The sequence below is a fragment of the Meles meles genome, chromosome 12, assembly GCF_922984935.1.
Source record: "Meles meles chromosome 12, mMelMel3.1 paternal haplotype, whole genome shotgun sequence".
Classification (NCBI taxonomy): Eukaryota; Metazoa; Chordata; class Mammalia; order Carnivora; family Mustelidae; genus Meles; species Meles meles.
Window position 1 is genome coordinate 27,683,643 of NC_060077.1, and position 144,179 is coordinate 27,827,821.

The window sequence follows — 144,179 nt, forward strand, 5'->3', positions numbered from 1 at the left end:
GCTTGCAGCCTTCCCATTGAGATCAAGAACACGACAAGGATGCCCACTCTCACCACTCTTGTTCAACATAGTATTAGAAGATCTAGCCACGACAATCAGACAACAAAGAGAAATAAAAGGTATCCAAATTGGCAAGGAAGAAGTCAAACTCTCTCTCTTCGCAGATGACATGATTCTTTATATGGAAAACCCCAAAGACTCCACCCCCAAACTACTAGAACTCATACAGCAATTCAGTAACGTGGCAGGATACAAAGTCAATGTACAGAAATCAGTGGCTTTCTTATACACTAACAATGAAAATACAGAAAGGGAAATTAGAGAATCGATTCCATTTACTATAGCACCAAGAACCATAAGATACCTGGGCATAAACCTAACCAAAGAAGTAAAGGACCTGTACTTGAGGAACTACAGAACACTCATGAAAGAAATTGAAGAAGACACAAAAAGATGGAAGACTGTTCCATGCTCTTGGATTGGAAGAATAAACATTGTTAAAATGTCTATACTGCCTAGAGCAATCTATACTTTTAATGCCATTCCGATCAAAATTCCACCGACATTTTTCAAAGAGCTGGAGCAAATAATCCTAAAATTTGTATGGAATCCGAAGAGACCCTGAATTGCTAAGGAAATGTTGAAAAACAAAAACAAAACTGGCGGCATCACGTTACCCGATTACAAGCTTTACTACAAAGCTGTGATCACCAAGACAGCGTGGTACTGGCATAAAAACAGACACATAGACCAGTGGAACAGAGTGGAGAGCCCAGATATGGACCCTCAACTCTATGGTGAAATAATCTTTGACAAAACAGGAAAAAATATTCAATGGAAAAAAGACAGTCTCTTCAATAATGGTGCTGGGAAAAATGGACAACGATATGTAGAAGAATGAAACTCGACCATTCTCTTACACCGTTCACAAAGATAAACTCGAAATGGATAAAAGACCTCAACGTGAGACAGGAATCTATCAGAATCCTAGAGGAGAACATAGGCAGTAACCTCTTTGATATCAGCCACAGCAACTTCTTTCAAGATATGTCTCCAAAGGCCAAGGAAACTAAAGCAAAAATGAACTTTTGGGACTTCATCAAGATCAAAGCTCCTGCACAGCAAAGGAAACAGTCAACAAAACAAAGAGGCAACCCACGGAATGGGAGAAGATATTTGCAAATGACAGTACAGACAAAAGGTTGATATCCAGGATCTATAAAGAACTTCTCAAACTCAACACACACAAAACAGATAATCATATCAAAAAATGGGCAGAAGATATGAACAGACACTTCTCCAACGAAGACATACAAATGGCTATCAGACATATGAAAAAATGTTCATCATCACTAGCCATCAGGGAGATTCAAATTAAAACAACATTGAGATACCACCTAACACCAGTTAGAATGGCCAAAATTAGCAAGACAGGAAACAACGTGTGTTGGAGAGGATGTGGAGAAAGGGGAACCCTCTTCACTGTTGGTGGGAATGCAAGTTAGTGCAGCCACTTTGGAGAACAGTGTGGAGATTCCTCAAGAAATTAAGAATAGAGCTTCCCTATGACCCTGCAATTGCACTGCTGGGTATTTACCCCAAAGACACAGATGTAGTGAAAAGAAGGGCCATTTGTACCCCAATGTTTATTGCAGCAATGGCTACGGTCGCCAAACTGTGGAAAGGACCAAGATGCCCTTCAACGGATGAATGGATAAGGAAGATGTGGTCCATATACACAATGGAGTATTATGCCTCCATCAGAAAGGACGAATACCCAACTTTTGTAGCAACATGGACCGGACTGGAAGAAATTATGTTGAGCGAAATAAGTCAAGCAGAGAGAGTCAAGTATCATATGGTCTCACTTATTTGTGGAGCATAACAAATAACATGGAGGACATGGGGAGATGGAGAGGAGAGGGAGTTGAGCGAAACTGGAAGGGGAGATGAACCATGAGAGACTATGGACTCTGAAAAACAACCAGAGGGTTATGAAGGGGTGGCAGGGGGGTGGGGGGGGGTGGGAGGTTGAGGAACCAGGTGGTGGGTAATAGGGAGGGCACGTACTGCATGGAGCACTGGGTGTGATGCCAAAACAATGAACACTGTTATGCTGTAAATAAACAAATAAAAATAAAAAAAAAAAACATATCTAAGGGGCACCTGGGTGGCTCAGTGGGTTAAGCCGCTGCCTTCAGCTCAGGTCATGATCTCAGGGTCCTGGGATCGAGCCCCACATTGGGTTCTCTACTCAGCAGGGAGCCTGCATCCCCCTCTCTCTCTGCCTGCCTCTCTACTTGTGATCTCTCTCTCTCTCTCTCTCTCTGTCAAATAAATAAATAAAACCTTTAAAAAAATAGCCCGTTATGCAACTTAAAATTGGATTTTCTTTTTTTTTAATATTTATTTTTATTTGTGGTATCTCAATGTGGTTTTAATTTGAATCTCCCTGATGGCTAGTGATGATGAACATTTTTTCATGTGTCTGATAGCCATTTGTATGTCTTCATTGGAGAAGTGTCTGTTCATATCTTCTGCCCATTTTTTGATATGATTATCTGTTTTGTGTGTGTTGAGTTTGAGAAGTTCTTTGTAGATCCTGGATATCAACCTTTTGTCTGTACTGTCATTTGCAAATATCTTCTCCCATTCCGTGGGTTGCCTCTTTGTTTTGTTGACTGTTTCCTTTGCTGTGCAGAAGCTTTTGATCTTGATGAAGTCCCAAAAGTTCATTTTTGCTTTAGTTTCCTTGGCCTTTGGAGACATATCTTGAAAGAAGTTGCTGTGGCTGATATCAAAGAGGTTACTGCCTATGTTCTCCTCTAGGATTCTGATAGATTCCTGTCTCACGTTGAGGTCTTTTATCCATTTTGAGTTTATCTTTGTGTACGGTGTAAGAGAATGGTCGAGTTTCATTCTTCTACATATCGCTGTCCATTTTTCCCAGCACCATTATTGAAGAGACTGTCTTTTTTCCATTGAATATTTTTTCCTGTTTTGTTGAAGATTATTTGACCATAGAGTTGAGGGTCCATATCTGGGCTCTCCACTCTGTTCCACTGGTCTATATGTCTGTTTTTATGCCACTACCACGCTGTCTTGGTGATCACAGCTTTGTAGTAAAGCTTGTAATCGGGTAACGTGATGCCGCCAGTTTTGTTTTTGTTTTTCAACATTTCCTTAGCAATTCAGGGTCTCTTCGGATTCCATACAAATTTTAGGAGTATTTGCTTCAGCCCTTTGAAAAATACTGGTGGAATTTTGATCGGAATGGCATTAAAAGTATAGATTGCTCTAGGCAGTATAGACGTTTTAACAATGTTTATTCTTCCAATCCAAGAGCATGGAACAGTTTTCCATCTTTTTGTGTCTTCTTCAATTTCTTTCATGAGTGTTCTGTAGTTCCTCGAGTACAGGTCCTTTACTTCTTTGGTTAGGTTTATGCCCAGGTATCTTATGGTTCTTGGTGCTATAGTAAATGGAATCGATTCTCTAATTTCCCTTTCTGTATTTTCATTGTTGGTGTATAAGAAAGCCACTGATTTCTGTACATTGACTTTGTATCCTGCCACGTTACTGAATTGCTGTATGAGTTCTAGTAGTTTGGGGGTGGAGTCTTTGGGGTTTTCCATATAAAGAATCATGTCATCTGCGAAGAGAGAGAGTTTGACTTCTTCCTTGCCAATTTGGAGACCTTTTATTTCTCTTTGTTGTCTGATTGCCGTTGCTAGAACTTCTAATACTATGTTGAACAAGAGTGGTGAGAGTGGGCATCCTTGTCGTGCTCCTGATCTCAACGGGAAGGCTGCAAGCTTTTCCCCATTGAGGATGATATTTGCTGTGGGTCTTTCATAGATAGATTTTATGAAGTTCAGGAATGTTCCCTCTATCCCTATACTTTGAAGCGTTTTCATCAGGAACGGATGCTGGATTTTGTCAAATGCATTTTCTGCATCAATTGAGAGGACCATGTGGTTCTTCTCTCTTCTCTTATTGATGTGTTCTATCACACTGATTGATTTGCGAATGTTGAACCAACCTTGCAACCCAGGGATGAATCCCACCTGGTCATGGTGGATCATCTTTTGAATGTGCTGCTGGATCCTGTTTGCTAGGATCTTGTTGAGAATCTTTGCATCCATATTCATCAGTGATATTGGTCTGAAATTCTCCTTTTTGGTAGGGTCTTTGCCTGGTTTGGGGATCAGGGTAATGCTGGCTTCATAAAAAGAGTCTGGAAGTTTTCCTTCTGCTTCAATTTTTTGGACAGCTTCAGGAGAATTGGTGTTATTTCTTCTTTGAAAGTTTGGTAGAATTCCCCAGGGAATCCGTCAGGTCCTGGGCTCTTGTTTTTTGGGAGGTTTTTGATCACTGCTTCAATCTCGTTACTAGATATCGGTCTATTCAGGTTGTCAATTTCTTCCTGGTTCAATTTTGGGAGTTTGTAGCTTTCCAGGAATGCATCCATTTCATCTAGGTTGCTTAGCTTATTGGCATATAACTGTTGGTAATAATTTCTGATGATTGTTTCTATTTCCTTGGTGTTAGTTGTGATCTCTCCCTTTTCATTCATAATTTTATTAATTTGGGCTTTCTCTCTTTTCTTTTGGATTAGTGTGGCCAATGGTTTATCGATCTTATTGATTCTTTCAAAAAACCAGCTTCTAGTTTCATTGATACGTTCTACTGTATCTCTCGTTTCTCCCTCATTGATCTCTGCTCTAATCTTGATTATTTCCCTTCTTGCATGTGGAGTTGGTTTGATTTGTTGTTGATTCTCCAGTTCTTTAAGGTGTAGAGACAGCTGGTGTATTCTGGATTTTTCAATGTTTTTGAGGGAGGCTTGGATGGCTATGTATTTCCCCCTTAGAACCGCCTTTGCTGTATCCCATAGGTTTTGGACCGAGGTGTCTTCATTCTCATTGGTTTCCATGAATTGTTTAAGTTCGTCTTTGATCTCCTGGTTGATCCAAGCATTCTTAAGCAAGGTGGTCTTTAGCTTCCAGGTGTTTGAGTTCCTTCTGAACTTTTCCTTGTGATTGAGCTCCAGTTTCAAAGCATTGTGATCGGAGAATATGCAGGGAATAATGTCAGTCTTTTGGTATCGGTTGAGTCCTGCTTTGTGACCCAGGATGTGGTCTATTCTGGAGAAGGTTCCATGTGCACTTGAGAAGAATGAATATTCTGTTGTTTTAGGGTGGAATGTTCTGTATACGTCGATGAGGTCCATCTGGTCCAATGTTTCATTCAATGCTCTTATTTCTTTATTAATTTTCTGCTTCGATGATCTGTCTATTTCTGAGAGAGGCGTATTAAGATCTCCTACTATTATTGTATTCATATCAATATGACTCTTTATCTTGATTAATAGTTTTCTTATGTAATTGGGTGCTCCCATATTGGGGGCATAGATATTCACAATTTTTAGATCGTCTTGGCGGATAGTCCCTTTAAGAATTATGTAGTGTCCTTCTGTATCTCTGACTACAGTCTTTAGTTTAAAACCTAATTTATCTGATATGAGAATCGCTACTCCGGCCTTCTTTTGAGGCCCATTGGCATGAAAGATGCTTCTCCATCCCTTCACTTTCAGTCTGGGTGTATCCTTAGGTTCAAAATGGGTCTCTTGTAGACAACATATGGATGGGTCCTGTCGTTTTATCCAATCTGCAACCCTGTGTCGTTTTATGGGCGCATTTAAGCTATTCACATTGAGAGTGATTATTGAGAGATAGGTTTTTATTGCCATCGTGTTGCCTTTGAAGTCTTTCTGTCTATAGATTTTTTGTGTATTTCTGTTCAATGATATCCTTAGGATTTTTCCTCTCTTATAGGACCCCCCTTAATATTTCCTGCAGTGTCGTCTTGGTGGTTGCATAGTCTTTTAAGCCTTGCCGGTCTTGGAAACTCTTTATCTCTCCATCCATTTTAAATGTCATTCTTGCTGGATAGAGTATTCTTGGTTGCATGTTCTTCTCATTTAGTACTCTGAATATATTTTGCCAGCCCTTCCTGGCTTGCCAGGTCTCTGTGGAAAGGTCTGACGTTATTCTAATGGGCTTTCCTCTGTATGTAAGAAGCTTCTTTGTCCTAGCTGCTTTTAAGAGGGTCTCTCTTGAAACAAAATTCCCCATTCTAATGATAAGGTGCCGTGAGGACTTTCGAGAATCTAAAATCTTGGGAGGAAATCTTTCTGCCTGTAGTACATGAACGTTGTTTCCATTCGTGAGATTGGGAAAATTTTCATAGACAACTTCTTCCACTATATCGTCTAGACTTCTTTCTTTTTCTTCCCCTTCAGGGATTCCAATAATTCTGACGTTGGAACGTTTCATGGCATCGTTTATTTCCCTGATTCTGTTTTCGTGGCTTCTGAGCTGTTTGTTCCAGGCTTCCTCCTGATCCTTTCTCTCTATCTGTTTGTCCTCCAGATCACTAATTCTATCTTCTGTCTCAGTTACCCTAGCTTTTAGAGAATTTAGATTGGATTGGAACTCATTGAGAGCATTTTGAACATCATCCCTGGTGGCTTTCAGTTCTGCCCTAACATTGTGAACATCATCCCTGGTGGCTTTCAGTTCTGCCCTAATCAATTCTGTTTGGTCATCCATGGCTTTCTCCAGCCTAGCTATTGCCTGGATAATTGTTAGTCTGAATTCCTTTTCTGACATATTGTCTATGTCGATAGCCATTAGCTCTGTTGCAGAAGGCCCATCCTCTGTATTTTTCTTCTGTTGGGTATTCCTCCTCCTAGTCATTTTGGTAAGAGATGACTAAACAGATGCAGCTGGACTTATCGATTGTGGTGCAGTCAATGTGGACCCTGGAACGCTTCTGTGCAATCAGGATTCCCCACCCAAATGAGAGAAAAATGAGAAGAAAAAGAAATAGAGAAGAAGAAAGAAAAAAAAGGGGAAAGAAAAAAGGAAAAAAAGAAGAGAGAGAGAGAGAGATAGGAAAAAAAGGGAAGATAAAAGAGAAGGCTCAGCCCAAATGGGCCACAAGGTAAGATTTGTGGAGTATACAAACAAAAACAGACAGACAAAAAGAGTGATAAAAGTATATGACAAGAGAAAAAAATATGTATATATAAGCCAAAAAAAAAAAAAAAGGGAAGAACTTTATCAGAAAGAACCCCAAGTATAAGGTTTATATATTATCAGGACAAACACAAATTCACAGAAACACTGACAGAAGGAAAAATTGGGAGAATGGTTATAGATTCTCAGTGTGGGTGAGGAAGGTTATTTTGATTCTTCCTGTAGGTATCTTGATGCTTTTGTTAAGGGACTCAACTTTCCTAAGTTACAGGGGGATTAGAAACTGATTTGCCTATAGGGGTAGCATTGATTGGGGAAAGGGGATTAGCTTGAAGTTTAACTCTATATGTATAGTAGAAAATAAAAATTAAAAAAGAATAAACTATACTAAACTAAGTTAAAATTAAAAAAGAATTAAAAAAGGGGCGCCTGGGTGGCTCAGTGGGTTAAAGCCTCTGCCTTCGGCTCAGGTCATGATCTCAGGGTCCTGGGATCGAGCCCCGCATCGGGCTCTCTGCTCCGCAGGGAGCCTGCTTCCTCCTCTCTCTCTGCCTGCCTCTCTGCCTACTTGTGATCTCTCTCTGTCAAATAAATAAATAAAATCTTCAAAAAAAATTAAAAAAATAGAAAAACAAAAGAAAAACACAGGTGTATGTATCAAAAAGTTCAGGTTGGAAGGTTATTAAAGAATTTGATGTACTGGACATCTCGGTGTGATGGTAAATAGGTTAAAAAATTATCTGTATGTATAAAAAAAATAACCAGAATATTGGTAAAGAGTTAAAAATAAAAGTTGTATTTATGAAGTAGTGGTGATTGTTCTCTTGTAGTCTTTTTTTTTTTTTCTTCCTTCCTGGTTGGTTTTCTGGGGGAGGGGCCTGCCACGTGGGTTTTCAGACAATGATGTTCCCTGAGTTAGGTCCTGTGGCTCCCCTCAAGGGGGTGAAGCTCTTTTTTTTTTCAGGAAACTGTTTTTTTCAGCCTTTTGTTCTCTGGGGGTTTTTATGTTCTTTCATCTGCTTTCTCTTGCCTTGACAGCTTTTGATGGTTTTTGGAGGTTTAGAGGAGAGCAAACAGCACCCCGACCTCCCTCTCAGAGAGAAGCCTCAGACTGTTTTGCAAAAGCTGCTGGCAGAGTCGGTTCTGAGTCACTGTCCCTGGGGATGCAGGAGCTCCTCGTTGTACCCAAAACCAGGGCAGCGGTGGCTGTCTAGGCAGCTCCAGACCGCCAGAGAGGTTCTGAGCAGAGATCGCACACTGAGATTTTCCCGCTGTCCCGGGCTGGGAATGTCTGGTTTTTCTGGCTGCCAGAGCTCCAGGCTAGCGCCTATGAGCACCTATCCCAAGGTAGGGTGTGGGACGCGCGCGTTTCAGGATTGCCTTCTGGCCAGGCTCCCAGCCCCTCACGGGAGCCAGACCCCACTCGTTCCCGGGCGCGCTGGCGTTCAGGTGCACTGGCGGCTCTTGGATGGAGACCTGATTTCTCCGCCGCACTCTCTCTGGCTCCGCGCCAGGGGAGGCTGTCCTGGGTCTGGGGACTTAGGTCCCTGACCCTAACTGCCCAGGTTCCCACTATTACCCCCCGCAATCCTTTGCTGTTTGTTTTTTGAGTGCTTTCAACCAGACTCCAAGTTAATGCTGGTCCCCAGACGCAGAGCACTCTCGTGTTGGGGTGTTACTTTCCGATCGGTCACCTCTGGTGGCTCCCTCCCCCTTTTGTTTATCTTCCGATATCAGTAGGACATTCCCAGTCTGCTTTACCTGCCACTGGCGTCTTCTGCTCCTGTAGAGATCCAGACGTGTATAATTCTGATCTCAGGCTGATTTCATGGGTGGTCGGAGTTCTTTGGTAGGTAATCAGCTCACTTTAGGGTACAGGTTGAAATGGTGCCTCCTCCTACTTCCCCGCCATCTTGACTCCCCCTTAAAATTGGATTTTCAAACATATCTCTATACTATATCTAACAAATATTTCAGAAGTTACTTAAGTGCATACAGTCCTTTCCATTATAGAAACAGGAACACAAATATTTGATTTTTCTCCATCTGTCTATTATGCATTTCAAATTGTCCTGGGGTTGACCAGCAGGCTCCCACCATGGAGGAGGTCAGCAGAGGGAACCAGGTATGACACTGACAGCTGTTGCCTGGGACCTGCAGCTGTCAGGTCCCAGGATAATTATTTTTTTCCTTTCTAGTTCATGCCCTGATACCCTTGTGAAAGGCACTGAGATGTGTATTTCACACATAACAAGAAGTGGCTCTGCTGTCCCGTCACCCGATCCGTTTGCCAAGGGATCTGTAAGTGTATGTTTGCACATGTCTGAGCACACTTGCTGGGGCTGTGCAGTGGGGGCGGGTTCCCAGGCTCCAGACCAGCTGCTGCCTCACACAGCCAATGGAGGGCTGAGACTGAGCTGTGGCTGCAGCCCGGGCTCTTGTCTTTTAGGAGACTTAAGTCTGTGCATGTGAAGGGGGTTGAAAGCTCACTCATGCATCATCTCTTCCATGGGAGCAGACAGCAGGTCCCACGTTAGTTTTCAAGTGAGCTTCTCTTCAGTGAGTTACTCCACATAGTGTGTTTCATGGTTGGAAGACACCTGGGTTTATTGTAGAAATGATAATAATTAATGGTTTCCATGTATTAATCCCTTTATGGAATAATGAACACTTCTTACAATTTCTAATGCCTATAGATTAAAGGTTTGAATTCTAGTACAATTAATGGATTGACTTTGAACAGGCAGTACTTGTGGTCATAAGTAGGAACCACACGATATTCACTTTTGTACTGTGAGATCCACCTCAGCATGTCTTACTAGAGAGTCAGAACTGGATACATGTCTTTAGTTTGTGCTGGGACGTCAGACAGGATATCTGAGTCCATCTGTGGAGGGACAGGGAGCCTAGGGCTGCCTGTCTTCAACTGAGCCCACCCCCTCCCTGACCTCCTTGACAAGAGGACTCCCAGCAGTTGAGTCCCCCTGGAATTGAGCCCTTCCTCAGGGACACCCAAGGGCTTTTGGAAACTCAGTGCTGGACTCAGTTTTGATTCTATGTCAGGATGTCCATGTGCTTCCTCCCTGCATCCTCCTCCCTAGCCACCCCCCCCCCACGCTGTGGAGGGTAGGAGGAGAGAGACCCTCAGACAGGCCCACTTGTGAAACCCTGTGATGGTCTTGGAGCTGATGGGCTTCTCCAGGGGTGGGATGTGGATGTGCACACGGAGCCCCTCCTCAGGGAAATGGGTCTCAGTGAGAGACTGAGGGTGATCCCAGCAGATCTGTAGATCTCAGGTTGAAGAGCTGACTTTAGTGGATCTTGACCTGGGCCTGTCTCCTCCACATGCTCCCCAGTTTCTGGACAGGTGACAGGCAAGGTGCAGCCCAAGACTCACCTTCTCTCTCCTCATATGCTAAAGTAACTCCACATGGGATAGATCTGAAGCAGACACAAACACATACTTGTCATGCCTCTGATCCACCAGCACTCAGCCTCTCTGCACTCCTAGTCAAACCTCCTTCTATACCTAATATGAAAGTGAAGATCTTGAATCCAAGAACCATGCTGGGGACAGTGGTGGCAGCATCTCCATGGATTGGCCAGTTCTTGAGAGAGTCCCTCACTCTCTCCTGTCAGCTGAGTCCAGAGCAGTGTTATGAGCACATGTGGCAACTCTGTTTCCCTTGGAAGATCCAAGGCCTCCTTAGCAGGACAACAATGGGTCATAACCAGGACTTCACTCAGGGACAGCAGATCAAAGATGAAGTGGAAAAGAGATAAAATACCTTTTAGAACACTTTCCAGATGCTCTGAAATTCACTCATTCCCTTTGGGGCTGGCACCTCTAACTCTGAGCCCACCCAGAGAGCTCTAGGGACACCCATAGAAGTTGAGCATGTCAGGTGCACAGTGGTTAGACACCTAGGAAACCAGAAGGCACATGGTCCATGAGCTTGAGCTGGTTAGCAGTAGTAGAGAACTGGTGACATTGAAAGGACACACTCCTTGGCCATCAACTTTTGGGGAACCTTGGTGTTAGATCTGGGCCTCGAGGGCCAGAGGGTGAGGAGGAGAGCCCTCTGTAGATGCTTTAAATCCTGTCCCGGAGAGTTTCCAAGGTATAGAATACTGACCTCAATATGCAGTTTGGTTTGTAGGGATGTCCTGAATTTACCCATAAATCTGACTCTAAAAATTAGGCTTGTCAATCACTGGGCCATTGTTTATCAAGTTATTTTTAATAAATACACCCATCGCTGTGCTGACAAAGCTGGTCCTATGTGGGTGTGGACACGCTCCTCTGTGCCAGCAGTGCATGTGGACAATATAGCTGTGTCTCAGGATGGCCTTGCTTTCTCCGACACATTACAAAGTCTTGTCCGTCACCCATTGTCTTGCTCTGGTCCCAAAATCTACTCAGAGGAAGTACGTGCTACTTGTTGGTAGGGAGTCAAAGATCATACTCAACCTGCCCTTTAGTCTCCCCTTCTGTCTCACTGACCAGCATTATTCCAAGGATGGATTCTCATCCATGTCAGCATGGGAGGCACCTGAGCACATAAAGGCTTGTAGAGGGAGAGCAGCTATAAGAGATGGGGATGTTGTGATGCTTCAGAAACTTTCTGATCAATGGGGCACAGGTGAAAGTCCTCCCCCTTTTTGTTAATAAGAAGCCCAGACAAGGGACTGAACACCTCTGGGAAATCACTGGGACTCACTGAGGACCATGACCTGAGCCCAGAGTTTTCAGAGGAGGGGTCTGAGGCAGTGGGGATGTGATTTAGGGAGGATTGAGAATATGGGGATCAAGGTTGCCCCCCACTGAGCAGATAGAATCCAGCTGGGCTCTCAGGGCTTTAGGCTATGAAGAGATGTTTTCCCTGTGACCAGAGGTAGCACTGTGGACCTGTTCTGTTGTCCTCACACAGTTGCTTAGTGAGGACCATTCTAGCAAAGTAGCCTGGACTTGGAGGCTGGGTCCTGTGTTCCCTGATGGGGACTCAGCATCTGTGTCCTCTCAAGCCTGGCAGACTCCCCTGAGTAGGGACCCATGTGTGGTCTCAGCAGGTGCTTCCTCCCAGGGCTCTCACCAGGGGTGAGGCCAACTGCTATAATTTTCAGTGTGTGTGTGAGTTGTACTTCATCTCCAGGGCTCAAGGAGGGGCTAGGAGGTCACTGAATGGACAGCCCCTTCTGTGACATAGGCTGGAGGGGAAAAGGAGGCCTGGGGCAGCCCAGGCTACTATGGGGGCTTGAGTCTGTGTCACAATAGCCTGGAATGTTAACTCTTGGTCCTAGTCTCTCACTGCACAAGGAAGGACTGGCCTCAAGGACACAGAACAAACTGTCCATCTATGTCAGCCACTCTGACTTAGAGGTTTGAGGAAATTTCTCTGGCCCCGGATGCATCAGCCATAAGTGGGTTTGCAGGTTCTATGTCTCACCCTGTGCTGACTCAGCCACCCTCTCTCTCTGCAGCCCTGGGATCATCAGCCAGACACACCTGCACCATGAGCAGTGGCTTCAGTGTGTGAACTTCTGTCTTGTCCCGGTTCTAGCAGCAGCTGGGAAGCCCTCCCAAGCATCTGCTGAGGTGCTTCTCCAACTCAACAGGTCTCTGGGCCCCCAGATTCTTCTCTGTCCCCTTGGCCCACGCAAGCTTTCTGTTTGTCTCTGGTCTGCAGCCCGAGGACAAGGTTGACAATCACTGGGAAAAAGATCATGGCGGTGGGAGCAGCTTTCATTACTCACAGTGTCTCAGATAAAGAGGAAACAAGACAAAGACCCTTGGGCCCACGGACCTGGGCTTCAGACTATTTTCATTGAGAAACTTATCCTGGAGACACACAGGGGTTACATATCTGTTGGACGATCTGTTCTTGAGCAGAAGAGAAACACCCAGGTAGTGCCTGCAAGGTGACACATCACAGGGTATTCCTGGAAGACAGGGACAGATGAGGTATCAGAGCTCAACTACCATCACTACTCAACACTGAGAAGGTGAAGAGGAATAAATGCTCCATTTACAGCTGAACATGTGACCCAGTGAACATTCATCCACATTCAGTTTCACCATCTTATTCCATAAAGTGTGACCTTGTGTCACTACTGATGTGTCCACAGCTGATACCCTGATGACAACCCTTGCTGCAGACACACTCACCTCCCTCTGAACCAGCTACACATGAACTTGGACCAGATCCTACAGAGTCTCTCCCTGACAGCACTCCCCTCCAACTTCCTCTTCCCTCTGCTCCCGTGTCCCTCAGGCTTCAGTCTCTCCCTCTGGCTCTTCAGGCTGAACTCTGTCTCCACATCAGGATTTCAGAGAAAACAGGAAATGATTTTGCTGTAGTTTCCAGTCTCCAGAGTCCATCTCTAGGGAGGAGAATGACCAGAAAAAAGAGCTGCATAAAATCCCTCACATTCTCCTTCTTGTTTTTGTCACTTATCAAGACCAGGACATCTGATTTAGGAAATTGTAAAAAGGTTTTCTCTCACTGACTCCTCGCTGTAAGTAAATCCTCCCCCATGGAGGTGTTTAAGATACTGGTCTTTAAATCAGTTATACAGGACACTGAAAATCAAGAATAATCCCTCAGTGTGCAGAGAAGCATTAAAAAGGGCTGAAGGTCACTTGGCCTTATCTGTGGTCACACACACACACACACACACACACACACACATGTGCATGTGCACGCACGTGCACGTACACACACACACATAAACACAGCTGTCTTCCCTCTGGTTGCATATTTTCCTGAACTATGCAGTTTCTGGGGCTTTCTGGGTCTTTAGAAATCAGGTCAACGTGTGCACACCTAGCTGTTTCAGTGCCACAATCTCCAAGAAGCGTAATCTCCACAAGTAGTAAACACCAATGACATTAAATATGGCTGGGGTCCTATCACCAGGGCAACCAGGATGTGCCCTGACTACCTGCTCTTCTGTGATGAGCTGATACTAAGAATTCTCATGACAAATGTCTGTCCCCATGGGCAACTCAACCCCTGGCCATTTCTGGGCTCCAGTCAGTGTCTAAGGTTGATCAGTACATTGATTCTGGGACCCATGAGAGACATGGACAGACTCATTCTGAGGAGTCTAAGTAGAGGATTATGTCTGTGATGCAGGGAAGAAACATAAGGGGAGCCCTGGCCTGGCTCTAATGCAACAGACAGTGGTCAGTGCCATGGGAAGGCCAGAGCTCTCTGATGAGGATTGGTCACCATGTCACCCAGAGGTGTTTCTGGGCCTGGACACAAGGGTGTCCTCAGGTCCCATTTCTGAGGGATCAGAAGTGATCAGAGTTGGGCCTGTCACCTGACCCTTCCTGTGCCCTCTGCTCTGGTCTCACAGTTGGGAACTCTCTACCCAATAGTTTCACACAACAACACTCACTTCCCATCCACCTTGACATCTTCAGTCAATGAAACCTGACTCAGAGCCAATAAGGGGTCAGAAAGTGGGGTCTCATTTGAATGGACAGGTCCTCCTTCTGTCAGAAGATGAAGAGAGATAGAGGGATTACGGGAGGTCTGCTCAGCTGTGGGGCATAGAAGGCAAAATTGGTGACTTTATCTATCATGGTGTGGCCCATCCTCATCCTCTTACTCCTTACTCACTGCACAGGAAACTAGATATGGAGACAAGAGAAGAGGTCCTGGGAGGACATGTGGGTCCTGTCTCTTCTTGTCTCTAGACACCAGCATCACCCTCTCTGTGTCTCTCCTCCTTGCCAGGTCCTCAACCCAGTCTGTGCTGACTCAGCCACCTCCCATGTCTGGGGCCATGGACTACAGTGTCAGCATCTCCTACACTCGAAGCAACTCCAACCTCAGTAATAATTATGTCAATGGCACCAACATCTCCCAGGAACAGCCCCCCAAACCATTGTCTATCATTATAACAAACGACTCTTGGGGTAACTGATAGATTCTCTAGTTCCTGATCAGGCAGTACGCACCCTGACCATCACTGGGCTCCTGGCTGAGTATGAAGCTGATTATTACTTCTCTGCATGGGACATCAGGCTCAGAGTTCACAGTGCTCCAGGCCTGTGGGGAAGTGAGACAAAAACCTACTTACTCATTTGCAAAGAGGGGGACACCTCAGGAATTGCCTGACTGTCTCACCTGTGATTCTCTTTTTTCATTTGATGATGCCTTGCTCCCAGGTCCACCAAGGGACAGCACCAGAGAGTGAGGCTGCTTATGTCCCTTCTATTCTCAAAGTCATTCTGAGCAGCCAATTCTTAGAAGATTATTCATGAAAACAGAAATTTCTTGTCTTTACCAATGAGGGACAGTTTACTTCTAGACTGGTTCTTTTTCAATTTTTTTCTTCTAATTTTAAAAGAAATGAAGCATTTTATTTTTCCACTGAATGCATCATGGTCTATGCATATTATACTTGAAGAATGAGTCAGCCCTGTTTGCATCTGGTAATATTATCTACCTGACTATAACCAGTGCTGTTTGGTTTTGTCCTTTTCCGATTGTGTGTGTGTGTGTGTGAAAGATGTCAGTTTCCAATTATAAACGTATAGAAATAAATCCAAAATTTTTGTACACAGAGATCCTGCACATGAATGTTTATACTAGGTTATTCATAATCACTAAAGACTGAAAGCGGCCCATTATCTGCACATTAATTTTTTCCGGTTTTATATATAATCACCTAAACCTAGAACCAGCTAAGATGTCACCAGATAGGTGGCATATTTATAAAATGGGATATTATTCCTTTTATGAAGGTAATTATATCACATTTTGGTAGAGACAAAACTCTCAATACAGTGTAAAGATCTGCAGTTTCTGGGGGGCTAAAGGAAGAAAAAGTTGACCATGCCAACAGAGGAACATATATTCAAGCAAGGTAATTATTCTATATGATAATGTAATGGCACTGAAATGATACCTTTGTCCTGTCGAAATTCATTCAAAACCTCAAAGCCACATGGGAAGAAAAATCACTTAGGAGAATTGGGGGTCATGACGGAATACAGAATGTGAGAAAACCATCCATCTGCATTATAAATATGTGATTCCACCTCAGTGTAGGGCTTGGGTGAAAGCTGCTAATTTGAGTGAGTTTGAAATTGAGTGGATGGACATCTGGGCTCTTTCCATAGCGTGGCTCTTGTAGACACTGATGCTCTAAACATTGGGGTGATGGATGGATAAAGAAGATTGTGTATATACACATATATGCATATACACACAAAATGGAATATCATAAGGCCATCAAAAAACTGAAATCTTGCCATTTGCAATGGCATGGATGCAGATAGAGGATATTATGTTCAGTGAAATAAGTCAATCTGAGTCATATTATCTCTCTGATATACGGAATTTAAGAAAAAAACCCAGGATCACAGGAAAAGAGTGAAAAATAAAATTAAACAAGATGAAACCTGAGAGGGAGACAAGCCATACAAGACTCTAAATCAAAGGAAACAAATTGCAGGTTGCTGTAGGGGAAGGGGTGAATGGATGGGGTGACTGGGTGTTGCACATGAAGGAGGGGACATGATGTAATGCGCACTGGGTATTCTGTAAGACTGATGAATCACAGGCCTGTACATCTGAAACCAATTCTACATTATATGTTACTTAATTGAATTTAAATTTTAAAAATGTTAAAAACTGAAACAAAATGATTGGAGCCTATAAGTGTAAAGACATAAGAGACTGTGCATGAGGTCTCCACTCTAGTAGATAAGGTTGCTTCCCATGGGGAACAAGTAGATTATTTTGATGGGACTTCTCTGTTTACTGGAACTGAACAATCATGTAAATGGATTGGTGGTGGTAGAACCAGATTTCTCACTTTGAAAATGGAAATTCACAGATATAACCATGGGAGGGGGCTTGATTGAAGTGTGTGGTCATGAATTAGAGCTGGAGATGACAGTTTGGAAGCATGTGTGATCTGATGAAGACAGAAAATTGCATGTGGAAACAGTCACCAGCACGGCCATATTTGTGGGTTAGTTCATATGCTGTTTGTCAGCCGAACATAGGTGGAAGAAATGATGTCTGAGAGCTATGAGATGCATTTTCCCAGATATTTCATTCTAACACCATTTTCCTGGGAAATGATGCCATATTCTTTGGAGAGTTGTTTAATGCTCAGATCAGGAACTAGGCAGGATGAGGATGGAAGGCTTTGTAGTGTCAGAAACTAAAAAAATGGTCAAAATAATCAAAGGGACATCAGTGCACACCCAGCACACACAGGAATGTGTTTACACATGCGCGTGCATGCACACACACAATGACAGGCTATGTGGAAGTGCTCGTGAGCCACTTTAAAATGCTCCAATTGGGCAAAACTGGAAGGACTTGAGAACCCCCTCCTCAAAAAAGCGTAATATATAGGTTATAACTCAGCATCTAAATAGCTGTCCATGATTCATACTCTTAACTGGTTGAGCAATTAAATAAATGGAGAAAGAAGAGACACATTACCATATAGAATACTCCCAAGAACATGTGACAATATTTGACCATGAAGGATTCCAGGCATAATCCCCACTCAGTAAGTGTGAACAAAGTCACTAGAGACAATAGGTCTCAGAAAAGGTCAGCATAAGAGAACCTTATGGAGACATCACGACTAAATGTAACAAAGGACCCCAAATGGATCTTAGAACAGAAAAATAGCACTACCTTATTTATTTTTATCTTTTCTTTTTTTTTCTTGATAAGAGATCCACTTTATTTTTATTAGGTACAGTTAATCAGCTATAGCACATCACAAGTTTTTGAAAATCACTAGTGTAAAGCTAAGAAAATCTACATTAAACTAGGGGCATTACTTGTTAATTGGTTGAACCGTGTCTCTAGCATCCATGTGACAGAGTTCTGACAGAGCCCATGTTTCAGGATGTGGTATTATCTGGAAATGGGGTTCCTGCAGATATAATCAGCTAAGGGGAGGTCAGTAAGGCTTAATCACATGTACCATACTCCCTTTCAGCTTTGGTTTTCCTCTACTTGCTTGGAATGATGCTGAGATGAATCTGAATCATTTGAGTGTTTTAGAGAAAGAGCCTAGGAATCAAACATTTATTTTCATTGAGAATCCCGATATTACACAACAAAAATATTCTAGAAAGTTCTGTCATCTTTGTACTGACAATCTGTGGGGAATTTACCAAATAAACATGACAGGCCTGAATATGAGTGAGGTATAAGATCCTGGTGGCCCCTTGGTTTAGGAGTAGAGAAATTCTAAGATAGAGGTCCCGTATTCAGTACAATGGTTTATATGAATTCTTGTGGTGAGAACAACAATAAATCTGGCCTAAGAAAAAGAAAAGGAATCACAGGTACATTAGAGAGACACAAGACATAATCCAAGGATAACTATAAAGCATAGAGAAACCCAGACTGGGATTTATGAACAGTGAATACATTTCACTGAAAACATTTCTCCTTGTGCCAAATGCAGACATCAAAGGCCAGGGCCTGTGCACTGGGGTTATGGGGGTGTAAAAGGAGACTCTCATAATACAACAACAACAACATTAGCCACACTGTAAGGATGACCCACATAGATTTCTTGTCAGGTACAAGCCAACAGTGAGCCCTAGGAAATAGGTGGTCTTGAACTTGGGTTAGATTGCAGACTGGTAGTGAGCCAGGCACCTGTGTTAAGCAAACTCTAATATCAGGTAATACTAACATATCCAGGACCATAAACACTGTAAAATAAACCCTGCATCTGTTGGCCTGGGAGTTATGAGTGACCTGGAGAAAATTAATGCCCTTGTCTCCATCTCCAAGGAGAGGACCTATTCCTTCTCCTTCCCTGGGGACTGAAGTCACAAAGATCCATCTGTGAAGTTCCTGCTGTCTTCTAGGAGTGCTGTGTGGTATGACAGCAGCAGGATGACCAGGGCTGAGTCAGAGGTGGCCTGTTTGGACCAGCCCTGAGATGGCAGGTGTCTGTGCTAAAACTCCAGGGGCACACTCGACTGGCTTTCATTTACTAAGGCAAATAGAGCCCTCACAATAGTGTGACTGTCCCACACTTGTGTCCCAGGAGCCGCAGGAGCCCTCGGACTGTCTCCCTCCCTCACATCACGTTTCTCCCTCCAGCGCCATGGCGTCCTTTCTGAGACCCGTCTTAGACAGATGGACCATTGCCCAGAATTAGCCAGATTGCGTGAAGAATCTCGAGCAGGAACACTTTCAGGAGAGACAAGAGTAGAAAACGGGGTAAGTGGGGTTTCAAGGCTAAAAGTGAGGCTTCAGCAGCTGATTTATTGAGGCAAACCCCCCACGGCCTGTGTCCTTTTCCCCTTCACCCCCTTCAATCAGAGGTTACTAAAGTCCTTCCAGCAAGTGAAAGGATGTGAGGGACACCTACTTACCACCTTTCCTCTTGGCATCCAGCACAATGGTCATTCATGCTGTTCTTTCTACAACCTTCTTACCCTATCTCTAGGGTCTGAGGTCAGAGAGTGGTCGCATCACCATTTACAGTTTAGGCGTCTGTGTTAAATAAATAAATAAATAAACAAAATATAAATATAAGTGTGTATGTATATATGCATTAATGTGTATATAATATGTATAATATTGTGTGGTTATATATTTATCTGTATATATATGCATATACCATGTACATATTGTATAGAATTAGTAATAAACATTGTTACTCAAACAAAGAGCAAGGTAGAATGTATCATGGGAGAGTGGTAACAAACATGCAAACAAATACTGAAATGTTTCAAATATAAGGAGGGTGTGGCCCAAACACATTTCTAATCCTAGAAAAATCATGGCACAGACCCAAACATGATCAATATTAAATATGAAAATTCTTGGACTATCTCACCCTTGAACGTGGACACACACTTTCTTCTGCACATTAGCATGAAGAATCCATGGTCAATTGATACAGTTCCCCTTGACAACCAGGAAGGAACTGGTCTGAAATCAGGGTCTTTGAAGGGTCTCTGGAGGAGAGGGGATGAGGATTGTGGAGGAGCTGCAGACAGGAAGATACAAAAGTGATATGTTAGATGCCCCAATAAGCAGCTTAGGCTCTCAGTATCCATTCCTGACACACTGTGAGAGAGAAAGATGTGGTTTTTGGACACACTGACAACAGAGACAATCACATTCTAATCTGTGGTAAGAAGCACACAACACGGTCCTTCATAGCTAAAAAGCAAAGATCAAAAAGAGCTCTCACCTGGGCGAAGCCACATCTTCCATGAACTGCCAGTAGAATTCCTTTTCTGCTCTCTGATGCTTCCTGAATTGCCATTGGCTCCTGAATCTCTGGGTTCTTCTGTAATACCCTGTTGGCAGACCCTACTATCCGTCCCTGATAAAGGGGGAATAGCAGAATTGCTTAATGGGTACACATTTTCTCTTCTCTCGGAATTGTAAAAAGTGTCTGGAAATGGATTGCAATGGTGGTGCACAGCACTGTGAGTGTGCATATTATGGCTGAATTGTACACTTCAAGTGATTAAAATGTTGAATTTTACATTTATGTATATTTTGCCATAATTATAGAAAATTACTACTTCAGAGTTCAAACTATATATAAAAGCGATCATTACAAAAATTTCCAGGGGTGCCTGGGTGGCTCAGTGGGTTAAGCCTCTGCCTTCAGCTCAGGTCATGATCTCAGTGTCCTGGGATCTAGCCCTGCGTCTGGCTCTCTGCTCAGCAGGGAGCCTGCTTTCCCCTCTCTCTGCCTGCCTCTCTGCCTACTTGTAATTTCTCTTTCTGTCAAATAAATAAAATCTTAAAAAAAAAACATTTTTCCAGAGTTGAATATAACCTGACGACACCACAAGCTTCTTTCTAATTAAGAAGTAATAGATTAAAAATAGTGAAATTGAATCAGTAATCAACAAATTCCCACCAAACAAAAGGCCAGGATCAGAGGGCTTCACAGGCAAATTCTACCAAATACTTAAAGAGGAGTTAATATGTATTCTCCTCAAACTCTTCCAAAAACTAAAGAATAAAGAGAACTTCCAAATTCATTTGATGATGTCAGAATTATCCTGATAGAAAAACCAGATAACTACACCACAAGAAAAGAGAACTATAGGCTAATATCTCTGATGTACATAGGTGCAAAAATCCTCAACAAAATGCCACAAACCTTATCCAACAATACATTATAAATATCATTGAACATGATCAAAGGAGATTTATTCCTAGGATGTAGGTGTGGATCAATATTAGCAAATTAATCAACATGATAAACATATCAATAAGATAATGGATTATAAAAATAAAGAAGACTAGAGGCACCTGGGTGGTTCAGTGGTTGAGCCTCTGCCTTTGGCTCAGGCCTTGATCTCATGGTCCTGGGATTGAGCCCTGCATCAGACACTCTGCTCAACGGGGAGCCTGATTCCCCCCCCCCCCGTCTGGCTCTCTGCCTACTTGTGATCTCTGTCTGTCAAATAAATAAATAAAATCTTATAAACAATAAGGAAGACTAAAACCATGGGATTATTTCAATAGCTGTGGGGAAAAAAAAATTTGATGAAGTCCAACATCCATTCATGATAAAGATATACCACAAAATAGGGATAGAGGGAGCATAGGTCAACATAATAAAGGCCTTATATGAAAAGCCTATTACAATTATAGTTAATGGAGAAATATTGAGAGCTTTTCGCCTAAGGTCCGGAAAAAGACAAGAATGTGTAATTTCACCACTGTTTTTCATCATAGTACTGGAAGTCTTAGCCAGAGCAATCAGACAACCTAAAGAAATAAAAGGCACCCAAACAGGTAAGGGAGAAGTAAAACTATCACTCTTTGCAGATGATATAGTACTATATAAACAAAACCCTAAAACTCCACCAAAAAAACTACTAGAAATGATAAATGAATCCAGTCAAGTCATGGGGAACAAAATCAATATAGAGAACACTGTTAAGTTTCCATACACTAATAATGAAGCAGCAGAAAGAGAAATTGATAAAACAATCCCATTTACAATTGCATCAAAGACAATAAGATATCTAGGAATAAATATAACCAAAGAGGTGAATGACCTGTACTCCAAGAATCATAAAACAGTGAAGAAAGAGATTGAAGACGACACAAAGAAATGGAAAGACATTCCTTGCTTATGGATTGGAATAACAAATATTGTTAAAATGTCTATACCACCCAAAGCAATATACAGATTTCCTGGTGGCTCGGTGGGTTGGGTCTCTGCCTTTGGTTCAGGTCATGATCTCAGGGTCCTTGGACCCAGCCCTGCATTGGGCTCTCTGCTCAGCAGGGAGCTTGCTTCCCCTCTTCTCTCTGCTTCCTCTCTGCCTACTTGTGATCTCTGTCTGTCAAATAAATACATAAAATCTTTTAAGAAAGAACTAGAGATATCAAAATTCCAGACTTACAGTTATATTAGGAAACTGCAATAATCACAACAGTATGCTACTGGCACCAACAAAAGACACATTCATCAATGGAGCAAAATAGAAAACCCAGAAATAATCCCACAATTATACGGTCAATTATCCTTCAACAAGGGAGGGAAGGATATACTATGGGAAAAGACATTCTTCAATGAATGGTGTCGGGAAAACTGGACAGTTACATGCAGAAGAACGACACTGGACCACATTCTTCCACCTTCCATAAAATTAAGGTCAAAACGGATTACAGACCTAAATGTGAGACCTGAAACTGTAAAAATTCTAACAGGGAGCACAGGCAGTAATCTCTCTGACATTGGTTGTAGCATCATTATTCTCGAGATGTCTTCTGAGGTAAGGGGAATAAAGGGAAAAATAAACTATTGGGACTGCATCCAAGTAAAATCTGCACAGTGAAGGAAACTATCAGCACAACTAAAGGAAAACATACTGAATATGAGAAGGTATTTGCAAATGACATATTTGTTAAAGGGTTAATATCTAAAGAACTTAATCAACTCAACACCAAAATAAAGTAACCCAGTTTAAAAATGGGCAGCAGACATGAAGAGACATTTCTCCAGAGAAGACACACAGATGCTCAACATCACTCATGAACAGGAAAATGTAAATCAAAACTACTTTGAGATATTACCTCACCCCTGTCAGAGTGGCTACAAAGAAAATCACAAGAAACAGCAAGTGTTGGTGAGGATGTGGAGTAAAAGGAACCCTCATACACTGTTGACGGGAATGCAAACTGGTGCACAGCCTATGGGTAAAGAGAATGGAGATTCCTCAAAGTTAAAAATAGAACTTCCCATCCTACACCTGATACCTGCAGTACACTGAATGCTAACTAACTAGCAATTAAATAACATTTAAAAAAAGTGATAAACAGGGGTGCCTGGGTGGCTCAGTGGGTTAAGTCTCTGCCTTCGGCTCAGGTCAGGATCTCAGGGTCCTGGGATCGAGTCCCACATCGGGCTCTCTGCTCAGCAGGGAGCCTGTTTCCCCCCCTCTCTCTGCTTGCCTCTCTATCTACTTGTGATCTCTCTCTATATATCAAAAAAATAAAGAAAATCTTTTTAAAAAAGTGATAAACAAAGATAAAGTCTCTGGGGAAAAGTAATACTGCTCTTTAAAATATAATCATAATTTTACATGGGTGTGAGGCTACATGCAGAAAGATCTAGCTGAATTCAGGAAAGTAAAACTGCACCTGACTAGAACTGACATGCAGAGTTTTACACATAGACTAAACCTGAAGGAAGGGGCTAGAATTTGTACACTGAGTCAGGAAGGAAGGAACATGAGTGAGCAATCCTTCCACGGCCTCTCCTGTCCTGGCCATTAGCAGAGGGTTCACACTGCACAGAAACCCAGCCAATGTTGGGGCACAGGAGGAGATTTCACATGTACCTCACCTCACTCCACGTATTAACTTACTGGAGGGGGTGCTGGCCCAAATGAATGGCTCAAATCCTGAGCCATCTCCTGGCTCTACATTTCAGTCACTGACAGAAATACAATGTCTTTTCCCCAAATGCAGACCTCCTGATCGATTGGGGGATCCCAACATGTCCCCAACTCCTCCTCACTTGCCTTTCCTCCTACCGGAATTTGACTCTCTCAACTGCCCTGCAGTGAGAAGTCCCAGGTCAGGTGACCACCCTGAATGACCAGTAGGCTTCTTGACTCCCAACTGCCTCAGAACCCAGCACATTCCAAACCAACTGCCTACATGACAGTTGCTCAACTGACCACACCTCACTGTGGAACAGTTAATGAACTAGGAAAGGGATGGTCAGGCTGGCCCTTCAGTGCCTTAATGCATGAAGTCTACCAGCCCCCATGTCTCCTAGACTAAGATCTAAACCACTATCTGTGCAGCCTGGACTTGAGAGAGCAGGAAGTAGCTGCACTTGCTCTGAGTGTGACCTTCCCTGCTCCTTCCTTCTTCCCAGCATCTACTCTCTGCTGCGCAAACTGCAGTTTCTTCTCATGAATCTACCTACTGATTTACACCCATAGCAGCTTCAATGTTGTAGTCAGTGGAAGTAATGTTCATGACTGTTCCCTGTTGTTTGGACAGATGCCCAAGTGGGTGCTGGTGAACCATGGCTGGGGACAGTCAGAAGAATTTCTTGGCTGCAGATAATATTGCTCTGACTCCAGTGTTTGAACCCCTTATGATTTTTCCTTCTTCTAACCTGAGCCTGATCCTGAAAAATACACCGAAACCAGAACCTTTGAGGTGAAGCTGAGGAAGACCCTGAGAACTCCTTATTCATTCCCTGGTCACAGTTGCATTCCTGTTCACCAGGACCTGGGGAGCCAACTGAGTCTGAGCTGGGCTTGGAGAGGGGTGTTGGATGTGGTGTGCACCTGACACCCCACAGACTGGGTGGGGACATGAGCACTGGGATGAAGTGATCTCAAAATCCAGTGCTCAGAGTGAGCAGAGAACACAGAGGCTGGTGTCCATGGCCGGTATCAAATCTTACTAGAAGCCACATATAACTGGGAAAGTTACTTGACCTTTCTGTCCTACATTCCCTGTTCTGTGCTGGGGCTTCCTTAACTGGTATTATGTTATGAAGCTTCATAGAAGAAAATCCAGATAGCCCATGAAGACAATGAGCCATGCCTCATAAGTGCTGCACGAATGTTCCAATATGACATGTCTGCAAGAATAGCCAAGAAGTATAGGGGTGACTTCCCCCAGAGAGGAAACGTCGATGATTGCAGGGCGGGGGTGGGGGTGGAAGGTGGCCTTTCAGCAGTCACAGCTGCATGAGGCATTTCCACCCATGCAGAAGATGTGTCATCGTGTCCTGTCATCTGCCATCCTTTCATGTGGGAGGCAGAGACCAGGGGTTATAACCCCCGGGTTTTTTTTGTTCATGGTATTGAAATGCAGAGATGTTAAATGGTTTGCCCAGAGTCACAGTGCAATGACAGGGATAGGAAAGCTCAGGGATAGGAAAGAAGTTTGTTATCTTACGACAGAGAACCCTGTTCCCTGAGTCCTCTAGGTTACATGCATGATTTCTGAACAGAGGACTCCCCTCCCTTCTCTCCCCAAATTTCCCACCCAGAAAATGGCACATGCTTGAACCAGCCTCCACCCCAATGAGTCAATCCCTGCCTGAATCAAAAGCCATGATGTTTTCCGGGAAAGAAATGCAAGGACGAACTGGGAGGCCAATCTGTTCCCTCTTGCCCAGCATCTTTACATGCCAGGTTGAGCCCCTGAGGGTCTGACCCGTGGTCTACCCATAACCACCCCCTTGTCTCCACTTTCTGCTCACCACAGTTTGGAAACTTTTCTTGAAGTGACAATAAGTGCATCAGGAAAGTGATGGAGAGCACGGTCACGTGGCTGTCTTCCCCTTTTCATGTGCAACTCACCACATTTGTATGTCCTCCTCTTGTTCTGACTTCCTAACTGCTTCCTTTCCTTCTTCTCTTAAGTCTGTTGAAAGGAAGTTTCCTGAGAGCTGAAAGCAAGACTTACCCAGAGGATGACCAGAGCCACCCAAGCAGGAAACTGCCAAGTGGGGGCACGACACTGTCCCAAGAGCCCTGAGCCATTGCTCCTACTGAGTCTTCTTATGATGTTGAGTTAGAAATGCATCTTGACTTCTGTAATCACACTAATGATGCACTTGATGCATTTAACTGTGCTAACATGAAATGGAAAAACGTAGTGCATCTTTGTAGTTTTCTCTTAACTGTACAACACTGAAGAAATTATAGAATTTTTTTTTGAGGTAATGAGTCAATATCCAAGCTCCCTTACTCAGAGTCCCCACTGGGGTATACCCAATTATGGAGGAAGAAACAGACTCTCTTCACGGGTGGTGGTGGAGGGGCTGGCATGGCTGTGGGAGGCTCCACATCCTCAGGGAGATGCTCCACACAGATTCCTGGGAGAGACATAGAAATAGAGAGCAGTGTCAGCATCTTGCAGTCAGAACACCATAGGGGGATTTGACATTCTTTAATTCTAGACCAACCGTCTCCTCCCTCTACTCACCAGCTGCCCAGCAGACATTCCTCTCTCCAGGTCAGACTTAGGAAGATGTCACCGTGTGCTGTACTCTGAATTCTGCCCCCCTCCCACACCCATATGTTTTCTGGGCAACTGCTTGTATTTAGCAGAGAGATAACAGAAACGCAGCAAAGCACAGTGAGCATGCCTGATGGCCTGGATTCCCATTCCATTTATCAGCCACACCTACCGGAGAGCATTCCCGAGAGCCCTCTGTGCCTGTTTCCCTGCCCTGTGGCCTGGACATTAGTGTGCCGTTACAGTGTCCCAAGTGATTGACTACAAGGAGCACCTGGGACATAGGAAAGGATGGATGCTTCCCAATCGCTCTGTAGGTGTTGAGGTACTGAATGCCTGGAGAATCAGCTAGACGGCTGGCTGTGGGTGAATCCAGACGTGGGACGTGGGATGGCTCCACTGCACGGGAGGATGGAAGCCCCCTCTTTATCCTTCACATGAGAATTATGCTTTACAGCCAACAGAGAATCCGTGTCCCTTTCTCCTGTTCTCCCCACAGCAGCACCGATGGGAGTGGAAACGGGTGGAAGCCACATTTGACAGTGGGGGGCACTGAAATGTAGGGGACCTGAAGGGACTGTCCAGAGTTGTCACCCTGATGAATGATGGATCTTAGACAGGAATGTCGTTGTTTTCCCTGTGGATGGAGATCCCTGAGCCCCTAACACCAACCTAGGGCCCCCGAGAGAATGTCCTGAACCCCTGAACGAAGAGCTGTCCTCACAATATCAAATCCCCTGTGCCAGTGTTTCTGTAGGGGAGAGTGGATGCCCTGCAGGAGGTGTCTGTGCCACCAGAACAGACTCAGTCCTTACCTCTATGTTTGGGGCGCTGACATAACATATGATGCAGTTTCTTCCAAATGGAGCCCTAGTGAAGGACCAGGAATGTGTAACATTGGCCACATTCCCCCACCTCATTGCAAAGTCAGCACAGTTGCCTAAGGCCTTTCTGAAGGCCAGTTGGCCCCCCCCCCCCCCCATCGCTACTGGTGTTCTGCTTGGCCATGTTCCCCACTCCCCAGTCATTCCCATCCTGTGAAAGTTTCTCAGGCCTGCCCAGGGCCCTACACACACACCTGCCCCATCCATTCCCTGCAAGCCTCAACAGGAGCACTGGTAGGAACCCTGTGTTTCAGTGATCACAAGGTTAGTCATTGTCCAGGGCTGCACTGAACAGTTGAGGGAAATTGGAGAACTTCCTGTCCTCTCATTTCCATTCAACCATTGTAACACTTCTGGCAACAGAGTATATTTTGTCAGCCTGAAACATGTTGTGTTTGAAACTCTACAAAATCCACGGCAACAAAAGCAAAAATACACAAGTGAAAAGACATCAAACTTTTTAGCCCCTGCCTAGCAAAGAAATTCACCAACAAAATAAATAGGCAAACTACCGCCTGTGAGAAAAGATTTGCCAATCACATGATAAAAGGTTCATATCCGATATATATGTTTATGTAAAAACTCATACAGCTCAATAACAACAACAATAACAACAACAAACAATGTGATTAAAAAGTGGAAGAACTATCCAAATGGACATTATCCAGAGAAGACTTACAGAGAACCAACATGTAGGAGAAAAGTGGCTGAACATCATAAATCATCAAGGAAATGCAAATCCAAACAATGAGGTATCACCTCACACTGATGAGAAGGCTTAGTATCAAAAAGAGAAAAAATCACAAACGTGAGTGAGGATGTAGAAGGTAGGGAACCCCGGTGCATGGCTGGTGGGAAAGTAAACAGGTGCAAATACTAAGGAAATAATATGCAGGCTCTTCAAAAAATTAAAAATGCAACTACCCTACAATCCAGCAATTTCTCTTCTGGCCGTTTATTCAAAGAAAAAAAATCTATTTGAAAAGACCTATGAACCCCCATGTTCACTGCAGCACTATTTAGAAAGCCTAAGAGAGGAGGACAACCTACATGTCCATGGAGGGATGAATCGGTAAAGAAGATGTGGTGTATGTCTGTAAGGTGCACTACTCTTCGGTCATCCTAAAACACAAACAAACAAACAAACAAACAAAAAACCAAAATCTTTCCATTTGCAACCACACGGATGGATCCCGAGGGCAGAATTCTAAGTGAAATGAGTCAAGGACAAATGCTATATGATGACGTCACTATTACATGATATCTAAAAGAACACTGAAAACTGAGCTTAAAGAGACAGTGAACAGATGGGTGGTTGACGGGCAGGGGGATGGGTGTGAGATGGATGACAAAGGTCCAAAGGTACAAACATACAGGGATAAAATAAGTAAGTTACAGGGTGTAATGTGCAACATGGTGACCACAGTTAATAACACTGTACGGCAAACTTAGAAGTTGCTAAGAGTATTTTTACAAGTTATCCTAGGAATAAGGTTTTGTAAGACAAGACAAGACAAAACTGGATTTAAACGGATAAGCCATACAGCACTGCTCAGAGGACTCAACGTACACAGAACTGCAAACATCTGCACAGGAGGCTGCCCTCAGGATCCTCACAGAGCCTAAAGGAGAGTGTTCAGAACTGGTGAGTGCATGCACAGAACAGCATGTAAGGGGCTGATCTCCTCTCTGCTCAGCACGGTCCACCCTGCGTCACACTTCGGGGTACAGGAAGAAGCAGAGGATACTGAAGAAGTTGAGGAAGGTTAGCAATACTGGGTGTATGGAAAGTCCCTTACCGGTTTCCAAATCCCTGGGCATGGTCCATCTTCTAGGTGTCTTTTGAGATCCTACAAAGTCGTTGCTGCTGTCTACTCAGGCTCATTCAGCAGGGCAGTCAACATCTTTACTTCACTGGTAACTTATGAACAATCCCTGTCTCGTGACCCTAAAAATGGGGTAGAAGAGCACATAAAATTGGTCTCATTCCTCTCTGTTGGGATGGTCCTTCAGCTGTTGATCTCAGTCCCTAACAAAGGCTGTTTCTGACTGTGCCCTTAATGGACAGCAAGTGAGTCAAGACAATAATGGTAACAAAAATAGGTAAAATATATTCCTATGCCTTAGGAAGCGTTCTAAGCTATAAGGGCCAGAGCAAAGCATGGAGGCATGAGGGATTGGGATAAGCCCCAATAACGGAGAGCTTAAAAGCATGGGTTTTGGAGCCACAGAGACAAGGGCTTGAAATCTGGTTCCAAACCTTATCTGTATCTCTAAGACCCAGAGCCCTCTCAGGATCCCAACTGACTGAGATAATCAAGCTGGTGAAGTGTGTAGAATGCTGAAACCAGGGGCCTGCTCCTCAGTTACCTAATGATGATACTCCTGAGGGTGACCATCATGTTGGCATTCGCTTACCCTGCACCAGGCACCAGGGTTCACGTTTACCTTGGATGTGCCTTCCATTTACCAATTCACTAACTCCTTAAAACAAGCCTGCATAGGTACCATTTTCAGGTCCATCTGTCAGATGAGAAATCTGAGCATGGAGATGACATCCTCTGCCAAAGGTCAGGCAGCTAGAAGTGCAATGAGAGGAATGACAACCTGTACTATGAACCTGCCTGTAATAAGCTCATTGCCTCTGTTAAATCCTGCAATAACCCCAAGGTTTTGAGGTTCTTCCTGCTTTACAGATGGAGAGCCTGAGGCACAGTCCCAGGGTAGAGTCCCCACCCACCTGGCCTCCCCAGTGCAAAGAAGCACCCCTTGGCAACCTACCTTGGCCAAGTCCTCCCCTCCAGGCCACTTCACTCCCTCCACACCCCTACTGCTGCCCAGCACCTCTGCTCTGCCCCTCTGTCGTGCGGCTGCTGCCCGCTGGCTACTGCACACGATTGCTGCCCCACTGCCATACACCGTTGCCATTGCTGCTCTGCTGTGCACCCCTCCGCGCCACTGCCACGGCCCAAGCTACTGCCCAACTACTGCCCCCCCCACCTGTTGCCCGTAGTGTTTCCAACACCACTGCTACCTTGGTTGCCCAGCTACTGCTACCCATCTCCGCTGCCCTGCTCAGCTCCCCAAGCCAGGTCACACCATTGTTGTGCAGCTGCAGTGGCGCTGGTCTGTCCTACCCCTCCCTGGTGCCAATGTAGTCCTGCTTCGCCTCCCCCCACCCTTTTGCTGCCACCCCACTGTCCTTCCCCAAGCCATGGCTTCCCTGCTGCCCCACCTATTTGCTGCTATGGCCTCCCAGCACCACCCCCCTTACCCAGTGGCCACTGCTGCCCTTTGCCCTGTCCTGCAGCTGCCTTTGGCTGCCTTGCTCACCAAGCTGTTGATCTGCCGCTGCCGCAGGGATTGCACCCTGTGCTCTACCACCTCACTGTCCACCCGTGCCCTGACCCTGACGCAGCTCTGCTGCCCCACACTGCTCCCAAACACTGCCAGTACTGCCTCACTTGCCCCACCCTGTTGCCATGGCCATGGGGTGAGCCAAGCCCACTTGCGGCAGCCCCACTACACCCTCCCCCCACTGCTACCCTGCCGGGCTGCAGCTCCCCCACCTGCTGTCACTGCCCCACCACTCACGAATTGCTGCTACTTCCCTATATCCCAATACTGTTCTATGTCCTCTGCTGAGCTTCACAGCCCCTTCTCTGCCTCGCCCCCCCGACAGGCACTACCTCCCTGCCTGCCACACCACCTCATTGCCACGCCACTGTGTCCCCCACGCCATGCTGGTCCCGCCACCCCCCAGGAGAAGCACTGCCGCTGAGCTTCCCCAGTCCCCTGCCCAGTCGCCATGCTGCTGCCACCCTTCTGCTCCAGGCCGCACTCTCCACGCTGAAACCTCCTGGCGGCCCCACCAAACATGCGCCTCTGGACCCCTCACACCACCCTCTCACCACCACTGCTGCCCTGTGCCCGGCTGCTGTCACGGCCAGCTGACCGCCCCATAGTAATGAGCACTCCGGCCCAGCCCTGCCTTCCACGCTGCTGCCATACTGTTGCCACAGAGCTGGTCCCAGTCCACCTCACCATGGGCTACCACCTAGATTCCACTCCCCACCGCCACTGCCCTGCTGACCCACCTGGTTGTCATACGGCTCCCTCCCCCGTCAAGCCACCACCCCTCCCTGCAAGCTACTGGTTGGCTGCCCACTCTCCCCTACTCTGGTGCCTCCCTACTGCCCTGTCCCTTTGAGAACTGCAGCCACATGCCTGGTCCCGGGCCCCCACTCCCCATGTTGCTACCATATGACTGTTCCCCCCCATATGCTGCTCCTGCCCTGCTGGTCTCCACATCTTGCACTGCTGCCACCCCACTGTGCTAACCCCCCCACTGCTGCACCCCACACACCCCCTGCTGCTGTCCCTCCCAACCCACATTCCTGACAGGACATTGCCACCCCCACCCTGCTACTGCTGTCAAGCTCCACAGCAGTGCCCCTTTCTCCTGTAACTGCTCACCCTCAACATTACTGCCCTGCTGCCCCGCCCCATTGCCACTGATGCCCCCTTGTGCCACCCCCAGCGCCTGTACAGCTCTGTTGTGCACCACCCTCCAGCACTTCTACCGCCCTCACCTGCTGCCACGGTGGCCGCTTTTCCAAAGCCACTGCCACCCACCTCGGTGCCCTGCTGCTTCTGCCCATCTCCACTGCCCCGCCCTGTCCCCATGCCATCCCGCACCATTGCCATGTAGCTGCTGCCCCATGGGTCCCTCCCAACCACATCCGTGTCAATGCCTCCCCGTTTTGCCTCCCCATTTTGTGTCCCTGTCTGTTGCCATCCCACTGCGCCTCCCCACCATTTCTTCACTGCTTACTGCCCCCTTGCTCCTGAGGCTGCACAGCACCCTGCCCCGCCGCTCCCCCCGCCCAGTACCTCAGTGCCACTGCCACTGCAGATCCTTCGCTGCCCTCTGTCCTGCTGCTGCTGCTGCTGTGTTCCTCTGTCCTGCCCACCCAGCTGTTGACCTGATGCTGCTGCCCTGCAGTTCCCACTAACCCCTCCCACACTGCACCTCTACCACCCGGCAGCCCCCTACCCCTGCTCCAGTGCCTCCCGATTCCCTCCCTGTTGATGTGCTGCTGCCACCCCACTCCTTCCAGCCTCCCCCATGCTGCTACTGCCCAACTGCCCTCCCTTGTGACCCTGCTACCCAGCTGCGCAACCCCCACACTGTCCACCTTACCACCTCTGCTGCTGGGCTTCTGCCCTGTGCCCCAGGCCACTGTTGAGCTTCACTGCCACGCCCCCATTGACATGCTTTAAGGCCCCACCCAGCCCACCATGTCCTTGCTGTGCAGTTGCTGTACAGCTGCCTCTCCGGTGGTCCTGCGCCCCCTTCTCCAGGGCGCTACTGCCTGGGTAGCCTGCCTGCTACCCCACATGTTCCAGGGCACCCGTGCTGTCCCACCTTGCCCAGCACCAAGCACCATTACATCCCTGCTGCCCCACAGCATTGCTGCTACCATCCTGCTATGCCTTCCCCGCACTGCTACCCTGCAGGGCTGTGCCCCAATCCCTCTACCAGCCACCTGCCTATCACTGTACTGCCCCTGCTTACCGCCACGTTGTTGCTGATCTGCTGCCGCCCTGTGTCCCACTGCTGTCCTGTGTCCCACTGCTGCCCTGTGTCCTGCAGCTGCTGCTCTTCCCAGATAGGCCCTTTGCAGCCCTGCCCCACTGACTTGCACTGCTGTCCCTCCTGCCATGCTGCTGCCTTGCTGGCCCCCCCCCCACCTCCCAGCACTCTGCCACCTAGCTGCTAGATCTGCCCCCCACTGCAGAGCCTTCCTGCTTCCCTACCCCTGTTGCCACACTGCTACTGCCCAACTGGTCCTGCTCCACCTTCCCCATGCTGCTACCGCCAAGATGATCCCACAACATGAGCTGCTCGCACCGTGCTGCACCCCTGTCCACACTGCCCCATGTACAAACACCTTTACTGCTCTGCTGCTGCCCTGTGCCCCGCCCTTCCCCCCCCACCCGCTGCTGCTGTTGCTGCTATTAGTGGTAATGCCCTGTTGACACACACCAGTCCCAGCCAACAAAGCCAGGCCCTTGCTTTGCTGTGCCCCCCCCCCCCCCCCCCCATATCAGGCCAGGCCTTGCTGCAGCCTGGCTGGTTTGGCCCCACCCACATGCCAACTAAGACCTGGCTGCTTCCCCCTCCCCTCCTCCATTGCCTCCCTGATGCCCTGCACATTGTCATGCTGATGCCACCCCAGAGGTCCGCCCCCTCCCCCACACCACTACCACCTTGCTGCCTCCCCACATGCACCCCTGCCCTGCTGTCCCCCCCAAACTGCCCCACTTACCACCGCTGCTGCAGCTCCTCTGTGGCCCTGTGCCCCTGACCTCTGCTGAGCTTTGCTGCTCCACCCCCTGGACTTGCACTGTGACCCGCCCACCACACCACTGCTGCACCATGGCCTGGGGGCTGGTCCCATCCCCTATTCCCCCCAGCACTGCCCCCTAAATTCCACCCAGCACCCACAGGTGCCACACTGCTGCCCCTCAGGTGTGGCATGTAGCTCCCACCCCTCAGACCCTGCCACCCCTCTGTGTGCCAGTATCTGGTTGTCCCCTCCCCAGACTCTGATGACCCCTGCTCCCACCCCCACTGGTCCCGCCCCCTCCACTTGCCACTTCCCACTAGCTAGTTTCCACTCCACCCCACCCAGCTGCCTCCACCATGCGCTACACATTGCCAAGCTTCTGCCACACTAAAGGCCCGCCCTCCACCCCTCCTCATGCTGCTATGACCTGGTTGCCTCCCCACATGCACTCCTGCCACCCTGCTGTGCCCCCTCCTCATCCTCTTTACCTCAGCTGCCACTGCTCCACTGCTGCCCTATGCCCCATCTCTTCTGTGCTTCGCTGCCCCGCCCCCGGACCTGCACTATAGGCCCGCCCACCATGCGCTATAAGCCACTGCCTGGGGGCTGGTCACACCCCTTCTCACCCCCACAACCCCCCCCCACTGTCCCCTAAATTCCACCCACTACTACAGGTGCCGCACTGCTGCCACACAGGGGTGTCATGCAGCTCCTGGCCCTTGGGCCCTGCCACCCCTCCCTGTGCCTGTATTTCTGTTTGCTCCCTCCCCTGGCTTTGGTGACCCCTGCTCCATCCCCCGCTGGTCCCACCCTCCCCTCCTACCTAAGCCCTATCACCTGGCTGCCACCTCCTGGGGCCCTGCAGCCCTGCTGCCCAGCCCATCACTCCAAGCCATTATGCCCCATTGGCTCACTGCATTGCCCTTGATTCCCCCCAACACACCCTGCTGCACCCCACTCACCATTGCTGTGGGCCTCCAGGGCTCTGTTGTCCCGCTGCATATCAACCCAGCGCCAATGCTACCCTCCCCAAGCTAATGCTTGTCTTGCCCCCTTTCGGTACACTGCCCACCCCCCAAAACCCCCACTCCCCAAAAACCCCCACCACTGCCCCACCACCCGCTGGCCAGGTACTACTTCTTATGTTTCCAAGGCCACCACCACTTCCTTGGTTGCCTGCTGCCACTGACTTGCCCCATTAGCTTGAGACTGCCACCCCACTGGTCCTTCCCACACCCCACAATTAACCTCTACTCCAATACCATCCTGCTTTGTGTCCTGCCCCCTTCCACTGCTGATCTCACTCCTGGCTTCTGAACTCTTTCCCTTCTGGGTCACTTACCTATTTCTGGAAGTTTTCAGACCTATGGAGTCTTCTCTCAAGTCTTCCACAGGAACGCCTGTTCCTTTGCTCATTGGGATAATTTCTTCTGGGACTGCTGCACCAGCCTGGAAGTATCTATGGCTGAATCACATATTTTGGTGTTTTGAAATAACTCCATGTCCATTCCCATCAGTCAATGCTGAGATCTAACCAGTATTTTTTCTTGTTCACTTGCATTGTCTAATACTTGCAAAAAGATGTTGAATAATAATACTTAGGTCACATTTCCCTGTTCCTGAATTTGCAGAAATGTCCTCCCTCCAGCCACCCCATTAGCTATTTTCCTGACTGTGGGAATGAGTTCTCTGTGTGTGGGAGATAGTGTGTTATCACAGCATGAGTGTTTCTGTTTCTATTTTATGAGGTTTTTATTATGGCTTTGATTTCAGTTTAGTCAAAGTATCTTTCAAGGTTTAGTATCATGCTATTTTCATTGGTGATTTATTAATACGATATCTTAGAGCATTTATCAATATGGAATCCCACTCTGTATCTGCAATAAATCACTACGGTCATAGTGTATGAATATATTAATCTGATATTGGAATATCACTGCTGACATTTTATTTAGAACATTTGTATCGATATTTCATAATATTCTGCAATCTCCCTTTTTCTGTACTTTATGTATCAAGTGTATGTAACAATATTATATTTCTTCCTATAACAATTCAAATTTTCCATGTTTTTCATTATTTTCTATATAGCATTTACATATATGAAGAAAACATATGAAAGTATGGTCTCTGAAAACTTGTTAGTGATGTTTGTGAAGCTAATGCATCTTATGCTTGAGGAATAGTTCCTAATAATATTGTCTATTGTTTAACTAAGGATTTAGTCCATTCACTCATTTTTTTAAAAGATTTTTTTAAAGATTTTATTTATTTATTTGGCAGACAGAGATCACAAGTAGGCAGAGAGGCAGGCAGAGAGAGAGAGAGGAGGAAGCAGGCTCCCTGCTAAGCAGAGAGCCTGATGCGGGGCTCGAACCCAGGACCCTGAGATCATGACCTGAGCTGAAGGCAGAGGCTTTAACCCACTGAGCCACCCAGGAGCCCCTCAGTTCTTTTTAATTCTTACTTTTTCTCTTAACTTTTAGAGTCTCCTTATTTTCAAATTTGTTGCACAAAACACAACAAAATTTTCTCCACCGTATCCAAGAATTCTTTGTTTGATAGGCATAAAATAATTGATGAGGAATCTTTCTGTGTTATGAGTGAGCTCTCAAATACAATCAGAAGTGCAAATAGTAACCACATGGATTACAGGAAACACAACGCTCCAGCAATTCTTAAATTAATATAAAATCATATTTTATTTCCCACTTTGATGAACACTGACTTTGTGGCTGAACTACAAAGATAACTGGAGAATGTTATCTTCCTGCTCCTTCTCCTCTTCCCCTTCCTCAGTCCTAATCCCCTCAACCACTCTTCTAGTTCCTTCTTTTCTATAGGACACTGCTCAGGAATGGGGGTTAAATGATTCATAATATTCCCACCAGCTGATTCAGACACTCTATCATTTTTATTTCTATTATGAGTCTTATGTTTTCTTATTTTATCATCTGGTTTTGGGAGGAATGTCCTAATTTACTGGTGATGTTATTACTTTTATTCTAAAACACTGCAGGTACTTTGAAGTGACCCCAGATTATTGATGGCTTCTTAGAGCAGAAGACAGCTGGCATTCTGAGGCTGACAGTGCAGCTTTGCATGCGGACCCCAATGCTGGTCTCCCCACAGCTGCTGCTGGAGACAGTTTCAAAGACTATGTCAGTAGGAAGCCCTGTCCCTTCACACACCCACATATGACTCTGATTTCCTACTTGGTTTATGACTGGAGAGAAGAGGGCCACTAATCTCCTACAAAGGGTGCAATCAAGGATTTCACCTTCTTAAAGGGAAAATTTTCCACTCATGGTGACATATTAGGTATAAACTAGAAGCAGGCCAGGAGGTGGAGAACACACACATCTCTTCATTTAGCTCTCAGGCTTTCCAGAAAAGCCTGAGTTCCAGGGGAGCTCATTTGGTGAAGGAGCACAACCCATCACTCAGTGTCCCAGTATGCTATAGGCATTGTTCTCTGTGAGATCCAAGCACCTGCCTTTGTCATGATTTCTCCCAGGGCACATCATGTTGACACTGGGACAGGGAGAGAGGAAGCGGATTTCCAATAAATACTTTATCTTTCTAATGGTTTTGTAGACATGAAAAGTTAACATGGATACCCCACACCAGCACAGGAAACTGAGGTTGCACTGTCCTGAAAGGATCACAATCATGGCCTGGACTGTTACTCTTCTCAGGTTTCTCACTAAAGGGTCTGCTCAGATGAAGAGACTCTGCAACTGTGTTGGGCACATAAAAGCAGTGTCTCAGGGTGACTCTTGTCTACCATAATAGCACTTGTCTTTCCTTTGGTTTTAGGAAAAGATTGTCAGATTGTTGTGACCCAGGAGTCATCCCTGGCAGTATCTCTAGGAGGGATGGTTATATTCACTTTTGGTGTTGGGTTTGGGTAACTACTAATTACTAGCAACTGCCCTACTACTAGTAACTACTAGTTACTACTAGTAACTTCCCTGGCTAGTACTAGCAGACCCAATAAAGAACTACTCCCCTGAGGTCCCTGATCACTTTTCTGGATCCATCTCTGGGAACAAAGCCATCTTTACCATCAGTGAGGCTTAGCCTGAGGATGAAGTCAACTACCAGTGTGCTCTATGTGGGTAGTGGTGTTTACAGTGTGATTCAAATGTATGGGAGAGGGCGTCCAGATTTTCTCATGGGCTCAGAATGCTTTAGCCCTTAGAGGCAGGAGAGAACATGACAGGGGGGGGATAGTCAATACCACCATGGGAAGTAAGACTCCTTGGATCCATTTTCCTGTCCAGTATTTCATCACTATGTGCCCCATTCCATCTCTTCCAGCTGTGTCCATCTCTCCAATGTGATCCTCCAAGACTGGGATTCCTCTCTGCTTAGATTGATTGAGAGGGGGCTCAGATCCAAAACACATCCCAAAGAGTGAGACTCAGTGACCTCACTGCTGCTTGTGAAATGTTTCTTATTCAGGTGCATCAACAAACATGCCTCCAGAAGTACACTGCACTATGTACCTCAAATAGCAAGAAACATCTCATATACACAACCTGAAATTATACCTAAAGAACCTTGAAAAAGACAAGGAAATGAAAGCATATATTGAAGAGGAATAGGTTAATAAAGTTTAGAACAGAAATCAAGATATCTTCTAAATAATGACATAGAAATTAAAAAAAAATATGAACACACCAAGGAATCACAGACTTGGTTCTTTGTGTGTGTGTGTGTATGTGTATATATATATACATATATATACATACATATATACATATATATATATATATATATATATATATATATATATGATTTTATCATCAAAAGAATGACTTCTGTGGGCAGCACCTCATTTAGATGTGTCTGGAGTTTTGGAAGCTTGACTACCCTACGTTCTCCTACAAATGGATCTTGAGAGCTTGATTGGAGGTTCTAGCAGGGGAGCACTCATATATATTTGACCAAAGAAAGGTCCTCTTCTCTCTAGGGGAAGGTTGTCCTCTTTGACCAAGAGCACAGCTTTGGGAGGGACGCACATGGAGTAGTGAGGAAGGAAGGGGACACCCCCCTAGCCAGCCAGATCAGCAGAATCAACGTTGGTGATCAACGTGGTGACAGATGTTGCAGCCAGATCACCCTCACGATCAACAAGGACCTGGTTCTATGAAAGAATTATCAGAATTTGTGAAACCCCTGGCTGGACTTATTAAAAAAAAAAAAAAAAAAGAGAGAGAGATAGAGAAAGAAAGGGCCCAAATAAATAAAACCATGAATGAAAGAGGAGAGATCATAGCCAGCACCTCAGAAAAACAAAGCATCATAAAAGAAAATTATGAGAAATTATATACTAACACATTAGGCAATCTGGAAGAAATGGACAAATTTCTCGGAGCATATAAACTAAAAAAAAAAGTGAAACAGGGAGTAATAGAAAATATGAACAGTCCTATAAGCAAGATAGAAATTGAATCCCTAATCAAAAACCTCCCAACAAATGAAAGTCCAGGGCTGGAATCCTTCACAGGAAAATTCTATAAGCATTTTTTAAAAATTTATCTTTTTTTTCAGCGTAACAGTATTCATTGTTTTTGCACAACATCCAGTTCTCCAGGCAATACGTGCCCTCCCTATTACCCACCACCTGTTCCCCCAACCACCCACCCCCGATCCTTCAAAACCCTCAGGTTGTTTTTCAGAGTCCATAGTCTCTTATGGTTCGTCTCCCCTTCCAATTTTTCTTTTCTTTTTTTTATAAACATATAATGTATTTTTATCCCCAGGGTTACAGGTCGGTGAATCGCCAGGTTTACACACTTCACAGCACTCATGATAGCACATACCCTCCCCAATATCCATAACCCCCTCCCCCTCTCCCAACCCCACCTCCCCCCAGCAACCCCCAGTTTGTTTTGTGAGATTAAGAGTCATTTATGGTTTGTCTCCCTCCCAATCCCATCTTGTTTCATTTATTCTTCTCCTATCCCCCTAATCCCCCATGTTGCATCTCCATGTCCTCATATCAGGGAGATAATATGATAGTTGTCTTTCTCTGATAGACTTATTTCACTAAGCATGATACCCTCTAGTTCCATCCATGTCATCGCAAATGGCAAGATTTCATTTCTTTTGATGGCTGCATAGTATTCTATTGTGTATATATACCACATCTTCTTTATCCATTCATCTGTTGATGGACATCTAGGTTCTTTCCATAGTTTGGCTATTGTAGACATTGCTGCTATAAACATTCGGGTACACGTGCCCCTTCGGATCACTGCGTTTGTATCTTTAGGGTAAATACCCAGTAGTGCAATTGCTGGGTCATAGGGTAGTTCTATTTTCAACATTTTGAGGAACCTCCATGCTGTTTTCCAGAGTGGTTGCACCAGCTTGCATTCCCACCAACAGTGTAGGAAGGTTCCCCTTTCTCCAAATCCTCGCCAGCATCTGTCATTTCCTGACTTGTTAATTTTAGCCATTCTGACTGGTGTGAGGTGATATCTCATTGTGGTTTTGATTTGTATTTCCCTGATGCCGAGTGACGTGGAGCACTTTTTCATGTGTCTGTTGGCCATCTGGATGTCTTCTTTGCAGAAATGTCTGTTCATGTCCTCTGCCCATTTCTTGATTGGATTGTTTGTTCTTTGGGTGTTGAGTTTGCTAAGTTCCTTATAGATTTTGGATACTAGCCCTTTATCTGATATGTCGTTTGCAAATATCTTCTCCCATTCTGTCAGTTGTCTTTTGGTTTTGTTAACTGTTTCCTTTGCTGTGCAAAAGCTTTTGATCTTGATGAAATCCCAATAGTTCATTTTTGCCCTTGCTTCCCTTGCCTTTGCCATTGTTCCTAGGAAGATGTTGCTGCGGCTGAGGTCGAAGACGTTGCTGCCTGCATTCTCCTCAAGGATTTTGATGGATTCCTTTCTCACATTGAGGTCCTTCATCCATTTGGAGTCTATTTTCGTGTGTGGTGTAAGGAAGTGGTCCAATTTCATTTTTCTGCATGTGGCTGTCCAATTTTCCCAGCACCATTTATTGAAGAGGCTGTCTTTTTTCCATTGGACATTCTTTCCTGCTTTGTCGAAGATGAGTTGACCATAGAGTTGAGGGTCGATTTCTGGGCTCTCTATTCTGTTCCACTGATCTATGTGTCTGTTTTTGTGCCAGTACCATGCTGTCTTGATGATGACAGCTTTGTAATAGAGCTTGAAGTCCGGAATTGTGATACCACCAACTTTGGCTTTCTTTTTCAATATTCCTTTGGCTATTCGAGGTCTTTTCTGGTTCCATATAAATTTTAGGATTATTTGTTCCATTTCTTTGAAAAAAAATGGATGCTATTTTGATAGGGATTGCATTAAATGTGTAGATTGCTTTAGGTCGTATAGACATTTTCACAATATTTATTCTTCCAATCCAGGAGCATGGAACATTTTTCCATTTTTTGGTGTCTTCCTCAATCTTTCATGAATACTTTATAGTTTTCTGTGTATAGATTCTTAGCCTCTTTGGTTAGGTTTATTCCTAGGTATCTTATAGTTTTGGGTGCAATTGTAAATGGGATGGACTCCTTAATTTTTCTTTCTTCTGTCTTGTTGTTGGTGTACAGAAATGCAACTGATTTCTGTGCATTGATTTTATATCCTGACACTTTACTGAATTCCTGTACAAGTTCTAGCAGTTTTGGAGTGGAGTCTTTTGGGTTTTCCACATATAGTATCATATCATCTGCGAAGAGTGATAGTTTGACTTCTTCTTTGCCGATTTGGATGCCTTTAATTTCTTTTTGTTGTCTGATTGCTGAGGCTGGGACTTCTAGTACTAAGTTGAATAGCAGTGGTGATAATGGACATCCCTGCCATGTTCCTGACCTTAGCGGAAAAGCTTTCAGTTTTTCTCCATTGAGAATGATATTTGCGGTGGTTTTACATAGATAGCTTTGATAATATTGAGGTATGTGCCCTCTATCCTTACACTTTGAAGAGTTTTGATCAGGAAGGGATGCTGTACTTTGTCAAATGCTTTTTCAGCATCTATTGAGAGTATCATATGGTTCTTGCTCTTTCTTTTATTAATGTGTTCTATCACATTGATTGATTTGCGGATGTTGAACCAACCCTGCAGCCCTGGAATAAATCCCACTTGATCGTGGTGAATAATCCTTTTAATGTACTGTTGAATCCTATTGGCTAGTATTTTAGCAAGAATTTTTGCATCTGTGTTCATCAAGGATATTGGTCTGTAGTTCTCTTTTTTGGTGGGATCCTTGTCTGGTTTTGGGATCAAGGTGATGCTGGCCTCATAAAATGAGTTTGGAAGTTTTCCTTCCATTTCTATTTTTTGGAACAGTTTCAGGAGAATAGGAATTAGTGCTTCTTTAAATGTTTGGTAGAATTCCCCTGGGAAGCCGTCTGGCCCTGGGCTTTTGTTTGTTTGGAGATTTTGGATGACTGTTTCAATCTCCTTACTGGTTATGGGCCTGTTCTGGTTTTCTATTTCTTCCTGGTTCAGTTGTGGTAGTTTATATGTCTCTAGGAATGCATCCATTTCTTCCAGATTGGCCAATTTGTTGGCGTAGAGTTGCTCATAGTATGTTCTTATAATTGTCTATATTTCTTTGGTGTTAGTTGTGATCTCTCCTCTTTCATTCATGATTTTATTGATTTGGGTCCTTTCTCTTTTCTTTTGGATGAGTCTGGCCAGGGGTTTATCAATCTTATTGATTCTTTCAAAGAACCAGCTCCTAGTTTCATTGATTTTTTCTATTGTTTTTTTGGTTTCTATTTCGTTGATTTCTGCTCTGATCTTTATGATTTCTCTTCTCCTGCTGGGTTTAGAGTTTCTTTCTTGTTCTTTCTCCAGCTCCTTTACGTGTAGGGTTAGGTTGTGTACTTGAGACCTTTCTTGTTTCTTGAGAAAGGCTTGTACCGCTATATATTTTCCTCTCAGGACTGCCTTTGCTGTGTCCCACAGATTTTGAACCATTGTGTTTTCATTATCATTTGTTTCCATGAATTTTTTCAATTCTTCTTTAATTTCCTGGTTGACCCATTCATTCTTCAGAAGGATGCTGTTTAGTCTCCATGTATTTGGGTTCTTTCCAGCTTTCCTCTTGTGATTGAGTTCTAGCTTCAGAGCATTGTGGTCTTTAAATATGCAGGGAATGATCCTAATCTTTTGATACCGGTTGAGACCTGATTTGTGACCCAGGATATGATCTATTCTGGAGAAGGTTCCATGTGCACTAGAGAAGAATGTGTATTCTGTTGCTTTGGGATGAAATGTTCTGAATATATCTGTGATGTCCATCTGGTCCAGTGTGTCATGTAAGGCCTTTATTTCCTTATTGCTCTTTTGCTTGGATGATCTGTCCATTTCAGTGAGGGGGTGTTAAAGTTCCCTACTATTATTGTATTATTATTGATGTGTTTCTTTGATTTTGTTATTAATTGGTTGATATAGTTGGCTGCTCCCACGTTCAGGGCATAGATATTTAGATCTTTTTGTTGGACAGACCCTTTGAGTAGGATATAGTGTCCTTCCTCATCTTTTATTATAGTCTTTGGCTTAAAATCTAATTGATCTGATATAAGGATTGCCACCCCAGCTTTCTTCTGATGCCCATTAGCATGGTAAATTGTTTTCCACCCCCTCACTTTAAATCTGGAGGTGTCTTCGCGTCTAAAATGAGTTTCTTGTAGGCAACATACTGATGGGTTTTGTTTTTTTATCCATTCTGATACCCTGTGTCTTTTGATTGGGGCATTTAGCCCATTAACATTCAGGGTAACTATTGAGAGATATGAATTTAGTGCCATTAGTAGCCTGTAAGGTGACTGTTACTGTATATTGTCTCTGTACCTTTCTGATCTACTACTTTTAGGCTCTCTCTTTGCTTAGAGGACCCCTTTCAATATTTCCTGGAGAGCTGGTTTGGTGTTTGCAAATTCTTTCAGTTTTTGTTTGTCCTGGAAGCTTTTGATCTCTCCTTCTATTTTCAATGATAGCCTAGCTGGATAGAGTATTCTTGGCTGCATGTTCTTCTCATTTAGTGCTTTGAATATATCATGCCAGCTCTTTCTGGCCTGCCAGGTCTCTATGGATAAGTCTGCTGCCAATCTAATATTTTTACCATTGTATGTTATAGACTTCTTTTCCCAGGCTGCTTTCAGGATTTTCTCTTTGTCACTAAGACTTGTCAATTTTACTATTAGGTGACGGGGTGTGGACCTATTCTTGTTGACTTTGAGGGGGGTTCTCTGCATCTCCTGGATTTTGATGCTTGTCCCCTTTGCCATATTAGGGAAATTCTCTCCAATAATTCTCTCCAATAGACCTTCTGCTCCCCTCTCTGTCTCTTCTTCTTCTGGAATCCCAATTATTCTAATGTTGTTTCGTCTTATGGTGTCACTTATCTCTCAAATTCTCCCCTCGTGGTCCAGTAGGTGTTTTCCCTCTTTTGCTCGGCTTCCTTATTCTCTGTCATTTGGTCTTCTATATCAGTAATTCTTTCTTCTGCCTCATTGATCCTAGCAGTGAGAGCCTCCATTTTTGATTGCACCTCATTAATAGCTTTTTTGATTTCTACTTTGTTAGATTTTAGTTCTTTAATATCTCCAGAAAGGGTTCTTGTATCTCCAGAGAGGGTTTCTCTAATATCTTCCATGCTTTTTTTGAGCCCGGCTAGAACGTTCAGAATCGTCATTCTGAACCCTTGATCTGACATATTACCAATGTCTGTGTTGATTAGGTCCCTAGCCTTTGGTACTGCCTCTTGTTCTTTTGTTTGTGGTGATTTTTCTGCCTTGTCATTTTGTCCAGATAAGAGTATATGAAGGATCCAATAAAATAGTAAAAGGGTGGCTAATACCCCAGAAAAATGCGCTGTAACCAAATCAGAAGAGACCCCAAATTGTGTGTGTGTGGGGGGAGAAAGGGTATAAAAAGAGTTTCAGAAAAAAAGAAAAAAATTTAAAAAATAAAACAAATAAAGAAAAAATATAAAAAAGAAGGAAAAAATATATATTTAGATAAACTGGTCAAAAAACGTTAAAAAAGAAAAGGGCAAAAGTTTTAAAAAATTTAGCAGAAGAAGAAAAAAGAAAGAAAAAGAAATTGAAAAAATAAAAAAGAATTGAATTAACCACAAGACTAAAGAATCATGGGGAGAAAACCATGAGTTCCGTGCTTTGCTTTCCCCTCCTCTGTAATTCTGCTGCTGTCTTAGGAATTGAACCTGCTTTCCTTGATAGATGAACTTCATCCTGGCTGGATATTTTGTTGATCTTCTGGGGGAGGGGCCTGTTGTAGTGACTCTCAAGTGTCTTTGCCCGAGGCGGGATTGCACCGCCGTTACCGGGGGCCGGGCTAAGTAATCCACTCGGGCTCGCTTTTGGGAGCTTCTGTTCCCTGAACGCTTTCCATAGAGTTCTGGAGGACAGGAATTAAAATGGCGGCCTCTTAGTCTCTGGCCCAGAGGAGCCGAGAGCCCGGGGTCCCCCTCCTCAGTGTGCCCCCAGAGGACAGCACCCAATCACTCCCATATCCCCAGCCTCTAGGCACGCTCCGAGCTCACCCAGCCCGCGACCAGTTCAAGGTAACCCCGAGCTGAGAGTTTAGTCGTCGGCTCTGTCTCTGTAGCCGGCTTCAGTTTAGTCGTCGGCTCTGTCTCTGTAGCTGGCTTCTCTGTTTTAATACCTGCGAGCTTTGTGACACTCCAACACCCCCAATCCTTCTCTGGCCCTGCGGGACCTGGGGCCATGCTGACCCCGCGTGGGCTTCACCCTGGTTTAGCCTCTGGAACAATGTCCCTCAGTGGAACAGACTTTTAAAAGTCCTGATTTTGTGCTCTGTTGCTCCGCTGCTTCCCGGGAGCCGGCCCCTCCCCCACGGTCTATCTTCCTGTCGTTTTAGATTCACTTCTCCGCCAGTCCTACCTTTCAGAAAGTGGTTGATTTTCTGTTTCTAGAATTGTTGTTCTTCTTCTCTTCGATCTCCCGTTGGATTTGTAGGTGTTTGTAATGTTTAGATAAGCTATTGAGCTGATCTCCTGCTACCTAATGTAGTCTCAGCCTGCTACTTCTCCGCCATCTTGACTCCTCCTCTGCCTTCTATAAGCATTTAAGAACAATTAACACCTGTTCTTCTGAAACTGTTCCAAAAAATAGAAACAAAAGGGAATCTTCCAAAGTTGTTCTATGAGGCCAGCATTACCTATATCCCAAAACCAGACAAAAACCCCACTAAAAAGGAGAATTGTTGACCAATATCCCTGAAGAACTTGGATGCATAAATTCTCAACACGATACTGGCTAATCGGATCCAACAGTACAGTAAAATGATTATTCACCATGGACAAGTGGTATTTATTTTTGGGCTGCAGAAATGGTTCAGCACCTGCGAATCAATCAAGTGATACACCACATTAATAAAAGAAAAGACAGGAACCATATAATCCTAGCAATTGATGCAGAAAAAAGCATTTGTCAAAATACAGCATCCTTTCTTGATAAAAACACTCGGCAAAGTAAGGATCGAAGGAACACTAAGGCCAGATCACTTCTATTATTTGTCTCAAAAATCCACATCCTTAGTAAAGTCATGAGGAGTCATCAGACAACACAGATTTTGAGACACTCTACAAAATCTCACTCCAGTAGTCTTCAAAATACCCAAAGCCGAGAAGAACAAAGGAAGATTGACAAAAATCACACATTATAGAATATTGGTACATCATGATGAATAAATGCAATATATTATTTCATCTGAATCCCAGAATGAAAGAAATATATTAGTGGCAAAAACCTGTGAAATCTGCCTAAAGTCTGCAGTTTCATTACTATCAGTAGACCTCTGCTCAGCTCTTGATTTTAAAACAGACTGTAGTTATGCAAGATGTTAGCATTAGAATAATCTAAGACACAGGGATATGAGTGATCTTTGTACTACATTTTCATTTTTCTGTATATATACAATTGTTACAGTTTTAGCACAGAAGAACATAAAAATATAAGAATAAAAAGATAAAAATATATCCTGTTCCCTTCTCTGTGTTTACAAACCTCAAAGTTAATATATATGTTGTACTGGGCACCAGGCCTCACTCTAAAAATTTCCAGAGTGAGTCCTTAGTCAATTGCTATATTTTCTTTTCATCTTTCTATAGAGAAAAGTATTAACATAGTAATCTCAATTCCTCTCTCTTATTTAAATAACTTGGGGATCATGATGAATCACCTCCGTAGCATGAGCTAAGCAGGATCTCCATCGCCCTGGCAGTATAGGAAACAATTCAGAGCAGGCACCACGATGATCCCCAGTTTTGGCCAGTAGAAAGCATTCCCATTTATCCCAGTCCTCTCTCTTACCAATGAAACACCATAGACACAGTACAACAAACAAGTACAGGAAGGATCTAGGAGGGAGAAAGAATAAGGAAGATTTCCCACAAACCTCAACAGTCAAGTAAAACACAGCAGTGAATTCCTTGGTTCCTTCCCTTCAGTTACCTCCCCAACATGAAAGACAAGATGCTGCAGGAGACTCAAACCAACAATCACTCAGATGCCCAGATCCAGGGAAATGAAAGAAAGAACACCAAAATTGCAAAAATGCTAATACTCGTGATCAGAGGATATGGAGAAACGTTGATCTGAGCTTGAAAATATTTTTGACAAACCTGCCCATCACTTACCTGCACATACTAATGAATTCCCAAACTGTTCCCTAGTGCATAGCTCTAAGTAGTGCTGAGCAAAGACCTGTTGCCCATTGTCTCCTGGCAAAATGTTATTATCCAATTGTCCACGTGGAGTGGTGTCCCTGGTTTCAGTGGAGAATTGAGCCTCCATCCCATGGGCAAATCAACAGGCCTGGGAAAGGAGGGGCCATTGGGCTAGTTAGTACTCCAGTTCTTCCCACCCATGAGTTTAGCTGGCCTGAGGGAGCCTACTTCAACCCATCCTTTCAGCAGGGTGATGCAATGGCAGAGCTGGTCTGTACTCCTGTACTCCTGATGGTGACCATGGGGCCTGTGAGGAACTAAGCTTGTGCTCTCACCTAACATTAACACATTGAATAAGGGGGTTGAACCCAGGGGAGCCGGCCTTACACTTGACTCACCGACCTCTGGTGTCAGGGATTAGAGAGCCTAGTGGGGACCCAAATGACCATTCCCTGTAGTGAAGCAACTCCATTCAGGTCTGTGTGTCCCATTCTGGGGTCATCAGAGCCCAGCAGGGAGGCTTCTCAACTCCCCCACCAGCTGGGAACTAGTAAGTCACAAATTTGCCCCGTTTTACCCAACAAGGAGTCAGCAGCAGCGACCAGTGGGAGAAAGAACTTCACTTTACCTGGGGCCATGAGGAAGCTGACATACAAGCCCTGATATCCTGCTCACCTCCATGGGAGGAATAAATGATTGAAGGAAGGTAACTGGGGAGCCAGTAGTTCACATTCTATTGCCCCAGATATCCAGGATCCAGAAAAAAGGTCATTTGTCATGTCAAGAAGCAGGAAAATCTAACCTTGAATGAGAAAGAAGAATTTACTGCCACTAACATTAGGGTGACTTGGTTGCTGAAATTACTGGATAGATATTTTTAGGCAATAATCATAAAATCCATCTGATGAGCATCTAGAAACACTCGTGGAACAAATGGAAAAGATAGAATGCAGAATTGAAATAGAAGTCATCAGAACACACCAAGTGGAAATTATATAACTGAAAATACAATAGATGAATTTGATAAAGAAACCTCACTGATCAAGCTCAAGAATAAGTAACAATTATTTGTTAATTCTTTGTTTGTTAAAAAGGACAAAGGGCCTATATCCCCTCTGCATAGTTCTCACCACCATGAAGAGTCTCCTTTAGGTGTCATCCGGGGGTGCTGTGCACCATCTCAGAGAGGGTTAGGCTGAAGCCAACTGCAATGGTTTCAGCTGACTGGGCCCTGCACATGGTCTAGTTGACCCCAAAGAGGTGACAGCAGCTGCTTTTTCAGAAGGGACAAACTCAGAGATCGTGGCCTCCTCAGACTTCCTGTTGAGAGGGAAGCTACAAGCTGGGCTGAGGACCCAGTATCAAGTGGCATTGTGGGCTCATATTTATACAATGCACCACAAAACACAGCTTCACCAAGGAGATGATGTTGAGACAAGAAACACATCCCAGATACCAGCACCAGCTATAAGGGCAAGGGAACCTTGGGAGGTCCAGACCGTGACCTGGACTCCTTACCTCATCCTCCCCCTCCTCAAACATTGACCAGGTTCATGGAGATTTCTAAAGGGAGCCATTGGAGGAGTCCCTCTGCTTTTACTCTTCATTCCTAACATGTATCTGTTTTAATTTCAAAGACCAATTAATTCTCCTACTTTGGTGACTCAGGGGCCCTCACTCACTGTGTCCCCAGGAGAGACAGTCACTCTCACCTGTGTCTCCAACACTGGAGTAGTCACCAATGCTCACCATCCATATTGGTTCCAGCAGGAGCCTGGCCACATCTCGAGGACATTGATTTATGATGCAAGCAATAAACACCTCTGGACCCCCATCTCAGGTTAACTCCCTGGGGGCAAAAATCCTCTGACCCTCTCTGGTGCCCTGCCTCAGGACAAGGCTGATTACCACTGGGAGCTACCCTTAGAGTGGCGCTTGGTGCAGTGTGAGACCCAGTTGTGGGAGGAAGACAAAAACAGGTTTTCACCAAGTGTGGATACAACTATGGTCTTGTCATACGGGCATTCCATGATCAGACACTTGATGTCCAGGATAAACTAAGTATTAACCATCCATGCAGATATGGGGATTGGATGGGTCTGAATGTTTACAAATTGTTGAATCAGTCTTGGCACATAATTTTTTGATATTTTATCAAAATATTAACTATGCACATAGGGTAACAATATTATATTTTTAGAAAGCAATTTTTTAAAGAAAATTACCTACCTAAGACACTTAGGAATGAATATATAAGTATGTCAAGTTCAGAGTTATTGACAAAGAAAAGTAATTCAAACCAACATGAATGTTTCTCCTTGGAAAAATGGCTGAATTATACCAAATCATTTATGGAATAAAGATAATATATGAATCCAAATGAGACAGATCTACATGTACTGTTAAACAATGATCCCAATTACATTTATGTGGAATACTGGTTATGAAACAATAGAATCAAAAAGCAAGATCTCATTATGTAATTATATACATATATACATATGTATATATATACACACACTAATATATATAATTTATAAGTATTATTTATACAATACATTAAATTACATATATTACAGTATATACAAATTCTATTACTACAGCACATTCATTAACATATTATTAATTCATTCTTAACAGTTATTAATTCATTCAGGAAGTGGCTGTGAAACAGAAAAGTGCATTTTCAGTAGATGGTAATATATTAATATTAATAGGTTACAGAACCCTTATAGAAATGTTATTAAATAGCAATCCTTATACTGAGACAATTTACAAAATTAGAGAAAATGTCTTAAATATAACAGTGAATTGATACAAAATAATTATCAAGAGAATAATATAATTATTAGAGTGTAAATGAGAAACTACAGAAGTTATCAAGAACAAAAAAACATGTAGCTCCTGACAGCATGATATTTTTGTGGCAAAGACAGATATAAAGACATGTACCATGTGGGCTTGTGAACCTAACAGGAGACCCTGACAACAACAACAATAACCAAATAAGTCAACCTATAAGAGTAACCAAGGTCGAATTATTACCAGGGTTGGACCAATGGACTTTTCTGGGGAAATTTAAGCAATGTCCCATTGCTTAATGTCCCATTTCAAGCACATTATGTCCCAGTAATGAAACCAGGGACAAGGAAGCAGCAAAGTCAGATAATCAAGTAATTCTGAAATTTCTTTAAATGTAAATATTTACCTTAGCTGTTTGCCTGAGGTCATTGATGCTCTGAAAAAAAAATGAATAGCTCAATCCCAGATTTGACCTGTTCATTCTACTGCCCTGGGTGGTGACCTAAGACAGGTCCACCTGAAAGGTCAGAAAGCCTGACCAGGAAGGCTGTACAGTATGACTTGGGCGGGGGAGCATGGTGTCTGAGGGCAGCAAGGGGTATTGGTGGCCTGCTCCCCAGTATGACTCACCTTTGCACACTTAAGAAGCAGGGTCCACCCTGTGGGTGACGATCTTGCACCTAGGTACCAAGGAGCAATATGGCCCTTAGTTCTGAATCACACCGGCCTCATATTTTGTCCTCCACTGCATCCTGGAGTAAACTGATTTTCATGGAAAGATAGATGGGCAGGATAATCCTATAACGAAAATAAATTTGCTTCCTGAACTCGAGCTGCAATGCTTCCTGGGCAAAGGATAGGACACCCTAGGGGAGGGACTGTCTCTGTGCCCATAATTGGGCCTCAGCAAGCAGAGCTCTGGGGCTTCTCCACCATCACTGCATTCTTTTCATCAGCTTCTCACTGACTGAAAAGAGAGTTTCCTTTAGGAGAAAGCAGAAGGGTTGGGGGAGTCAGGAGGTATAATGGATCTGACTTTTCTCTTATGAGATCTGGGCACAAGTGGTCGGCATACCATTCTTCCTATCACCTTCTGACCTGCCTTCTGGGGTTGTAAGAAAGAAGGGGCTGGTTCTGTCTAGGTTTAAAAAATGGTTGAAATATATATTAAAGTTTAAAAAATGGTTGAAATAGGAGGAGTCAAGATGCTGGAGAAGTAGCAGGCTGAGACTACATCAGGTAGCAGGAGATCAGCTCGATAGCTTATCTAAACATTGCAAACACCTACAAATCCAATGGGAGAGCAAAGAGAAGAAGAACAGCAACTCTAGAAACAGAAAATCAACCACTTTCTGAAAGGTAGGACTGGCGGAGAAGTGAATCTAAAACGACGGGAAGATAGACCGCGGGTGGAGGGGCCGGCTCCCGGAAAGTGGCGGAGGAACAGAGCACAAAATCAGGACTTTTAAAAGTCTGTTCCACTGAGGGACATTGCTCCAGAGGCTAAACCAGGGTGAAGCCATGCAGGGTCAGTGTGGCCCCAGGTCCCGCAGGGTCACAGAAGGATCGGGGGTGTCGGAGTGTCGCAGAGCTCGCAGGTATTAGAATGGAGAAGCCACCTGCAGAGACAGAACCGAGGACTGAACTCTCAGCTCGGGGTTACTTTGAACTGGTCGCGGGCTGGGTGAGCTCGGAGCGCGGCTAGAGGCTGGGGATACGGGAGTGATTGGGTGCTGTCCTCTGGGGGCGCACTGAGGAGTGGGGGCCCCAGGCTCTCGCCTCCTCCGGGCTGGAGACTAGGAGGCTGCTATTTTCATTCCCGTCCTCCGGAACTCTACGGAAAGCGTTCAGGGAAAAGAAGCTCCCAAAAGCAAACCCGAGCCGATTACTTAGTCCGGCGGCCGGTAAGGGCGGTGCAATCCCACCTCGGGCAAAGACACTTGAGAGTCACTACAACAGGCCCCTCTCCCAGAAGATCAACAAAATATCCAGCCAGGACAAAGTTCATCTATCAAGGAAAGTAGGTTCAATTCCTAAAACAGAAGAGCAATTCCAGAGGAGGAGAAAGAAAAGCACGGAACTCATGGCTTTCTCCCCATGATTCTTTAGTCTTGCGGCTACTTCAATTTTTTTTTCTTTTTTCAATTTTTTTTCTTTTTTCTTTTTTCTTCTTCTGCTAAATTTTTTAAAACTTTTACCCTTTTCTTTTTTAACGTTTTTTGACTAGTTTATCTAAATATATATATTTTTTCTTTCTTTTTTATATTTTTTCTTTATTTGTTTTATTTTTTAATTTTTTTCTTTTTTTTTCTGAACCTCTTTTTATCCCCTTTCTCCCCCCCACAATTAGGGGTCTCTTCTCATTTGGTTACAGCGCATTTTTCTGGGGTCCTTGCCACCCTTTTAGTATTTTATTTGCTCCTTCTCACCTCTTATCTGGACAAAATGACAAGGCGGAAAAAATCACCACAAACAAAAGAACAAGAGACAGTACCGAAGGCTAGGGACCTAATCAACACAGACATTGGTACTATGTCAGATCAAGAGTTCAGAATGACGATTCTGAACATTCTAGCCGGGCTCGAAAAAGGCATGGAAGATATTAGAGAAACCCTCTCTGGAGATATTAAAGCCCTTTCTGGAGAAATTAAAGAACTAAAATCTAACCAAGTTGAAATCAAAAAAGCTATTAATGAGGTGCAATCAAAAATGGAGTCTCTGACTGCTAGGATAAATGAGGCAGAAGAAAGAATTAGTGATATAGAAGACCAAATGACAGAGAATAAAGAAGCCGAACAAAAGAGGGAAAACACCTACTGGACCACGAGGGGAGAATTTGAGAGATAAGTGACACCATAAGACGAAACAACATTAGAATAATTGGGATTCCAGAAGAAGAAGAAACAGAGAGGGGAGCAGAAGGTCTATTGGAGAGAATTATTGGAGAGAATTTCCCTAATATGGCAAAGGGAACAAGCATCAAAATCCAGGAGATGCAGAGAACCCCCCTCAAAGTCAACAAGAATAGGTCCACACCCCGTCACCTAATAGTAAAATTGACAAGTCTTAGTGACAAAGAGAAAATCCTGAAAGCAGCCCGAGAAAAGAAGTCTGTAACATACAATGGTAAAAATATTAGATTGGCGGCAGACTTATCCACAGAGACCTGGCAGGCCAGGAAGAGCTGGCATGATATATTCAGAGCACTCAACGAGAAAAACATGCAGCCAAGAATACTCTATCCAGCTAAGCTATCATTGAAAATAGAAGGAGAGATCAAAAGCTTCCAGGACAAACAAAAACTGAAAGAATTTGCAAACACCAAACCAGCTCTCCAGGAAATATTGAAAGGGGTCCTCTAAGCAAAGAGAGAGCCTAAAAGTAGTAGATCAGAAAGGTACAGAGACAATATACAGTAACAGTCACCTTACAGGCTACTAATGGCACTAAATTCATATCTCTCAATAGTTACCCTGAATGTTAATGGGCTAAATGCCCCAATCAAAAGACACAGGGTATCAGAATGGATAAAAAAACAAAACCCATCAGTATGTTGCCTACAAGAAACTCGTTTTAGACGCGAAGACACCTCCAGATTTAAAGTGAGGGGGTGGAAAACAATTTACCATGCTAATGGGCATCAGAAGAAAGCTGGGGTGGTAATCCTTATATCAGGTCAATTAGATTTTAAGCCAAAGACTATAATAAGAGATGAGGAAGGACACTATATCCTACTCAAAGGGTCTGTCCAACAAGAAGATCTAACCATTTTAAATATCTATGCCCCTAACGTGGGAGCAGCCAACTATATCAACCAATTAATAACAAAATCAAAGAAACACATCAATAATAATACAATAATAGTAGGGGACTTTAATACTCCTCTCACTGAAATGGACAGATCATCCAAGCAAAAGATCAACAAGGAAATAAAGGCCTTAAACGACACACTGGACCAGATGGACATCACAGATATATTCAGAACATTTCATCCCAAAGCAACAGAATACACATTCTTCTCTAGTGCACATGGAACCTTCTCCAGAATAGATCACATCCTGGGTCACAAATCAGGTCTCAACCGGTATCAAAAGATTAGGATTATTCCCTGCATATTTTCAGACCACAATGCTCTGAAGCTAGAACTCAATCACAAGAAGAAAGCTGGAAAGAACCCAAATACATGGAGACTAAACAGCATCCTTCTAAAGAATGAATGGGTCAACCAGGAAATTAAAGAAGAATTGAAAAAATTCATGGAAACAAATGATAATGAAAACACAACAGTTCAAAATCTGTGGGACACAGCAAAGGCAGTCCTGAGAGGAAAATATATAGCGGTACAAGCCTTTCTCAAGAAACAAGAAAGGTCTCAAGTACACAACCTAACCCTACACGTAAAGGAGCTGGAGAAAGAACAAGAAAGAAACTCTAAACCCAGCAGGAGAAGAGAAATCATAAAGATCAGAGCAGAAATCAATGAACTAGAAACCAAAAAAACAATAGAAAAAATCAATGAAACTAGGAGCTGGTTCTTTGAAAGAATCAATAAGATTGATAACCCCTGGCCAGACTCATCAAAAAGAAAAGAGAAAGGACCCAAATCAATAAAATCATGAATGAAAGAGGAGAGATCACAACTAACACCAAAGAAATACAGACAATTATAAGAACATACTATGAGCAACTCTACGCCAACAAATTGGACAATCTGGAAGAAATGGATGCATTCCTAGAGACATATAAACTACCACAACTGAACCAGGAAGAAATAGAAAACCTGAACAGGCCCATAACCAGTAAGGAGATTGAAACAGTTATCAAAAATCTCCAAACAAACAAAAGCCCAGGGCCAGACGGCTTCCCAGGGGAATTCTACCAAACATTTAAAGAAGCACTAATTCCTATTCTCCTGAAACTGTTCCAAAAAATAGAAATGGAAGGAAAACTTCCAAACTCATTTTATGAGGCCAGCATCACCTTGATCCCAAAACCAGACAAGGATCCCACCAAAAAAGAGAACTACAGACCAATATCCTTGATGAACACAGACGCAAAAATTCTCGCCAAAATACTAGCCAATAGGATTCAACAGTACATTAAAAAGATTATTCACCACGATCAAGTGGGATTTATTCCAGGGCTGCAGGGTTGGTTCAACATCCGCAAATCAATCAATGTGATAGAACACATTAATAAAAGAAAGAGCAAGAACCATATGATACTCTCAATAGATGCTGAAAAAGCATTTGACAAAGTACAGCATCCCTTCCTGATCAAAACTCTTCAAAGTGTAGGGATAGAGGGCACATACCTCAATATTATCAAAGCCATCTATGAAAAACCCACAGCAAATATCATTCTCAATGGAGAAAAACTGAAAGCCTTTCCGCTAAGGTCAGGAACACGGCAGGGATGTCCATTATCACCACTGCTATTCAACATAGTACTAAAAGTCCTAGCCTCAGCAATCAGACAACAAAAAGAAATTAAAGGCATCCAAATTGGTAAAGAAGAAGTCAAACTATCACTCTTCGCAGATGATATGATACTATATGTGGAAAACCCAAAAGACTCCACTCCAAAACTGCTAGAACTTGTACAGGAATTCAGTAAAATGTCAGGATATAAAATCAATGCACAGAAATCAGTTGCATTTCTGTACACCAACAACAAGACTGAAGAAAGAGAAATTAAGGAGTCAATCCCATTTACAATTGCACCCAAAACTATAAGATACCTAGGAATAAACCTAACCAAAGAGGCTAAGAGTCTATACCTAGAAAATTATAAAGTACTCATGAAAGAAATTGAGGAAGACACAAAGAAATGGAAAAATGTTCCATGCTCCTGGATTGGAAGAATAAATATTGTGAAAATGTCCATGCTACCTAAAGCAATCTACACATTTAATGCAATCCCTATCAAAATACCATCCATTTTTTTCAAAGAAATGAACAAATAATCCTAAAATTTATATGGAACCAGAGAAGACCTCGAATAGCCAAAGGAATATTGAAAAAGAAAGCCAAAGTTGGTGGCATCACAATTCCGGACTTCAAGATCTATTACAAAGCTGTCATCATCAAGACAGCATGGTACTGGCACAAAAACAGACACATAGATCAGTGGAACAGAATAGAGAGCCCAGAAATCGACCCTCAACTCTATGGTCAACTCATCTTCGACAAAGCAGGAAAGAATGTCCAATGGAAAAAAGACAGCCTCTTCAATAAATGGTGCTGGGAAAATTGGACAGCCACATGCAGAAAAATGAAATTGGACCACTTCCTTACACCACACACGAAAATAGACTCCAAATGGATGAAGGACCTCAATGTGAGAAAAGAATCCATCAAAATCCTGGAGGAGAATATAGGCAGCAACCTCTTCGACCTCAGCCGTAGCAACATCTTCCTAGGAACAACGGCAAAGGCAAGGGAAGCAAGGGCAAAAATGAACTATTGGGATTTCATCAAGATCAAAAGCTTTTGCACAGCAAAGGAAACAGTTAACAAAACCAAAAGACAACTGAGAGAATGGGAGAAGATATTTGCAAACGACATATCAGATAAAGGGCTAGTATCCAAAATCTATAAGGAACTTAGCAAACTCAACACCCAAAGAACAAACAATCCAATCAAGAAATGGGCAGAGGACATGAACAGACATTTCTGCAAAGAAGACATCCAGATGGCCAACAGACACATGAAAAAGTGCTCCACGTCACTCGGCATCAGGGAAATACAAATCAAAACCACAATGAGATATCACCTCACACCAGTCAGAATGGCTAAAATTAACAAGTCAGGAAATGACAGATGCTGGCGAGGATGTGGAGAAAGGGGAACCCTCCTCCACTGTTGGTGGGAATGCAAGCTGGTCCAACCACTCTGGAAAACAGCATGGAGGTTCCTCAAAATGTTGAAAATAGAACTACCCTATGACCCAGCCATTGCACTACTGGGTATTTACCCTAAAGATACAAACATAGTGATCCGAAGGGGCACGTGTACCCGAATGTTTATAGCAGCAATGTCTACAATAGCCAAACTATGGAAAGAACCTAGATGTCCATCAACAGATGAATGGATAAAGAAGATGTGGTATATATACACAATGGAATACTCTGCAGCCATCAAAAGAAATGAAATCTTGCCATTTGCGACGACGTGGATGGGACTAGAGCGTATCATGCTTAGTGAAATAAGTCAACTGGAGAAAGACAACTATCATATGATCTCCCTGATATGAGGACATGGAGAAGCAACATGGGGGGGTAGGGGTATAGGAGAAGAATAAATGAAACAAGATGGGATTGGGAGTGAGCCAAACCATAAATGACTCTTAATCTCACAAAACAAACTGGGGGTTGCTGGGGGGAATTGGGATTGGGAGAGGGGGAGGGGGCTATGGACATTGGGGAGGGTATGTGCTATCGTGAGTGCTGTGAAGTGTGTAAACCTGGCGATTCACAGACCTGTACCCCTGGGGATAAAAATACATTATGTGTTTATTTTAAAAAAAAATTGGAAGGGGAGGCGAACCATAAGAGACTATGGACTCTGAAAAACAACCTGAGGGTTTTGAAGGGTCAGGGGTGGGAGGTTGTGGGAACAGGTGGTGGGTAATAGGGAGGGCACGTTTTGCATGGAGCACTGGGTGTTGTGCATAAAACAATGAATACTGTTAGGCTGAAAAAATAAATACAATGGAAAAAAAATTTAAAAAAATGGTTGAAATATATATTAAAGTAAGAGACATATATCTGAAACTCATTTTCTCACTGTAGCAAATCAGTGGAAGGAGCATAATCCAAAAGAAGTGTATCAGAAGTGAAAATGACAGGATGTTCTCATGCATGAACATAGCTGATAGTTGCACAAATGACTCAGTGACTGTGCCCCTAGGGTCATACTATCTCAGAAAAAATCTGCTTGATCAACAGGGAGGATTGGGACTGAGACCAGTTGTGTGCAGTCTCTCAATGATGAGGAAGGTGGAATGTGGGGGGCCAGATGTGAAGAGCCACTGAAGCATGTGTCAGGTGCCTGAACCAGGGAAAAGCTCCTGAGCTCCCAGTGCCAGTTTCCTGACAGTGGGAAAGGACAGTGAGGTCAGCAGACACACTTTATGGGACACAGTGATCTCTAGAGCACAGGGTCAGACTGCATCTACATGTCCTCCCAGATGCAAGCACGGCCCAGAGGGAGCTTTTGCTAGATTCATGCAGGAATACTCAGGACCCACAGGGGCTGCTGCTCTACCATCTCCCTGTGTGTGAGGGTTTCCTAGCATCCTGGGTGCTTCTCCCATCTCCAGCCAGGCCATCAATCTAGTCATTCTGCTCGAGCTGCCCAGGTCTGTACCATGGAAAAATGAATGGGACCCTGGTGTCTGGGGAATGCTCAGGTGTCGGGATGGACACCCTCAGAGATGCTTGCTGCTAACTATGATTTCCAAATGCACCCATGATGAAATCTGCAATAAGTGTGCAAGCCCTTTATTTACCAACATTTCAGTTGTTATTTTTGTATACATCTTCATTTTTTCCCAATGCTTTATAGTGATTTGTGGAAACGTATATCAATCGTGTTTTCAGCTTTCCAAGTCTTTCTTTTTTCTTGAGTTTAAATACTGATGCTTACCTCAACATTTGATAAAGATAGGAAAGTACCCATTGGTCCCTAAGGTATCTTGAGCATTAGTTTAATAACAACATCCTTTAGTAGGATTATTTTTTTTTCTGACATCAGTTGTGGCTCTCTAACACATTGGGAGACAGGAGAAGTATCCTGTAAGAATTATCAAACCAATGATTTACTACTGATTCCACAATGAACGTCAATCATAATTATAACTCATCTTGGGTTTAGCACCAGCACTGAAATTCATCCCTATTAACCCCTCTTAACTCCCTGGCACTCCTCCTAGCTACCAGACCTTTCTTCAAATTTCTAGCTCCTTGTACTCCTCTGCAGAGCACAAAGGGAAAGGGACTTGAAAATACACCTTGACTGTCACACCCACTTGTTCACACAGTGTCCTTTATTTATCTTTTTAATTTCATTAATTTATTTTTTTAAATGTGCTTTATGCCCATTGTAGGGGTTGAAGTCAGAACCCCCAGATCAAGCATCACATACTATATACACTGAGTCAGTCAGGCACACGGTATCTTTTTCATTTCTGATTATGAGTCACACTTGTCTCTATTTGTTATACCCAATGTGGCCACCAGTTGTTTCCAGACTTCATGGTGAAACTCTGACCTTTCCTCCTCAAAGGCTACAGTTACACTGATGGACTTCATGGAATAGACAGCTACTTAGAACCTTTGAGGCTGGCTTCTTTAGCCTGGTAGATCACTGAGTGTAGGGACACCAAGCCCTGATAGGCTTCCTCATTATAGGACCGAGTCAGAGGAGACCCTGTCCCTTAACCCCCAAGATGGGGGTCACTGAGATTCCCAGAGGACTCACTACTGGAGGAGTGATCACTAAGATCCATCAAGGAGACAATCAGGGTTGTCGCTTGGGAAGACAGAAAATGTCCCCATGCTGGGATGGATGGGATGAAGTAGAAGCAGGGCCAGGATATGGAGAACACACACATGTCCTCAGTCTCAGCCTTTCCAGAGAGGATAGTTGGGTTGAAGTTACTGGACATATGAAGGAGCTGATTTGGTGAAAGGTGCCATTACTGTCTCTCAGTGTCCCAGTCACCCTGCAGTCATTGGTCTATGCGAGGTCCCAGCTTACGGCTCTTTCACATTCTCCTGCAGGGGATAGCAGGGTGACACTGGGGCAGGGACAGAGAGGAAGGTGATTTGCATGAAGCACCTTCTCTTCTTAATGTGTCTGGGAGGCAAGAAAAGGCCCAAGGACACCCAACTGCAGAACAGGCAACTGAGGTGGCCACATTCTGTGAGGTTCCCCACCATGGCCTGTATTGTGCTTCTTCTTGGGCTCCTTGCTTATGGATCAGGTCAGGGGAGTAGGCTCTGCATCCTTGAAGGGCACATAAAATCAAAGTCTCAGGGTGACTTGTCTCCCATAACAACAACACCTGTCTCTCCTCTTGGTTGTAGGAGCAGGATCTCAGGCTGTGGTGATCCAGGAGCCATCACTGTCAGTGTCTCCAGGAGGAACAGTCACATTCACCTGTGCCTCTAGTACTGGTTCAGTACTAGTACTGGTTCAGTCCCTATGGGTAACTCTGCTGGCTGATACCAGCAGACCCAAGGTCAACCTCCTCACATTATTTTCTACAACACAAATATGCTGACCCTCAGGGGTCCCTAGACACTTCTCTGGATCCATATTTGGGAACAAAGCTGCCCTCATCATCTCAGGGGCCTAGCCTGAGGATGAGGCTGACTATTACTGTCTGTTTTATGGGAGCAGTTATAATTACACAGTAATTTAAATAAATGTGTAAATGTAACAAAACAAACAAAACAAAAACCTCTTCATGGACTCAGAATGGCTTAGCCTTAGAGGTAGGAGAGAAAGCGAGGGGGTAGATAGTTAACATCGGTATAGGAAGGGAAACTCCCTGGCCCCACTCTCTTCTCCAGTGGTCTCTAGTCACATGCCCCAATCTTGACTTTCCCAGAGTGTGTCCATCTCTCCAGTGTGACTCCCCTCATTCTCAAACCTGGAATTCCTCTCTTTCTCTGTTTATGATGGGGAGGACACTCAGGTCTGTAATATACTCACAAACAGTGAGATTCAGTGAGCTCACTGTTCCCTGTGACATGCTTCTTATTCAAATGACATTAACAAACATCTCCTCATTCAGTAATTTGATGACGGAGACCAAAGCCTATTGAACATTTCTTCATCTGGACACACATGAGCTGGATCCATAGCCCATCTGCTGTTCTGCTCCACATGCCAGATGCTTCCAGCCAGTGTGCAGTAAAGAATATGAAAGAAAAGAAGTGTTTGGAAAAGACCAACTGTGGATTCTGTATGAGATAATTAATTCCTGCCTAATATCCATATCCCACACTTTTTATTTCTTCTAATTTGGGTCATCACTTCATTAACTGTGGCAGTGTTTACCTTATTAATAGTACAATTTAAAATTTTCTTGTCAAGTTTATAACAAATATGTGGTATATTTGTATTTTTTTTAAATTTTGGAAATCATGTACCTTTTAAGGAATTAGAAGATCAATTTGTATCAGGAACTTGGGTCACAGCACGGGCATAGCCCATGGGTGTTTGTAAACTGACAGTGAGCAGAATCTTAGTCCTGCCGCCAAAGTAATTTCCATCCAGAGCTGAGGTTTTGCCAATGGACAGTACAGGGCACTAAGTGCCTTCTCCAGCTTCTGTTCAGTGGGGGCACCCTGATCTGTAATCCCTAAATCTCACCAGGCTGAGGAATTGGCATCCACGTGTACTGGTGGGGACTAAGAAGCCATGTTCCCTCTGGCTGGGCAGAGTGTCCTGCTCACTAGTCTGTGGAAGATCCCAGCAGTTGCTTCCTGCCTGGTTACTCCCAGGGGACACACTCTGAGTCTCCCCTTAGACTCTGGTCTGTCTAGGATCCAAGCTAGACAGCAGCTCATGCTCAGGTTTGAATGGATTATCCAGTGGGAAAAAGTTCATATGAGCAGCCTTCCCCTTTTCACCACTGGAACTGACAAAAGAGGCTTAGTCACACAACCCTAGATTAGCACTCAGAACACCTCTGTCCTCATGGCACTCCTGTCCTCCTCATGCTCCCCTCCACCTGCACATAAAAAGGCACAGACAGGCTTCAGAGAATTGAGTTTGATATGTGCCTCCATCAGATGATAGGAAGGAACTAGAGAGAATGTGGTTGTCCAAGGGGACTGCTGGTGATAGATCACTGGGGATGGAGCTGGTGTGGGAAGGAGATGCTGTAGCTATAGGCCTGACTCCTGGAAGGAGACATGGAAGGGAGGATTAGGTAACAGAGTCTGGGACTACAGGTCTGCATGTCAGCAAGAATGAGGAAGGTCCTGGGGCCCCGGAGGCATTAGAGGAGTCTTCTTGAGTCCATGTGTTCCTATCACCAATGAAGGGCAATGGGCTTGTCAGTTACATTGTGTCCTTCCTGGAGGTTCTTCTTGGGGGGACAATGATGACTGCACTTCCAGGGCCAACACAAATGGCCTTTGCTGCTGTCTGCCATCCTCAGGACAAAGGCTGTGCTCTCCTTCTTCTGCTTCTTCATCCACATGGACCCTAAATTATGTCAAGCTGAGGTGTCTCAGGGCTTTAAAGGCTTTGTTCCTTGCATATCTCTGCAGGAATAGAGGCCACTGCCTCTGCCCCAAGCCACTTGCCTGGGAGGGAAGGAAAGCCACCCCTTTTACCAGTCACTGCATCTGGGAACATGATGCAATCCTCAGGGTGTGGAGTATCAATCACTGAGCTCCGTTTGTCTCTGATTTTTTTCTAACACCTCTCCACCCTGTCGAACCATGCTTACCATGTGACACAGGGCAACACAGACATCACCAGCTCCCCCCCACCCCGCACATACGCTGCCACCCGACATCACCCATGTCAGTCAGGGTGTCCCTATGTCTTTGGGTATCAATCTTCATCCACAAAACATTCTGGACCATCCTTCCCTCTCCAATGGCCTACGATCCTGTCAGTCACCTCCACGTGTCCCACCAAGGGTGATGTGACATTTCTCCCTTCCCTTTCCCTGAAGACTGATGTCCCCAGTCGAGTCTGTGTCCAGGGACCCTTCCACCAATAGAGCAATTCTTCTCATCTCTGGGCTGCAGCCTGAGGACAGGGCTGACTATTACTGTGCTGTAGGTCACTGGACTGGGAGCAGATACACTCATTCACAGTCTCTCAGATAATGAGGTAGTGAAAGAAGAACGCCTTTGTACAAAATTCATGGCTCTGAGTACATTTTTACTGAGAAAATTAAGAAGTGGCACATGTGTCTTTTTTCAAGGGTCCTGGGTCCAGTCTATGCTGACTCAGCTGCCTTCAGTGTCTGGGGCCCTGGGTCAGAGGTCACAATTTTCTGCACTGGAAGCAACACCAACATCAGGGATGGTTATTCTGTGAGTTGGTACCAAGAGCTCCCAGGAACGACCCCCAAGCTCCTTAATTTACTTTCACAGGTCCCATATCCATTCTCTGGCACTAAGCCTGGAAGACCTGTACACTAACCATCACTGGCCTCCAGGTTGAGGAAAAGGCTGATTGTGACGACTTGGTGTGGGACAGGGTTCTCAGTGCTCACTCAGTTCTTTAGTCTGTGGGAAACCAAGTCCAATTCTAATTACTCCTCTGCAAAGGGCATAAAGAGCCATGCTCCTGGCTGCTTAGCTCAGCCTGTGATTCTGCTCATTCTTTTGTGATGCTCTGGGTCTATGTTCAACCATGGATACTGTCTGGGAGTGAAGGTTCTTTTTGTCTCTTCTGTTCCCAGAGTCAGCCAGACCAACCATTCCTTCACAAAGAGTCTCACAAAGGAAGTAGAAAGTCCTTGTCATCATGAACTGAAGCAATTTACTTCTCAGCTCCTGTGCATTCAGTAATCTTCTTCTGATTTTCCCAAAAACAAAACATTCAGTGGGCTCTCAGCTTCACATTGGGCCTCAGCACCACCTCTGCCTGGCTTGATGGATATGCCAGCTCTGTTTGAATCTGGAATCAGGATTAGCTTAGCTTTAACCAGATGACCAGTTTGTTTATTTTCTGATGTTTCAGGAAATACATAAAATGATGCCAAACTAACAAATAAATAAACAAAACAAAAATAAAAGCAAACATCTTTCCAGAGAAACACTTGCATGTGAATGTTTATAGAAACTTTATTCATAACACCAAACATGAAAGCAACTGAAAATCTGCACACTGAATTTTATACCAGCTTTTTGTATAATGACCAAAACTTAAGGTAGCAAAGATTTCCTCTGATATGTGGTACCTTCATAGAGTTGCATATTTGTCAAAATCTAAAAGAAAGTAATTCTTGAATCAAAAATATACATGAACTTTAAATACACATTTCTTAGGGAAGAAAAATGTATAAATGAATATGACCACCTCTTTTGAGCATTGACAATTTCTGTTTTCTTTTCCCTTTTGTTCCAACATGTGAAAACTAACTTTGCTCTTCTCTTCAATCTTAGCTCCTGAAAAGTCCCAGGTCTTGAGAATCTCACACTTTTATGTGTTTTATAGGGATCCCAATGTCCACAGTGTTGTACAATTCTTGACAGCATTCTCTTCTACGTTGATGAACTCATATAAGGATAGTTAAAACGGGCATTAGCATTTGTTTAACTGGGGGTGAGCACAGGGCCTCCAGCAGACATCTCTATCACTGCTTATGATAATGACCCATTTCTGGTAATTAACCTCAGGACACTGAGGACACTGCTGGTGAACATGTAGCCAGTTGGGAGCTCTGTGCATCTCCCTGTGCAGTGCAAGGGACCCTAGCTAGGGGACACCCCTTGGCTTCAAGGCTGGTGGGAGGATAGGCTACTGCCTATGCTCCCTGGTGAGATCCAGCAGCCTCATGCCCTCAGAGCCTGGCAGAGGCTCCTGCACAGGAATCCTGTGGGTTTTCCCAAAGCTGCTCTCTCCACCCGCACCTGGATCCTACTCAGACCAGGCTCTGCCCTCATTATCCTGTTTTTAGGTACCATCTCATGCTCCTGGATCACTGACAAGGTGGGGTCTGAGAGAGTCTGTACGAAGGATGTGTGTGAAAATTTTCATAGACCATCATTTCATTTCTCTGGGGACAGTAGAGAGGATAAGAAAATCCCGAGGAAGCCCAGACGCACACTGGAGACCAGGGACTGAGCTGCCATGGCCTGGATACCTGTTCTCCTAATATTTCTCTCTCTCTGGTCAGGTAGGGATAAACTCAGATTTCTGGGGAGCTTCCCCTCAATATTAGACTTTGAGATGCAGAAACTCTGGCTTAAATTCCGCATCACCTGTGAGTTTCTGTGCTTGCAGTTTCCCCTGTCCCAGACTGTATTGATGCAGCTGACATGTTTCTCTGCATCCTGGGAAAAGAGCCAGATTCACCTCCACCCTGAGCAGTGTCTTCAGTGCAGGTACATACAGGATGTTTTTACACCAGCAGAAGCCAGGAGGCCTTCACAGTATTTGATGAGGTTCTGCTCAGACTCAGATAAGCACTAGGAATCCAGGATCTCCAGGCACTTCTCTGAATCCAAAGTTATCTCAGTTAATGCAGGGTTTCTGCTCATCCCTGGAATGCAGCCTGAGAATGGGTCTCACTATCACTGTAATACATGGTTGGACCACATTACACTGACACAGTGTTCCACAATCATAGGGTAGTGAGATTAAACCATCACATAATCCCTTTGCCTGGAGCCATCATCCCTTCTCTGCCTGACACCAAGACTACCTCAGGGTGACATTTGTGGTGACTTCTGCAGCCACAACTCACTTTTCTCAGAACAGCAATCTGACCTGCCATACCCTATCCTTGTAACCTTAGACTGACCCACCGCCAGGGTATCTTACCATGCTCCAGTTTGCACTGGCAGAAAGTACCACCTCAGAGACACAAGTACTACCATTGGAGATGCTGGAGGTGCAAAAAGTGTTTGGTTCTGAAAATGCTTAACTCAAATCTAGGGGGCAATCTTGAAAGTTCAACTTCTGGATGCTCAATCTGCATTTTGAAATACAAACCTGACCTGCAGGAAAAAAATGATACTCTTCTACCTCAGGGAACCATCATAATTAACAATAAAACTTAAAAATATCATTTATTGTGTTATCAGAAACAAGTTATAGTCAAACATGAAAAATCTGAAATTCTCTTTAAATGAGAAGTATAAAATATTCCTTAGATAAATTAATGAAGACCTAAATAAATAGACATCTTTACTTATTTATGGTCAGAATACTCAGCATTGATTATCCCCAAACTTCTTATTAAACTCATCACTATGATTTGGTGAAATGCACTTACAATAACCAGGAGGGAAATATCAGGAAGGGCATAGAAAGTGTGAGGGCAGATATAAATGATGACAGATCCCTGGGAAAACACAGCTCTATTTCCATTTTACCAGAGGTCTGAAGTACTGGAGGGAAACGAATTTGATGTGAGGTTAGGGGAAACCAGTCAAGGAGTGAGAAGAGATCCTCCCTTCCCTCCCAGACTCCTGTGCTCAGAGCTGGCTGAGGCTCACTGTGTCCTATGGATAAGGCATAAGATGTGAGATGCTCTGTGAGGACACCGTCCCAGGGGGAAATAAGGCAGACCTGGCCAGAGGCACTCATAGCTACATGAGCCTTCTGTTGTAAAGTGAGGAAGAGAAGGGTCAAGCACAAAGAGTGTAAAGATTCAGGACTGAAGTCCAGCAAAACTTTTGTGGGACATGAAGGTGAAGGAAGGCTCTACCATTGCTGGCAAAATTTTGAGCTTGCACCAGGGAAGAAGGGGGAAGCAGGACACATGGATCTGAAGTTCCTATAGCTGATCCCCCTCAGGACATAAGAGAACTCTTGTGAGCATGTCTTCCTTGATACCACAATGCCTGGATTGTGTCCTTCTGTCTCTCTCCTCATGGCTTATTGGAGCATCTCACTAAGAGCAGGATTAGAGGCAAGCCTTTGAATTCACAAACCCTTCAATGGAGGACTCTCTCCTTTTGGCAATTCAATCTCCACTCAAAAACCTTCCTGGCAGTCCTCCAATGAGTTAGGCTATTGCAAAGTAAGCAGAGACATGGAAACTCTCCACTCTCTATATTTTATATCATCTCATTTGAATGGACACTACCTCCCTCCCTCAAAGGATTAAGAGAGGATTTGAGAGATTAGGGCAGGTCTGCTCAGCTGTGGACCATGGAAAGCAGGATTAGTGATGACTGTCACCACACTAGTACGATATTCTCCTTACTCTCTTTGCTCACTACACAGGTGACTGAATATGGGAACAGGGGAAGGGTCCCTGGGAAGACACATGGGGACCTGATTCCTCTTCTTGTCTCTAGACCACAGTATCACCCTGTCTGTTTCTTTGCACTTCCAAAATCCTGGGCCCAGTCTGTGCTGACTCAGCTGCCATCAATGTGTTGAACCCTGGATCAGAGGACCACCATCTCCTGCACCAACGTTGGAAGCAGCATAAACATTGGTAGAAATTCTCTGAACTGGTACCAACAGCGCCAAGGCAAACCCCCTATAATCATTATCTCCTGGGATGACAACCTACCTTTGGAATCCCTGATTGATTCTCCCTCACTCCATCTAGCAGCCTGGGCTCTCTGACCATCACTGGGCACCAAGATGAGGATGAGGATTTTTTTTTTAAATTTCTTTTCAGCATAACAGTATTCATTGTTTTTGCACCATGTGCTCCATGCAATATGTGCCCTCCCTATTACCCACCACCTGGTTCCCCCAACCTCCCACCCCTGCCCCTTCAAAACCCTCAGGTTGTTTTTCAGAGTCCATAGTCTCTCATGGTTCATCTCCTCTTCCAATTTCCCTCAACTTCCTTCTCCTCTCCATCTCCCTATGTCCTCCATGTTATTTGTTATGTTCCACAAGTAAGTGAAACCATATGATAATTGACTCTCTCTGCTTGACTTATTTCACTCAGCAAAATCTCTTCCAGTTCTGTCCATGTTGCTACAAAAGTCGGGTATTCATCCTTTCTGATGGAGGCATAATACTCCATAGTGTATATGGACCACATCTTCCTTATCCATTCGTCCATTGAAGGGCATCTTGGTTCTTTCCACAGTTTGGCGACCATGGCCATTGCTGCTATAAACATTGGGGCACAGATGGCCCTTCTTTTCACTACATCTGTATCTTTGGGGTAAATACCCAGCAGTGCAATTGCAGGGTCATAGGGAAGCTCTATTTTTAATTTCTTGAGGAATCTCCACACTGTTCTCCAAAGTGGCTGCACCAACTTGAATTCCCAACAACAGTGGAAGAGGGTTCCCCTTTCTCCACATCCTCTCCAACACATGTTGTTTCCTGTCTTGCTAATTTTGGCCATTCTAACTGGTGTAAGGTGGTATCTCAATGTGGTTTTAATTTGAATCTCCCTGATGGCTAGTGATGATGAACATTTTTTCATGTGTCTGATAGCCATTTGTATGTCTTCATTGGAGAAGTGTCTGTTCATGTCTTCTGCCTATTTTTAAAATATCTTTATTTTTTTATTATTTATTTGACAGACAGAGATCACAAGTAGGCAGAGAGACAGGCAGACAGAGCAGGAGGGGAAGCAGGCTCCCCGCCAAGAAGCAGAGAGCCCAATGCAGGGCTCGATCCCAGGACCCTGAGATCATGACCCGAGCTGAAAGCAGAGGCTTTAACCCATTGAGCCTCCTGGGCACCCCCTGCCCATTTTTTGATATGATTATCTGTTTGGTGTGTGTTGAGTTTGAGGAGTTCTTTATAGATCCTGGATATCAACCTTTTGTCTGTACTGTCATTTGCAAATATCTTCTCCCATTCCGTGGGTTGCCTCCTCGTTTTGTTGACTGTTTCCTTTCTGTGCAGAAGCTTTTGATCTTGATGAAGTCCCAAAAGTTTATTTTCACTTTTGTTTCCTTCGCCTTTGGAGACATATCTTGAAAGAAGTTGCCGTGGCTGATATCGAAGAGGTTACTACCTATGTTCTCCTCTAGGATTCTGATGGATTCCTGTTTTATGTTGAGGTATTTTATCCATTTCGAGTTTATCTTTGTGTACTGTGCACAGTGCTCCACTGTCATGAGGAGGTAAGACAAAAACCTGCTGCCTCCATAGTGATGGGTTTTCCTTGTATCGTTCTGATCTTTTCCCATGACAGATGCTTCCCTTTTAGCCTCACCTAAAAATTGGGTCTGAGCCCCACGCTAGCAAACTTTCTTTAGTATGAATATTTTTTCCACTCAAGCCTTTCACTATAACTTGTCCTTGTAGATGCACATCTGTTTTATGCAAACTGAGCCCAAATTCCTGGATGCTGGGGCAAGTTGCTCCATGGTCAGATTCCCTGAGAATTGTGCTCCTCAGCTAGGGCTGCCATAGCATAATGCCACAGAATGGGTGGCCAAAACAAAAGATTGTTATTTTCTTATATTTCTGGGGCCTGAACATTCAATTTCCAGGTGGTGCCAGAGCTGATTTTTCCTGATGTCTCTCTCCTTGGTTTGAAGATGATTGTGTTTTTCCTAGGTTCTCACATAACTATTCCCCTCCATACTCACATCTGAGACTTTACCTTTTCTTACAAATGCACCAGCCCTACTGATTAGGGCACCACTCTTAGGACCTCATTTTCCCATAATTACATTCCCCATTGCCTTATCCCCTAGCAATCACAATATGGTTTAAGTTTTCTCTATAAGATTTTGAGGGGACACAATTCAATCTATATCAAGGGGTCAGGACATACACTCGGAAGACAGAGTCTTTCTGTGTCTGGTTCAGGATAGTCAAAAGGCCAGATGACATGTATGCACAACATTTATTGAACCCTACTACAGTCCAGTCTTGTGTCTGGGGGCTTAGCTTACAGGGTGGAAAAGAAAGGAAGGGTCTCCATGCTCAAAGTACTGATATTGTTTAGGGGAAGATACAGGACACACACACAAAATACCTTGTGTCTCACAATGACTTTCCACGCAGGGGCAAATGTCTCTGCATTCCCAAGTGACATCCACATAACAGAGCCTCAGAATGAGAGAGACTGCCCTTCCTGACCCACTGATCAAGAGCTCCAGTTTTCAGTATGACTGGACCAATATCCTCATCTTCCCTGACACCATCGTTGTGACAAGGAAGGTTGATTGGTTTGGGTAATACAAAGTCTATCTGGTAGAAACTGGACTTAGTCCCTGACTTACCATGTAGCTGGGAGATTTGGTTTCCAAAGAGGAGAAAAAAATGATGGGAATTTCACCAAACAGTTCCTCAACCTGTGCATCCACTTCCTTCAACTGTCTTCAAAATTCATGTTAGGACACAGGACACTGGAATCTGTTAAGAAGTCACAGGTCAGGCTATTCCCATCTCATAAACCTACAGCTTTGCTCCCAGATAAGTCTGATGTCCCTGCACTCAATCAATCAATTCCAGGATAAGGCATACTCACTCCCAGTCACAAGGTGTTGATCCAAAATGCATTCTGTCCCATCAGAGGGACAAAATAAATAAATAAATAAAAAATCCTCACACAGTGGCCTCTTCCCAGAGAAAAGAAGGTCAAGGTGCTTCCAGAAATCTCAATGGTGTCCCCTTCCACACTGGTTCATACATTAGACCCTCTATTCCACGTAATTCTGCCAGGCAGTACCAGACTGAGGGGCCAGTACAGGAAACACTCCATTTGATCACACACTCCAGACAGGCCTCACCTCCTCCCAGGATCATTTGGTCACCTCTATGTAATTGTTGAGTGTCCACACCTCACAGGATCCTGGTCACAGGGAGTGAAATCACGGTCTGCCTGACTCTTATTCCACTGTGACTTGCCTCTCTGGGACACAGAGAGAGCTGTTAAGAGTCACAACTAAATGATCCTGGTTTTCCTCTGCTTTGGACATCTTTGTCAGTGTCTGTCTGAAGTGTTCTTTATCTATTAATGTTATGTTATGTCTTCAGGTCTAGGATCATTTCTTTTCCCAAGTTCTACTCTCTCCATTGTGTTCTCCTCTTTTCACCAGTCAATTTATAATCCCAAGTAAAGACCTTTCATCCATTGCTTCAATGAACTGTGTGGGATGTCGATGTCAGAAAAAACACAGACAGGATCAGTGATGAGTTTACTTCCCAAGAAATCAAGCCAAGACCTAGGAAAAGTAATACTGATCTTAAGGATTTTAGACTCAGTCACAACAGTGTGGCTAGACAGGGTAGAAGAATCCCGTTTTTTTGTTTTTTGTTTTTTTCAGTCAATAACCTCCCAAACTGTCCGATTGTATTTTTTCAAAAAATTGCACATGTCTCTCATATAAATAGATTATAAGCAAGTTTCAAAAATTTATTCAATTTCTATATTACTCATGATTCCAGTAAAATGGTAAAGGGTTTTACATAGTATTTTTAAAACATGGTACTTAGATTTCATCAACATATGGCCAAAAAAGGACACTTTCTGTGATGGAGAGTTGGTTTGTATTATAAGAGTAATAAAAATATGAGCTTTAGGTTGATCTGCTCCTGCGACAAATATTACTTACATGATTCCATGTTAAAATGTTCAAAGGAGGCCATGTAGATGTTAGATTGCCCCATACTAGCCTTCCCATCTGATATCTCCTAAAAGGGATCTATTTTCTCCCCACCCAAGTGCCCCCCACTGCTTTTCCTGGTCCCTCCTCTGCCATATAGATCCACCCTGCATTCTTTTCCTGGAGCCACCACAGCCACGCTAAAACAGTGAGCAAGCCCATCATCCTGACCAAAGTCCATCTTCCTGGGATCCTCAGACCTTTCCCTGCCAGAGTCTCTCACTTCTGAATGCTTGTGACCTTGTTCCTGGGGGTCGTCTTCTCCTGGGCCATGTTATTCATCTCTGGATCTCTCTGTTTATACCCATCAAGTGGACTCTTTACATCTTCAACTGAACCCAGGGATCCTCAAATCACATCTCCTCTTGTCTCTGATTCCTTATCTTGGGAACCCAACAACCTTCACCTCCTCATCTATGTTTATAGCAGTGGACTTGCTGGTATCTCTGACTCCAGTGGTGAAAGTAGGAAGGGAGACCCACTGTTTGATCTCTCTGTTCATGTTTCTTCTCCAGGGGAAGCTCCATGAGGCAGGTCAGACTGTCTGCCAGGACACATGGTGCTGGGACACAATGGGGGCCTGAAAGGAGGAGATTTGCCTATTCACGTGTTCCTGTCTTTGCCCTGAGCCTGAGAGCTAGGGGGCATCCATGAGGGAGAGCGTCCCCATGGGAAAAGGAAACAAGTGTAGACTCACCCTATGTGCGACTTCCAGTGCAGGCAAACAAATGTCTCTTTATTACAGTATGAGAAAAAGGGGAAAAATCACTAATAAATATTCTAAATCAGGAGCACCTGTGTGGCTCAGTTGGTTAAGTGTCTGCCTTTGGTGCAGGTCATGATCTCAGGGTCCTGGAATCAAACCTGTGTCATGCTCTCTGCTCATCAGGAAGTCTGCTTCTCCCTCTCACTCTCCTTCTGTGCATCATCACTCTCTTTCTCAAATAAATAAATAAATAAAAATCTTAAATAAATAGAAATCTCTGAGTCAAATTTACTGCATGTTAACAAACAAAACTAATATAAAAAATGAAAAAAACATTTTTTCAATGGAACAAAAATATGTGAATATATTAATTAACAGTAGAATTAAATGATTTGCTGAAATGACAGAAAATACATGTTATGAAACAAATGTATTACCTATTTTTTAAAAAATAAAAGAAACGAGGAGGAGGGATTAAGATGGCAGAGAAGTAGGAGAGTTTCTTTCAACTGGTCACCTAAAGTAAGCTAAATATCTATCAGAACACTCTGAACACCCATGAAATCAGCCTGAGATGTAAGATTATTCACTTCTAGATCTCTATGGGGAAAGAAGACATCAGTGGAGCGGTAAAGCAGAGTGGGAAAGCTTGGACTGATATTGGAGGAGAATCATAAGGGAGACAGAGCAACCAGAAGCGACCTATTAGAAAGTAATACCCCGAAATATAAATGCCCTGTGGTTGAGGAACAACTTGGAGCCTGGTTAAAAGTACTCAAAAAGAGCAAAATGGAATTGCTTGGTCATTGGCATGGGCGTAAGCCCACAGAACCAGGACAGCCACTGTCAATGACCACCCATGCCAGAGAGAGTCTGGCAGGGCTCCCAGTTGTGATATTCCAGGGCTTTCTGGGGCTTGCAGCACTTCTTGAGCTGGGAACATTCCTGCCCATGCCTGAGAGAATGTTGTGTGAACTCCAGTTGGGGCCTCTGCCGGCAGCCTTCTGCAACCTGAGTGGTTGTAGGGTCTGAGCACACAAAAGGCATCCACCATAAGGGGCTCCCTGAACTAATGATGCTCATGGTTTTAGTGGGACAGGGGTGCAGAGAGAAGCAGTGACCTTGGGTGACCACTTGGACAGTGACTGGCGGAGTTTGCAGTGTTCAGTGCAGTCTGTAGAGGGAGAGTCTGTGTCTTCTGGAACACCCAGAGGGGAACAGTCTGAGGCTTCTCTCTGAGGCAAGGTCTGGGTGCAGGCAGATTCTTTGCTCTGACCCTCTGAAAAGTCACACAAGGCTGCCAAAGAACAAAAAGCTCCAGAGAACTGGACCAGATGGACATCACAGATATATTCAGAACATTTCATCCCAAAGCAACAGAATACACATTCTTCTCTAGTGCACATGGAACCTTCTCCAGAATAGATCACATCCTGGGTCACAAATCAGGTCTCAACCGGTATCAAAAGATTAGGATTATTCCCTGCATATTTTCAGACCACAATGCTCTGAAGCTAGAACTCAATCACAAGAAGAAAGCTGGAAAGAACCCAAATACATGGAGACTAAACAGCATCCTTCTAAAGAATGAATGGGTTAACCAGGAAATTAAAGAAGAATTGAAAAATTTCATGGAAACAAATGATAATGAAAACACAACAGTTCAAAATCTGTGGGACACAGCAAAGGCAGTCCTGAGAGGAAAATATATAGCGGTACAAGCCTTTCTCAAGAAACAAGAAAGGTCTCAAGTACACAACCTAACCCTACGCGTAAAGGAGCTGGAGAGAGAACAAGAAAGAAACCCTAAACCCAGCAGGAGAAGAGAAATCATAAAGATCAGAGCAGAAATCAACGAAATAGAAACCAAAAAAACAATAGAAAAAATCAATGAAACTAGGAGCTGGTTCTTTGAAAGAATCAATAAGATTGATAAACCCCTGGCCAGACTCATCCAAAAGAAAAGAGAAAGGACCCAAATCAATAAAATCATGAATGAAAGAGGAGAGATCACAACTAACACCAAAGAAATACAGACAATTATAAGAACATACTATGAGCAACTCTACGCCAACAAATTGGACAATCTGGAAGAAATGGATGCATTCCTAGAGACATATAAACTACCACAACTGAACCAGGAAGAAATAGAAAACCTGAACAGGCCCATAACCAGTAAGGAGATTGAAACAGTCATCCAAAATCTCCAAACAAACAAAAGCCCAGGGCCAGACGGCTTCCCAGGGGAATTCTACCAAACATTTAAAGAAGAACTCATTCCTATTCTCCTGAAACTGTTCCAAAAAATAGAAAGGGAAGGAAAACTTCCAAACTCATTTTATGAGGCCAGCCTCACCTTGATCCCAAACCCAGACAAGGATCCCACCAAAAAAGAGAACTACAGACCAATATCCTTGATGAACACAGACACAAAAATTCTCGCCAAAATACTAGCCAATAGGATTCAACAGTACATTAAAAGGATTATTCACCACGATCACGTGGGATTTATTCCAGGGCTGCAGGGTTGGTTCAACATCCGCAAATCAATCAATGTGATAGAACACATTAATAAAAGAAAGAACAAGAACCATATGATACTCTCCATAGATGCTGAAAAAGCATTTGACAAAGTACAGCATCCCTTCCTGATCAAAACTCTTCAAAGTGTAGGGATAGAGGGCACATACCTCAATATTATCAAAGCCATCTATGAAAAACCCACCGCAAATATCATTCTCAATGGAGAAAAACTGAAAGCTTTTCCGTTAAGGTCAGGAACACGGCAGGGATGTCCATTATCACCACTGCTATTCAACATAGTACTAGAAGTCCTAGCCTCAGCAATCAGACAACAAAAAGGAATTAAAGGCATCCAAATTGGTAAAGAAGAAGTCAAACTATCACTCTTCGCAGATGATATGATACTATATGTGGAAAACCCAAAAGACTCCACACCAAAACTGCTAGAACTTGTTCAGGAATTCAGTAAAGTGTCAGGATATAAAATCAATGCACAGAAATCAGTTGCATTTCTGTACACCAACAACAAGACTGAAGAAAGAGAAATTAAGGAGTCAATCCCATTTACAATTGTACCCAAAACTATAAGATACCTAGGAATAAACCTAACCAAAGAGACTAAGAATCTATACCCAGAAAATTATAAAGTACTCATGAAAGAAATTGAGGAAGACACCAAAAAATGGAAAAATGTTCCATGCTCCTGGATTGGAAGAATAAATATTGTGAAAATGTCTATGCTACCTAAAGCAATCTACACATTTCATGCAATCCCTATCAAAATACCATCCATTTTTTTCAAAGAAATGGAACAAATAATCCTAAAATTTATATGGAACCAGAAAAGACCTCGAATAGCCAAAGGAATATTGAAGAACAAAGCCAAAGTTGGTGGCATCACAATTCCGGACTTCAAGCTCTATTACAAAGCTGTCATCATCAAGACAGCATGGTACTGGCACAAAAACAGACACATAGATCAGTGGAACAGAATAGAGAGCCCAGAAATAGACCCTCAACTCTATGGTCAACTCGTCTTCGACAAAGAAGGAAAGAATGTCCAATGGAAAAAAGACAGCCTCTTCAATAAATGGTGCTGGGAAAATTGGACATCCACATGCAGAAAAATGAAATTGGACCACTTCCTTACACCACACACGAAAATAGACTCCAAATGGATGAAGGACCTCAATGTGAGAAAGGAATCCATCCAAATCCTTGAGGAGAATGCAGGCAGCAACCTCTTCGACCTCAGCCGTAGCAACATCTTCCTAGGAACAACGGCAAAGGCAAGGGAAGCAAGGGCAAAAATGAACTATTGGGATTTCATCAAGATCAAAAGCTTTTGCACAGCAAAGGAAACAGTTAACAAAACCAAAAGACAACTGACAGAATGGGAGAAGATATTTGCAAACGACATATCAGATAAAGGGCTAGTATCCAAAATCTATAAGGAACTTAGCAAACTCAACACCCAAAGAACAAACAATCCAATCAAGAAATGGGCAGAGGACATGAACAGACATTTCTGCAAAGAAGACATCCAGATGGCCAACAGACACATGAAAAAGTGCTCCACGTCACTCGGCATCAGGGAAATACAAATCAAAACCACAATGAGATATCACCTCACACCAGTCAGAATGGCTAAAGTTAACAAGTCAGGAAATGACAGATGCTGGCGAGGATGTGGAGAAAGGGGAACCCTCCTCCACTGTTGGTGGGAATGCAAGCTGGTGCAACCACTCTGGAAAACAGCATGGAGGTTCCTCAAAATGTTGAAAATAGAACTACCCTATGACCCAGCAATTGCACTACTGGGTATTTACCCTAAAGATACAAACATAGTGATCCGAAGGGGCACGTGTACCCGAATGTTTATAGCAGCAATGTCTACAATAGAGACTACAATACAGACTATGGAAAGAACCTAGATGTCCATCAACAGATGAATGGATAAAGAAGAAGTGGTATATATACACAATGGAATACTATGCAGCCATCAAAAGAAATGAAATCATGCCATTTGCGATGACGTGGATGGAACTAGAGTGTATCATGCTTAGTGAAATAAGTCAATCGGAGAAAGACAACTATCATATGATCTCCCTGATATGAGGACATGGAGAAGCAACATGGGGGGGCAGGGGGATAGGAGAAGAATAAATGAAACAAGATGGGATTGGGAGGGAGACAAACCATAAATGACTCTTAATCTCACAAAACAAACTGGGGGTTGCTGGGGGGAGGTGGGATTGGGAGAGGGGGAGCGGGCTATGGACATTGGGGAGGGGAGGCGAACCATAAGAGACTATGGACTCTGAAAAACAACCTGAGGGTTTTGAAGGGTCAGGGGTGGGAGGTTGGGGCAACCTGAGGGTTTTGAAGGGTCAGGGGTGGGAGGTTGGGGGAACAGGTGGTGGGTAATGGGGAGGGCACGTTTTGCATGGAGCACTGGGTGTTGTGCAAAAAGAATGAATACTGTTACGCTGAAAAAATAAATAAAATAAAATCATGTGGCAGAAAAAAAAATATTAAACATATATATATTTGACTCAGTATTATATTTTTAAAAAGTACATATTAAAGAAATTTATCTAAGACACTTAATAATGAATATTCAAGTATGTCTAGTTTAGAGTCATTCATAATGAAAAATAATTGAAACCAAAATGAGTTCTTTTCATTGGAAAAATGGGCAAATTATACCAAATCATCCCATGGAATACAGAAGAACTATCAATCAAAATGAGACAGATCTGGAGCGCCTGGGTGGCTTAGTGGGTTAAGCCTCTGCCTTCAGCTAAGGTCATGATCTCCAGGTCCTGGGATCTAGACCTGCTTCAGGCTCTCTGCTCAGCAGAGGGCCTTATTCCCCCTCCCCCTCTGCCTGCCTATCTGCCCACTTGTGATCTCTCTCTCTGTCAAATTAGAAACAAAAAACAAAAAAACAAAACAGAAACAAAACAAAACAAACTTCAAAATGAGACAGATCTACATGTATTGTTAAACAAAGAGCACCAATTTAATATTATTTGGAAATGCTAGTCACAGAACAATGGAACACAGAAAGCAAGATCTTCTTATATAATACTACTAATAATATATATTGTTATAGAATTATAAATGTATCAATTCATTTTATATATAATGTAAACATGCATATATGTATATAATATATAAATCTTATATATTAAATACATAATTAATATATAACATATATACATAATTAATACATGTATATATACATAATATGCATGTGTATATATATATTACTACAGCACATCCTTTAAAGTATGAACAGTTATCCATTCGGGAAAGAAGTGGAATAGAAGAGTAGATTTTCAGTGGACAGCATCATATTAATTTAATAGATCACTTATAGAAATGTTATTAAATATCAATCTCTGTCTTAGATAATTTACAACATTTGAGGAATGCATCTTAAATATATCAGAGTTAATATAAATTAATTTTTATAAAGATATAATGATTATTAAAGCATAATTTAGATACCACAGAAATAATCAAAGACAAGAAACATGTTGTGCTTGAGAGAATATTTGCTTGATAAAGACAGATATAAGGACAAGATATATGCAGTGGGAGCTGGTGAACCCAACAGGATACCCTCACAACAACAATAACCAAATAAGTCAACATATAAGGGTAATCCAGGCAGAATTATCTCGAGGGTGGAATCAATGGGCTTCTCTGTTGGTCTTAAGCCTTAAGCTTTATTCAAGTGAATTACGTCACATTAATGAAATCAGGGACAAAGCAGAAGCAACGTCAGATTATCAGGTACTCCTAAAATATTTCGTAACATAAATATTATCCTTATATGTCTATTTGAGGGCATTGATGCCTTAGAAAAATGAATGGTTCAATCCTAAAGGTGACCTGATCATGCTAGTACCCTGGGTGTTCACATCAGAAAAGTCCACCTGAAAGTTCAGAACGTCCTTCCAGGTGTGCTGGGGAGTGTGACATGGGCTGGGGAGGGGGGCATAGTGTCTGAGGTCAGCAGAGGAAACTGGTGGGCTGCTCTTGAGAGATCAGTGGTTTACCTTTTGGTCAGGAAGACCAGGAAAATCTATCACTGGCCGTTGCATATTTAGGAAGCAGAGTCCTCACTGTGGATGACTGTCTCCAGAAGCAACATGAGCCCTCAGAACTGAATCACATACGCCTTATATTTTACTTCCAATATGTCAATCATATTTATAACTCATCCTGAGAAAAAGAACCAACTCTGAGCCTCATCAACCCCCTTCATCCTCCTGCCAGTTCTCCTAACTACTAGGCTCTTCTCTGACTTTAGGTCCTTCTAATCCTCAACAGAACACAAAGGGAAAGGGATTTGAAAATGCACCTTGATAGTCACATCCACTTGTTTACACGGTGTCCTTATATTGTTTTTAATTTCACTGATTTCCTTTTTAAATAAGCATTATGCTCACTGTGGGGCTCTAACTCACAACCCTGAGATCAACCATTGTGTGTTTTATCAGCTGATCCAGTCAGGTACATAGTATCTGTTTCATTTATGATCATGAGTCACACTTGTCTCTATTTGTTATACCCAATATGGACAGTTGTTTTAGAATTTCATGGTGACTCTCTGACCTTTCCTCCTCAAAGCCTACAGTTACACTGAAGGACTTTATGGATGAGACAGCTTGTTAGAACAGACGATTTTGGTCTCTTCAGCCTGGAGGGTCACTTATTATATGCACCATGAAGCCTGCCATGCTTCTCCATGTTTGCCAGGAAAAGGTTTAAAGGCTAAGTCAGAGGACACCCTTTTCCTTCACCCCCAAGATGGGTACTCTGAGATTCCTAGAGGACTTACTGTTGGGGGGTAACCACTATGATCCAACAAGGAGACATTCAGGGAGAGCAGAAAGTGTTCCCATGTCTGGAATGGATTTGGAATAAACTAGAAGCAGGGATAAGATTTGGAGAATACACCTATGTCCTCTGTCTCAGCCTTTCCAGGGGAGACTTGGCTGAAGTCACCTGGTATGTGAAGGAGCAGACTAGGTGAATGATGTCATCCCTGTCAATGAGTATTCTCGTCATCCTGCAATTTTTGGTTTGTGTGAGTTCCCAGCTTATGCTTCTTTCAAATTCTCCTGCAGGGGACAGCAGGGTGACCCTGGGGAAGGAAGAGAGGCGAAGTTGATTTGCATGAAGCAGTTAATGGGTCAGAGAGGCATGAAAATGCCCAGGGACACCATACTCTCGCCCAGGAGCCTGAGGAGCCTGTGTCCTGTGAGGGTCCCCACCATGGCCTGGACTGTGCTTCTTCTTGGGCTCCTCACTTACGGCTCAGGTCAGGGGAAGGTACCCTTCATCCTTGAGGGGCACCTAAAATCGAGGTCTTGGGGGGTGACCTTTTCTCCAATAATAAAACTTGTTTCTCCTTTTGGATTTAGGAGCAGATTCTCAGAATGTGGTGACCCAGGAGCCATCATTGACCATTTCTTTAGGAGGGACAGTCACACTTACCTGTGCCCTTAGTTCTGGCTCAGTCTCTACAGGTCACTATCCAAGCTGGTACCAGCAGACCCCAGGCCAGCCTCCTCGCATGATTATCTACAACACATACAGCCGTCCCTCAGGTGTCCCTGACCGCTTCTCTGGGTCCATCTCTGGGAACAAAGCTGCCCTCACCATCACAGCGGCCCAGCCTGAGGATGAGGCTGACTATTACTGTGTTCTGTATATTGGTGGTTATACTAACACAGTGATTTTAATCAGTGGGGAAGTGCAACCAGAACCTCCTCATGGGTCAAAACTGCTCAGTCTTAGAGGCGGGAGAGTAAGTGAGGGTGGGGGATAGTCAGCAACACCATGGGAAGGAAGGCTCCCTGGCCCCATTCTCCTCTCCAGTGGTTCCTGGTCATATGCCCAATTCTCAACTTTACCAGGGTGTGTCCATCTCTCCAGTGTGACCCCAAAAGTCCAGGCTTCATCCCTCCTACTCTGTTTATAGTTTTGGGAAGGAAGTTCACATCCAAAATATATCCACAAACAGGAGATTCAGTGAGCTCACTGCTCCTTGTGAGATACTTCTTATTCAAATGATATTAAGTATCATGTCCTCATTCAGTAATTTGATGATGGAGACCAAATCATATGGAACATCTTTCATCTGGATAGAAAATGAGGCAGATCTATAGCCCAGGGACTGTTCTTTTCCACATGGCAGATGGTTCTAGTCAGTACGCTGTGAAGATGATGAAGGAGAACCATTTGGAACAGTTCATTGTGAATGCTACTTGAGAGAGCTCATTCTCTTCTGATATCAATGCTCTACAATTTTTATTTCTTCTAATTTGGGTCATCACTTAATTAACTATGACTGTGTTTACTTTATTAACAGTGTAATTTAAAAGCTTCTTGAAAAGTTAATATCAAATATGTGCCATATTTGTAGAATTGCCATTATTTTTTTCTTAATTTGGAAAGCATGTGCTCTTTGAGAAATTAGAAAATCCATCTACATGAGGAAGTCGGGTCACAGCAAGGCCATATTAGCCATTGTTTGTGGACTGACAGTGAGCTGAATGTTAGTCCTGCCCCAACATCATTTCCAGCCAGAGCCAAGGTTTGGCCAGTTGACAGAAGGGGGCGCTGAGTGCCTTTCCCAGTTTCTGCTCAGTGAGGGATCCCTGTTCTGTAATCCCCCAAAGTCACCAGGCTGAGGAATTAGCATCTGTGTGTACTGCTGTTGGCTTAGCCAATGGAGCCCATTTGGCTGGGCAGGACCAGGGTCCTGCTTACTGGTCCATTGTCCCAGATCCCAGCCGCTGCTTCCTGCCTGGTGCCTTCCAGGGGAGAAACTCTGAGGCTCATCCTCAGGCTCTAATCTAAGAACCAAGGATAGAACAGATTCTCCAGGAGCAAAAATTTTATGTAAGTAGTCCTCCCCTTTTGGTCACTGGAGAAGACAAAAGAGGCCTGGCCACTCACCCCTAGCTCGGCACTCAGACACCTCTGTCGCCAAGGCCTGGACTTCTGTCCTCATCATGCTCCCTTCTCACTGCTCATGCACAGAGAAGCCTCAGAGAACAGAGTTTGACATGTGTCATAATCAGACGACAAAAAGGGACGAGAAAATGATGTGATCCTCAGAGGGGACTGCTGGTGAAGGATCACTGGGGAAGGAGCTGGAGTTGGAGGGAGATCCTGTAGCTATAGGTCTGATCCTGGAAGGAAACATGGAAGCGTGGCTCGGGTAGGAAGAATCTGGGACCTTAGGTCTGTGAATGTAACAGGAATGGGGAAGGTCCTGGAAACTGAGGGCATTTGTGGAGACTTCTTCCCCCAGGGAAAGCCAGACTCAGTGATCCCTAAGCTCACTTTTGCCTACAACCAACAAAGGAGCAGTGGGGCTGTCAGTTATCTAGAGTCCCACCTGTAGGGTTTCCTGGGAGGGAGAACTGAGACCTTCACCTCCAGGGGCACTACAACTGACCTTTGCTACTGTCTGCCATCCTCAGGACAAGGCCTGTGCTGTCCTTCATATGCCTCCTCTTCCACATGGACTCCAAATTATGTGAAGCTGAGGTGTCTCTGAGCATTCGAGGCTTTGTCCCTTGCAGATCTCTGCAGGCACTGGGTGTTGTGCAAAAACAATGAATACTGTTAAGCTGAAAAAATAAATAAATTAAAATAATAAATGTAAAAAAAAGAATAAACTTTTTAGATTAGAAAAAAATAATAAAAATTTATAAATAAATTAAAAAATAAAATTTGAAAAAAAAGGACTTTGGATTTATCTCCTCCTGTGAGAAAAATCATTAGTCTGATTTCATGGGAAATGATAAAGGAGGCCATCTAGATGTTAGAATGCCCCCTGCTGGACTTCCCATCTGATCTCCTCTAAAGGGAAACTATTTTCCCTCCATCCACATGCCCCTCAGCCTTCCCTGCTCCCCCTTTGCCATTTAGCTCTGGCCTATCTTCCTTTCCAGGAGCCTCCACACATCATGCTGAACCAGTGAGCAAGCCCATTGACCCGGCCAAACAAAGACCACCTTGCTGGGCTCCTCAGGCCCTTCTCTGCCTGAGTCTCCTGGTTCTGAATGCTCTTGCTCATTCCCTTGTTCCTGAGATTCCTCTCCCCCTGGGTCATGTTATTCATCTCTGTCTCCCTCTGTTTATACCTACCAAGTGGACTCGTCATCTAAACCCACGGGACCTTTGAATCATGTCCTTGCCCCCTCTTCTCTCCTGTTGTCTCAGGTTCCCTTTCCCTGGGATCCCATCAGGCTCCATACCCTGATCTATGGGTGCAGCAGTACAGTCTCTGGTCTCTCTGCATCCAGTGGTGAAGGTGAGGTAGGGAGGTCACCATTTGCCTCCCCCACTCTTGCTTCTTCTTCAGTGGAAGGTCCATGAGGCAGGGGGTGAAGCTGTCAGGCTCAGACTGGCTTCCACTGACAACCACTGCAGCCAACATAAGGCAGGGGCCCCCAAAATAGTTACCATTGCAGACATTTACCTCACCACTCAGGCCACATAAAGCTGGGCCATGATGGGGACAAAGGGGGGAGAGTCAGTTGTGTACATGCTCCTTTCTCAGCCCCCACACTGAGAGGAAAGAATCAGCTCCACTCTCAGGCCTCTGAGCTGTGATGATTCCTTTACCCTGGGCCCAAAAGGGGGCGCTGTTGGCCTGTTCTGTGGTCCTCACACAGCTGCTCAGTGAGGACCATTCAACCAAAGGAGCCTGTGCTTAGAGGTTGGGCCCTGTGTTTCCTGATGGGGACTCAGCGGCTGCGACCTCTATGGCCTTTCTGAGTCCCCTGAGTAGGGAACTGTGTGTGATCTCAGCAATCTCCCCAAGGCTGAAGCCAACTGCTATCATTCTCAGTGTGTGGTGTGAGCTGAGCTCCAGCACCAGAGCTCAAGGAGGGGCTAGGCAGTCATTGGATGGACCCCATGTGCATGGACAGCCCCTCCTGTGACAGAGGATGGAGGATGAAAGGAGACCGGGGGTAGCGACCCCACTGTGGGGACTGGAGCCTGTGTCACCATGGCCTGGATTTTTAGCCCTTTGTCCTAATCTGTCACTGCACAAGTATGGATTGACCTCAGGGACACAGACCAAGTTATCAGGCTATGTCAGCCACTCTGGCTTAGAAGTTTGGATAAATTTAATCTGGTCCCTGATGAATCACCCTTAAATGTGTTTGCAGGTTCCATGTCCCAGTCTATGCTGACTCAGCCGTCCTCTCTCTCTCTGCATCCCTGGGGTCATCAGCCAGGTTCACCTGCACCATGAGCAGTGTGGGGACTTCTGCCTTGTCCTTGTTCCAGCAGCAGCCAGGAAGCCCTCCCGAGCATCTGCTGAGGTAATACTCAGACTCAGCCTTTCTCTGAGATCCCCAGCCACATCTCTGGCTCCAAAGATGCCTTGGTCATCTGCTCATCTCTGGGCTGCAGCCTGGGGATAAGGCTGAGGATTACTGTGCTACAATTCCTGACAGTGGGAGCAGCTTTCATTACTCACAGTGTCTCACATAATGAGGAAGTTGGTCAAAAACCTCCGGACCCAATAATCTTGTTTGTGAAACTCTTTTCAGTAAAGAAACTTACCTGAAGAGACATAGCAGGGTCATCTCTTCTGCACGATGATCTATCGTTCAACAGGGAAATATAGTGTCATATAATGCATGTAAGAGGGGACAAGTTGGGAGATCCCAGGAAGAAACAGACAGTTGATGTATCAGACCTTAACCACACATCATCACTCAATCTGGAGAAGATGAACAGGGATAAATACTGTGTCTACAACTGAACATTCACAGTACAGAAACATTCATCCACAATCAGTTTTACTATCTCATTCCATAAAGTGTGACCTAGTGTCATTGCTGATGTATCGACAGCTGACACACTGGTGATAACCCTGGTCACAGACACACATTTCTCCCTCTGAACCAGCTACATGTGAACTTGGACCAGATCCTACAGACTCTCCCTGACAAATCCACACATTCCCTCCTGCTCTTCTCTCTGCTCCCACATCCCTCAGGCTTCAGTCTGTCCCTCTGGTTTTTCGGTCTGAACTACATCTCCATGTCAGGATTTCAGGGAAAACTGGAAATGATTGTGTTATAGATTCCATTCACCAGGGTCCATATCTAGAGAGAAGAATAACCAGAAAATCATTCTGCATGGAACCCTTCATATTCTTCATCTTGTTTCTGCCACTCAAGAGGACCTGGTCTTCTGATCCAGAAAATTGTAAAAGGATCTGCTCTCAAATTAGTCCTCACTGCCTAAATAAATCCTTCCCTGTGGAGAACATAGGGCCCCAGGCTCAGTGTTGGTCCCCTGGAGCTCAAGGCACATGGGGATATGAGATTCAATCCCCTGTTTTCTCAAGGCTGGGCTGTCACTCCCTCAGTCATGCCCCTGACACCTTGAAAGTGGCTGGAATTCTGCTGAGAGAATCTTCGTTCTGACAATGGGCCACAGGGCTGTGATATCAGGGGCATGGTTCTTCTTATCTTCAGCTCTCCTCCACTCGGATATGGGAACTTGGACAGAAACTATCAGTCTAGTTAACCTTGGGTGATAAAATTTCATTTGTCAAGGGTGGTTGAGTGAGCAATTGTTCTGTCTTGAACATGCTGAACACAAGGCACAGGGAGTACAGCTATGCCCACCCCTGTGTCCAGTCTGATCCCAAATCTTTCCTTCCTGGAGACTCTGTCTGTGTTTGGTAGTTCGGTCTCTGAGATGGCTCTGAAGTTTATAGAAACAGCTTCTGGGGATTCACTGGGGCACCACATCATCTTTTTTGCTGCAGGACCAGATTTTAGGATCAAGTTTATAGGCTCCTACTCAACTGAAAACAGAAGGTAATAATGTTTCCTTTTTTCCTTATCCATGCTTTTTTTTAAAGATTTTATTTATTTATTTGACAGAGAGAGATCACAAGTAGACAGAGAGGCAGGCAGAGAGAGGGAGAGGGATGCAGGCTCCCTGCTGAGCAGAGAGCCCGATGCGGGACTCGATCCCAGGACCCTGAGATCATGACCTGAGCCGAAGGCAGTGGCTTAACCCACTGAGCCACCCAGGCGCCCCCATTATCCATGCTTTTTAAAATATTTTATTTATTTGACAGAGAGAAATTACAACTAGGCAGAGAGGCAGGCAGAGAGAGAGGAGGAAGCAGCTCCCCATGGAGGAGAGAGCCCGATGTGGGGCTCGATCCCAGGACCCTGGGATCATGACCTGAGCCGAAGGCAGAGGCTTAACCAACTGAGCCACCCAGATGCCCCTCCTTATCCATGCTTTTAACCATAAATTCCATCCATTTTCTCTCTGTGACAGATAGAGATCTGACAGAAGTACACTAGTCATTGTACTTGTACCATCTCATTGTCATCATCCCTGAGTTTAAATCAATCTGACTGAGGTAAATTTGGATAAACTAACCTGCATCCATTTCGCATGCACAGCTGGCAAAGTGGTTACTAATAAATAAAATGTGTCACTGAATCTCTGTCACATCAGCAGTGTCACTCCTCCCTTATAGGACCTCCCACAGGTTTGTCCCTTGTACTCTGAGGTCAGTGCCACACACACTCATGTGGCAGGGCTTCTGTGCACTCGTGTCTGTGCCAGGAGGACACTTCTTAGGAGGGAATCACCGCCCAGAGTGCCTGGAGAACTATTGTTAGGAGCAGGTGGAAACGGTGACAGGTGACAAAGATGTTCAGTGAGTATCACCTCTAGGAATGCACGTCAGAGTTTCTACACACAACCTGGAGACAAGTGCTCTCCATCTCCTCAGTGCTTCTGCTGGAAACCACGGAGGAGTCACATAAAAGAAAAGGCTCAGCATCTTCCACCCAAGGGGCCCTGAGTCCACGGGGACCTGTCTAAACTCCTGATCTAAGGGGAGTTTGTGGAGAGACACCGTTTGAGTTCTGATCCATGAGAGCTATGGACAGACTCGCTCTGAGGTTCTGAGTCCAGCATGATGATGGGAGGACATATAAAGGGAGACCTGGCCTGACTCTAATGCAGTAGACAGTGGTCAGTGTAGTGGGAATGCCACTCTCTGATGAGCTCTGGTCAACCTGTCACACAAGGATGTGTCTGAGTCTGGACACCAGGGGGTGATTGTGTCCCACTTATCAGGGCTCAGAGGTGATCAGATATGGGACCTGCCACCTGGCCCTGAATGTGTCTGGGCTCAGAGCTGGAACATCCCCAGCCCTGGCCCCACACAGACCTTCATCTGTTCACACCCTTGACATCCTTAGGCAGATGGACTTGACCCAGGACCAGTGAGCGTTCAGAGAGCTAGGTGTCTTATTTACATAGATGGGCCCGCCCACTATCACAGGATGAAGAGGGAGTGAGAACTGAGGAGGCTCTGAATAGCTGTGGGGTCACAGAAGGCAGGATCGGTGATGACCTCCACCATGGCCTGGTCCCCTCTCCTCCTCATGCTCCTCGTTCACTGCACAGGTGACTGGATGTGGGTATAGGGGAAGGGTCCCTAGGAGGACATGTAAGGTCCTGTTTCTCCTCTTGTCTGCAGACCACAGCATCACCCTCTCTGTGTCTCCTCCCCTTGCAGGGTCCTGGGCCCAGTCTGTGCTGACTCAGCCACCCTCCGTGTCTGGGACCCTGGGCCAGAGGGTCACCATCTCCTGCACTGGAAGCAGCAACAATATTGGAGGTTATGGTGTAAGCTGGCAACAACAGCTCCCAGGAACAGCCCCCAGAGCCATTATCTATGGTAATACCAACCGACCTTCAGGGGTTCCAGATCGATTCTCTGGCTCCAAGTCTGGCAGCACCGCTACCCTGACCATCACTGGGCTCCAGGCTGAGGACGAGGCCGAGTATTACTGTGCGGCATGGGACTATAGTCTCAGTGCTCACACAGTGTCACAGGCCTGTGGGGAAGTGAGACAAAAACCTACTTACCCATTTGCAAAGTGAATGAACACCCCAGAAACTGTCTGCTTAGTCTCCCTCTGTGATTCTCCTTATTCTTTCATTGACACCCTGGCCCAGGTTGATCCTGGGGCACCCCCTGGGAATGGTGGCTTCTTCTCTCCTTTCTGCTCTCACAGTCGTTCAGAGGAACCCATTTGTAGACAAAGGGCCTCAAAGGAAATACAAAATTTTTCCTCATGAGTTGGAACAATTTACTTCTAAGCTAGTGTATGTTCATTTATCATCTTCTGATTTTTCAGTAAATGGAACTCTTTCAGGTCATGAGGCCAGCATGGTCCCTCAGCACTTCTCCTGCTGTAGCTCTCGGTGCAGCTGGCATCGTTACTGGTTTAGCTTTAACCAGATGACCGGTTCTGGTTAGTATTTGATGTTTGTATGGAATACATAAAAAATGCCATACTCAAAATTCTAAAAGCCCAAGGGGGGAAACACACACACACAAGAAAACCTTTCTAAGGGAAAACCGTCATGTGAATGCTTATGGAAACTGTTCATAATCTCACCTCAAAGCAGTCAAAAATCTGCACACTAATTTTCATACCAGCTTTTCATAAAATGACCAAGGCTTGAAGTAACAAAGTTGTCCTCCAATATGACGGGATATCAGTCAGAATGTAAAGGAATTACTCTCTCAATTCTGAAAATATGCATGAATTTTAAAGACCCATTTCTTAGGAAAGAAGAACATCTAAAAGTCTGCATTATGTATAATCGTGGTTGTATCACATTTTGAATGAGACAGGAGTTGAGAGGCAGTAAAGAAGCCAGTGATTGACAGGAGGTGAGGATGGAGGAGGAGGGTGCATGTGTGAAGAAGCGACTGTATTTGTGGTGGTTCCACTCTTGTGCAAGGCACTGTGATGGTGGCCTCACTCTGTAACTGGTTTGTCACAGCCCAGTTAACTCTACAGCATAGTGACAGCATCTTAGTGCATGCATAGAAACTCATTTAGGAGTCTGGGATCCATGACAGAGTGTACAGTGTGACTTTATCCCGTCCTCTGCTCTAAAAAGATATGAACTTGCCTCACTGAAGGGGGAGGGGAGCAAGGTGTGGACTTGAGTAGTTTGAAAGGTGTTTTCCAAAAGGGGAAAAGAAACTGCACATGAACCCCTTATTCCCACTGACAGAGTTGTGTCCCATGCGATGAGTGGTCAGTAATGTGATGTTTCTGAGCTGTGCCCGGACTTGAACAAATAAGTCAATAATTGCAGATGGTGGGAGCCAGTGTTTGCCCTTCAGGAACAGAAGTTCATGTTTTGTGCAGGTTTCATCCTCTCCATAACAAGTGTTGTGGTTATGTGGTATGTTAACAAGTGTTATGTTGTGGTTGGACCCGCCCTTGTGGTCCTTATTATGACTGCAAGACACCCTTCTGCTGTAGCACAGGAAACTTTAAAAAATGAAGGTGTATTATTTACAAGACCTGGAAATTATACAAAACAACTGGTGCCACAGAGGTCATGCGTGGCAAAGCGAGCCTGTGCCCTCCCCACCAGGAGTCCGTGGACAGAGACCCAGGTGATAGAGGAATGACCTGGGGTGAGACACAGAGATCAAGACACAGAGAGACAGAGAGACACCAAACCTCTAGGGACCCACAGTGTAGTCCTTGGGTGAAAGTTCACTGATGTCTTTGTCTTTCTGCTCCCAGCTCTGGGGATAGTGCTGACACCATGCCTCACTCTAATAGTGGAGAAGCATGGAGTCATGCAGACAGTTGGAGACAGCTCTCAGAGAGGAGACACAGAGAGCCTTCTGAGTCAAATGAGGCCATGAAGCTGCAGCCTAAGGAAGGCTGAGTGTACCTGTCTTCTGTGGAGACTGGGCAGGGAAACGACACACTGGAGGCAAGTGTGGGGGACTCTGCTCTGGGCTCCTGTTCCCACATGTCTGTCAGCGGGGACCATGTTGAGGCAGCAGGGGCACTGTGATCCTGTCCCTGGGTCTATCGTGTGATGGCAGCTGTGGAAACAGCTCCTGCCTGAGTCTGGGCCCAGGGCCAGTTGCTTTCATCTCAGGACCCCTAGAGCTCATGTGGGTCCTCAGAGTCCCCTCCCCATGACAGACACCAAGAAGAGGAAGTAGGGGTGCAGTCTAGAGACCAGAATTCAGTGCTCCTCCCCCTGGGGACTGAAGGGGATGAGAGAGAGCCTGCAGCTCTGCCTCCCCATGACTGAAGTTCCTGAGGATGTGCAGGTGGGTGAGAAGTTTGGGTTCTCCTTTTCTTCATGATGCCCACTGTCCCAGGCACTTCAGCCTGACCTTGGACATTCACACTCATGCTCTTAAATGACTCCTCCTGCCCCTGGGGAGTGAAGGTCTGCAAACATCACCACCAAACTCATCTTCATTGTCTTCAGCCCTCCCAGGAACATTTCTGTGGGAAAGAAAAAGGGGTTGGTCTTATCTTATTCTTTCACCCAGCTCATCACGTGGAAGCCTGAGCAGAAGGTAGGACATCTCTGACACACATGCTGCAGGAATGATGAAGGGACTGAATATGGGATCCAGCCTGGACTCATAAACTCTGCTTCCAGAACCCTGTCACCCACTCTGTACACGGAGACCATGTCCAGGTTTCTGTTCCAGGCTCCAGTCCCTCTATGTGTCCACACCTGCCCCAGAGACTGGTCACCCCATCTGGACACCAGCATCAGGTGGTGGTCATTGCTTACTGCCACTCAAGGTCAGGGTCCACCATTTCCAAGCTTTAAATTCTGTTTTTCTGCTTGTTTCCAAGATCTTCAACTCTTTCATGAACAGACAGGCATCTTACTATCTAATTTTCCACTGCAGTAAACAGCAGCACCACCCAATGGGTCAGTCAAAGCAGAAACCCCCAGTTCACACTATATAATTCCTCCTTCTCTCCCCAAGTTCCCTCTGCTCCACAATCCTGAGCATGTCCTTTGAGCACAGCTGCGTTCATCCCTGCCTCTTGTTTCCTGCATCAGTTGTTCTTCCCAGAACACATAGGGTCTTCAGTCCTGCACTGTTGTGTCCATCTTCCCATTCTGGGTTCACATTGTCACCAGATGGATTTCCTTCTATGAAATTGCCATATCTCATTGGGGCTTGAGTATAATCATGGACTTGCTTGAGTTTTCCTTCTATGACTCCACATGCAGGACATGGTCACTCCTCTCTTGAGATGAACTTGGAAGGCCCTTCCTTGGAGGAGCTCTCTCAATGTCCCAGGGGGTGAGATAATCTCACTCTTTTTTATGGCTTCAGTTTTCTGGACATTCCCATCCTCCCAGGAGTGCATATTTCTTGATGAGTTACTCCCATGTTGGAAGCTTCTCAGATTGCACCCATTGTATTCATGTTCTTTCAATCAGACCCAAAATAGTGCTTCACACAGTTGTTCTGGTCATTGTCGAAGGCTGGTTAACAGATCTGGATATCAACCTCAGGACACTGAGGCTGCTGCAGCCAGGAATGCAACCAGCAGGGGGGTGTTGTGAATCTCCCTGGGCCCTGTAAGGGGACCCTGACAGCTGGGGGAGTCCGTGACTTCAGGGCTGGACAGAGACTGAGCTGTCTCCTGTGGCCCCGGATGAGACCCACTGTCTGGTCCCTCAGGGCCTGGCAGAGGCTCCTGTGCACGATTCTGTGGGTGTCCCCACAGTTTCTCCCTCCAGCCCCTCCTGGGCCCCACTCATAGCAGGCCTTCCCTTCGACTTCTTGTCCTAGGTTCCTATCTCTGCTACTGAATCACTAATCAAGTGGGGTCTGTGAGGGTCTGGAAGGGGAGGCAAATTTGCATTAAAAATCATTTTCATTTCCCTGGGAGAAGTAGGGAGGATAAGACAAGCCTGTGACAGGCCAGCTCCACTGTGGGTTCCAGGGACTGTGTCATCATGGCCAGGACTCCTTTCCTCCTCTTGATCTTCTCTCTCTGTTCAGGTAGGGACATCATTTGACTTCTCAGGGAGACTCCTAGATACTATTAATGCCTAAGCATCAGAAACTCCCAGCATAAATGCTCCATCGCCAATGAGAGACTGCCATTGAAGCCTCTCTGTCCCAGCCTGTGCTGATCCAGCCACCCTCCTTCTGGGCATCTCTAGGAACAATAGTCATACTCATCTGCACCCTGAACAGCGACATCAGTGTTGGCAGCTATATGATATACTGGTACCAGCAGTAGCCAGGGAGCCCTAGCAGGTTTTCCCTGTACTAATACTCAGACTCAGACAAGCAGTGGACATGGGAAGAGAGAGAAGATCAAGGGGAGGAGAGGAACCAACAAGGGAGAAGACTGATGCTTCCCTCTCTCCCATTTGGAAGGGCCCTGAGCCTGCTCTGGCAGGACTGGGAGCAATGACCTTTCCAAGTTTGTGACTCTCTTCCACTGTGATACTTTAACCCCCTGGAGAACTAGATGCTGGTCTCCCTCAGCCCTGGGGAAGCCAAGTCATTTCCTCCTTCTTCCTGTGACTAGAACCATCACCATCCCAGAGTGATGCAGGGATTAGACATGGTGGGGGGGGGGGGTGGCAGAAGCATATTTGCATGAACATATATTCCTAAGAACAAAGGAGAAGAATGACTGAAACTTGGTGTTCCCAGTCCCCAGAGTGGGTCTCAGGAGGCTGTGGCATTATGTTTCCTGCATGGCTCCATGTTCCTTTGCAACATACAATCCGCATGAAATCACTCTGTTACCCAAGTGCAGCTCACTGAAGAGTGACTTCCCTCACTGCAGGTGGTGTTGTCATCTGAGTCCTACCTGATGTGGGATTCCAGAAGAGTCACCTGCTCCCTTCTTGGCATCTGGAGCAGCAGGAATACCCAACTCAGCACAATTAAGATCTCTGTCCAGCTAACTAAACATCAGGGAGTACAGTGGGAACGAGGTTCTTCTGATGGGAGGAAGTATTGTGGGGTGTCTTGAGAGGAGTAAGGGGGTGGAACTCCCACGAAATGGAAGACACAATGTGTGTGACAGATGACAATTTACTCAACTCACAGGGGCATCTCTGAGCTGACAATTTCCTGACCAGTTCCTGGATCAATCTCCTCCTCCTCCTCCTCCTCCTCCTCTTCCTTTTCCTCTTCCTCCTCCTCCTCCTCCTTCTGCTTCTTCTTAAGATATATTCTTATTAATTTATTTGGAGAGACTGGAGGTGAGGGCAACCCTGAAGTCAGGGCCTGAGCTAAAATCACACGTCACACAGTTAACTGACTGAGATTCCCCGGTGTCCTATTGACTAGGTCAATTTTCTTCCTGGTTCTCTGTGCCTGTCTAGCTTCCTCATGCCCTCAGCCATTCATTCCACCACATTCTGCAGATTCCTCACACAACTTCCCTCTGGAGAAGCAGGGACTATATGTTGGGAACTTGCAATCAAGTTAGGCAGAGTGAGTCTTTTCTCTATGCCTTAGATGCTCCTCCCTCCTCCTACACTTCCTTGTTTCACCTTATTCCTGTACCATGTCATCACTAAAACTCTGATAGCCTACCCGAAAGAGTAATTGAACAGTCCCTATCCCACTCTATATCTCAGTGGATGGAGCAGGGGTGTCCTACCTTCACTTGGAATTCCTTGAGGGACCTCTCTCCCCTTTTGCCAACATTTCAAGTCATAGCTCTTCCCTGGACCGTGTTCCTCTCGATCCCTTCCAAGAATCTGTTCCTTATTTCTGTTTCCACCTTCCCCTTCTCATACCTACCCTTGTCCATGACCAGAACGAGATATGGGACCCACATGTGGAATCATATTTAGTCACAAACAACTACCCCATACGGAGAAGATGCATCATCCCATGGGGGCCAATGTTCTGGAGATCCATGTCTTCCTCAGTGTCCTCATTTAGTTAATTCCTCACATGGGGATCTCAGAGGTGGGCCAGAAACACAGGTCTGGAGGAGAACTGATGGTTTTTGGTAATCTCCTCACCTAAGGGTTCACTTCAATGATCCCCATCCCCTCAACATGAATTACCCTCTAGCAAGCATCCCTGAACTTTGGTCATGCACATATCAGATTCAACTGATATCTATTTATTTTTATGTTGGCCAAATTATTAATATTATATGTGAAAATGATGCATTGATGAATATCTGGCTCTCACTGTAGAGGATAAATGCACTATAATTTGTATAAATTAAAAAAAACATAACTGAAAAGGTCTCAGGTTTGGAGTATATGAATCAATGAAATAAAAGTATAATTATCTTCGAATAATTTATACTAAGCATTGTTTATGTTTTTAACTGCACAGTCCCAATGTAACTATAATGTTGAATTAGTGGGGTGGAATGCATTTTTTCCTTTATCTTCACATAATTCAACAGTCCAAGGTGGGTGTCAAAGCTTGAAAGGTTATCTTTGGATGTCACTGACCCTCTCAGAAAAAGAGGAGTCTGGGTCCACAGGGAAGTTGGTTGGAGATGATGGAGGCTGGAGTAGGGAGTGGGGAGCTGGTCAACCAGCAAAGAGGGCCTGGGTGTGGGGAGGTTGGTGTTTTCTCCCAAGAACCACACCCTGAGAAGACAGAGAGCTGGAAACAGAGCTCTCCTCTTTGTCCTGACAGAATCACTGGTTTAGAAGCACAGAGTGGACTCCTTCTTGAGCCTCCCTATTACTTCTTTACCTGCACAGTCAGAAAATGTTGCTTCCAAAATATGTGTTTCACAAATAACTACATAAGTTCTAGAATATATTAATGAGTTATTTCTCAAACTAAAAATTAAAAATAAACTTTATGAATTTCTGATTTATCCATTAGTATTGTAGGCAGTGCAGGTTCAATTTAGTTCTTACACTTATCTCGTTTTCAGAGTCTGGTTCAATGTCTGTTTTCAGAGTGATTCAGAGATCGCTCATTTCATGCTCATGGATTCGGAGCTTCCTTCTCATAGTCTCATCTGCTAAATTACATGTTACTACTCTTCCAAAAGAGGGAACAAGTTCTGTTGTCACCCATAAGGTGTATCTGTCTAGCATCAACTACAGGAGTTCACGTAGTAAATTCCCTACAACAACCAGGTGATTTTCTCTACATCGACAGTGAAGAAGCCCCCAAGGATATTAAGCAACAACATCAACAGCAACAACAACATCAAAAACAACATCATCATCATCATCAACAACAACAACAACCAATTCCGTTTAAGGTAACATCAAAAAGAATAGAACTTTTAGGGGTCGACGTAACTAAGTAGGCAAAAAACCTGTAAGTAGAAAAGTGCAAAGGATTGCCAAAAATACTAAGAAGATTTAAGTAAGTGAGAGGATCCCACATCCATCAGTTGGACGACTTATTATTGTGAACGTATAATCAACACCACCCAAATCCATCTCCACATTCAATGCTGTCCTTCCATGAGCTTGCCCCCAGTTTAATCCCACAATGTGTACTGCTCACCCCCTGCTTGTTGGAGGGTTTTGAATAAATGTTTGTTCTTTGGACTCAGATATTAGACACTCAATCCCCATGAGTTTCACATTAGTCCATGAGGGTTTTCCATGTAGGAGAGATAGAAGAACCCCTCAACTGAGGAGGGCTCCCTTTACAGTAATGTTCTGTGTATACCAATCTTCATACTAATTAAAATTATAAAATTGATTTAAAAGTATTAAGTATATAAGAGAGTCAAATATGTAAGCATCTTTCAGGCTAAATTTCAAGAAAACTTTGAACCCAGAAAAGTCAGCAGGAGCAGACGAATCACTTCCCTGGCACCATTCTGTTCTCATGGCAGAGACTGGCATCATAAGTCCTTGCTGTGCAGGCTCAGGGGACCTCACAGGAGAATCTAAACCCACAACAACAGCAACAACTGTCAAACTGGAAGACAAGTCCATGTAGAATTACTACAAGATGTGAACCACCTTGGTACTCTGAGAAGGTTAAGCCTTTTACTTGGTTCAAGGTTACGGTAGACTGATTATTACCCAAGCTCCTGGAAGAGGTAAACCCCAATGTCAGGTAATCCTGAAATGCCTGCTAACATAAGCAGTGTGCCACACACCATGTATTTAACCATTCAGAGATCCAGAGATCATTACTGACCTGGAAAAAAAAAAAAAACCTGTCAGCCCGAACACTACAGAGGGCACTTCTTCATTCTGCTGCCCTGGGTAGTGGCATCATTCTACATCCAATTACAAAAGTCTGGACATCTTTCCAAGAGCACTGGGAGGTGTCAAAGGCCCTGGAGAGCTTGGTGTCTCAGCCCAGCAGGTGCCGCTGTGGGACTGGGCTGGTGAGGACAGGTTCTGGTCCAAGGTAACTAGGGAAATACTCTAATAATTCTTGCACACTTGGCAGGCAGTGTCTTCACTGAAGTGTGACTGCAGCCCCTGTGTCCCTGCAGCTGTATGGGGGCTCAGTTCTGACTCACTCCCTCCTTCCTGCCTCATTCTCCACCCCAATGCATCCTTGCCCAGGCTGGTGCTCAGACTGACACAGGAAGGTGCACACCTGGAGAAGTTGCATCATGAAAATAACTCACCTGCCATGCTACCTGGGTCTAGAGCAAGACATCCCTGGGCAGGGGAGGGGGGATGCCAACAGTGTGGCCTCAGCCAGCAAAACTCTGTGGCTTCTCTGTCCTGCCCTGCTTCTTCTGACACCTCCTCACTCATAGACAAGGAGTCCCCTTTAGGCCTGAAGAGAAAAATATCCTGGGGTGGGGGAGGCATTTGTCCTACTTTGCACCCAAACAAAGCCTCATTCTGCCTGTCACCTTATAGTCTCCAGCTTTCCTTCCAGGGCTCTGTCAGACTGTGCTATCCAAGGCACTGGGGTCCTGGTTGGGGGGAAAGGAAAAATTTGTATATATATCATATTTATTATAAATATAAGTAAATATTACATATTATAAAACTGTGTATAGTATGTAAACATCATATAAACATATATTAAATGTGTACAATATATTGAGTGAATATGAATATCAGTATATTATAAATTCTAGTAAATATTGATATCATATCTAATATAAAATACTATAGATTACATATAAGCATTTTATCATATGTATGTTACAAGTTGCATGGTGCATATACATATCATATATTACCAGTTTTACATTTAAGTACTATAAGTTATATACAGAGGGAGGGAGAAGAAAGTGATGTGACTGCGTGTGGGAATTAATGTGAGTTTGTTCCATCCTGAGTTGAATTTGGAGACAGAGCCAGGTGTGTACACACAAAGGAATCTGTATTTGCAGCCAATAAGGACATCACAGGGAATAACTTGCACAACCTTGACTCTGAGAACAGGAGTCAGTTCTTTTTATTTAGTATTTGGGATGAATATTCAAAAGGGGAGCTTTCTCATCCCATGTCAAGGTTGGAATAAGGGGGGTCAGGAGGACTGAGAACACAGGCCTCTACAGGCATCCTTTGCTATATTACTGCAGACTAGGCTCCTCCTAGTTCAGAGACTCTCACATTATAACGAAGCAGAGGTGGCTGTCCCACAAGAGGAAGGGGCTAGGGACCTGCTCCCAGAGCCAGATTACACTGGAAAGTGTTTGGGTTCCTTATCTAGGGTAGGAATTATGGGGCCTGGTTTCCATGGAAATAGCACTGAGGGTTTCACCACTAATTTGCTGTCCCTGATGTGGTTAGACTCTTTCCTGGCCTGGGAAAGACTGCCGAGTTTTGCATTCCCTTTGTTCCCTTAAAATCTTTAACTAGTGAACTTTTTCCCCCTCATTTATTCTTAATTCTGACACCTCTTAGGAAGGTCTAAAAGATGTGTGATGGGAAAGTAGAGCCGCTGGGGAAGAGATCACGGGAAATAGCTGGGAGTCTTAACTGACCTTCTCTTGGGTCAGGAGAGCTATATCCCAATTTTTTTTTCTGTTTGGTTAGTTTTGCTTTTCCCCTGGGGTCCCTAGGTTTTTCTGCTCACACATGAATCCACTTAGGGGATTCCTTGTGTATCAAGATTGTCCCTTGGAAATGAAAAGCCCAGCCAAAAGACAGTTCTCTTCTGGGACAATCAGCATCACACTAGAGTCAGCAGGGGTTGGTGTGTGTGGGGGTCTGTCTGCTCCTTTCAACATCGTGAGGGTCTCCTCGGTTCTGCAGTGTAAGTTATAGCAGTGGGAGCAGTTTTCGTTACCCACAGTGTCTCAGACAATGACGAAGTGAGACAAAAACCTCTGGACATTCAGACCTTGTCTCTGAGCCTCTTGAATTGAGAAACATTTGTGGAGCTTCGTATCAGATGTATGCCAGTGGCGCTAAGCACGGTGACAAACACAGATGAGAGACTGCGACGAAGTCCTGGTTCCAAGTGGTGACACATATATTGAGGTGGTTAATTCCTTCACTGGTGACAGCAGTAGAACATATTCTCCAGGAATTTGGGCATGAAATGGGGCCCTGCTGGAACTCTGTCTTTTCCTTACATATGGGAGCCATGGAGACTCTCAAATGTGAGACAAAATGTATATTAATACTAATAAATATTAGCATCACTAATACATTTCGCCTTGTTACACATGTAGAACAGAAGATGACATCCACCCAGAAGGACCACACAACATCATACTATGTTTTAGGGATCATTACACACATATGGATATTTCCTTTTAATATTTTATTTTTAAGTATTCTCTAAGCCCAGCTTGGGCTCAAACATGCAACCATGAGATCAAGTGTCTCATGGCCCAGGGACTGTGCCAACTAGGCACACCTCTAGGTGTATATTTCAGGACTGAGTGTCACCTGTGGATTATTGCAGCCACTAGGTCCTGCTTTTTGCCTCCAAATGAGAAAGCTAATTAAAGAGATGAACTTTCTGAGGAGCCTCCCCTCCTTAACAGAGATTTCACCAAAAAGCTGTTTGTTTGCCGCTGGGAACTGGCAGTGAGCCTGGAGTTCAGAACCTATACTGTCGGATGTGCTGCTTTTAACTTAAAATGAAGACTCTGGGTCAAATACGTAAAAATCCCTGGCAGCTTAGCTCAAGGTCACTCACACTTTGTGTGGTTGTATGTTTTGTGTTTGTTTTTTCCCCTTTCATTTTAGAGTCAAACACACAGTTCTTGGAGCCACAGAATTCTCAGGGCCTCTCTGATGGACAGCACACACACACACAAATATAAATATATAATTTATATATAATCACATAAATATAAATATGATTATATTTATATATAAATATAATAAAATTATATATATATACATATATATATCTCTTTGCCACACTTTGCAACTCCAATTAAGTTTCTAGCCTTGTAGGAGGTCTTAAAGTAGGCTCTTAATTAAATTAAATTAATTTATTTTTAAGATTTTATTTCTTTGATTTATAATTTTACATCTTATGAAATTATAAGATTTATGTATTTATTTATTCATTTATTTAATTTGAGACAGAGAGAGAATGAGAGAGGGAACACAAGCAGGGGGAGTGGTAAAGGGAGAAGCAGGCTTCCAGAATAGCAGGGAGCCCAGTGTGGGGTTTGAGCCTAGGACCCTGGGACTACGACCAAAGCCAAAGGCTGATGCCGAATGACTGAGCTGTTCAGGCACACCAGGCTCTTAATTTTATTTTCTTCTTCTTATTTTTTATTTTTTAAAATATTTTATTTATTTATTTGACAGACAGAGATCACCAGCAGGCAGAGAGGCAGGCAGAGAGAGAGGAAAACTGGTTCCCTGCTGAACAGAAAGCCTGATGAGGGGCTTGAGCCAAGGACCCTGAGAGCATGTCCTGAGTCGAAGGCAGAGGCTTTAACCCACTGAGCCACCCAAGAGCCCCAAGGCTCTTAATTTTAAATTAAAATAAAGCAGAGCCTTTACTGGGAAAAAGAGGATTGTTTCATTGTAATTTAGTGGCAAATTCAAATATGCCTGGGAGATAGGCCTCCCATTGAAAGTTCCCAGTTCGGATTGGTAATGCTTGAAGCTGCCACTATGATTAATTCGGGGGGATGAATTTGCAGTATTTGCCAAAAATCTCATTTAAATGTGCCTCTGTTTACAACCCACAGAGGGAAGTCACAATGTGATGATCCATAGCCCAGATTTACCTGATTGTCCAAAAGACAGCATCTTTCTCTGTGCACCAAGTTAATCTTTATTATTTCAACATTTTGTTCCTATTTTGTTTAAAACAGTTCATGTCTTTATGGGGCTCCAGGGAACAAATGGATTCTGCATTTATGCTTTACATCTGTATTATCATGGGATATTAACAGGCAGCCTTTATATTTTCGGCCATTTTTTTGGTTTCCATTCTAATAACATGTAGGAATGTTCATTCCATACTGTAAAATCTTTCCACGCAACTATTCACAATCAGTGTGTCTTCTTTGGTGAGTGTTGCTTGGTCTTAAAAAGATAAGTAGATTGTCTATGTACCTACTGTTGAATTTTTAGAGTTCTTTATATATTCTGTGTGCACATATTGATATTAAATAAAAAAAGCAAGTGACAGAAACAGTCCTTCTATCTGCTAATCCATTTGTTCACAGTCATGTGAGAGAAGAGAACCGAAGTTGCCAAACTGCAAGTTGGTGCAATGGCACCCTTGTTGTGCTGATTTTTTTTTTTTTTTTTGTTCAACTGTTCTTTTTTTTTTTTCCATTTTATTTATTTTTTCAGCGTAACAGTATTCATTCTTTTTGCACAACACCCAGTGCTCCATGCAAAACGTGCCCTCCCCATTACCCACCACCTGTTCCCCCAACCTCCCACCCCTGACCCTTCAAAACCCTCAGGTTCTTTTTCAGAGTCCATAGTCTCTTATGGTTCGCCTCCCCTCCCCAATGTCCATAGCCTGCTCCCCCTCTCCCAATCCCACCTCCCCCCAGCAAGCCCCAGTTTGTTTTGTGAGATTAAGAGTCATTTATGGTTTGTCTCCCTCCCAATCCCATCTTGTTTCATTTATTCTTCTCCTATCCCCCTACCCCCCCATGTTGCTTCTCCATGTCCTCATATCAGGGAGATCATATGATAGTTGTCTTTCTCTGATTGACTTATTTCACTAAGCATGATACGCTCTAGTTCCATCCACGTCGTCGCAAATGGCAAGATTTCATTTCTTTTGATGGCTGCATAGTATTCCATTGTGTATATATACCACTTCTTCTTTATCCATTCATCTGTTGATGGACATCTAGGTTCTTTCCATAGTCTGGCTATTGTAGACATTGCTGCTATAAACATTCAGGTACACGTGCCCCTTCGGATCACTATGTTTGTATCTTTAGGGTAAATACCCAGTAGTGCAATTGCTGGGTCATAGGGTAGTTCTATTTTCAACATTTTGAGGAACCTCCATGCTGTTTTCCAGAGTGGTTGCACCAGCTTGCATTCCCACCAACAGTGGAGGAGGGTTCCCCTTTCTCCACATCCTCGCCAGCATCTGTCATTTCCTGACTTGTTAATTTTAGCCATTCTGACTGGTGTGAGGTGATATCTCATTGTGGTTTTGATTTGTATTTCCCTGATGCCGAGTGACGTGGAGCACTTTTTCATGTGTCTGTTGGCCATCTGGATGTCTTCTTTGCAGAAATGTCTGTTCATGTCCTCTGCCCATTTCTTGATTGGATTGTTTGTTCTTTGGGTGTTGAGTTTGCTAAGTTCCTTATAGATTTTGGATACTAGCCCTTTATCTGATATGTCGTTTGCAAATATCTTCTCCCATTCTGTCAGCTGTCTTTTGGCTTTGTTAACTGTTTCCTTTGCTGTGCAAAAGCTTTTGATCTTGATGAAATCCCAATAGTTCATTTTTGCCCTTGCTTCCCTTGCCTTTGCCGTTGTTCCTAGGAAGATGTTGCTGCGGCTGAGGTCGAAGAGGTTGCTGCCTGCATTCTCCTCAAGGATTTTGATGGATTCCTTTCTCACATTGAGGTCCCTCATCCATTTGGAGTCTATTTTCGTGTGTGGTGTAAGGAAGTGGTCCAATTTCATTTTTCTGCATGTGGCTGTCCAATTTTCCCAGCACCATTTATTGAAGAGGCTGTCTTTTTTCCATTGGACATTCTTTCCTGCTTTGTCGAAGATGAGTTGGCCATAGAGTTGAGGGTCTATTTCTGGGCTCTCTATTCTGTTCCACTGATCTATGTGTCTGTTTTTGTGCCAGTACCATGCTGTCTTGATGATGACAGCTTTGTAATAGAGCTTGAAGTCCGGAATTGTGATGCCACCAACTTTGGCTTTGTTCTTCAATATTCCTTTGGCTATTCGAGGTCTTTTCTGGTTCCATATAAATTTTAGGATTATTTGTTCCATTTCTTTGAAAAAAATGGATGGTATTTTGATAGGGATTGCATTAAATGTGTAGATTGCTTTAGGTAGCATAGACATTTTCACAATATTTATTCTTCCAATCCAGGAGCATGGAACATTTTTCCATTTTTTGGTGTCTTCCTCAATTTCTTTCATGAGTACTTTATAATTTTCTGTGTATAGATTCTTAGCCTCTTTGGTTAGGTTTATTCCTAGGTATCTTATAGTTTTGGGTACAATTGTGAATGGGATTGACTCCTTAATTTCTCTTTCTTCAGTCTTGTTGTTGGTGTACAGAAATGCAACTGATTTCTGTGCATTGATTTTATATTCTGACACTTTACTGAATTCCTGGACAAGTTCTAGCAGTTTTGGAGTGGAGTCTTTTGGGTTTTCCACATATAGTATCATATCATCTGCGAAGAGTGATAGTTTGACTTCTTCTTTACCAATTTGGATGCCTTTAATTTCTTTTTGTTGTCTGATTGCTGAGGCTAGGACTTCTAATACTATGTTGAATAGCAGTGGTGATAATGGACATCCCTGCCATGTTCCTGACCTTAATGGAAAAGCTTTCAGTTTTTCTCCATTGAGAATGATATTTGCGGTGGGTTTTTCATAGATGGCTTTGATAATATTGAGGTATGTGCCCTCTATCCCTACACTTTGAAGAGTTTTGATCAGGAAGGGATGCTGTACTTTGTCAAATGCTTTTTCAGCATCTATTGAGAGTATCATATGGTTCTTGTTCTTTCTTTTATTCATGTGTTCTATCACATTGATTGATTTGCGGATGTTGAACCAACCCTGCAGCCCTGGAATAAATCCCACTTGATCGTGGTGAATAATCCTTTTAATGTACTGTTGAATCCTGTTGGCTAGTGTTTTGGCGAGAATTTTTGCGTCTGTGTTCATCAAGGATATTGGTCTGTAGTTCTCTTTTTTGGTGGGATCCTTGTCTGGTTTTGGGATCAAGGTGATGCTGGCCTCATAGAATGAGTTTGGAAGTTTTCCTTCCCTTTCTATTTTTTGGAACAGTTTCAGGAGAATAGGAATGAGTTCTTCTTTAAATGTTTGGTAGAATTCCCCTGGGAAGCCATCTGGCCCTGGGCTTTTGTTTGTTTGGAGACTTTTGATGACTGTTTCAATCTCCTTACTGGTTATGAGCCTGTTCAGGTTTTCTATTTCTTCCTGGTTCAGTTGTGGTAGTTTATATGTCTCTAGGAATGCATCCATTTCTTCCAGATTGTCCAATTTGTTGGCGTAGAGTTGCTCATAGTATGTGCTTATAATTGTCTGTATTTCTTTGGTGTTAGTTGTGATCTCTCCTCTTTCATTCATGATTTTATTGATTTGGGTCCTTTCTCTTTTCTTTTTGATGAGTCTGGCCAGGGGTTTATCAATCCTATTGATTCTTTCAAAGAACCAGCTCCTAGTTTCATTGATTTTTTCTATTGTTTTTTTGGTTTCTAGTTCATTGATTTCTGCTCTGATCTTTATGATTTCTCTTCTCCTGCTGGGTTTAGGGTTTCTTTCTTGTTCTTTCTCCAGCTCCTTTACGCGTAGGGTTAGGTTGTGTACTTGAGACCTTTCTTGTTTCTTGAGAAAGGCTTGTACCGCTATATATTTTCCTCTCAGGACTGCCTTTGCTGTGTCCCACAGATTTTGAACTGTTGTGTTTTCATTATCATTTGTTTCCATGAATTTTTTCAATTCTTCTTTAATTTCCTGGTTAGCCCATTCATTCTTTAGAAGGATGCTGTTTAGTCTCCATGTATTTGGGTTCTTTCCAGCTTTCGTCTTGTGATTGAGTTCTAGCATCAGGGCATTGTGGTCTGAAAATATGCAGGGAATAATCTTAATCTTTTGATACCGGTTGAGACCTGATTTGTGACCCAGGATGTGATCTATTCTGGAGAATGTTCCATGTGCACTAGAGAAGAATGTGTATTCTGTTGCTTTGGGATGAATTGTTCTGAATATATCTGTGATGTCCATCTGGTCCAGTGTGTCATTTAAGGCCTTTATTTCCTTGTTGATCTTTTGCTTGGATGATCTGTCCATTTCAGTGAGGGGAGTGTTAAAGTCCCCTCCTATTATTGTATTATTATTGATGTGTTTCTTTGATTTTGTTATTAATTGGTTGATATAGTTGGCTGCTCCCACGTTAGGGGCATAGATATTTAAAATGGTTAGATCTTCTTGTTGGACAGACCCTTTGAGTAGGATATAGTGTCCTTCCTCATCCCTTATTATAGTCTTTGGCTTAAAATCTAATTGATCTGATATAAGGATTGCCACCCCAGCTTTCTTCTGATGCCCATTAGCATGGTAAATTGTTTTCCACCCCCTCACTTTCAATCTGGAGGTGTCTTCGCGTCTAAAATGAGTTTCTTGTAGGCAACATACTGATGGGTTTTGTTTTTTTTATCCATTCTGATACCCTGTGTCTTTTGATTGGGGCATTTAGCACATTAACATTCAGGGTAACTATTGAGAGATATGAATTTAGTGCCATTAGTAGCCTGTAAGGTGACTGTTACTGTATATTGTCTCTGTACCTTTCTGATGTACTACTTTTAGGCTCTCTCTTTGCTTAGAGGACCCCTTTCAATATTTCCTGGAGACCTGGTTTGGTGTTTGCAAATTCTTTCAGTTTTTGTTTGTCCTGGAAGATTTTGATCTCTCCTTCTATTTTCAATGATAGCCTAGCTGGATAGAGTATTCTTGGCTGCATGTTTTTCTCGTTGAGTGCTCTGAATATATCATGCCAGCTCTTCCTGGCCTGCCAGGTCTCTGTGGATAAGTCTGCTGCCAATCTAATATTTTTACCGTTGTATGTTACAGACTTCTTTTCTCGGGCTGCTTTCAGGATTTTCTCTTTGTCACTAAGACTTGTCAATTTTACTATTAGGTGACGGGGTGTGGACCTATTCTTGTTGACTTTGAGGGGGGTTCTCTGCATCTCCTGGATTTTGATGCTTGTTCCCTTTGCCCTATTAGGGAAATTCTCTCCAATGATTCTCTCCAATAGACCTTCTGCTCCCCTCTCTGTTTCTTCTTCTTCTGGAATCCCAATGATTCTAATGTTGTTTCGTCTTATGGTGTCACTTATCTCTCGAATTCTCCCCTCATGGTCCAGTAGCTGTTTGTCCCTCTTTTGCTCGGCTTCCTTATTCTCTGTCATTTGGTCTTCTATATCACTAATTCTTTCTTCTGCCTCATTGATCCTAGCAGTGAGAGCCTCCATTTTTTATTGCACCTCATTAATAGCTTTTTTGATTTCAACTTGGTTAGATTTTAGTTCTTTAATTTCTCCAGAAAGGGCTTTAATATCTCCAGAGAGGGTTTCTCTAATATCTTCCATGCCTTTTTCGAGCCCGGCTAGAATGTTCAGAATCGTCATTCTGAACTCTTGATCTGACATAGTACCAATGTCTGTGTTGATTAGGTCCCTAGCCTTCGGTACTGTCTCTTGTTCTTTTGTTTGTGGTGATTTTTTCCGCCTTGTCATTTTGTCCAGATAAGAGGATATGAAGGAACAAATAAACTACTAATAGGGTGGCAAAGACCCCGGAAAAATGCGCTGTAACCAAATCAGAAGAGACCCCAAATTGTGGGGGGGAGAAAGGGGATAAAAAACAGGTTCTGAAAAAAAAAGAAAAAAAAAAAAGAAAAGAAAAAAAATTTAAAAAATAAAACAAATAAAAAAATATAAAAAAGAAAGAAAAAATATATATATTTAGATGAACTAGTCAAAAAACGTTAAAAAAGAAAAGGGTAAAAGTTTTAAAAAAATTTAGCAGAAGAAGAAAAAAGAAAAAAGAAAAAAAATTGAAAAAAGAAAAAAAAATTGAAAAAAGAAAAAAAAAAATTGAAGTAGCCGCAAGACTAAAGAATCATGGGGAGAAAGCCATGAGTTCCATGCTTTGCTTTCTCCTCCTCTGGAATTGCTCTGCTCTCTTAGGAATTGAATCTGCTTTCTCCTTGATAGATGAACTTCATCCTGGCTGGATATTTTGTTGATCTTCTGGGGGAGGGGCCTGTTGTAGTGACTCTCAAGTGTCTTTGCCCGAGGCGGGATTGCACCGCCCTTACCGGCGGCCGGACTAAGTAATCGGCTCGGGTTCGCTTTTGGGAGCTTCTGTTCCCTGAACGCTTTCCGTAGAGTTCCGGAGGACAGGAATGAAAATGGCGGCCTCCCAGTCTCCGGCCCGGAGGAGCCGAGAGCCTGGGGCCCCACTCCTCAGTGCGCCCCCAGAGGACAGCACCCAATCACTCCCGCATCCCCAGCCTCTAGCCGCACTCCGAGCTCACCCAGCCCGCGACCAGTTCAAGGTAACCCCGAGCTGAGAGTTCAGTCCTCGGCTCTGTCTTTGCAGCCAGTTTCTCCGTTCTAATACCTGCAAGCTCTCCGACACTCTGACACCCCCGATCCTTCTGTGACCTTGCGGAGCCTTGGGCCACGCTGGCCCCGCGTGGGCTTCACCCCGGTTTAGCCCCTGGAGCAATGTCCCTCAGTGGAACAGACTTTTAAAAGTCCTGATTTTGTGCTCCGTTCCTCCGCCGCTTGCCGGGAGCCGGCCCCTCCCCCCGCGGTCTATCTTCCCGTCGTTTTAGATTCACTTCTCCGCCAGTCCTACCTTTCAGAAAGTGGTTGATTTTCTGTTTCTAGAGTTGCTGTTCTTCTTCTCTTCGCTCTCCCGTTGGATTTGTAGGTGTTTGCAATGTTTAGATAAGCTATCGAGCTGATCTCCTGTTACCTGATGTAGTCTCAGGCTGCTACTTCTCCGCCATCTTGACTCCCCTCTGTTGTGCTGATTTTTAATTGAAGGGACATTAAAGCTTGGATTTAAGGCAAGAAAGAATCATTGTGAAACTACCATACATTAAGGCTCAGAGAGCTATCCAGGAAATGGAGAATGAAATTATTGATGAAAATAAGGAAATACACAAGAGGGCATGCATTGCTCAGTTCTCACAGAAGGAAAGATGGATGGATGGATGGATGGATGGATGGATGGATGGGTGGATGGATGGAAGGAAGGGGGTAAGGAAGGAAGGGAGGTAGGAAGGGAGAAAGGGAGGGAGGAGGTGTTCCTTAATCAATGACTCACACAATATCATCTATTCTTCCAGATCCTATTCCTTGATGTCACATTCCTGACCTAGAGCTCACTCTCCAGTGACCGACCCCATGTTCTCCTTTCCAAAGACCACCATGCAGTACATGATTCTGTGCCCCAGGATTCCTGGACTAGCCTTCACTGGCACTAAGAGGCCTCCAGGCCTGGGCAGAGGAAGGGGAGGTAAGGACCTGAGGGGTGGGGGTTTGGGTTAGAGCTCCTGGATTAACAGGACTGGGAAGAATGAAAGAATCCATACTTCTTAAAAGAATGCTTCTCTGCATGGGTCCCAGAGTGCTCTGGGGTACCTCTCCTTGTATCCCTCTTTCTCCACAGGATCCATGTCACAGAGCTCTCAGGCACACACCAGGCTCTCCTGAGATTTTTCTGGGTGCAAGGTAATCCCTCCTGTGGACCCTGCAGGTGATGAGCCTTTATGGCAGCCTTCCTGCCTGAGAGGAATTGGACCACCTGCTATGACCACGGGATTCACCACCATGATGGCACCTACCCAATGTCCTCCACACACATTTCATTATCACCCTTCTGGTTCTATTGTCCCCTCTTCACTCAGAAGAGTCCCCTTCTTCACAGTCTCCAAACCTGAGAGATGAGACTCCTGGGTTATTCCTTTTGTCCTTCCCTTCACAGATACAGGAGGACATGGCTCCTATGGGAGCACATCCTCAAGATGTCTGACATGTTCTTTCTTTATTTTTCCATTTTTTTTTTTTTGGTGAAAGGTTCCTCACACCCACACATGCTCTTCTTGTCTGATGTGATTCTAGTGTAGCCATAAAATGTCTGGTCATACATGCAGTCCAGTGTGTGTCACATCTCCACTGCCACGTCTCTGCAGCCCATGGACAATGATTTGCTCACGGGTCTGCTCAAACCCTCTGTACCCTGCCAACCCGTGAGACCACTGTCACATCTCTTTGTGCTCATGTGTCTGTGTGTCTGCTGTCCCACTTGGCCAGTGTCATTAACAAAGGAGGGGGAGGATTAAAAATGATATTGCAAGACTCCAACATAGCAGCTGAATTTAGAATAAAACCAAGCTGTGGAAAGACAATGTTCTGTGCCTTTGTAGATGTATTTTATCTTTCTATTTGTTGGTCGTTGTTGTGCTCACAAGGGAGGTCCTCATAGGAACAGAAGGCAATTATAGAAACAACACATTCTTTTTGTATTTTTAAAGTTCTAATTTTAGTTATTTTGTTACATCTACAAGCATACACAATTGAACAATGACTTTAGGGGGCTTTCATGTCATTGGTCCAATTGTGTACTCAGCTAATTTAATGTCTTCAAAATTTAACCTCCATATATTATTTTCACACATTGATTTTTCTTAATAAGTAAATTATTTTACAAAATTAATCATTCTGATTCCTGAAATAGTGATTTATATGAAATATATTGAACTATATGTGTGGAACCAAATAATGCACACCAACAAAATAAGATTTTAATTGAAAACATATCTAAAATATACCGTTATGTAACTTAAAAGTGGATTTTCAAACATATCTTTATACTATATTACAACAAATATTCAGAAGTTACTTAAGCGTACACAGTCCTTTTCATTACAGATACAGTAACAAAAATATTTGATTTTTCTCCATCTGTCTATTATGCATTTCAAATTGTCCTGGGGTTGACCAGCAGGCTCCCACCGTGGAGGAGGTCAGCAGAGAGAACCAGGTATGACACTGACAGCTGTTGCTTGGGACCTGCAGCTGTCAGGTCCCAGGATAATTATTTTTTTTCCTTCCTAATTCATGCCTTGAGCCCCTTGTGAAAGGCACTGAGATGTGTGTTTCACACATAACAAGAGGTGGCTCTGCTGTCCCGTCACCCCATCTGTCTGCCATGGGATCTTAAGTGTATGTTTGCACATGTCTGAGGACACTAGCAGGCGCTGTGCACTGGAGGTTTGTTCCCAGGCTCCAGACCAGCTGCCGCCTCACACAGCCAATGGAGGGCTGAGACTGAGCTGTGGCTGCAGCCCTGGCTCTTGGCTTATAGGAGACTTAAGTCTGTGCATGTGAAGGTGGTTTAAAACTCACACTCATGCATCATCTCTTCCTTGGGAGCAGACAGCAGGTCCCACGTTAGTTTTCAAGTGATCTGCTTTTCAGTGAGTTACTCCATGCAGTGTGTTTCATGGTTGGAAGACACCTGGGTTTATTGTAGAAATGATAATAATTAATGGTTTCCATGTATTAATTCATTTATGGAATAATGCACACTTCTTACAATGTCTAATGCCTATAGATAAAAGGTTTAAATTCTAGTACAACTAATGGTTTGACTTTGTACAGGCAGTACTTGTGTTCATAAGTAGGAACCACACGATATATTCACTTTTGTGCATGCGACATCCATCTCAGCATGTCTTACTAGAGTGTTAGAACTGGACGCATGTCTTTTGTTTGCGCTGGGAAGTCAGACAGGATATCTGGGTCCAGTGGTAGAGGGACAGGGAGCCCAGGGCTTCCTGTCTTCAAATGAGACCACCCCCTACCTGGATTCCCTGACAGGGGAACTCCCAGAAGCTGAGTACTCCTGGAAGTGAGCCCTTCCTCAGGGACACCCAGGGGCCTCTGGAGAGTCAGAGCTGGACTCAGATTTGATTCTATGTCAGGATGTTCATATGCTTTCTCCCCTGCATCCTCCTCCCTAGCCTTCCCCCACACTGTGGGGTGTAGGAGGAGAGAGACCCTCAGACAGGCCCACCTGTGAACCCCGTGATGGCCTTGGAGCTTCTGGGATTCTCCAGGGATGTGGATGTGCATGGGGAGCCCCTTCTCAGGGACATGTGTCTCAGTGAGAGACTGAGGGTGATCCCAGCAGATCTGTAGATCTCAGGTTGAAGAGCTGACTTGACTGCACCTTGGCCTGGACCTGCCCCCTCGCATGCTTCCCAGGTTCTGCACAGGTGACAGGCAAGGTGCCACAGGGGACTCACCTTCTCTCTCTTCATATGCTAAGGTAATTCCTCATGGGATAGATCTGAAGCAGACACAAATACACACACCATGCCCCTGATCCACCAGCACTCAGCCTCCATGGGCTTCTACTCACATCTCCTATACCTGATATGAAAGTGAAGATCCTGAATCCAAGAACCATGCTGGGGACAGTGGTGGCAGCATCTCCATGGCTTGGTCAGTTCTTGTCATGACACAGCCCCCTTCTGTCTCCTGTCAGCTGAGTCCAGAGCAGTATTATGGGCACATGTGGCAAATCTTCTGTCTCTCTGGGAGAAGCCAAGGCCTCCTTAGCAGGACAACAATGGGTCATAACCAGGACTTCACTCAGGGATAACAGATCAAGGATGAAGTGGCAAAAAGATAAAATACCTTTTAGGACACTTTCCAGATGCTCTGAATATCCTCCATTCCCTACGGGGCTGGCACCTGTTACTCTGAAAGCCAACCTGCGAGCTCCAGGGACACCTGTAGACGTTGAGCATGTCCAGGGTACAATGGTTAGACACCTAGGAAACCAGAAGGCAGAAGATCCATGAGCTTGAGCTGGTCAGCAGAAGTAGAGAACTGGTTATATTGAAAGGACACACTCCCTGGCCATCAAATGTGGGGGATATTGGTGTTATTTCTGGCCTCCATGGGCAGAGCGGGAGGAGGAGAGCTCTCTGGAGATGCTTTGAATCCTGTCCCAGAGAGTTTCCAAGGTATAGAATATTGACCTCAACGGGCAGTTTGGTTTGTAGGGATGTCCTGAATTTACCCATAAATCTGACTCTAAAAATTAGGCTTGTTATCAATCACTGGGCTGTTGTTCATCGAGTTATTGTTAATAAATACACCCATCGCGAGGCGCCTGGGTGGCTCAGTGGGTTAAAGCCTCTGCCTTCGGCTCGGATCATGATCCCAGGATCCTGGGATCGAGCCCCGCATCGGTCTCTCTGCTCAGCAGGGAGCCTGCTTCCCCCCTCTCTGTCTCTCTGCCTGCTTAGGATCTCTCTCTGTCAAATAAATAAATAAAATCTTTAAAAATAAATAAATAAATATACCCACCGCTGTGCTGACAAAGCTGGTCCTATGTGGGTGTGGACACGCTCCTCTGTGCCAGCAGTGCTTGTGGACTGTATAGCTGTTTCTCAGGATGGCCTTGCTTTCTCTGACAGAGAAAGACACCCATTGTCTTGCTCTGGTCCCAAAATCTACTCAGAGGAAGTAAGTGCTGCTTGTTGGTAGGGGGTCAAAGACCATACTCAACCTGCCCTTTAGTCTCCCCTTCTGCCTCACTGACCAGCATTATTAGAAGGATGGCTTCTCATCCATGTCAGCACAGGAAGCATCTGAACACGTAGAGGCTCATGGAGGGAGAGCAGCTATAAGAGGTGGGGATGTTGCCACCCTTCAGTTTCTGATCAGTGGGGTGCAGGTGAAAATCCTCCCCTTTTTTGTTAATAAGAAGCCCAAACAAGGGACTGTACATCTCTGGGAAATCACTGGGACTCACCAAGGACCTTGAACTGAGCCCAGAGTTTTCAGAAGAGGAGTCTAAGGTTGTGGGGATTTGATTTAGTGAGGACTGAGAATATGGGGATCAAGGCTTCCCCCACACTGAGCAGACAGAATCCAGCTGGGCTCTCAGGGCTTTAGGCCATGAAGAGGTGTTTTCCCTGTGACCAGAGGTAGCACTGTGGACCTGTTCTGCGGTCCTCACACAGTTGCTTAGTGAGGACCATTCTAGCAAAGTAGCCTGGACTTGGAGGCTGGGTCCTGTGCTCCCTGATGGGGACTCAGCATCTGTGTCCTCTCAAGCCTGGCAAACTCCCCTGAGTAGGGACCCGTGTGTGGTCTCAGCAGGTGCTTCCTCCCAGGGCTCTCACCAGGGGTGAGGCCAACTGTTGTCATCTTCAGTGTGTATGTGAGTTGTGCTTCATCTCCAGGGCTCAAGGAGGGGCTGGGCAGTCACTGAATGGACATCATTTGCATTGACAGTCCCTTCTGTGACAGAGGCTGGAGGAAAAATGGAGGCCTGGGGCAGTGCAGGCCACTGTGGGGGCTTGAGTCTGAGTCACAATGGCCTGGATTTTTAACTCTTGGTCCTAGTCTCTCACTGCACAAGGAAGGACTGGCCTCAAGGACACAGAACAAACTGTCCATCTATGTCAGCCACTCTGATTTAGAGGTGAGGAATTTGCTCTTGCCCCTGATGCAGGTTCTGTGTCCAACCCTGTGATGTCTCAGCCACCCTCTCTCTCTGCATCCTTGGGATCATCAGCCAGACACACCTGCACCATGAGCAGTGGCTTCAGTGTGTGAACTTCTGCCTTATCCTAGTTCTAACAGCAGCCAGGAAGCCCTCCAAAGCATCTGCTGAGGTGGTACTATGACTCAAAATGTCTCTGGGCCACCAGCTTCTTCTCTGTGTCCAAGGATGCCTTGGCCCATGCAAGACTTCTGTTTGTCTCTGGGCTGCAGCCTGAGGACAAGGTTGACAATCACCGGGATACAGATCATGGCAGTGGGAGCAACTTTCATTACTCACAGTGTCTCAGATAAGAAGGAAGCAAGACATAGACCCTTGGGCCCACAGACTTTGTCTTCAGACTATTTTCATTGAGAAACTTATCCTGGAGACACACAGGGGTTACATATCTGTTGGACGATCTGTTCTTGAACAGAAGAGAAACACCCAGGTAGTGCCTGCAAGGTGACACATCACAGGGCATTCCTGGAAGACAGGGACAGATGAGGTATCAAAGCTCAACTATCATCACTACTCAACACTGAGAAGGTGAAGAGGAATAAATACTGTGTTTACAACTGAACATGTGGCCCAGTGAACATTCATCCACATTCAGTTTCACCATCTTATTCCATAAAGTGTGACCTTGTGTCACTACTGATGTATCCATAGATGATACCCTGATGACAACCCTTGCCACAGACACATTCACTGAACCAGCTACACATGAACTTGGACCAGATCCTACAGAGTCTCCCTGACAGCACTCCCCTCCAACATCCTCTTCTCTCTGCTTCCACGTCCCTCAGGCTTCAGTCTCTCCCTCTGGCTCTTCAGGCTGAATTCTGTCTCCACATCAGGATTTCAGAGAAAACTGGAAATGATTTTGTTGTAGTTTCCAGTCTCTGGGGTCCATCTCTAGGGAGGAGAATGACCAGAAAAGAGAGCTGCATAAAACCCCTCACATTCTCCTTCTTGTTTTTGTCACTTATCAAGACCAGGACATCTGATTTAGGAAATTGTAAAAAGGTTTGCTCTCATTGACTCCTTGCTGTCAAAGTAAACCCTCCCCCATGGAGAAGGTGTTTGAGATACTGGTCTTTAAATCAGGTATACAGGACCCTGAAGATCAAGAATAATCCCTCAGTGTGCAGAGAAGCATTAAAAAGGACTGAAGGTCACTTGGCCTCATTTGTGGTCACACACACACACACACACACACACACACACACACACACACAGCCGTCTTCCCTCTGGTTGTATATTTTCTTGAACTCTGCAGTTTCTGGGGCTTTCTTTCCCTGTAGAAATCAGGTCAACTTGTGCACACCTAGCTGTTCTCAGTGCCACAATCTCCAAGAAGCATAATCTCAACAAGTAGTAAACTCCAATGACATTCAGTGTGGCTGGGGTCCTGTCACCAGGGCAACCAGGATTTGCCCTGACCACCTACATGCTCTTCTGTGATGAGCTGATACTAAGAATTCCCAGGACAAGTCTCTGTCCCCATGGGCAACTCAACCCCTGACCATCTCTAGGCTCCAGTCAGTGTCTAAAGTTGATCAGTACATTGATTCTGGGACCCCAGCCTCAGTGCTGTTCCCAAGGAGCTCTAGGCCCATGTGGGACATAAGACACAATGTCCTGTGGTCTCAGTGTTTGGCTATCACTCCCTTAGTCATTTCCCTGACACCTTGAAAGAGGCTGGACCTCTGCTGAGATTGCCCTGTCCCAACACAGGGCTACAAGGCTGTGACATTGGGGACACTGTCCCTTTTATCTCCAACTCTCCGCCATTCAGATATGGGAGCATGAACAGAAACTTCCAATCTAGTTGGTGTTGGGTAATAGAATTTCCTTCGTCTAGTCATTGGTGGTTGAGTGAGCAATTGTTCTGACTTGAATGTGTTGAACACAAGGCACAGGGAGTAAAGCTGTGCACACCCCCTGAGTTCAGTCTGATCCCAAATCTTTACTTCCTGGAGGATCGGTCTGTGTTTGGTATTTCCACCTCTGAGATGGCTTTGAAGTTCACAGAAACAGTTTCTTCCTGGGTTTCACTGGGCACCACATCAGCTTTTTACCTGCCAGACCAGACCCATGATACACATCTCATGATTGTAATAATAAAAACAAATCAATTGATTTTAGAAACAAATTTATAGACTCCTATTTAGCTGAAAATGAAAGACATTTATTTTCCATTGTTTTTGCGTTCATGCCCTTAACCATAAATTCCATCCATTTTCTCTCTGTGAAAACAGGTCTGACAAAAGTACACATTCCATTTTGCTTGCACCTTCTCCTTGTCTTCATCCCAGAGTTTATATCAATCTGACTGAGTTAAATTTGGATAAACTCACCTGCATCCATTTATTATGTATACCTGGCAAAGTGGTGACTACATCACTGTCACATCTGCAGTGTCATTCCATCCCTTAAAGGACTTCCTGCAGGTTTGTCCCTTGTACTTTGAGGTCAGTGTCACAGAGACTCACTTTTCAGGGCTTCTGTGGACATGTGTCTGTGCTGGGAGAACAGATCCTCAAGGGAATCACTGTCCACAGTGTGTGAAAGAGTGTGGTTTCAAGTAGGTATAAGTGGTGAAAGATGACAAAGATGTGCAGTGAGTAAATCCTCTAGGAATACACACTAGTAACTCCTCTAGGAATAGGAATAATCCCTCTAGGAATATATTAAAATCTGTAGAGAAGAGCTCCCATCTCTTGAGTGCTTGCCCTGGAAATCACAGAGGAGTCCCATAAAAGAAAAGGCCCAGCATCCACCACAGAAGGGGCCATGTGTCCTCTGGGTCCTATTGCTGTTCTGAACATCATCCTGATCTAAGGGGAGATTGTGCAGAGACACCATTTGAGTCCTGACCCATAAGAGACATGGACAGACTCACTCTGAGGAGTCTAAGTAGAGTATAAAGTCTGCAATGCAGGAAGGAAACATAAGGGAAACCCTGGCCTGGCTCTAATGCAGCAGACAGTGGTCAGTGCCATGGGAAGGCCAGAGCTCTCTGATGAGCATTGGTCACCATGTCACCCAGGGGTGTTTCTGGGCCTGGACACAAGGGTGTCCTCAGGTCCCATTTCTAGGGATCAGAAGTGATCAGAGTTGGGCCTGTCACTTGACCCTGACTATGCCCTCTGCTCTGCGCTGACAGTTGGGAACTCTCCACCCAATAGTTCCACACAGCAACACACACTTCCCACCCACCCTGACATCTCCAGTCAATGAAACCTGACTCAGGGCCAGTGAGGGTTTAGAAAGTGTGGGTCTCATTTGAATGGACAGATCCTCCTTCTTGAAGACGATGAAGAGAGATAGAGGGATTAGGGGTGGTCTGCTCAGCTGTGGGGCACAGAAGACAAGATTGGTGACCTTATCTACCATGGTGTGGTCATCCTCATCCTTTCTCCGTACTCACTGTAAACGTGACTGGATGTGGAGACAAGAGGTCCCTGAAGGACATGTGGGTCCTGTTTTCTCTTGTCTCTAGACCTCACCATCATCCTCTCTGTGTCTATCCGCCTTGCAAGGTCCTCAGCCCAATCTGTGCTGACTCAGCCATCCCCCATGTCTGGGGCCCTGGGCTACAGTGTCACCATCTCCTACACGGGAAATAGCTCCAAACTCAGTAGTAATTATGTGTGTGGCACCAACAGCTCCCAGGAACAACCCCCCAAACCATCATCTATCATTATAACAAATGACTCTTAGGGGTCCCTGATAGATTCTTCATTCCTGATCAGTCAGTTCAGGCACCATGACCATCACTGGCCTCTAGGCTGAGGAACAGGCTGAGTATTACTGCTCTGCATGGGACAACAGGCTCAGAGCTCACGGTGCTCTAGGCCTATGGGGAAGTTTGACAAAAACCTGCTTACTTGAAATCGGGTAACGTGATGCCGCCAGTTTTGTTTTTGTTTTTCAACATTTCCTTAGCAATTCGGGGTCTCTTCTGATTCCATACAAATTTTAGGATTATTTGCTCCAGCTCTTTGAAAAATACAGGTGGAATTTTGATCGGAATGGCATTAAAAGTATAGATTGCTCTAGGCAGTATAGACATTTTAACAATGTTTATTCTTCCAATCCAAGAGCATGGAACAGTCTTCCATCTTTTTGTGTCTTCTTCAATTTCTTTCATGAGTGTTCTGTAGTTCCTCGAGTACAGGTCCTTTACCTTTTGGTTAGGTTTATTCCCAGGTATCTTATGGTTCTTGGTGCTATAGTAAGTGGAATCGATTCTCTAAGTTCCCTTTCTCTATTTTCATTGTTAGTGTATAAGAAAGCCACTGATTTCTGTACATTGACTTTGTATCCTGCCACGTTAGTGAATTGCTGTATGAGTTCTAGTAGCTTGGGGGTGGAGTCTTTGGGGTTTTCCATATAAAGAATCATGTCATCTGCGAAGAGAGAGAGTTTGACTTCTTCCTTGCCAATTAGGATACCTTTTATTTCTCTTTGTTGTCTGATTGCCGTTGCTAGAACTTCTTTTTTTTTTCCATTTTATTTATTTTTTCAGCGCAACAGTATTCATTGTTTTTGCACAACACCGAGTGCTCCAGCAAAACGTGCCCTCCCCATTACCCACCACCTGTTCCCCCAACCTCCCACCCCTGACCCTTCAAAACCCTCAGGTTGTTTTTCAGAGTCCATAGTCTCTTATGGTTCGCCTCCCACTCCAATTTTTTTTTTTTAATAAACATATAATGTATTTTTATCCCCAGGGGTACAGGTCTGTGAATCGCCAGTTTACACACTTCACAGCACTCACGATAGCACTTACCCTCCCCAATGTCCATAGCCCCCTCCCCCTCTCCCAATCCCACCTCCCCCCAGCTCACAGTTTTTGTGAGATTAAGAGTCATTTATGGTTTGTCTCCCTCCCAATCCCATCTTGTTTCATTTATTCTTCTCCTATCCCCCTAACCCCCCATGTTGCTTCTCCATGTCCTCATATCAGGGAGATCATATGATAGTTGTCTTTCTCTGATTGACTTATTTCACTAAGGATGATACGCTCTAGTTCCATCCATGTCGTCGCAAATGGCAAGATTTCATTTCTTTTGATGGCTGCATAGTATTCCATTGTGTATATGTACCACTTCTTCTTTATCCATTCATCTGTTGATGGACATCTAGGTTCTTTCCATAGTCTGGCTATTGTAGACATTGCTGCTATAAACATTCGGGTACACGTGCCCCTTCGGATCACTATGTTTGTATCTTTAGGGTAAATACCCAGTAGTGCAATTGCTGGGTCATAGGGTAGTTCTATTTTCAACATTTTGAGGAACCTCCATGCTGTTTTCCAGAGTGGTTGCACCAGCTTGCATTCCCACCAACAGTGGAGGAGGGTTCCCCTTTCTCCACATCCTCGCCAGCATCTGTCATTTCCTGACTTGTTAATTTTAGCCATTCTGACTGGTGTGAGGTGATATCTCATTGTGGTTTTGATTTGTATTTCCCTGATGCCGAGTGACGTGGAGCACTTTTTCATGTGTCTGTTGGCCATCTGGATGTCTTCTTTGCAGAAATGTCTGTTCATGTCCTCTGCCCATTTCTTGATTGGATTGTTTGTTCTTTGGGTGTTGAGTTTGCTAAGTTCCTTATAGATTTTGGATACTATCCCTTTATCTGATATGTCGTTTGCAAATATCTTCTCCCATTCTGTCAGTTGTCTTTTGGTTTTGTTAACTGTTTCCTTTGCTGTGCAAAAGCTTTTGATCTTGATGAAATCCCAATAGTTCATTTTTGCCCTTGCTTCCCTTGCCTTTGCCGTTGTTCCTAGGAAGATGTTGCTACGGCTGAGGTCGAAGAGGTTGCTGCCTGCATTCTCCTCCAGGATTTGGATGGATTCCTTTCTCACATTGAGGTCCTTCATCCATTTGGAGTCTATTTTCGTGTGTGGTGTAAGGAAGTGGTCCAATTTCATTTTTCTGCATGTGGCTGTCCAATTTTCCCAGCACCATTTATTGAAGAGGCTGTCTTTTTTCCATTGGACATTCTTTCCTGCTTTGTCGAAGATGAGTTGACCATAGAGTTGAGGGTCAATTTCTGGGCTCTCTATTCTGTTCCACTGATCTATGTGTCTGTTTTTGTGCCAGTACCATGCTGTCTTGATGATGACAGCTTTGTAATAGAGCTTGAAGTCCGGAATTGTGATGCCACAACTTTGGCTTTGTTCTTCAATATTCCTTTGGCTATTCGAGGTCTTTTCTGGTTCCATATAAATTTTAGGATTATTTGTTCCATTTCTTTGAAAAAAATGGATGGTATTTTGATAGGGATTGCATTAAATGTGTAGATTGCTTTAGGTAGCATAGACATTTTCACAATATTTATCCTTCCTATCCAGGAGCATGGAACATTTTTCCATTTCTTTGTGTCTTCCTCAATTTCTTTCATGAGGACTTTATAATTTTCTGTGTATAGATTCTTAGTCTCTTTGGTTAGGTTTATTCCTAGGTATCTTACAGTTTTGGGTACAATTGTAAATGGGATTGACTCCTTAATTTCTCTTTCTTCAGTCGTGTTGTTGGTGTACAGAAATGCAACTGATTTCTGTGCATTGATTTTTATATCCTGACACTTTACTGAATTCCTGTACAAGTTCTAGCAGTTTTGGAGTGGAGTCTTTTGGGTTTTCCACATATAGTATCATATCATCTGCGAAGAGTGATAGTTTGACTTCTTCTTTACCAATTTGGATGCCTTTAATTTCTTTTTGTTGTCTGATTGCTGAGGCTAGGACTTCTAGTACTATGTTGAATAGCAGTGGTGATAATGGACATCCCTGCCGTGTTCCTGACCTTAACGGAAAAGCTTTCAGTTTTTCTCCATTGAGAATGATATTTGCGGTGGGTTTTTCATAGATGGCTTTGATAATATTGAGGTATGTGCCCTCTATCCCTACACTTTGAAGAGTTTTGATCAGGAAGGGATGCTGTACTTTGTCAAATGCTTTTTCAGCATCTATGGAGAGTATCATATGGTTCTTGTTCTTTCTTTTATTAATGTGTTCTATCACATTGATTGATTTGCGGATGTTGAACCAACCCTGCAGCCCTGGAATAAATCCCACTTGATCGTGGTGAATAATCCTTTTAATGTACTGTTGAATCCTATTGGCTAGTATTTTGGCGAGAATTTTTGCGTCTGTGTTCATCAAGGATATTGGTCTGTAGTTCTCTTTTTTGGTGGGATCCTTGTCTGGTTTTGGGATCAAGGTGATGCTGGCCTCATAAAATGAGTTTGGAAGTTTTCCTTCCATTTCTATTTTTTGGAACAATTTCAGGAGAATAGGAATGAGTTCTTCTTTAAATGTTTGGTAGAATCCCCCTGGGAAGCCGTCTGGCCCTGGGCTTTTGTTTGTTTGGAGATTTTGGATGACTGTTTCAATCTCCTTACTGGTTATGGGCCTGTTCAGGTTTTCTATTTCTTCCTGGTTCAGTTGTGGTAGTTTATATGTCTCTAGGAATGCATCCATTTCTTCCAGATTGTCCAATTTGTTGGCGTAGAGTTGCTCATAGTATGTGCTTATAATTGTCTGTATTTCTTTGGTGTTAGTTGTGATCTCTCCTCTTTCATTCATGATTTTATTGATTTGGGTCCTTTCTCTTTTCTTTTGGATGAGTCTGGCCAGGGGTTTATCAATCTTATTGATTCTTTCAAAGAACCAGCTCCTAGTTTCATTGATTTTTTCTATTGTTTTTTTGGTTTCTATTTCGTTGATTTCTGCTCTGATCTTTATGATTTCTCTTCTCCTGCTGGGTTTAGGGTTTCTTTCTTGTTCTTTCTCCAGCTCCTTTACACGTAGGGTTAGGTTGTGTGCTTGAGACCTTTCTTGTTTCTTGACTAGCTGGATAGAGTATTCTTGGCTGCATGTTTTTCTCGTTTAGTGCTCTGAATATATCATGCCAGCTCTTTCTGTCCTGCCAGGTCTCTGTGGATAAGTCTGCCTCCAATCTAATATTTTTACCATTGTATGTTACAGACTTCTTTTCTCGGGCTGCTTTCAGGATTTTCTCTTTGTCACTAAGACTTGTCAATTTTACTATTAGGTGACGGGGTGTGGACCTATTCTTGTTGACTTTGAGGGGGGTTCTCTGCATCTCCTGGATTTTAATGCTTGTTCCCTTTGCCATATTAGGGAAATTCTCTCCAATGAGTCTCTCCAATAGACCTTCTGCTCCTCTCTCTGTTTCTTCTTCTTCTGGAATCCCAATTATTCTAATGTTGTTTCGTCTTATGATGTCACTTATCTCTCGAATTCTCCCCTCATGGTCCAGTAGCTGTTTGTCCCTCTTTTGCTCAGCTTCCTTATTCTCTGTCATTTGGTCTTCTATATCACTAATTCTTTCTTCTGCCTCATTTATCCTAGCAGTGAGAGCCTCCATTTTTGATTGCACCTCATTAATAGCTTTTTTGATTTCAACTTGGTTAGATTTTAGTTCTTTAATTTCTCCAGAAAGGGCTTTAATATCTCCAGAGAGGGTTTCTCTAATATCTTCCATGCCTTTTTCAAGCCCGGCTAGAATGTTCAGAATCGTCATTCTGAACTCTTGATCTGACATATTACCAATGTCTGTGTTGATTAGGTCCCTAGCCTTCGGTACTGTCTCTTGTTCTTTTGTTTGTGGTGATTTTTTCCGCCTTGTCATTTTTTCCAGATAAGAGGATATGAGGGAGCAAATAAACTACTAAAAGGGTGGCAAAGACCCCAGAAAAATGCGCTGTAACCAAATCAGAAGAGACCCCTAATTGTAGGGGGGAGAAAGGGGATAAAAACAGGTTCTGAAAAAAAAAAGAAGGAAAAAAAAAAGAAAAAAATTTAAAAAATATAACAAATAAAAAAATATAAAAAAGAAAGAAAAAATATATATATTTAGATGAACTAGTCAAAAAACGTTAAAAAAGAAAAGGGTAAAAGTTTTTTTTTTTCCATTTTATTTATTTTTTCAGCGTAACAGTATTCATTCTTTTTGCACAACACCCAGTGCTCCATGCAAAACGTGCCCTCCCCATTACCCACCACCTGTTCCCCCAACCTCCCACCCCTGACCCTTCAAAACCCTCAGGTTGTTTTTCAGAGTCCATAGTCTCTTATGGTTCGCCTCCCCTTCCAAATTTTTTTTTTTTTTAATAAACATATAATGTATTTTTATCCCCAGGGGTACAGGTCTGTGAATCGCCAGGTTTACACACTTCACAGCACTCACGATAGCACTTACCCTCCCCAATGTCCATAGCCCCCTCCCCCTCTCCCAATCCCACCTCCCCCCAGCAACCCCCAGTTTGTTTTGTGAGATTAAGAGTCATTTATGGTTTGTCTCCCTCCCAATCCCATCTTGTTTCATTTATTCTTCTCCTATCCCCCTAATGCCCCATGTTGCTTCTCCATGTCCTCATATCAGGGAGATCATATGATAGTTGTCTTTCTCCGATTGACTTATTTCACTAAGCATGATACGCTCTAGTTCCATCCACGTCGTCACAAATGGCATGATTTCATTTCTTTTGATGGCTGCATAGTATTCCGTTGTGTATATATACCACATCTTCTTTATCCATTCATCTGTTGATGGACATCTAGGTTCTTTCCATAGTCTGGCTATTGTAGACATTGTTGCTATAAACATTCAGGTACACGTGCCCCTTCAGATCACTATATTTATATCTTTAGGGTAAATACCCAGTAGTGCAATAGCTGGGTCATAGGGTAGTTCCATTTTCAACATTTTGAGGAACCTCCATGCTGTTTTCCAGACTGGTTGCACCAGCTTACATTCCCACCAACAGTGGAGGATGGTTCCCCTTTCTCCACATCCTCGCCAGCATCTGTCATTTCCTGACTTGTAGCCATTCTGACTGGTGTGAGGTGATATCTCATTGTGGTTTTGATTTGTATTTCCCTGATGCCGAGTGACGTGGAGCACTTTTTCATGTGTCTGTTGGCCATCTGGATGTCTTCTTTGCAGAAGTGTCTGTTCATGTCCTCTGCCCATTTCTTGATTGGATTGTTTGTTCTTTGGGTGTTGAGTTTGCTAAGTTCCTTATAGATTTTGGATACTATCCCTTTATCTGATATGTCGTTTGCAAATATCTTCTCCCATTCTGTCAGTTGTCTTTTGGTTTTGTTAACTGTTTCCTTTGCTGTGCAAAAGCTTTTGATCTTGATGAAATCCCAGTAGTTCATTTTTGCCCTTGCTTCCCTTGCCTTTGCCGTTGTTCCTAGGAAGATGTTGCTACGGCTGAGGTCGAAGAGGTTGCTGCTTGCATTCTCCTCAAGGATTTTGATGGATTCCTTTCTCACATTGAAAAAGGGTAAAAGTTTTAAAAAAATTTAGCAGAAGAAGAAAAAAGAAAAAAGGAAAAAAATTGAAAAAAGAAAAAAAATTGAATTAACCACAAGACTAAAGAATCATGGGGAGAAAGCCATGAGTTCCGTGCTTTGCTTTCTCCTCCTCTGGAATTGCTCTGCTGTCTTAGGAATTGAACCTGCTTTCTCCTTGATAGATGAATTTCGTCCTGGCTGGATATTTTGTTGATCATCTGGGGGAGGGTCCTGTTGTAGTGACTCTCAACTGTCTTTGCCCGAGGCGGGATTGCACCGCCCTTACCTGCGGCCAGACTAAGTAATCGGCTCGGGTTCGCTTTTGGGAACTTCTGTTCCCTGAACGCTTTCTGTAGAGTTCCGGAGGACGGGAATGAAAATGGCGGCCTCCTAGTCTCCGGCCCGGAGGAGCCCAGAGCCTGGGGCCCCACTCCTCAGTGCGCCCCCAGAGGACAGCACCCAATCGCTCCTGTATCCCCAGCCTCTAGCCGCGCTCTGAGCTCACCCAGCCCGCGACCAGTTCAAGGTAACCCCGAGCTGAGAGTTCAGTCCTCGGCTCTGTCTCTGCAGCCGGCTTCTCCTTTCTAATACCTGCGAGCTCTCCGACACTCTGACACCCCCAATCCTTCTGTGACCCTGCGGGGCCTGGGGCCACGCTGACCCTGCGTGGGCTTCACCCTGGTTTAGCCTCTGGAGCAATGTCCCTCAGTGGAACAGACTTTTAAAAGTCCTGATTTTGTGGTCCGTTGCTCCGCCGCTTGCCGGGAGCCGGCCCCTCCCCCCGCGGTCTATCTTCCCGTCGTTTTAGATTCACTTCTCCGCCAGTCCTACCTTTCAGAAAGTGGTTGATTTTCTGTTTCTAGAGTTGCTGTTCTTCTTCTCTTCGCTCTCCCGTTGGATTTGCAGGTGTTTGCAATGTTTAGATAAGCTATCGAGCTGATCTCCTGCTACCTGATGTAGTCTCAGGCTGCTACTTCTCCGCCATCTTGACTCCTCCTCTCTGCTAGAACTTCTAATACTATGTTGAACAAGAGTGGTGAGAGTGGGCATCCTTGTGTTCTTGATCTCAATGGGAAGGCTGCAAGCTTTTTCCCATGGAGGATGATATTTGCTGTGGGTCTTTCATAGATAGATTTTATGAAGTTCAGGAATGTTCCCTCTATTCCTATACTTTGAAGCGTTTTCATCAGGAACGGATGCTGGATTTTGTCAAATGCTTTTTCTGCATCAATTGAGAGGACCATGTGGTTCTTCTCTCTTCTCTTATTGATTTGTTCTATCACATTTATTGATTTGCAAATGTTGAACCAACCTTGCAACCCAGGGATGAATCCCACCTGGTCATGGTGGATAATCTTTTTAATGTGCTGCTGTGATCACCAAGACAGCGTGGTACTGGCATAAAAACAGACACATAGACCAGTGGAATAGAGTGGAGAGCCCAGATATGGACCCTCAACTCTATGGTGAAATAATCTTTGACAAAACAGGAAAAAATATTCAATGGAAAAAAGACAGTCTCTTCAATAAATGGTGCTGGGAAAACTGGACAGCGATATGTAGAAGAATGAAACTTGACCATTCTCTTACACCGTACACAAAGATAAACTAAAAATGGATAAAAGACCTCAATGTGAGACAGGAATCTATCAGAATCTTAGAGGAGAACATAGGCAGTAACCTCTTCGATATCAGCCACAGCAACTTCTTTCAAGATATGTCTCCAAAGGCCAAGAAAACAAAAGCAAAAATGAACTTTTGGGACTTCATCAAGATCAAAAGCTTCTGCACAGCAAAGGAAACAGTCAACAAAACAAAAAGGCAACCCACGGAATGGGAGAAGATATTTGCAAATGACAGTACAGACAAAAGGTTGATATCCAGGATCTATAAAGAACTCCTCAAACTCAACACACACAAAACAGATAATCATATCAAAAAAATGGGCAGAAGATATGAACAGACACTTCTCCAACGAAGACATACAAGTGGCTATCAGACACATGAAAAAATGTTCATCATCACTAGCCATCAGGGAGATTCAAATTAAAACCACATTGGGGAGGGGAGGCGAACCATAAGAGACTATGGACTCTGAAAAACAACCTGAGGGTTTTGAAGGGTCAGGGGTGGGAGGTTGGGGGAACAGGTGGTGGGTGATGGGGAGGGCACGTTTTGCATGGAGCACTGGGTGTTGTGCAAAAAGAATGAATACTGTTACGCTGAAAAAATTAATAAAAAGGGAAAAAAAAAAACCACATTGAGATACCACCTAACACCAGTTAGAATGGCCAAAATTAGCAAGACAGGAAACAACGTGTGTTGGAGAGGATGTGGAGAAAGGGGAACCCTCTTACACTGTTGGTGAGAATGCAAGTTAGTGCAGCCACTTTGGAGAACAGTGTGGAGACTCCTGAAGAAATTAAGAATAGAGCTTCCCTATGATCCTGCAATTGCACTGCTGGGTATTTACCCCAAAGATACAGATGTAGTGAAAAGAAGAGCCATCTGTACCCCAATGTTTATTGCAGCAATGGCTACGGTCGCCAAACTGTGGAAAGAACCAAGATGCCCTTCAACGGATGAATGGATAAGGAAGATGTGGTCCATATACACAATGGAGTATTATGCCTCCATCAGAAAGGATGAATACCCAACTTTTGTAGCAACATGGACGGGACTGGAAGAAATTATGCTGAGCGAAATAAGTCAAGCAGAGAGAGTCAAGTATCATATGGTCTCACTTATTTGTGGAGCATAACAAATAACATGGAGGACATGGGGAGATGGAGAGGAGAGGGAGTTGAGGGAAACTGGAAAGGGAGATGAACCATGAGAGACTATGGACTCTGAAAAACAACCAGAGGGTTTTGAAGGGGCGGGGGGTGGGGGTGGGGGGTGGGAGGTTGAGGAACCAAGTGGTGGGTAATAAGGAGGGCACATACTGCATGGAGCACTGGGTGTGATGCCAAAACAATGAACACTGTTATGCTGTAAATAAACAAATAAACGAATAAAAAAATTAAAAAAAAAATACCTGCTTACTCATTTGCAAAGAGGGGGACACCTTGGGAATTGGCTGACAGTCTCACCTGGGATTATCCTTTTTCATTTGCTGATGTCTTGCTCCCAGGTCCACCAAGGGGCAGCACCAGAGAGTGAAGCTCCTTCTGTCCCTTCTATTTTCAAAGTCATTCTGAGCAGCCAATTCTTAGAAAACAGAAATTTCATGAAAACAGAAATTCCTTGTCTTGGCAAATGAGGTACAGTTTACTTCTAGACTGGTTCTTTTTCACTTTTTTTTTCTTCTGATTTTAAAAGTAATGAAACATTTTATTTTCCACTGGATGTATCATGGTTTATGCATATTATACTTGAATAATGAGTCAGCCCTATTTGCATCTGATAATATTATCTACCTGACTATAACCAGTGCTGGTTAGTTCTGTCATTTTCTGATTGTGTGTGTGTGTGTGTGTGTGTGTGTGTGTGTGTCTGTGTGTGTGTCTGTGTCTGTGTCTGTGTGTGTTTGTGAAATAGATGTCAGTTTCCAATTTTAAACTTATAGAAATAAATTTTTTTTTGTACACAGAGATCCTGCACATAAATGTTTATACTAGATTATTCATAATCACTAAAGACTGAAAACAACCCATTATCTTCACATTTTTTCCAGATTTATATATAAAGTCACCCAAACCTAGACCCAGCTAAGATGTCACCAGATAGGTGGCACATTTATAAAATGGGATATTATTTCTTTTATGAAGGTAATTATATCACATTTTGGTAGAGACAAAACTCTCAATACAGTGTAAAGATCTGCAGTTTCTGGGGAGCTAAAGGAAGAAAAAGTTGACCATGCCAACAGAGGAACATATATTCAAGCAAGGTAATTATTCTATATGATAATGTAATGGCACTGAAATGATACCATTGTCCTGTCGAAATTCATTCAAAACCTTAAAGCCACATGGCAGAATTCTAAAGTGTGCATGGTAAAAAAAAAATCACTTAGGAGAATTGGGGGTCATGACGGAATACAGAATGTGAGAAAACCCATCCATCTGCATTATAAATATGTGATTCCAACTCAGTGTAGGGCTTGGGTGAAAGCTGCTAATTTGAGTGAATTTGAAATTGAGTGGATGGACATCTCGGCTCTTTCCATGGTGTGGCTCTTGTAGACACTGATGCTCTAAACATTGGGCTGATGAATGGATAAAGAAGATTGTGTATATATACATATATGCATATACACACAAAATGGAATATCACAAGGCCATCAAGAAACTGAAATCTTGCCATTTGCAATGGTGTGGATGCAAATAGAGGGTATTATGTTCAGTGAAATGAGTCAATCTGAGGAAGACAATTATCATATTATCTCTCTGATATGTGGCATTTAAGAAATCAAACAGGATCATAGGAAAAGAGAAAAAATAAAACAAGATGAAACAAGGAGACAAACCATAAGGGACTCTAAATCATAGGAAACAAATTGAGAGTTGCTGGAGGGGAAGGCGTGAATGGATGGGGTGATTGGGTGATGCACATGAAGTAGGGGACATGATGTAATGAGCACTGGGTATTCTACACGACTGATGAATCACAGGTTTGTACATCTGAAACCTATTCTACATTATATGATAATTGATTGAATTTAAATTTTAAAAATGTTAAAAACTGAAACAAAATGTTTGGAGCCTGTAATTGTAGAGGCATAAGAGACTGCACGTGAGCTCTCTACTCTAGTAGATAAGGTTGCTTCCCGTGGGGAACAAGTAGATTATTTTGATGGGACTTCTCTGTTTACTGGAACTGAACAATCATGTAAATGGATTGGTGGTGGTAGAACCAGATTTATCCCTTTGAAAATGGAAATTCACAGATATAACCAAGGGAGGAGGCTTGAGTGAAGTGTGTGGTCATGGATTAGAGCTGGAGATGACAGTTTGGAAGCATGTGTGATCTGATGAAGACAGAAAATTGCATGTCGAAACTGTCACCAGCACGGCCATATTTGTGGGTTAGTTCATATGCCCTTTGTCAGCCGAACATAGGTGGAAGAAATGATGTCTGAGAGCTATGAGATCCATTTTCCCAGATATTTCATTCTAACACCATTTTCCTGGGAAATGATGCCACATTCTTTGGAGAGATGTTTAATCCTCAGATCAGGAACTAGGCAGGATGAGGATTGAAGGCTTGTAGTGTCAGAAACTAAAAAATTGGTAAAAACAATCAAAGGCACATCAGTGCACACCCAGCACACACAGGAATGTGTTTACCATGCACACACACAATGACAGGCTATGTGGAAGAGCTCATGAGCCACTTTAAAATGCTCCAATTGGGTAAAACTAGAAAGACTTGAGGACAAAAAAAAAAAAGCATAATATATAGGTTATAACTCAGCATCTAAATAGCTGTCCATGATTTATACTGTTGACTGGTTGAGCAAATAAATAAATGGAGAAAGAAGAGACACATTACCATGCAGAATACTTCCAGGAACATGTGACAATATTTGACCATGAAGGATTCCAGGCATAATTCCCACTCAGTAAGTGTGGATGAAGTCACTAGAGAAAATGTGTCTCAGAAAGGTTCAGAGTAAGAGAACCTTATGGAGACATCATGACTAAATGTGACAAAGAACCCCAAATGGATATTAGAACAGAAAAATAGCACTACCTTATTTATTTTTTCTTTTTTTCTTGATGAGAGATACACTTTATTTATTTTTATTAGGTACAGTTAATAAGCCTGTAGCACATCACAAGTTTTTGAAAATCACTAGTGTAAAGCTAAGAAAATCTACATTAAACTGGGGCATTACTTGTTAATTGGTTGAACCGTTTATCTAGCATCCATGTGACAGAGTTCCGACAGAGTCCATGTTTCAGGATGTGGCATTATTGGAAATGAGGTTCCTGCAGATGTAATCAGCTAAGGGGGGGGGTCAGTAAGGCTTAATCATATGTATCATATTCCTTTCACCTTTGGTTTTCCTCTACTTGCTTGGAATGATGCTGAGATTAATCTGAATCATCAGAGTGTTTTAGAGAAAGAGCGTAGGAATCAAACATTTATTTTCATTGAGAATCCCGATATTACACGACAAAAATATTTTAGAAAGTTCTGTCATCTTTGTACTGACAATCTGTGGGGAATTTACCAAATAAACATGACAGGCCTGAATATGAGTGAGATATAAGATCCTGGTGGCCCCTTGGTTTAGGAGTAGAGAAATTCTGGGAAGACAGAGGTCCCTTATTCAGTACAACGGTTTATATGAATTCTTGTGATGAGAACAATGATAAATCTGGACTAAGAAAAAGAAAAGGAATCACAGGTACATTAGAGAGACACAAGACATAATAAATCCAAGGATAACTATAAAGCGTAGAGAAAACCCAGACTGGGATTTATGAACAGTGAATACATTTCGCTGAAAGCATTTCTCCTTGTGCCAAATGCAGACATCAAAGGCCAGGGCCTGTGCACTGGGGTTATGGGGGTGTAAAAGGAGACTCTCATAATGCAACAACAACAACATTAGCCGCACTGTAAGGATGACCCACATAGATTTCTTGTCAGGTACAAGCCAACAGTGAGTCCTAGGAAATAGGTGGTCTTGAACTTGGTTTAGATTGCAGACTGGTAGTAAGCCAGGCACCTGTGTTAAGCAAACTCTAATATCAGGTAACACTAACATATCCAGGAGCATAAACACTGTAAAATAAACCCTGCATCTGTTGGCCTGGGAGTTATGAGTGACCTGGAGAAAATTAATGCCCTTGTCTCCATCTCCAAGGAGAGGACCTATTCCTTCTCCTTCCCTGGGGACTGAAGTCACAAAGATCCATCTGTGAAGTTCCTGCTGTCTTCTAGGAGTGTTGTGTTGTATGACAGCAGCAGGATGACCAGGGCTGAGTCAGAGGCCTGTTTGGACCAGCCCTGAGATGGCAGGTGTCTGTGCTACAACTCCAGGAGCACACTCGACTGGCTTTCATTTACTAAGGCAAATAAGAGCTCTCACAATAGTGTGACTGTCCCACACTTGTGCCCCAGTAGCCGCAGGAGTCCTCCGAATCTCTCCCTCCCTCACATCACATTTCTCCCTCCAGCACCATGGCGTCCATCCTGAGACCTGTCCTAGACAGATGGACCATTGCACAGAATTAGCCAGTTTGCGTAAAGAATCTTGAGCAGGAACACCTTCAGGAGAGACAAGAGTAGAAAAATGGGGAAGTGGGGTCTCAAGACTAAGAGTGAGGCTTCAGCAGCTGATTTTTTGAATCATCTCCCCATGGCCTGTGTCCTTTTCCCCTTCACACACTTCAGTCAGGATACTGAAGTCCTTCCAGCAAGTGAAAGGATGTGAGGGACACCTACTTACCACCCTTCCTGTTGGGATCCAGCACAATGGTCATTCACTCTGTTCTTTCAACCACCTTCTTACCCTATATCCAGGGTCTGAGGTCAGAGATGGTGGCATCACCATTTATAGTTTAGGCGTCTGTATAAAATAAATAAATAAATAAATAAATAAATAAATAAATAAGTGTGTATGTATATATGCATTAATGTGTATATAATATGTATAATATTATGTGGTTATATATTTATCTGTATATATATGCATATACTATATACATATTGTATAGAATTAGTAATAAACATTGTTACTCAAAGAGCAAGGTAGAATGTATCATGGGAGAGTGGTAACAAACATGCAAACAAATACTGAAATACTTCAAATATAAGGAGGGTGGGCCTAAACATGTTTCTAATCCTAGAAAAATCATGGTACAGACCCAAATATGATCAATATTAGATATGAAAATTTTTGGACTATCCCACCCTTGAACGTGGAGACACACATTCTTCAGCATATTAGCATGAAGAATCCATGGTCAATTGATACAATTCCCCTTGACAACCAGGAAGGAATTGGTCTGAAATCAGGGTCTTTGTAGGGTCTCTGGAGGAGAGGGGATGGGGATTGTGGAGGGGCTGCAGACAGGAAGAGGCAAGAGTGATGTTAGATGCCCCAATAAGCAGCTTAGGCTCTCAGTATCCATTCTGACAAATTGTGCAAGAGAAAGATGTGGTTTTGAACACACTGACATCAGAGACAATCACATTCTAGTTTGTGGTATGAAGCACACAACATGGTCATTCATAGCTAAAAAGCAAAGATCAAAAAGAGCTCTTATCTGGGAGAGGCTACATCTTCCATGAACTGCCAATCGAATTCCTTTTCTGCTCTCTGATGCTTCCTGAATTGCCATTGGCTCCGGAATCTCTGGGTTCTTCTGTAATACCCTGTTGGCAGACCCCACTATTCATCCCTGATAAAGGGGGGATAGCAGAATTTTGCTTAATGGGTACACATTTTCTCTTCAGAATTGTAAAAAGGGTCTGGAAATGGATTGGTGTGGTGGTGCACAGCACTGTGAGTGTGCATATTATGGCTGAACTGTACACTTCCAGTGATTAAAATGTTGAATTTTACATTTATGTATATTTTGCCACAATTAGAAAATTACTACTTCAGAATTCAAACTATATATAAAAGCTATCCTTACAAAAATTTCCAGGGGTGCCTGGGTGGCACCTGGGTGGGTTAAGCCTCTGCCTTCAGCTCAGGTCATGATCTCAGTGTCTTGGGATCTAGCCCTGCATCTGGTTCTCTGCTCAGCAGGGAGCCTGCTTTCCCCTCTCTCTCTGCCTCTCTGCCTACTTGTGATTTCTTTTTCTGTCAAATAAATAAAATCTTAAAAAAAAAAAACATTTTTCCAGAGTTGAATATGACCTGACGACACCACAAGTTTCTTTCTAATTAAGAAGTAATAAATTAAAAATAGTGAAATTGAATCAGTAATCAACAAATTCCCACCAAACAAAAGGCCAGGATCAGAGGGCTCCACAGGCGAATTCTACCAAATGCTTAAAGAGGAGATAATATGTATTCTCCTCAAACGCTTCCAAAAAATACAGAGGAAAGAGAACTTCCAAATTCATTTGATGAGGTCAACATTATCCTGAAAGAAAAACAGATAACTACACCACAAGAAAAGAGAACTATAGGCCAATATCTCTGATGTACATAGGTGCAAAAATCTCAACAAAATACCACAAACCACATCCAACAATACATTATAAATATCATTGAATATGATCAAAATAGATTTATTCCTAGGATGTAGGTGTGGATCAATATTAGCAAATTAATCAACATGATAAACAAATCAATAAGATAATGGATTATAAAAATAAAGAAGACTAGGGGTGCCTGGGTCACTCAGTGGTTAAGCCTCTGCCTTTGGCTCTGACTTTGATTTCAGGGTCCTGGGATAGAGTCCTGCATCAGACTCTCTGCTCAATGGGGAGCCTGCTTCCCCCCCTCTCTTTCTGTCTGGCTCTCTGCCTACTTGTGACCTCTGTATGTCAAATAAATAAATAAAATCTTTAAAACAATAAGGAAGACTAAAAACCATGGGATTATTTCAATAGCTGTGGGGGAAAAATTTGATGAAGTCCAACATCCATTCATGATAAAGATCTACCACAAAATAGGGATAGAGGGAGCATAGGTCAACATAATAAAGGCCTTATATGAAAAACCCATTACAATTATAGTTAATGAAGAAATATTGAGAGCTTTTCCCCTAAGGTCCGGAAGAAGACAAGAATGTCTAATTTCACCACTGTTTTTGTTTTTCATCATAATACTGGAAGACTTAGCCAGACCAATCAGACAACCTAAAGAAATAAAAGACATCCAAACTGGTAAGGAAGAAGTAAAACTATCACTCTTTGCAGATGATGTAGTACTATATATACAAAACCCTAAAAAAGCTACTAGAAATGATAAATGAATCCAGTCAAGTCATGGGAAACAAAATCAATGTACAGAACACTGTTCAATTTCCATACACTAATAATGAAATAGCAGAAAGAGAAATTGATAAAACAATCCCATTTACAATTGCATCAAAAACAATAAGATATCTAGGAATAAATATAACCAAAGAGGTGAATGACCTGTACTCCAAAAACCATAGAACAGTGAAGAAAGAGATTGAAGACCACACAAAGAAATGGAAAGACATTCCTTGCTTATGGATTGCGATAGCAAATATTGTTAAAATGTCTATCCCATCCAAAGCAACATACAGATTTAATGCAATTCATATAAAAATACCACCAGCATTTTTCAAAGAACTAAAACAAACAATACAAAAATTTGTATAGATCCACAAAAGTCCCAAATAGGGAAACAACTTTTATAAAAGAGAGAGAGAGAGAGAGAGAGAGAAAGCTGGAGGTATCAGGGCACCTGGGTGGCTCAGTGGGTTAAGCCTCTGCCTTTGGCTCAGGTCATGATCTCAGGGTCCTGGGATCAAGCCCCACATTGGGCTCTCTGCTCAGCAGGGAGCCTGCTTCCGACTCTCTCTCTGCTGCCTCTCTGACCACTTGTGATCTCTGTCTCTCTGTCAAATAAATAAATAAAATATTTTAAGAAAGAACTAGAGATATTAAAATTCCAGACTTGCAGTTATGTTAGGAAACTGCAATCATCACAACAGTATGCTACTGGCACCAACAAAAGACACATAAATCGATGGAAGAAAGTAGAAAACCCAGAAATAATCCCACAATTATATGGTCAATTAACCTTCAACAAAGGAAGGAAGGATATACTATGGGAAAAAAATGGTGGAAATATGGGAAAACTGGGCAGCTACATGCAGAAGAACAACACTGGACCACATTCTTCCACCTTCCACAAAATTAAGGTCAAAATGGATTACAGACCTAAATGTGAGACCTGAAACTGAAAAAATTCTAACAGGGAGCACAGGCAGTAATCTCTCTGACATTGGTTGTAGCATCACTATTCTCAAGATGCCTTCTGAGGTAAGGGGAATAAAGGCAAAAATAAACTATTGGGGCTGCATCCAAATAAAATCTGCACAGTGAAGGAAACCATCAGCACAACTAAAGGAAAACCTACTGAATATGAAACGTTTTTGCAAGTGATATATTTGTTAAAGCATTAATATGCAAAATATTTAAAGAACTTAATCAACTCAATACCAAAATCAAGTAACCCAATTAAAAAATGGGCAGCAGACATGAAGAGACATTTCTCCAGAGGAGACACATAGATGCTCAACATCACTCATGAACAGGGAAATGCAAATCAAAACTACTTTGAGATATTACCTCACCCCTGTCAGAGTGGCTATAAAGAAAAACACAAGAAACAGCAAGTGTTGGCGAGGATGTGGAGAAAAAGGAGCCCTCATACACTGTTGACAGGAATGCAAACTGGTGCACAGCCTATAGAAAAGAGTATGGAGATTCCTCAAAGTTAAAAATAGAACTTCCCATCCTGCACCTGATACCTGCAATACACTGAATGTTAACTAACTAGCAATTCAATAACATATTTTAAAAAAGAGATAAACAAAAATAAAGTCTCTGGGGAAAAAATAATACTGCTCTTTGATCCAGTAAGCACAATACTAGATTTTAAAAAATATTTTATTTATTTATTTTACAGACAGAGATCACAAGTAGGCAGAGTGGCAGGCAGAGAGAGAGGAGGAAGCAGGATCCCTGCTGAGCAGAGAACCAGATGCAGGGCTCCATCCCAGGACCCCAGGATCATGACCTGAGACAAAGGCAGAGGCTTTAACCCACTGAGCCACCGAGGTGCACACAGTACTAGATATTTACCCCCAAAATACAAGAACACTAATTCAAAGGGGCACATGCACCTATAAGTTTATTACATTACTTTGTACAATAGTACAAATAATGGAAAGATCCTTAGGGTCCAGTGATAGAAGAATGCACAAAGAAGATTTATTTATTTATTTATTTATTTATTTATTTATTTATTTAGTGTTTGACCACAAAATAAAATGAATAATTGTCATTTGCAACAACATAGATGGAGCTAGAGAGTATGATGGTAAGCTAAATAGGTCTGTCAGAGAAAGACAACTACTATAAGATTGCATTTACATGGAATTTAAGAAACCAAACAAATAAGCAAAGGAAAAGAGAGAGAGAGAGAAAAATCATGAAACAGACTCTTAACTCTAGAGAACTAATTGATTGTTACCAGGGGTGGTGTAAGAGGGTTTTGTGTGAGACAGGTGTTGGGGATTAAAGAGTGCCCTTATCGTGATGAGCCCTGAGTAATGTACAGAATTGTTGAATCACTATCTTACACACCTGAAACTAGCACAACACTGTATGTTAACTATATAGTAATTAAAATAAAAAATAAAATGTAAATTAAGAAAAAAAAGTGAGAGAATAATCTGTCCTCCATTTCCAGTGTCAGATCCATCTCTCGACTCCTTGCCTGTGACCAACACCAGCTCACACATAGCGTCCACTGTCACATGTGCTACGAACATCAGAATGCCTGGAGCTAGTACCTAGGCCAAACCTTATGGGAACAGTTAACTGTTGTGGTTGATCTCTATGGGATCCAACAAGAAGCTCTAAGGAAGACGAGGTGAATAGGCTCAGACTTCCTAGGCATGAGGACAAATTGGTGAATGACACAGTCACCAGGAGGCCACCACTGCATGACAACAGTGCAGCCCTTGCACTATTCAGATCTCCTAGCTTCACAGAGTCCTGAGAACAGCTCCTATTGGAAGCTCTTTGACCATCTTTATCGCAGGCAACTTGCTAGACCTCTTTCAGTGTAGTGAATGGCAGGTCCTGCTGCAGAAGTTACATTAGAGGACACATTCAGTGTAAATAACCCTGATCCCCCACTACCCATTCTAGTTTTGCCTCAAATTCGGTAACCATCAGCACTGATCCAGGTGGCATGCCTGGTGAGGTTCCTCAGCCCTCATGCTTAAGAAGTCCGAGCCTGACCACCTTGTCTTTCTTACAGCTTGTTGTTGGATCCCATAGAGGTCAAACACAACAATTCACTGAGCCCATAAAGAATGGTCTAGGTTTGCTGATGTTATATGGACATGTCTGGGCCTCAGGCAGCTGTGGGTGCCTGTTGCTTGTCTCTGAGCCTTGTGTGCTGTGGTCCCAGCAGGGCACCACATGGCTATGGTTCTCATTAGGGTTTGAGTCTGGGTGCACACTGTCCCCTGGGGAACCACAGGCCAGGTCTCACTAAGCCAGCTCCATACCTTCCCAAGATGAGCTTTCCAGGCAGGGGTCAGGTTCAGGGTTTAGTCTGAGGCTGGCTAGCCAGGGGGAGAAATCTGGTTTGAGTAAAGTGTCCTTCCCTCCCCTTGAGTGGCTGGAGACAATAAGAAAAACTCAGGGAGCCCAGTAGCAGCTAAGGGGCATTCAGATGATGCTATTGTGTGGGGATTTTCACAATGGCTGAGGTTCCTCTTCTGGTTCTGGCTCTGTCACAGGTAGCTGGAGGCCAAGAATCAGGGCTGGAGAAGGGATGACTCTGGAACCTGCTATGGGCCCTGTTCACTGACTACTCTCTCTTGTCCCTTGTCCCTATGCTGAGTTCAGGGCCCTGGCCTTGATCAGTGCCCACTCAGCCCTCTGCAGTGTCCAAGCCCATGGGTCAGATTGTCACCATCTCCTTCACTGACAGCAGCAGCAGCAATGTTGGGGCTGAATGTATGTCCTGGATCTAGCAGCTCTCGGGCAGTGCTCCCAGAGTTGTCATCTATGGTAGCAATGCTCAGCCCTAGGGGTCCTGGACTGATTCTCAGGGTCCACATAAGGGAACATAGCTTCCCTGAGTGTCTCTCAGCTCCAGGCTGAGGAAAAGGCTGATTATTCCTGTTCAGGGCAAGACAGCAGTCTCAGAGCTCACACAGTGCTCCCAGCCCATGGCAAAGTGAGACACAAAGCCCCTCAGTGATGGCGCTACCTAAGCAGTCCTCACACCTTGGCCAACACAGCTGTTTATTTTGTTTATTTTGCCTACCATTGGTGTCTTAGACAAGTTCCAAGGAAGCCTGTCAAAGAAAGGGGCCTTGTCCTTTAAAGTTCTGCCCTTAAACCAAGCCTTTGTCCACAAAACATTGTCTGATTTACTTACACTGAGAAGGATTAACTGGATACCGAGGGACAGGCTATTATGGAACTGAGGCCATGTTGGAGTAGAAACAGACCCAGAGTCCAGCTGTGCCTGATCACGATAGATGACTGTACAGAGATCTGTCCCCCCACAGCTTTAGGTGAATGCTGAATATGTGCCAAGCAAGGCACTCTGACATAGACACAGCTTGGGCATGCTAGGGACAGTCTGTGTCCTCATGTTTCTGAAAAGGTCATGGGAGAGAAGGAAGATTCACAAGTATTAACATCAGTGGAAATAAGAAGTTACTAGCTATGAGGAGGGGTGACGTCGTTGGGCATTGGAGGGGCTGACAAGGAGCCCCAGAACTGGATGTGCTGTGATAATGTCTCTGGGCTATGCTGATGATGAGGAGGGGGAGGGGAGCATGAATACAGAGACTGGGTAGGGACTGTGGATAGTGTCTTTATCACACTAGGAGTCTTTGATGAGTTGTGGCAGCTGAGGCTGGAAGGAAGATCAGGGTCCCCATGGCATGAAGGAAGCAGGAACTGAGGATGGGGATGGAAAGAAAAAGGAGCAGGTATGAGGTCTTGGGAACAGTGAGGGGAGGGGGCTCCTTTCGATGGAGCAGTGGAAGGACCCGTCTCTGATGCAGAATGACTTCCATCTCTGGTTTTGAGAAAAAAGGGATCAGCCCTGATCCAGGAGAATGTTCATCAGATTTCCAGGAATGCAGATGTTTGCTTACATTCCTGTCACTCTTGATGAACTTCACCCATGCCTGTTGAAAACCAGAACTGTTACAAGAACACTGAGTGAGGACAAGCTCAGTCCATTTTTCTATGAACACACATAGTAAACGTAATGGAAAGTTCACTGAACCAGGCACAGGGTCCCCATCACACAGGAGAGAGCCTCATCCCTCAGGGAATCATCCTGGTCCTTACATAGTAACATCTGGACAGTTCTCTCAGGAGAAGGAGGCACAGTTGGACATGGTGGTCCTGCATCAGTACACATGTGTCCAGGGTGGCTACAGAGCTTGGGCTAAGATGGAAGGAAGATGAATGGCCAGGTTTCAGAAGAAGCCAATGTCAACAGTGCTGCTGGGCATTCCTGATTCTCCTTGAGGCCCTCTCTCCCCTTCTGGAGCCCAGCATCTCCAACCACACATCAGGCTTTCTTGGGAACAGAGCCTGTTCAAGGAATAAAGAATTCTCAGAGTGGCACATGAGTGACTCAGTCATCAACCTTCTGCCTTTGGCTCAGGCCATGATCCTGGGGTCCCGGGATCAAGTCCCACTTCCAGCTCCCTGCTCAGCTGGGAGGTTGATTCTCCTCCTATCTGGGGCTCCCCCTACTTGTTATCTCTCTCTCATCAAAAAAGTAAATAATATTATTGAAAAAAAGATTTCAGAGGAGCACTTGGGTGGCTCAATTGTTAAGTGTCTGCCTTTGGCTGGGATCGAGACCCATGTCAGGCTCCCTATTCAGTGGACACCTGCCTCTCTTTCTTCCACTCACTCTACTTGTGTTCCTTCTCTCACTGTCTCTCTCCGTCAAATAAATAAATAAAATCTCAAAAAAAAAAAGATCCTTTTTGGTGGGGTCTTTGCCTGGTTTGGGGATCAGGGTAATGCTGGCTTCAGAAGAAGAGTCTGGAAGTTTTCCTTCTGCTTCAATTTTTTGAAAGAGTTTCAGGAGAATTGGTGTTATTTCTTCTTTGAAAGTTTGGTAGAATTCCCCAGGGAATCCATCTGGTCCCGGGCTCTTGTTTTTTGGGAGGTTTTTGATCACTGCTTCAATCTTGTGACTAGAAATCAGTCTATCCAGGTTGTCAATTTCTTCCTGGTTCAATTTTGGGAGTTTATAGTTTTTCAGGAATGCATCCATTTCATCTAGGTTGCTTAGCTTATTGGATTATAAGTGTTGATAATAACTCCTGATAATTGTTTCTAATTCCTTGGTGATAGTTGTGATCTCTCCATTTTCATTCATAATTTGATTAATTTGAGCTTTCTCTCTTTTCTTTTGGATTAGTGTGTCAAATGGTTTATCGATCTTATTGATTCATTCAAAAAACCAGCTTCTAGTTTCATTGATACGTTCTACTGTATCTCTAGTTTCTACTTCATTGATCTCTACTCTAATCTTATTTCCCTTCTTATGTGTGGAATTGGTTTTATTTGTTGTTGATTCTCTAGTTCTTTAATGTGTAGAAACAGCTGGTGTATTCAGGATTTTTCAATTTTTTTTTCTTTCTTTTTTTTTTTCATCTATATTCATCCCTTTTATTTATTTTTTCAGCGTAACAGTATTCATTCTTTTTGCACAACACCCAGTGCTCCATGCAAAACGTGCCCTCCCCATTACCCACCACCTGTTCCCCCAACCTCCCACCCCTGACCCTTCAAAACCCTCAGGTTCTTTTTCAGAGTCCATAGTCTCTTATGGTTCGCCTCCCCTCCCCAATGTCCATAGCCCGCTCCCCCTCTCCCAATCCCACCTCCCCCCAGCAACCCCCAGTTTGTTTTGTGAGATTAAGAGTCATTTATGGTTTGTCTCCCTCCCAATCCCATCTTGTTTCATTTATTCTTCTCCTATCCCCCTACCCCCCCATGTTGCTTCTCCATGTCCTCATATCAGGGAGATAATATGATAGTTGTCTTTCTCCGATTGACTTATTTCACTAAGCATGATACGCTCTAGTTCCATCCACGTCGTCGCAAATGGCAAGATTTCATTTCTTTTGATGGCTGCATAGTATTCCATTGTGTATATATACCACTTCTTCTTGATCCATTCATCTGTTGATGGACATCTAGGTTCTTTCCATAGTCTGGCTATTGTAGACATTGCTGCTATAAACATTCGGGTACACGTGCCCCTTCGGATCACTATGTTTGTATCTTTAGGGTAAATACCCAGTAGTGCAATTGCTGGGTCATAGGGTAGTTCTATTTTCAACATTTTGAGGAACCTCCATGCTGTTTTCCAGAGTGGTTGGACCAGCTTGCATTCCCACCAACAGTGGAGGAGGGTTCCCCTTTCTCCACATCCTCTCCAGCATCTGTCATTTCCTGACTTGTTAATTTTAGCCATTCTGACTGGTGTGAGGTGATATCTCATTGTGGTTTTGATTTGTATTTCCCTGATGCCGAGTGACGTGGAGCACTTTTTCATGTGTCTGTTGGCCATCTGGATGTCTTCTTTGCAGAAATGTCTGTTCATGTCCTCTGCCCATTTCTTGATTGGATTGTTTGTTCTTTGGGTGTTGAGTTTGCTAAGTTCCTTATAGATTTTGGATACTAGCCCTTTATCTGATATGTCGTTTGCAAATATCTTCTCCCATTCTGTCAGCTGTCTTTTGGTTTTGTTAACTGTTTCCTTTGCTGTGCAAAAGCTTTTGATCTTGATGAAATCCCAATAGTTCATTTTTGCCCTTGCTTCCCTTGCCTTTGCCGTTGTTCCTAGGAAGATGTTGCTGCGGCTGAGGTCGAAGAGGTTGCTGCCTGCATTCTCCTCAAGGATTTTGATGGATTCCTTTCTCACATTGAGGTCCCTCATCCATTTGGAGTCTATTTTCGTGTGTGGTGTAAGGAAGTGGTCCAATTTCATTTTTCTGCATGTGGATGTCCAATTTTCCCAGCACCATTTATTGAAGAGGCTGTCTTTTTTCCATTGGACATTCTTTCCTGCTTTGTCAAAGATTAGTTGACCATAGAGTTGAGGGTCTATTTCTGGGCTCTCTATTCTGTTCCATTGATCTATGTGTCTGTTTTTGTGCCAGTACCATGCTGTATTGATGATTACAGATTTGTAATAGAGCTTGAAGTCCAGAATTGTGATGCCACCAACTTTGGCTTTCTTTTTCAATATTCCTTTGACTATTCGAGGTCTTTTCTGGTTCCATATAAATTTTAGGATTATTTGTTCCATATCTTTGAAAAAAATGGATGGTATTTTGATAGGGATTGCATTAAATGTGTAGATTGCTGTAAGTAGCATAGACATTTTCACAATATTTATTCTTCCAATCCAGGAACATGGAACATTTTTCCATTTCTTTGTGTCTTCCTCAATTTCCTTCATGGGTACTTTATAGTTTTCTGCATATAGATTCTTAACCTCTTTTGTTAGGTTTATTCCTAGGTATCTTATAGTTTAGGGTGCAATTGTAAATGGGATTGACTCCTTAAATTCTCTTTCTTCTGTCTTGTTGTTGGTGTACAGAAATGCAACTGATTTCTGTGCATTGATTTTATATCTTGACACTTTACTGAATTCCTGAACAAGTTCCAGCAGTTTTGGAGTGGAGTCTTTTGGGTTTTCCACATATAGTATCATATCATCTGCGAAGAGTGATAGTTTGATTTCTTCTTTGCTGATTTGGATGCCTTTAATTTCCTTTTGTTGTCTGATTGCTGAGGCTAGGACTTCTAGCACTATGTTGAATAGCAGTGGTGATAATGGACATCCCTGCCATGTTCCTGACCTTAGAGGAAAAGCTTTCAGTTTTCTCCATTGAGAATGATATTTTCGGTGGATTTTTCATAGATGGCTTTGATAATATTGAGATATGTGCCCTCTATCCCTACACTTTGAAGAGTTTTGATCAAGAAGGGATGCTGTACTTTGTCAAATGTTTTTTCAGCATCTATTGAGAGTATCATATGGTTCTTGTTCTTTCTTTTATTAATGTGTTGTATCACATTGATTGAATTGCGGATGTTGAACCAACCTTGCAGCCCTGGAATAAATCCCACTTGGTCGTGATGAATAATCCTTTTAATATACTATTGAATCCTATTGGCTAGTATTTTGGTGAAAATTTTTGGATCCGTGTTCATCAAGGATATTGGTCCGTAGTTCTCTTTTTTGGAGGGATCCTTGTCTGGTTTTGGAATCAAGGTGATGCTGGCCTCATAAAATGAGTTTGGAAGTTTTCCTTCCATTTCTATTTTTTGGAACAGTTTCAGGAGAATAGGAATGAGTTCTTCTTTAAATGTTTGGTAGAATTCCCCTGGGAAGCCGTCTGGTACTGGGCTTTTGTTTGTTTGGAGATTTTGGATGACTGTTTCAATCTACTTACTGGTTATCGGCCTGTTCAGGTTTTCTATTTCTTCCTGGTACAGTTGTGGTAGTTTATATGTCTCTAGGAATGCATCCATTTCTTCCAGATTGTCAAATTTGTTGGCGTAGAGTTACTCATAGTATGTTATTATAATTGTCTATTTCTTTGGTGTTAGTTGTGATCTCTCCTCTTTCATTCATGATTTTATTTATTTGGGTCCTTTCTCTTTTCTTTTTGATAAGTCTGGCAAGGGGTTTATCAATCTGATTGATTCTTTCAAAGTACAAGCTCCTAGTTCCTTTGATTTGATCTATTTTGTTTCTATTTAATTGATTTCTGCTCTGATCTTTATGATTTCTCTTCTCCTGCTGGGTTTAGTGTTTCTTTCTTGTTCTTTCTCCAGCTCCTTTAGGTGTAGGGTTAGGTTGTGTACTTGAGACCTTTCTTGTTTCTTTTTTTTTAAAGATTTTATTTATTTATTTGACAGAGAGATCACAGCAGACAGAGGCAGGCAGAGATAGAGAGGGAAGCAGGTCCCCCGCTGAGCAGAGAGCCCGATGCGGGACTCGATCCCAGGACCCTGAGATCACGATTTTGAACCATTGTGTTTTCATTATCATTTGTTTCTATGAATTTTTTCAATACTTTTTAAATTTCCTGGTTGACCCATTCATTCTTTAGAAGGATGCTGTTTAGTCTCCATGTATTTGGGTTCTTTGCAGCTTTCCTCTTGTGATTGAGTTCTAGCTTCAGAGCATTGTGGTCTGAAAATATGCAGGGAATGATCCTAATCTTTTGATACCAGTTGAGACCTGATTTGTGACCCAGGATGTGATCTATTCTGGAGAATGTTCCATGTGCACTAGAGAAGAATGTGTATTCTGTTGCTTTGGGATGGAATGTTCTGAATATATCTGTGATGTCCATCTGGTCCAGTGTGTCATTTAAGGCCTTTATTTCCTTGTTGATCTTTGGCTTGGATGATCTGTCCATTTCAGTGAGGGGAGTGTTCAAGTCCCCTACTATTATTGTATTATTATTGATGTGTTTCTTTGATTTTGTTATTAATTGGTTGATATAGTTGGCTGCTCCCACGTTAGGGGCATAGTTATTTAAAATTGTTAGATCTTCTTGTTGGACAGACCCTTTGAGTAGGATATAGTGTCCTTCCTCATCTCTTATTATAGTCTTTGGCTTAAAATCTAATTGATCTGATATAAGGATTGCCACCCCAGCTTTCTTCTGATGCCCATTAGCATGGTAAATTGTTTTCCACCCCCTCACTTTAAATCTGGAAGTGTCTTCGTGTCTAAAATGAGTTTCTTGTAGGCAACATATTGATGGGTTTTGTTTTTTTATCCATTCTGATACCCTGTGTCTTTTGATTGGGGCATTTAGCTCATTAACATTCAGGGTAACTATTGAGAGATATGAATTTAGTGCCATTATTAGCCTATAAGGTGACTGTTACTGTATATTGTCTCTGTTCCTTTCTGATCTACTACTTTTAGGCTCTCTCTTTGCTTAGAGGACCCCTTTCAATATTTTCTGTAGATCTGATTTGATGTTTGCAAATTCTTTCAGTTTTTGTTTGTCTTGAAAGCTTTTTATCTCTCCTTCTATTTTCAATGATAACCTAGCTGCATATAGTATTCTTGGCTGCATGTTTTTCTTGTTTAGTGCTCTGAATATAACATGCCAGCTCTTTCTGACCTGCCAGGTCTCTGTGGATAAGTCTGCTGCCAATCTAATATTTTTACCATTGTATGTTACAGACTTCTTTTCTCGGGCTGCTTTCAGGATTTTTTCTTTGTCACTAAGACTTGTAAATTTTACTATTAGGTGACGGGGTGTGGACCTATTCTTGTTGACTTTGAGGGTGGTTCTCTGCACCTCCTGGATTTTGATGCTTGTTTCCTTTGCCGTATTAGGGAAATTCTCTCCAATAATTCTCTGCAATAGACCTTCTGCTCCCCTCTCTTTCTTTTTGTTCTGGAATCCCAATTATTCTAATGTTGTTTCAGCTTATGGTGTCACTTATCTCTCGAATTCTTCCCGTGTGGTCCAGTAGCTGTTTGTCTCTCTTTTGCTCAGCTTCTTTATTCTCTGTCATTTGTTCTTCTGTATCACTAATTCTTTCTTCTGCCTCATTTATCCTAGCAATGAGAGCCTGCATTTTTTATTGCACCTCATTAATAGCTTTTTTGATTTCAACTTGGTTAGATTTTAGTTCTTTAATTTCTCCAGAAAGGGCTTTTATATCTCCAAAGAAGGCTTCTCTAATATCTTCCATGCCTTTTTCGAGCCTGGCTAGAACCTTCAGAATCATCATTCTGAACTCTTGATC

The 144,179-nt window shown here is 43.7% G+C and overlaps 1 protein-coding gene across 1 annotated transcript; it reads left to right on the plus strand.

The window, feature by feature from the left end:
- Window positions 1-31,387: 31,387 nt before the first annotated feature.
- On the plus strand, window positions 31,388-87,098 carry LOC123953863. The gene is made up of 6 exons (XM_046024338.1): window positions 31,388-31,520; window positions 63,247-63,307; window positions 67,400-67,462; window positions 79,919-80,112; window positions 80,216-80,601; window positions 86,946-87,098. Exons 1-6 carry the CDS (start codon window positions 31,388-31,390, stop codon window positions 87,096-87,098), a joined length of 990 nt encoding a protein of 329 aa, XP_045880294.1.
- Window positions 87,099-144,179: the final 57,081 nt, after the last annotated feature.

Bases quoted from the DNA above. Each gene is read 5' to 3' on its own strand.
- LOC123953863 (XM_046024338.1), top strand. From the start codon at position 31,388: ATGAGCACTCCGGCCCAGCCCTGCCTTCCACGCTGCTGCCATACTGTT. The intron at 63,308-67,399 runs GTCACAATTTTC...CCTGGATCAGAG, and splicing joins TCTGGGGCCCTGGGTCAGAG to GACCACCATCTCCTGCACCA. The intron at 80,602-86,945 runs GTAAGTGAGGGT...CCCACTTATCAG, and splicing joins TCAGTCTTAGAGGCGGGAGA to GGCTCAGAGGTGATCAGATA.